Raw genomic sequence first — 143,694 nt, forward strand, 5'->3', positions numbered from 1 at the left:
ATTGTGATGCAAGCATTAGATTCATTAATTCATTAATAAGAGTAAGTTGATGGTGTTGTCCGGCTAATCCATTTATCGTTATATTCTCCGAATTTTTCTGTTAACTTTTTGATGTGTTTTTAGTCGATTACGTTGAGGAATGAATATTCCCGAATACACGAGGCGGGTTTTCGGGGAAATCCCCGTTCGGAAACGAGAAAGTGAACTTCCCATGGGAGAAGAAAAGAGCAGCCAATGAAGAGAGAGGGGTAGTGTTGACAGTCGAAAGAGCCGTGTTTGGCTGAGTCAACTCTTAACCCGTAGCGTCTCTCTCTTTTCTCCACAACCCACTCCCACATCCACACCCACACTCTCGCAGCCCCATCTGACGACCACATCCACACCCTCGCGGATTTTTATAGTGGTTTTCAATATTTTTACATAAACCACTATAAAAATCTGTATAAATAATTATAGTGGTTTTCAATAATTTTTGTACAAATTTTTATATAACTGTATATACATAGTGGTTTTTATGTTGACATGGTTGTTATACAGAGTGGTTTTAAAGTTTACATAATTGTTATACAGAGTGGTTTTCATGTTATATAATTATATACATAGTGGTTTTCATGTTATATAATTATATATATAGTGGTTTTCATGTTATATAATTGTTATACATAGTGGTTTTCATGTTTATATAGCTGTTTATACAGAGTGGTTTTTATGTTTATATAGAGTGGTTTTTATTTAAAAAAAACTGGAAATAAAAAATAAATAAATAAACCATTTAAAAAAATTGAAATTAAGAAAAAAAACCATGAAAAAACGAAAATAAAAATAAAACCATTTTTTAAAAATTAAAATAAAAAATATGAAAAATAAAAATAAGAAAAAAAACAATTTAAAATAAACAACCGACAAAAAATAATAATAATATAATTACAAAATTTTATTTTAAATGGAAATAAAGAAAACCATTAAATAAAATAAAAAAGAAAAGGAAAAAAAACTGAATTAACGTGATGAGAGGAATAATTTTAGGAGAAGATTTGGGTGTAGATTATGAGTGTAATTTTTTTTAATTAAATAGTTATACTAATTAATAATTAGTGGGGGGGCATATATGGTTTTTAAGGCCCATTGGATTTATCTCAAATATCATTTATAAATGATGGATTTATCAAGAATTAAAATTCCAATGAAGGGTGTTTGGCATATTGCCCCTAAAAAAAACCTTTTTTTCTACATAATACTGAAAATTACAAAGAAAGCGTGTTTTTCGTTTTTTTTTTTAATTCAATCTACAATATTTTAATTTTTTTTATTTTATTTGTCGTCAATACTGTAGTAGACTATGGTATACCACCAAGGTCGGTCCTAGGTGATTGGAGGCCCTGGGCAAGACTTAAAATCGAGGCCCTAAATTTCAATTTATTTTATATTTATACATATATATATATATATATATATATATATATATATATATATATATATATATATATATATATATATATATATATATATATATATATATGTCTGTCTGTGTGTGTGTAAGATATGGATGTATTAAATAAAAATGGGTAGTAGAAAAAAGTTTTTTGATTTAACAAAAATATTTTGAGAAATAAAAACACCAATAACATGGAAAAAAACAACTAAATTTAAAGTGTAGAAACTAACATTAAAGAACTATATAGAAGTGCAAGAAAATTTAAATTAGAGTAAAACAATGTAAATGAGAGAGTTTCTTAAATTAGAGTATAAAACAATGTAAATGAGAGAGAAATGGTAAGAGAACGAAAGACATTGGGTGGAAAAAAATAAAGAGACGGATAAATGACAAATGGACTCGGTCAAAAAAATTAATGTGGAAAGAGAGGGTTAAAAAGTTAAGAGATGAAGAGAATAAGAGTTGGAAGAAGAGAAAAGAAAAATAATTATAAAATAATAAGAACAATAATATATCTTTTTGGGCTCCATTGAAAAGTGGGCCCTAGACCTGGGCCCTGCTCGCACTGGGCCAGAGCCGCCCCTGTATACTACGGTGTACTATGGTATACTACCGTGTACGACCAAACCCTTACAGCCAACAACACCAATCCTCACCAATCCTACCAGTCAATGCATCAGCCGTCAAACCCTAGCAGCCAACATCCGCAGCCATCGCAACCGTAGTCACCTACTAACTTTTGGGAAACCTAGATTTACCACTTTGAACCCAAATCAAGCACAATCTCTTGAAGATCAAGAAAATCAGATGCAAATGGTAAAAAATATACTTTCAATTAAATCTCCACCTTAACCACATCCCCGTTGTTGCCTCGATCACCACAGCCCCCTGCCGCCTGAACAATCACAGCCCCTCGCAGCCGTCTCGACCACCACAGCCCCCTGCCGCCGCATCAACCACCACAGGCCCCCGCTGCCTCGTCCACTACAGCCCCTTCCTTATGCTATTACTGAAGAAAGCAAGAGAGAGATATAAACATAGATAGGTGAGAGAGAGAAAAAATAGTTGCAATTAGGAAAATAAAATTAAATAAGAAGAGAGGATCCCTCAACATCTTCGATAGTGTCCACGAAGTCGAGCATAACTTTCTCATCCGGACCCCAAATCAATTGGTTCCGGCGGCAATAGAAACCTATTTCAGCTGGCTACATTTTGCTGCCCAACGTCAAATTTCCAAATTCGGACTCGAACATTGTCAAAATTGGATTCCAAAAGCAATCATGAAAACACGTGCTACAGTTCGAGGACATGAATCCGCATCAAGAAACGTCCACAAAAATACTCGCTAGAAAAGATACGCACATAAGTAACAGTACAAAAGCATGCACAAAAGAACTCACGCAAAAGTGCAGTCACAATACGGATCATGAAAACACAAACTACAATCCTAGGACATTAATACAAATCAACAAACAAGCACAAACACACTCGCTCAAATGGATATGCACAAACGTACATGTAAAAAAACATGCGCAAAAGTGCATTCGCAACAACGTTCTTAAAAACATGAACACTAGGACTTTAATACGGATAACCAGACAAACAACAAGAACACTAGATACAAAAGATACAGTGGAGTTTATAAATAACACTCTACGTTTACGTTTACGTGGATTCTTTTTTGGATTAATTTATATTTCTGTTTTAATTGGTGGATTTAGTATCTGATAGGTACAAATCGATAATTAGGTGTCCATGAAGCAAAAATGATCAAAGAGTAAGAAAAGAGTTGCAATTAGGAAAATAAAATAAAATTAGAAGAGAGGATCCCTTAACATCTTCGGTAGTGTCCACGAAGTCGAGCATAAGTTTCTCATCCGGGCTCCAAATCAACTGGTTCCGACGGCATTAGAAACCTATTTCAGCTGGCTACATTTCCTGTCTAACGTCAAATTTCCAAATTCGGACTCGAACATGGTCAAAATTGGATTCCAAAAGCAATCAGGAAAATACGTGCTATATTTCGAGGACATGAATGCGCATAGAGAAACATCCACAAAAACACTCGCTAGTAAAGATACGCACATAAGTAACAGTACAAAAGCATGCACAAAATTACTCACGCAAAAGTGCATTCGCAAAAAGGATCATGAAAACACAAACTACAATCCTAGGACATTAATACAAATCAACAAACATGCACAAACACACTCGCTCAAATGGACATGCACAAACGTACATGTAAAAAAACATGCGCAAAAGTGCATTCGCAACAACGTTCTTAAAAACACGAACCACAACACTAGGACTTTAATACGCATACCCAAACAAACAACAAAAACAATAGATACAAAAGATACAGTGGAGTTTAGAAATAACATTCTACGTTTCCGTTTACGTGGATTTTTTTTGGATTAATTTATACTTCTGTTTTCATTGGTGGATTTAGTATCTTATATGTACAAATCGATAATTAGGTGTCCATGAAGAAAAAATGATCAAAGAGTAAGAAAAGAGTTGCAATTAGAAAAATTAAATCAAATTAGAAGAGAGGATCCTTCGACATCTTTGATAGTGTGCACGAAGTCCAGCATAACTTTCTCATCCGGACTCCAAATCAACTGGTTTCGGTGGCATTAGAAACCTATTTCAGCTGGCTACATTTCCCGTCTAATGTCAAATTTCCAAATTCGGACTCGAACATGGTCAACAGCACTCACGCAAAAGTGCATTCGCTAAAAGGATCATGAAAACACAAACTACAATCCTAGGACATTAATACAAATCAACAAACATGCACAAAACACACTCGCTCAAATGGACATGCACAAACGTACATGTAAAAAAACATGCGCAAAAGTGCATTCGCAACAACGTTCTTAAAAACACGAACCACAACACTAGGACTTTAATACGCATACCCAAACAAACAGCAAAAACAATAGATACAAAAGATACAGTGGAGTTTAGAAATAACATTCTACGTTTACGTTTACGTGGATTTTTTTTGGATTAATTTATACTTCCGTTTTCATTGGTGGATTTAGTATCTTATATGTACAAATCGATAATTAGGTGTCCATGAAGAAAAAATGATCAAAGAGTAAGAAAAGAGTTGCAATTAGAAAAATTAAATCAAATTAGAAGAGAGGATCCTTCAACATCTTTGATAGTGTGCACGAAGTCCAGCATAACTTTCTCATCCGAACTCCAAATCAACTGGTTACGGTGGCATTAGAAACCTATTTCAGCTGGCTACATTTCCCGTCTAACGTCAAATTTCCAAATTCGGACTCGAACATGGTCAACAGCACTCACGCAAAAGTGCATTCGCAAAAAGGATCATGAAAACACAAACTACAATCCTAGGACATTAATACATATCAACAAACATGCACAAACACACTCGCTCAAATGGACATGCACAAACGTACATGTAAAAAAACATGCGCAAAAGTGCATTCGCAACAACGTTCTTAAAAACACGAACCACAACACTAGGACTTTAATACGCATACCCAAACAAACAGAAAAAACAATAGATACAAAAGATACAGTGGAGTTTAGAAATAACATTCTACGTTTACGTTTACGTGGATTATTTTGGATTAATTTATACTTCTGTTTTCATTGGTGGATTTAGTATCTTATATGTACAAATCGATAATTAGGTGTCCATGAAGAAAAAATGATCAAAGAGTAAGAAAATAATTGCAATTAGAAAAATTAAATCAAATTAGAAGAGAGGATCCTTCAACATCTTTGATAGTGTGCACGAAGTCCAGCATAACTTTCTCATCCGGACTCCAAATCAACTGGTTTCGGTGGCATTAGAAACCTATTTCAGCTGGCTACATTTCCCGTCTAACGTCAAATTTCCAAATTCGGACTCGAACATGGTCAACAGCACTCACGCAAAAGTGCATTCGCAAAAAGGATCATGAAAACACAAACTACAATCCTAGGACATTAATACAAATCAACAAACATGCACAAACACACTCGCTCAAATGGACATGCACAAACGTACATGTAAAAAAACATGCGCAAAAGTGCATTCGCAACAACGTTCTTAAAAACACGAACCACAACACTAGGACTTTAATACGCATACCCAAACAAACAGCAAAAACAATAGATACAAAAGATACAGTGGAGTTTAGAAATAACATTCTACGTTTACGTTTACGTGGATTTTTTTTGGATTAATTTATACTTCTGTTTTCATTGGTGGATTTAGTATCTTATATGTACAAATCGATAATTAGGTGTCCATGAAGAAAAAATGATCAAAGAGTAAGAAAAGAGTTGCAATTAGAAAAATAAAATCAAATTAGAAGAGATGATCCTTCAACATCTTTGATAGTGTGCACGAAGTCCAGCATAACTTTCTCATCCGGACTCCAAATCAACCGGTTTCGGTGGCATTAGAAACCTATTTCAGCTGGCTACATTTCCCGTCTAACGTCAAATTTCAAAATTCGGACTCGAACATGGTCAACAGCACTCACGCAAAAGTGCATTCGCAAAAAAGATCATGAAAACACAAACTACAATTCTAGGACATTAATACAAATCAACAAACATGCACAAACACACTCGCTCTAATGGACATGCACAAACGTACATGTAAAAAAACATGCGCAAAAGTGCATTCGCAACAACGTTCTTAAAAAAACGAACTACAACACTAGTAATTTAATACGCATAACCAAAGAAATAGCAAAAACACTAGATGTAGTGGAGTTTAGAAATAACACTCTACGTTTACGTTTACGTGGATTTTATTTTGGGATTAATTTATATTACTGTTTTAATTGGTGAATTTAGTATCTTATAGGTACAAATCGATAATTAGGTGTCCATGAAGCAAAAATGATCAAAGAGTAAGAAAAAAGTTTCAATTAGGACTCCAAATCAACTGGTTCTGGCGGCATTAGAAACCTATTTCAGCTGGCTACATTTCCTATCTAACGTCAAATTTCTAAATTCGGACTCGAGCATGGCCAAAATTGGATTCCAAAAGCGATCATCAAAATACGTGCTACAGTTCGAGGACATGAATGTGCATCAAGAAACGTCCAGAAAAACACTCACTAGAAAAGATACGCACATAAGTAACAGTACAAAACCATCCACAAAAGTACTCACGCAAAAGTGCAGTCGCAAAACGGATCATGAAAACACAAACTACAATCCTAGGACATTAATACAAATCAACAAACATGCACAAACACACTCGCTCAAATGGATATGCACAAACGTACATGTAAAAAAACATGCGCAAAAGTGCATTCGCAACAACGTTCTTAAAAACATGAACACTAGGACTTTAATACGGATAACCAGACAAACAACAAAAACACTAGATACAAAAGATACAGTGGAGTTTATAAATAACACTCTACGTTTACGTTTACGTGGATTCTTTTCTGGATTAATTTATATTTCTGTTTTAATGGTTGATTTAGTATCTTATAGGTACAAATCGATAATTAGGTGTCCATGTAGCAAAAATGATCAAATAGTAAGAAAAGAGTTGCAATTAGGAAAATAAAATAAAATTAGAAGAGAGGATCCCTCAACATCTTCGGTAGTGTCCACGAAGTCGAGCATAACTTTCTCATCCAGGCTCCAAATCAACTGGTTCCGACGGCATTAGAAACCTATTTCAGCTGGCTACATTTCCTGTCTTATGTCAAATTTCCGAATTCGGACTCGAACATGGTCAAAATTGGATTCCAAAAGCAATCATGAAAATACGTGCTACATTTCGAGGACATGAATGCGCATCAAGAATCGTCCACAAAAACACTCGCTAGTAAAGATACGCACATAAGTAACAGTACAAAAGCATGCACAAAATTACTCACGCAAAAGTGCATTCGCAAAACGGATCATGAAAACACAAACTACAATCCTAGGACATTAATACAAATCAACAAACATGCAAAAACACACTCGCTCAAATGGACATGCACAAACGTACATGTAAAAAAACATGCGCAAAAGTGCATTCGCAACAACGTTCTTAAAAACACGAACCACAACACTAGGACTTTAATACGCATAACCAAACAAAAAGCAAAAACAATAGATGCAAAAGATACAGTGGAGTTTAGAAATAACATTCTACGTGTACGTTTACGTGGATTTTTTTTGGATTAATTTATACTACTGTTTTCATTGGTGGATTTAGTATCTTATATGTACAAATCGATAATTAGGTGTCCATGAAGAAAAAATGATCAAAGAGTAAGAAAAGAGTTGCAATTAGAAAAATAAAATCAAATTAGAAGAGAGGATCCTTCAACATCTTTGATAGTGTGCACGAAGTCCAGCATAACTTTCTCATCCGGACTCCAAATCAACTGGTTTCGGTGGCATTAGAAACCTATTTCAGCTGGCTACATTTCCTGTCTAACGTCAAATTTCCGAATTCGGACTCGAACATGGTCAAAAGCACTCACGCAAAAGTGCATTCGCAAAAAGGATTATGAAAACACAAACTACAATCCTAGGACATTAATACAAATCAACAAACATGCACAAACACACTCGCTCAAATGGACATGCACAAACGTACATGTAAAAAAACATGCGCAAAAGTGCATTCGCAACAACGTTCTTAAAAAAACGAACTACAACACTAGTAATTTAATACGCATAACCAAAGAAACAGCATAAACACTAGATGCAGTGGAGTTTAGAAATAACACTCTACGTTTACGTTTACGTGGATTTTTTTTTGGGATTAATTTATATTTCTGTTTTAATTGTTGGATTTAGTATCTTATAGGTACAAATCGATAATTAGGTGTCCATGAAGCAAAAATGATCAAAGAGTAAGAAAAAAGTTTCAATTAGGACTCCAAAGCAACTGGTTCCGACGGCATTAGAAACCTATTTTAGCTGGCTACATTTCCTTTCTAACGTCAAATTTCCAAACTCGGACTCGAGCATGGTCACAATTGGATTCCAAAAGCGATCATGAAAATACGTGCTACAGTTCGAGGACATGAATGCGCATCAAAAAACGTCCACAAAAACACTCACTAGAAAAGATACGCACATAAGTAACAGTACAAAAGCATGCACGCAAAAGTGCATCCGCAAAACGGATCATGAAAACACAAACTACAATCCTAGGACATTAATACAAATCAACAAACATGCACAAACACACTCGCTCAAATGGACATGCACAAACGTACATGTAACAAAAACTTGCGTAAAAGAGCATTCGCAACAACGTTCTTAAAGACACGAACCACAACACTAGGACTTTAATACGGATAACCAGACAAACAACAAAAACACTAGATACAAAAGATACAGTGGAGTTTATAAATAACACTCTACGTTTACGTTTACGTGGATTCTTTTCTGGATTAATTTATATTTCTGTTTTAATTGGTGGATTTAGTATCTTATAGGTACAAATCGATAATGAGGTGTCCATGAAGCAAAAATGATCAAATAGTAAGAAAAGAGTTGCAATTAGGAAAATAAAATAAAATTAGAAGAGAGGATCCCTCAACATCTTCGGTAGTGTCCCCGAAGTCGAGCATAACTTTCTCATCCGGACTCCAAATCAGTTGGTTCCGGCGGCATGGGAAAGCTATTTCAGCTGGCTACAATTACTGTCTTACGTCAAATTTCCAAATTCGGACTCGAACATGGTCAAAATTGGATTCCAAAAGCGATCATGAAAATACGTGCTACAGTTCGAGGACATGAATGCGCATCAAGAAATGTGCACCAAAAGTAAAGTGCAGATAACTACCTAAGAGAGAGACTAAGAGAGAGAGAACACGGAGGAGTAGGATGAGTAACTAATTCCCTAATTATTAGGACCCCTTTAATGGAAAATATATTGTAAGTATTTTAATATCAAAATTAAATATACATTATTTCTTAATTAGGGGTATAATGGTGATGATTAATTTTTTTTAATTAATAAAAACTGTTTTGGATTTATCTTAAAAATTCAAAATAAAATTGGACTCATTGTAATGACACTTGTGTAATGAGGGGCTTTTGTCAAATTATCCCATTATATTTATATCTGGTAATATGGTAATATGGTAATTACGTGAAGTTAAAGAGGGCAATTTAGTAGAAGCAGGTATGCACTTGGGCTTAAGAAACGCTGGAGTAGAGGAACCCACCTCCATGGGCATGATACGCATACCCGATTGCCGGATTTGTACCCGGGCCCACGATCAATCATTGGGCCGGTCAGTGTGTTCACATTTTTTGTTAGAAAGAGCTTATAAGATGTTTAAGACTTTATTTGCTCTTCTAAAATGTTAGGTAATTTAAAAAAAAAAAATCTTAATTTTTTTTTTAAAATAAGCTGTTGGAGAGCAAATAAGATCTTTTTAAATAAGCATCTCTACCCCACCTTTTTATTTAAGATCTTATAATGAATAAAAATGGCAAATGAGCTCATTATCCAAACACTTTAAAAATTACTTGTAAAAGTAAAATGTAACAGCTTATCAGCTCTTAAAACATATTTTATCAAACGTAAGAGTTTATCAGTTGTTTAAAATAAGCTTAGCCAAACGGATGTGATCCAACCCTATTACTGATGTAATATATAAATACTAAAACATTATTTTAAGGGCAAATTGCACATCACCCCCTAAAAATATCTAATTTTTGCACTTTACCCCCTCAAAATTTTAGAAAGTGAATGTTCCCCTTCAAAATGTTATTCTTGTTGCACATAGGGATGGCAACGGGTAAGGGCTTGCCGGGTCGTAGACTCGGAACTGGTCGGTTGTGGCGGGTTTGGGTAAGTTAATTGGTTCTAGGTCGGGTAATGAGTTTCAGTTTCTAGAAGCCGACGGTTCTGCGTCGGGTTACGAATCTTCTTGGAACATACCCAGAATCGACCTGTATAAAAATATTATATTTAATAGTTAATCCATATATACAAATTACTTTAGGATTTTATTCATCAAACTTCCAACTTTCATCGTGTCTATTCTCATTTGCCAATTTTTCACCGTTTCATTTGTTTGAATCTTGTTTCTCGTAAGTAATATCTATCAAACTTGTCGACCACCGCTTGTCGTCTTGCCTTTTGAACTTTTTTACTGTAGAAGTTAAAATATAATTAATTATATAATTTTATTATTCACTTTATGTCACTTGTACAAGTTTTTTAAAATATTTTTTTTTTATTTTGAGATTTTGCTATTAAAATATACGAGCAAAATATTATAAAAATTAAAAAATATTAATTTTTTAATGTTAACGGGTCTAGCAGGTCTGGCGGGTCAGAACCATTTAATTCGGGTATGGATTCGGGCGGGTCCGGGTCTAAGCTAAAACGGTTTGAGGCGGGTCTGGATATATATATATATATATATATATATATATATATATATATATATATATATATATATATATATATATATATATATATATATATATATATTATTCTTTTTTTTGTTGCACCTTACCCCTTGGCACTTTGCGTCCCGCACCCTCGAAACGTACAATATTTCATGCATAATGCCCCCCCACATGAGTTTTTAAAGCTACTAAAGGTAATTTAATATTTGAAGAGGTATTTAAAAATTATATTTTTTATCACAAAAAAAATTATTTTTCGAAAACAAAAAATTATTAAGTTATTAATTTATTAATTTTTTAAATTTTTTAACTTAACTATTTCATTATTAAGTTATCTGAAAATCAATTTTTTTCCAAATATACCTAATATTTCCATCAGTCGTTACAATAAAAGATCTATCAATCGAATAATTTAGTGTATTTCATTTTATTTTGTAAGAAAATATAATTTTTTTTTCAATTATCCGGAGTGATTTTAATTTTTTCGCACTTTTTACGCTAGAAATTAGGTTGGAGGTTGAAGAAAATAACAATTTAATTTGTTATCTTGCACCCCGGGAAAAAACCTCAATAAAAAATGAATTATCCTTTATTATTCAATTAAGGGTGCATTGAGAATGATTTATTGTGTTTGCGGATGCAAAGTGTTATTGTTATTTTTCAATTGTGCAAAGTGCCAAAATGCTCCATTTCAAGGGTTCATAGTGGAATTAAGCCTAAATCATTCACCATCCACCTTGAATTGAATATTTATAACTTAATAAGGGCAACTATATTTTTTTTTTCTTTATTTCCATGGTGGAAAATAACAAATTAAATTTTTATTTTATTCAACATCCCACCTAATTTCGATTGTACAAAGTGCGAAAAAAATAAAAATCACACGAATTGCTGAAGAAAACTATATTTTCTTACAAAATAAAAATAAATTAAAATATTTTTTTATAATATAGCAGGCCAAGACAGTGATATCAATTAAAATATTTTCTTATAATGAAAAACAAGTTTACAAAAAATAAAAAAAGAAGTCAACGCCAGAGACCTGCAGTCTCCGGCGGTGGCGGTCAAAATTGGTTAATTGGTGAAATTGAGCTAAATTGGGGTGTAAATCATGAAATTGAAGTTGAATTAGGTTTTCAAGGAATTTGGGATAATTTTGGTATATGTAAAAGAGTTTTCCTTATTTGCAAACAAATTTGAATGAGCCGGATTTATTTGAAATACAAAAAAGTTGGATGTCCCTTTTTTAATTAAGTGATTTTGCATGGGTCTATTTGTCATTTACCCTAATTAATATTGTCCAAAAAAAGAGAAAAACGACAAGAAACACACTTAAAATTTGGATAAAAACACAATCATATTATTACAATCAACTTCCAATATTTTAATCCCAACATTTATATTTTGTCACATTACATTTCATAATCAAACAAATATACACAAACTCAAAAGGGGTTGTCTAGGGTCTGAGAGGGATTGTACTACTCGAACCCAAACGATTTAATCTGATGCGTAGAAAATATTTAGTAAAAATTTATAGTCGTTGATTTAAAGTACGAACTAGTACGATCCAGTACGTACCTATGAATTATAAGTTAAAGTACAAACCCAGTAAAAATAGATCGTACACAGGTCGTACTCCATCGTACTTTATGAACCTTACATAATTAAACCAGAGAATTAAAAGTAGGGTTAATTGCACTTTTCCCCTTACTTTGGTCGTTTTTGCTCTTTGTCCCCCCAAATTAAAAAAATTCCACGATCATACCTGGACTTACTAATTTGTTGCGCCGACAACTAAAAAGTCTATTTTTGACCAAAAACAAAAAACAAAAACAAGTCAATTCAACTCCAATTTCATGATTTAAACCCCAATTTAGCCAAATTTCACCAATTAACCAATCTTGACCCTAATTTCAAATTTGACCCACCACCAACGGAGACCGGCGAGACCGCCGGTCTCCGGCGTTGACTCTTAATTTTTTTTTAAAGTTTTTTTTATCTGAATTTTTTTTATCGGTAGGTCAACCGCATGGTCTCCGGCGTTGACTTGTTTTTTCTTTTATTTTTAAATTTTGTTTTTGCTTAAAAAATATTTTAATTAATATTATTGTCTTGGCTGCTAAATTACTGTCTCCAGCAGTTATTTAACTATCGGAGAGAATAGTTTAACTGTTAATTGACCTTTTATTTCTTAAAAAAAAATATTTTAATTAATATTACTGTCTTGGCTGCTAGATTACTGTCTCTAGCAAATATCTAAGGAAAAAAATTCATAGAAAAAAAAATTCAACACCGGAGAGCGGCAGTCAACTACGGTTGACCGGCCGGAAAAAAAATTTAGCAAAAAAAAAGTTTTCAGAAAAAAAACATTCAACGCCGGAGGACCGCCTGCCGGTCAAAGCCAGAATCTGGCTGGAAAAAAAATTTCTAGAAAAAAATTATTTTTCAAAAAATTATTACAATGGGGGTTAATGTGATATATTTGTTTAAATCCGGGGTCAATGTGTAATATTAAAGAAGTTAGAGTATAATTTGTTATAATTTATTTCGTGCAGATTAAATTATTTGTGTCAGATTCAGTTTTTTACAGTTGCGTGAAGTGTTGCATTAGTTCGTGAATCAGTTTGTAAAAACACAAATAAACGAGACACAAATTTAATGCGGTTCGGATACAATTGTACCCTACATCCACGGAGACCTGCAAACAAAATTTACTAATTTTTAGTTTTACGAATACAATCGTAGGACTTAAACAAAATACAAAGACTCCCTCTTTGTTGACGCCGTTCTTGTATACTACGCTGAATTATAAATCTTCAATTTGCAGCACGTCCCTTGCTCCGATCCGCACGGTTGAACTCCCTTCAACGATGAATCCCTTCAGTCGGCGGATAGATCTCCTCCCGAGATCTGTTTAAGCCCCTCTCCCGAAGAACCGATCTTCTATTTGTATAGAAGAAGAATACTTGTGCTACTCCTTGAATCTTGGTGTCTTCACCACAAAGCCTTGAAGCCGATATATTTTCTATGAAAATCAGGTATCACGATGGAACAATAAAAACGAGAGGAAAAATATTTTCTGTGAAAAACTTCTCTCGATCAAAGACGTTCCGGGAGCAGCAAAAATAAGAGCATAAAAATTATTTTTCTCTCTCACAAAAGGGACAACTGAAAAACACGCTGGTGCTCTATATTTATACTTCCTTTGTTGAATAAAAGAGCCCTACAAAAGATTAGAGCCCATTAGGTTAATATTCAATCTTACGTAAGGAATAAGAGTTGTGTGATACGGAAAGTCTTTGTCAAGGAAATTCCTTGTTAACACATAACTCACAATATTAAATAAATTAATGACAAAATAAGAGTTTAAAGCATTAAGGAAACTTCCCTAGCTTGAGAAACACGTTTTCACACGTTTTCAGCAACTGTTCCAACAGTAGTGGCTTGGGCAGGTGGTTTAAAACGGAGTCAGCTTCCCATGCATGTGTTTCTCCCCCTGTAGATGATCCTTGGGCAACTCCTCTTGTATATGACTTCAATCTTTTCCCTTTGCTTACTTGGCTTGGTAGACTTGGAAGGTGGTGGATGACGACGTGGTAAATTATCCACGTCATAAGAGACTCAGCAAATAACGTCTCCTCTTTTTATATTCTTGTGAAGCCCTTGAGAAATCTAAATGAAAGAACAAAGATGTATATTAGATATATAACGGTATAGCTTGCGTTATCACAAAAAGTCCTATCCTAATAAAATACTAATTCCCATATCAAACAAGGAAACCAATTAATGACAATAACCACAATAATAAAAATGATATGTTCCTCATATTAATACACATCTCCATAGAATTCCACTTGGTGTTGTGGACTTAGAATCCCACCGAGATTCTAACACTAACATAATTGATGGAATTAATAAAAACTATATTATGGACGGTATTTTAGACTAAAGATATGGGGATGAGTTTATTTAAAAGACTATTGTTTTTGTGGACCAATGTGCATTTAAGTCTCTTGTCATGTCATTTTTTGCCATCATTATTAATTGTTACTTATGTTTTAGTTATAGGGGTTAATGTGATATATTTGTTTATAGGGGTTACTTGTAATTTCACTTATAAGTTACGTATCGTATTTTTTTCGTGGAGTTCGTACAAATCATACGTCACATTTTTATTGATTGATTTTCAATTGTTTGGGTCCGAGTAGTACAACCCCTCTCGGACCCTAGAAAACTCCAACTTAAAATTAGAACAAACACAACAAGGTATCTAAAAGACCAACAAACATAACAAAAATGCCAACCCTAGTTTTGGAAGCCCCCAAGTTGGTCAGCCTAATATCCTCTCTCTTCACCTTCATCCCAAACCCATCAACCTCCACGTCAGCCCCAATCCTCATACCTTTCCTCTTCGAATACCAAAACCAAAACCCAAACCTCGGCCGAGCCACCAAATCCACACGAAAAACCGCTGCCGACCCATTCGAAACCGCCTTCACGGCGGCCTCCCACGGCACACCACTGGTCTCCACCACCTCTCGCCTGTCGGCCCTCTTCGACATCCCCTGGTAGAAAGTGGGGACCACGTATTTGGCGACCGCACTTCGACCGTACGAGAAGGTGAGGTTAACATCTCCGTAGCGTACACTGTGATCTGTCATAATGTTCTCGAACGCGAGATCGAAGAAGAGACAAGGGTTGACTACGGTACTATTTAGGGAGAGGTCGAGGGCGGGAACGTAGAATTCTTGGATGTAGCAGTGCGGGCGTTTGATCGTGTAGGTCAGTCCAGCCAAAATTGTGATTACTATGGATACCATCAAGCACAAGCATTCACATATTATTTTGCTGAATTCATCCATTATATTATTGGTGGTGTCCGTTCAGAAAATTGTGTTTATATATAAACTGCATAGTAATATAAACACAAATGGGATCATCCACTTTGTGTTTATTATTATTATTATTATTATTCTTTTAATATTGAGATAATCTACAATCTCTCTCTCTCTCTCACACACACACACACACACACACATATATATATATATATATATATAGAATATGCATATGTGTACCTTGCAAATTAGTCTTTCTAACAAGTTCAACTTAAAACAGTCGATGTTAACCCAACATTAATTTATTAATTCTACCAATTACACTACACGTACGTGAACTGTACTTTTTTTTTTTTTGATAGGATCGTGAACTGTACTTCGTATATGTGGACGTTTTAACATATATGTGATCACCTCCTCCAATAATTGAGTTGAACAAGAAAAAATTCAATAATTGATGAATATAAAAAGCTTATTATATACATTCCTATGTGATTGTCAGCATAGTGATATTACATTACAAGTTACAACAATAAAAAAATATGATCGTCTTTTGTTTTCTTTGTTAAGGACAAAATATTATCTTTGTCGTCTTATACTAATTAAGACCAATTCATATATTGATTTGGAATAAAAAACAAGAAAAAAAAAATTGCGATCTATTCGTTCAAATCCATCACATTTAAACAAAACAACGAGTATCCATAGTAAAAAGTAACTATGACGTACTAACCTTCAATACGAAATCCCAAACATGCTTCGTCATAAGAGAAATAAAGCATTCACAAAATATAAACTTTTATAATAATTTCAAGATCAAGCGATATTTAGCTCGAAAGCACAGAATAATTTAAACCTTGCCAGCAATGCCGTTCGTTTTCATCCCCACCAACGGTGTTTGTTTCGACTACTATTCACCAAAATTAAAGCTTCTCCGATATTCTAAGTTTATTACATCATCAGCATAACTAAACTCATCTCCACTATCCATGCCCTCTAACCAAAACCAAACTTTCCACGTAATTATCAACAAAAAACGAATACGGATCCCCGTAGATTCCAGGATCCTTAGTCTCCTTCGTCTCTGGATTATAGACAACTAACCCAAGATCACGAATGGTAAGTAAAGCTTCACCGCTCTTCCAAAACCAAACAAAATGTGTAATCTCCTCCAACAAATCAATCGTATATAACTTAGTCCAAGATTCTCTCACGCAGTACTCCTTCATCACCCACACATTCCACGACACCATATTCGAACCGACAATTCCAAGTGAATCCTCAATCACGAAAATACCCAAGCTCGCAGAAGCCTCCTTTGCCAACTCATCTGGCGGCATGACTTCGCCGAATACCTCGTCACCAATATCAAAGGCCAAAATTGAACAACGTCGAGGTTGATTTTCATCGAACGGTTTGTAGGCGAGCCAATGCACAACCCCATTCACGTAAGCTCGGCAGTGCGTACTTTTAAGAGCCCACAGAGTAATACCAACTCCACCAATCAACCGCCGCCAACTCCTCCGTTTATCGAGGGAAAATATCTCGACCTGCGGCGGAACACTCAAACAACTGACGTCGTCGATTTTTCTGACGTAAACCAACCTCACAACCTTGTAAGCATTACTAGAAAATCCTCCAAAACCCAGTACAACATTGTGGGATTCAATCGGATTGATAGTGGGGTTGGGTAAAACTATATGATTTCTAACGGATGGGTTCCATATAATAATACTGGGTATCGAAGGATTACGGAAGAACATATCATTCGATAAGCACACAAGCCCATCGCAAGACCCAACTATTCTGGAATACTCGATCGGGAATTCGAATGGAATTTTGATTTCCGAAGAGGAATTGATGCCAAAATCTCCGTTTTCAGATAATTTCACCAATGAAAACCGATCGAGCTTGCTGTATTTACCGTGGCGCGTGAGGAGGAGGGTTTGATTCTCACTGTTGTTTGAGAGGTGTGATGCGGTGAAGGCGGCGCTGGTGATAATCGACCGCCATGATTTCGAAACGGCGGTGAATCGGATTAGGGTTTTGACTGGCAATTTCACGAGGATTTCGGAGAGGAGATCTGCCGGAAAGTAGTCCGACATAGTTCACCGATTTTTTTTTTGAAATTTTCTAGCGTAGAGATTTGGGGAAATTGACAATACACTGTATTTTCATTTTTCTGGGCATTAAAAGAATGGAAAATTGCACATGACCCCCTATCAATTTATAATTTTCTCACTTTACTCCCTCTAAATTTAAAATAATCTAAATTTAAAAGAAGTGAATGTCCCCTTTTAAAATATTAGTTTTGTTGCACATTGTCCTAAAGCGAAATTCCGATGGGTAACTCTGTGTGTTTTGTTGCACATTGCCCTTTTTAAAATGTTAATTTTGCTGCACGCTGCCCCATTTAAAAATATTATTTTTCAGCATGCTACCCTTTTAAAGTGTTATTTTTGCTGCAAACTGTCCCATTTAAAAATATTATTTTTCAGCACGCTACCCTGTTAAAATGTTATTTTTGTTGCACGATGCCTAAAAAAAATGATTTACACAGCAAGTGCAACCAAAACAATATTTCCGCGGGAGGATTTTGATAGAATAAAATCTTATGATTGTAAAAAACAAAAATATCAATACTTAAATGGCGGATAACACCAACCATCCAACCAAATTTTCACTCAATAAAGTTGGTTGCCAACTATTACTCAACCCATAATGGTCGGCCAGTAATGATTTTCAATATTCAGTAATATTGATTGGTTAGTTTGGGTAGGTAACTGGCCGATATTTGTCCGACCCGACCCATGTCGAGCCATACCTATATTGTTCTCATCCCAAAAAAAAGAAAAACCCTGAAAGAATTGCCGATATCGCCTTATTAGCCTCTGTGATGTTGTCTATAAAATTGGTTCCAAAATAATTGTTATTTGTTTATAGCCTCTTTTGAATGACCTAAGCTTCCCTACTCAAACAACTTTTGTTCACAAGCGGCCTATTACTATAATATTCTTGTTGCTTATGAGGTTAACCACTTCATCAAATTCAAATTCAAATTCAAATTTAGGCTTAATCCCACTTTTCATCCTTAATAAAATATACTATTTTGGCATTTTGCATGCTCGAAACAAATTGATAGCACTTTGCGCCATTGAAACACAATATCTCATGCATAATGCACCTCACATGAGTTTTTAAACCTAATAAAATGTAATTTGATATTTTTAGTTGTATTTAAAAATTATATTTTCTATCACAAATAACTATTTTTCGGGAAAAAAAATTCTTCAGCTATTTCGTTATTAAGTTATCTGAAAATCATATTTTCTTCCAAATATTTCTACCTAATATTTCCACCAATTACAATAAAATATCTATCAATCGAATAATTTAGTGATAAAAGTTTATTTGATTTTATTTTGTATGAATATATTTTTTTTCCAGTTTCACGGTGTGATTTTTATTTTTTTTTGCACTTTGTGCGCCCGAAATTAGATTGGAGGTTGAAGAAAATAATAATTTCATTTGACGTTATTTTGCACCCCGGAAAAAACAATCAATAAAAAATGAATAATCATTTATTATTTAATTAAGGGTGACTTGTGAATGATTTATTGTGTTTTGAGAGTGCAAATTACTATTATTATTTTTCAAGAGTGGAAAGTTTCAAAAGACTCCATTTTAAGAGTGCAAAGTGGGATTAAGCCATTAAATTTATTATCAGCAAAGCTTATGATCAGATTGAATGGCTATTTTTTAGAAAAAAAAACTTGCCCGCTTTGGCATCCCTCCTATAATTTTGTTGAGATTATTATTTCTTTTTAAGGATTCTCAATTTGGCGCGGGGGACGGGGGTTCTAACGAGAGGTCTTCAGCAGGGTGACCCCCTCTCACCATATCTTTGTATCTACTGCACCTAGGCTTCGATAACGGGAATTTTCATGGGATTCGGATAGCTCCGGCTGCCCCTATTGCTGCGAATTTTTGTTTTGCAGACGACACACTCTTATTTTTTGCAGATATGGCTAATTTCATCCCATGTGTTGAGATATAAAATTTGATTTCCGATTATTTATCTTTTTTTTTAAATCGTGTATTTGTTCTCAATCGTTTCCTATCATCGTACCGTCGTGAAAAAAAACTAATATCTTGTCTCCCTTTGCAGGCAAACTGTGTTTGATATATTCTATTGATCTTTCATCATAATATAAAATTTAACTAGTATACATCAAAAAATAAGATGCAGACCTTTTTTCCATCAGTAAAGAATGCTCTTTCTTCGTCTCAAATATAAGGTCGATAAATTTTCATATGCATGCACCTATTTAGATACATAGACAGTATAATATATTTTCTCCTCGTGGCGATTTATTTTCAACAAATTTGAACTCATTTTATCGAGCCTCTATTCGTGATCGAAGTCATCTTCATCAAGCGAGAAATAAAGCATTCACAAAATGTAGAGGCTCAATACGTAAAAATAAAATAAAAATAGAAATGCAAATTGTTGTAATAATATCATGATCAAGTGATATCTAACTCAAAACGATAAGAGTTGCATAGAATAATTTAAAGTCTTCTTGCCTGAAATGCCCTTCGTTTACATCCCATCTACGGTGTTCAATTTGTTTCGGCTACTATTCACCAAAAAGCTTATCCCATTCTGTGTTATTACATCACCGTATCTAACTCGCCTCCACTACATATGTCCTCTAAGCAAGAGCAAACTTTCCACATAATTATATATAAAAAACTTTCCATAGACTCCAAGATCTTTAGTCTGCTTAGTCTCTGAATTATAGACAACTAACCTAGAATTCTCTAAGGCCAATAAAGCTTCGCCACCATTCAAAAAGCCAACCACATTTTTTATCTTTTCAAACAAACGAACGGTATATAACTTAGTCCAAGATTCTTTCACACAGTACTCCTTCATCACCCACACATCACACGACTCGCCAGTTGACTTGACAACCCCGAGTGATTCCTTAATCACGAAAATACTCAACTTTGCGAAACCCGAACCACCCGCCTCCCATTCCGGCAGCATCACTTCACCGAATACCTCATCTCCAACATCAAAGGCCAGAATATAACTACGACGAAAACTATTGTCACCTATCGGTTTTTGCTCGATGAGCCAATGCACAACCCCATTCAAGAAAACTTGACGAAAATACAAACTTAGATAAGCGTGCAGAGTAATATCAACTCCACCAATCAACCTCCGCCAAATCCATGTCTTGAGGGAAAATATCTCAACCCGTGTCGTAAAAATACCGGCCGCGTTTCTGCAGTAAAGAAACCTCACTACCTTGTGGTGGGTACGACCGGCATCAACTCCGAAACCGAGTACAGAAATGTAGGCGTCTTCCGGATTGATAGTAGGGTGGGGTAAAACTACATGATTTCTAACAGACGGGTTCCATATAACGCCGGGTGATTGCGCAAAATCAATCAAGAAGAAGTTATTCGATAAGCACACAAGCCCATCGCAAGAGTCTACTATTCTTGTATAAATGTTGTGTGATTCGTAGTAGGGAAATTCGAGTTTTGACGGAGAATTGACAGCAAAGGGTACACCTCCAGTGAATTTAACCAATGAATTTGTTGATAGCGTGTGGATTAGGGTATGGGTATGGTTCTTACCTTTTGAGAGGTGGGAAGCGATGAAGGCGGCGCTGGTGATAATCGACCGCCATGATTTGGAGACGGCGGCGAAGCGGATTAAGGATTTAACCGGCAGTTTCCGGAGGATTTCGATCAGGAGGTCTGTTGGTACGTAATTCGACATGGTTTAATTTACTGATGAAAGCTCAAAGTTGAAACAATAACAAAACCCTAACGAACAGCCGGAGAGATTTTAAATTAGTTAATTTAGGTGAAAATTATGGGTTAGGTTCATATTATCCAATTTTTTTATTTTTTTTTTTGAGTAACATATTATCCGAGTTTTAGTAGGCTACAATTCATAAACAACATAAAACCCCCCGTGTTAAGGGAAACATGCATCAAATTCTCATGTGTTTTTTTTTTCTTGCATAAAATCGTCTTGTGTTTCATTTTACTTTGCATGAAATCCCATTTTCTGTTAAAAGTTAACGCGGTTAACTACAAAGGGGATTTTATGAAATTTTCATAACATAGGGGGATTGAAGACATATCTTGTACAATACAAGGGAGTGTTATACAAAATCAATTTATTCGTTTAAATTTCATATTATTTTCTTAAAGTAAGTCGAACACATTTATTCAGTTACAATAGGAAATATAGAAATTTAATAGGTGTGGTTAGGGGTGCAAGTTGTAATGGAAATTCCAATTTTCGCCGGTTCCGATTCGAAATGTTTCGATTTTTGGAACATCTTTTTTTATTCCGACTTCTAAAATTCTAATTTCTGAAGTTTTCCAATTTTGTTTGGAATGGAATTGGAATTATATATAAAAAAATTGGAATTTCCGATTTTCAATCTGATTTATTTTGAAATTAATTCCGAAAAACTCCGATTTTTTCCCAAAAATTCCTATTTTTGTTTTCCGAAAAATATACCTACACCTAATGTATATTATATAATACTACTTATTTTTTTCTGATACAATAATTTGATTTAAGTTTTGTTTTAGGATTATGACTTATTGAATTGTTGTTAGAAGTTTTATTAAATATTATGATGTGGTTTATTTTTATTTATTTTTTTGAACTAAAATTTAGTGGTTATTAGTTTTACTTTTATCGACGTGGATGGTCTTATTTTTGGAAATTATGATTTTTTTATAAAATTCCCTCTAAGTATTGAAATTTTAATAGTCATGTGATTTCCGTTTTTTTCCGAAATTCCGAAAGTTCCGGGCCTTTTGGAATCTATATATCTATATAATATATAAAAGTTGAATTCCACACCTAATTGATTGACATTTGTCAATTTCAATTGGTGACATGTATTTAATTTCATCCCATGTGGCAAATTGATTGGTGAAAATAAATCATCAAAAAACATGTCACCATTTTCCAAAATTAAAAAAATGTAAAATTATCTATATAATATATAAAAGTTGAATTTCATGCCTAATTGATTGACAGTTGTCAATTTCAAATGCTTACATGTCTTTAATTTCATCCCACGTGTCCATTTGATTGGTTACGAAAATTAAGCAAAAAACATGTCATCATTTGTATAATTGTACATGTCATTAATTTGCATATATAGAAATTACCAATCAAATCATAAATATCACATTTATCATATAAAAAAGTCATGCGTGCGTTTGATATATATATATATATATATATATATATATATATATATATATATATATATATATATATATATATATATATATATATATATATATATATATATATCTTTTTATTGCATTTAATGTTATTTATATTATTACAAAATGTAATTGATTGTTTCTTTTTTCATTTGTCATATATAAGTATATAAACCCCTTACTGATTCACGTTATTCCACCATCATTTTTCATTCGATAAAAAACGTATGGTTATGTGCGTTTTGTTTTGATAAAATCGGCTCCTTTTTTAAATTAGGTTCTCTTGATTTTTTGCAAATGTTGTTATTTAGTTCTTTCGTTATTTTTTATTGATGATTTTTCTTTCATTTTTAATTTTATAATATTGTATTATCTCCAAAATTTCGTAAATATAATTTCAATATATTATATGCTCAAATTTGGTGTTTATACTTTTAATTATTTTATGAAAGAATCATATAGGTTCGTATAAATACATGAATAAATTATCTTTATCTCATGATTTTACCAATATGTTTTATTTTGTTTTTCTTACTATTTAATATTTAAATTTTATTATATTTTTCAGATGAATATCCTCTCGAAAGCTACGTTTGATGGGTTTAGGAAAGACATGTACCTTGCTTATACTTTTAATATGATTGAATCGTCCCGATTGACAGACGATGGTTTACATAACAAAGAATTGGTATTTGGGAATTGTAAGGTATTGTCATACACGGTTTTGCCGTTACAAGGTCGTATGATACTGCCTAATTCGTTTACTGAACGGCCGACAAATTTCTCTCGATATTAAAAATATTGCAGACATTCCATTTGGTTCTTTCACATTTGAATCGTTTCATTTATTACGACATTTTTTGTTTTTTCTATTTCATTTTAAAGTGCTACATTGGTCTCGATATTTTCGATATGTTTTTATGTTATGTTTGGTACTTTGACATTAATGGCATTTGTTTATTTCATGGTAAAAATATTCTATATTCCTTTCAATATGATGTTAGTTTGCAACATTATACAGTGAAAAAATTAAGCGATAAAATAGATCATGTGAGTATTTAGTATCCTATTTGATTCGGTTCGGATTTGGTTTGCAATGCTTCGGTTTAGTATGGTTTTGGTTTGGTTTGGTTCGGTTCGGATTCGTTTCACTTTCGCGCAGATATATTCTGATGGCAAGTGAAATATGTTCGAGGGGTGAGGAAGCCGGTTTTAGAAGAAGAATTATTGTTTCCAAATGCAACTTTTAAAATTGCAATTACCTCCCAAAAGTTATGTACATTTCGAAATGTGTCAGGGCCATATAATTTTAATATGATTGTGTAAAGTTTAAGTATTATCATTTCAGTCCCCGATCTTCAACATCCCTATTAAAATAATGTGACATATTTACAACTTGCCCTTAACCCTTCAAATTGAAATATAACACACACACACACCACCGTTCATAAATTATTGTGATCTGATATATATATATATATATATATATATATATATATATATATATATATATATATATATATATATATATATATATATATATATATATATATATATATATATATATATATATATATATATATATATATATATATATATATATATATATATATATATATATATATATATATATATATATATATATATATATATATATATATATATATATGCTACGGACACAAACACACACACCCTTCAAATTGAAGTATAACACACACACACACACACACACACACACACACACACACACACACATAAACACGCACACCGCCGTCAGATCATATATTATTGTGATATGTACCAAATATAGGATTTATATAAAATTACCATACTAACTGGAAACCAAATCCAACACAATCTACTGATTTTTTTTGCAGCTAAAATAAAAAAAATACAAACGTCCGTTGCTTAAATAATACTACACGCAGAATCACCAATACTACACGCAAAATTACAACGATGAAATAACAGTACAAAAATATCCATGTATATTTTAGCTGCTTATACAAAAAAACCCTAAATGAATATATATTATCATGTATACACGTGATGACAATTATTATTTAAAATTGTGTCATAATATTTTTATATAATTACAAACAAAGTGCCACGTAGTTATTTAAATGTTTTTTTGGTTAATTTACCATGTACTACTTTGTAATTTTCTAGAAGTAAAGTTAAATGCATGTAAGCCCTTCTATTGTTAATATTTATCATTCACTAGCCCAGTAGCCTATTATAATACTTTTGAAACACATCATATTCATTCACACACCATATAGTTCAATAAACGAATAATAGTCAAAGCTCATAGTATTACATAAAAAAAAAATAGTGCAACACACACCATATATTTATCATTCACTAGCCCAGTAGTTTATTTTTTGTTATTATCATTAATTTTTTTTATAAACATGTTTGTTTAATTTATATATTTTTCTACTAATTTTTTATTTAATTTTTATTTATTTTTTTAAATGTTTTTTTGTAAAATCAATATGTTTATTGTACTGAAAATAACTACATGTAACTGTAGTAAACTATAGCCATTCGTATTTATGTTCTTTTTTTTTACCCCATATTTTTAGTCGATCAATTATGTACACACACGAATACTGGCTTATACAAAATAAAATCATAAACCCCAACAACAAAAAAATACAAATTTCAATATTTATATTATAAATACCTCAGAACCAATAAAATACAAATCGAAAATACACAAATATATGCATATGTAACTACATGTAACTGTAGTAAACTACAGTTATTTGTAGTTATGTTCTTTTTTTTGACCCCATATTTTTAATCGATCAATTATTTACACACACGAATACTGGCTTATACAAAATAAATTCATAAACACCAACAACCAAAATTTATAAATTTCAATATTTATTTTATAAATCACCTCAGAACCAATAAAATACAAATCGAAAATACACAAATATATGCATATGTAACTACATGTTACTAGTAATATATAGTAATGCAGAGTAATGTACAGTACTATATACAGTCTGTTGAACACTGTAACTTGAAGTAGATGTAACTTCAACCAAATTTTTTCACACCTTCAAGAAGAGGATAATGACTTTCATTAAGCTGCAATAGCAAAATCAAAACAAAAAAAATTATTTTAGTGCAAATCAACAAAAACTAAGAGAGAGAGAGAGAGAGAGAGAGAGAGAGAGAGAGAGAGAGAGAGAGAGAGAGAGAGAGAGAGAGAGAGAGAGAGAGAGAGAGAGAGAGAGAGAGAGAGAGAGAGAGAGAGAGAGAGAGAGAGAGAGAGAGAGAGAGAGAGAGAGAGAGAGAGAGAGAGAGAGAGAGAGAGAGAGAGGAGAGAGAGAGAGAGAGAGAGAGAGAGAGAGAGAGAGAGAGAGAGAGAGAGAGAGAGAGAGAGAGAGAGAGAGAGAGAGGGGGGAGAGAGGCCATAGCTGCGAAAGTCTACGAATTTTAGACCAACCCGCCAATAACTCCTCACCCCAAACGCCTACTACCAAAACCCTAGCCGTCGTTTACCACCCAAGGTTCCGTGCTAACAAATGAAAACAAATTATATAAATAAATATGACAATAAAAAAATGAACGAAATTACCATCAAAATATAGATCTCGATGAATCCAACGGTGGGTAGCCCGTCAAATTCCGACTGCCGGAACACAAATTACATCTCCCGCAAGACCCAACGTCGTCGAAATACGCACAGACTGCAAAACAATTGCAGAAACAGATCGAGTGCTCCAAACAGATTGAAATCACCACCAAAAGAGAGAGCTCAACGAGAGGAATCCAATGGTAGTTAAACCATCGAATTCCGACCACCGGAGAGAGAGTTATGACTCCGGAAAGCAATTTCGCGGGTTGGAGATCTATGGTGGCGGGATTTGAATTTGAGATTTGAGAGAGAGAGACTGTGAAAATATAACGAAACAGCAGATTAAAGATATTACTGCTGGCCCAAGATCACCAACCACGTTGTAGAAAGATTACAACTAAAAAGAAGAATTAAACCTCAAATATGAGTAAAGAAGAAAGCTGAAAATTGAAGAGATAAATTACTGGATTTTTTTTCCATTTCTCGATTGATTACAAAAGCTGGATAACACACTAATATATACAGCTTTATAGAAGGCTCTGGCATCCTAATTAATTACCTTAATTAATGACCTTAAAATTTAACAATAAAATAAAGTTAAATTTTACTCTAGAAAATTCTTGAAAAATCTACTGTAAAGAAACCAAAAAATAACTTTAATATTTCACACTCCCCCTTGAAGTGATTTTTTGGAAACCATGCCAAGGTGAGTTCGAAGAAACTCAAATGGAGCTTTATATAATGATTTGTTGAAGATATCAACTACATTTTCTTGACTTCTCACCTCCATAGCGTTAATTGTGCCATCAAGAACTTTTTCTCGAATGAAGTGATGCTCGAGCTCGATGTGCTTGGTTCTTGCATGACAAACGGGATTATTTGCGAGTTTGATAGCACTCTGATTATCTCCATATATCGTAGTTGGTTTCGCTGCAGGAAGATGTAAATCTTCGACAAGCCTTTGAAGCCACACACACTCTTGAGCAGCAAGTGCCGATGCTTTATATTCGGCCTCCGTAGTTGATAAAGAAACTGAATCTTGTTTCTTGCTGCACCAAGAAACACTCGTACCACCACATAGAAACACATACCCTGACGTAGATCTTCGATCATCAAAGTCACCACCAAAAATCAGCATCAGTAAACCAACCAAAGAAGGAGTCGCCCCTTTCTAAAAAAATAAGTCCATATCAAGAGTTGAATTAATGTACTTTAAGATCCTTTTTGCAGACTCAATGTGAGGCTTTCTTGGTGATTGCATAAACCTGCTTACCAAGCCAACTGAGAAGGCAATATCCGGCCGAGTTATAGTCAAATATAAGAGACTACCAACAAGAGCACGATAAGGTTGTGGATTTGGAAGCAACGATCCTTCTTCACGCCTCAACTTCTTGTTCACTTCAAGTGGATTAGAGCATTTCTTACTTGGATTTAACCTGAATCTTTCGACAAGCTTCCTAGCATAGCTTTCTTGAGTGACAAAAATTTCACGCTTCATGTTTATCACTTCTATGCCGAGAAAGTGATGCAATTCTCCCAATTTTTTAATGTCGAATCTGATAGCAAGCTCATCATGTAGTCTTGAGACTTCTTCCTCATTATTTCCGGTTATTATCATGTCATCGACATACAAAAGAACAATCACATGCAAATTTTCATGTTTCTTAACAAATAAGCTCGAGTCAGAGTTAGATGCATTATAGCCACAAAATTGTAAATATTGAGATATTTTGCCGTACCATGCTCGTGGTGCTTGTTTGAGTCCGTATAGAGCTTTCTTGAGTTTGCAAACATAATCAGGATGAGTTTTAGAAACATAACCTGGTGGTTGGTCCATGTATATATCTTTGTCGAGCTCCCCATATAAAAAAACGTTATTTACGTCGAGCTGCCATAATCTCCAATCGTAAAAAGCTGTCAACGCTAGCACAACTCTGACCGAAATCATCTTCGCCACTGGACTAAAGGTTGCTTCATAATCCTCGTTATACTTTTGAGAGAAACCTCGGGCCACCAATCTCGCTTTAAACCTGTCAACACTTACATCAGCTTTTCTTTTGATTTTATATACCCATCTACAAGAGACAGTTTGCACATTTTCTGGTTTCGGAACGAGACTCCAAGTTTGATTTTTCGCAAGAGCATCTATCTCTGCATCCATGGCAAGCTTCCATTCTTTGGTTCCTTTGGCTTCCTCATATGTGGAAGGCTCATCCTCATCTATCGGTCCTGCAAAGAAACAAGAGTATATGCTAATGAAATTTTCATCTCGATAGCGAGCGGGCTTCACGGTGGTTCTTCTAGGTCTCTGTGAAATTTGTGAGTCATCTCTTTCGTGTAGCTCATGATCAGCTTGTGCATTTGAACCCCCCCTTTCACTTGGCTCCTCAATTGAAGACGATGAGACAGTACTGGTGGTAGGTAAGTCTGTCACTTCTTGCTCGATTTCCTTATTTGTCACTACACCTTCGTAATACAGTGAAATTTCATCAAAGATTACATCCCTGGAAACAGTAAAGAGGTGTGTTTTGGGATCCATACACTTCCAGCCCTTCTTCCTTTCATCGTATCTGACAAAAATGCACTTTTTTGCCTTTGCATCGAGCTTGTTTCTTTGCGATTCCGGAACATGAACATAGCAGATTGAACCAAAGACTTTGAGATGTTTGACGGAAGGCTTTTCTCCGAACAATAATTCGTACGGCGATTTCATGTTTGTTGGAGACAGCGGCATCCTATTAATCACATATGCAACACAATTCATGCCTTCTGCCCACAAGGTTCTAGGCAAATTCTTGGCATGCAACCAGCTCTTACATGTTTCCGTTAGATGTCTAATCTTACGCTCCGCGACGCCGTTTTGCTGTGGTGTTTCGGTGCAAGTTAGTTCCCGCCGAATTCCATGTTCTCGACAAAACGAGAGAAATTCTTCCGAAGTAAATTCTCCGCCATTGTTGGTTCGCAACCGCTTAATCTTGGAGTTAAGTTCACCTTCGACCACTTTCTTGAACTCTGTAAACTTGAGAAAAACATCTGACTTGCGCTTGACAAAATACACCCATGTGAATCGTGAAAAATCGTCGATAAAAATTGACATATACGAGTAGCCTGAACAAGAAGGAGTTCTTGTTGGCCCCATCAAATCACTATGAATTAGTTCTAATGGAGCGCTACATCTTGAGACAGATATGTCAAACGGAAGTCGATGAGCTTTCCCGTATTGGCATCCTTCACACACCACTCCACCGAAATTAGATAAGTTAGGCAGCCCGTTAACTAGATTTAATTTCACCATTGCTTTCAACTTCTCCATATTAAGGTGACCAAGTTGAGCATGCCAAATCTGTGAATTATCGTTGCTGCTTGTTTTCTCAATTAGCGAATTAGATGCCGATAGGACAAATAAATCATTAACTCTTTACCAGAGTGAATGATGTCCGGCTTAATTTCCTTGACATTGCGAAGAAATTTAACGTCGCGGCGTCCGAATAGCATAAAGTTTCCAGCATCTACAGCAGTTACAACTGAGAATAAATTTTTCTTCATACCGGGAACATAAAACACGCTGTTAAGTGTGATTCCGTCTTCATGCATCTTTGATGACCACCGTCCCTTCATTTTCTACGTGATGGACTGTATTATTTGCTGTCACAATGGCATCGCCGCCATTGTATTCTCGAAAATGAGAAAATTTAGACTGATCACCTGTGAGATGATGCCCACATCCTGAATCCACGATCCAGTCGTCTTTAACGTTGATCGAGGTCATGGCATTTACAAATCTTGTCTCTGCCACGAAAAAACTTCCCCAATCTTCATTTTTTTCTTTTGTAGTTTCAGCCACATTACTCTCCTTGGCTCGACAATATTTCTTAATATGTCCCAAGCGACCGCACTTGTAGCATTTAAATTGCTTCTTATTCGGAATACTTGAAGCCTCTTCTTTTCTCTCTTGTGGTTTCCGAAACTCTTGAGTTTCATTTCTTTTGAAATTCCGGAAGAATTTTCGCTTGGTGGCGGCAAGAGCACTGCCTTCTCCTTCTTTAATAGACACTCCAGCCATTTGTTTAGCTAGAGACTCCTGTGACGATAGCAAATTCTCGAACTCCTCCAAGGAAGGTTGTTGAGCCCATCCTTGAATCGATGTAACATATGGAATATATTCTGGCTTAAGCCCTCGGATAATAGTTCTCCTTATTCGAGCTTCAGAAATTGCTTCATCCGGATTTAAGAAGATTGTGTTGAAATTGACACTGCGGTTGTAATCACCGAAACAAGAGGGTTTTGATACCCATTTAAAAGTTTTTTACTCCAACCATAGACATCAAATAGATTATCAAAATTTAAATATATGAATAATATATTTTTAAATAACACGTGTCAACTCATGATAGGTTGATTGGGTGGTTACGATTTTGATATTTCATTTTCCAGGATCCATTTTGCACCTCCAGGAGGTTGAGTATCAAACTAACCATCAAATTTATGCCTCCATTGGAGTGGAATATTTTAAGTTTTGAGAATTAAAATGGAAGTTTTATCATTTGATGCTCCATTTAATTCCCCCATTGGAATTGCTCTTACCCCAGAAGGGTGGCTGTAATTTACCCTTAATTTTATCTTGTGAATCTTGTCGGATTCTACTTCATTGTCGGACTCGTGGAATTGAATTATGTTGCTCAATTTATTAAAGACGAACTAGAAAATAAACTTCACTGATGCAACTCTGCCTATTTTTGACGCTGAAATGCACATATATTTTTCTTTTGTGTTGGCGATAGTTAATTAGTTTTTTTCTGCTTGATTTTTCTCAGTTTGGAAAACTATAAATGAAAGTAGAATAGATGATTTGATTCGTTTGAGATTGATTATGAAATTTATGCTTGGTTTGAAGCTCCTCGCGAATAAAAGGATTCAAAATGAAATTTAAAAGAATAGTTTTCTAAATTTTATTTTTTATAAATAATAGTTTTTCTAAATTAAATTAAATGACAAAAAATCATCGAAACTTTTTTTTCATAAATGAGTACTGTTAATGAGTAGTGTATTGAAAAAAAAAAAACTAGGGTTACATACAGTTTAGAGCCCGTTTGGCTAAGCTTATTTAAAACATCTTATAAGCTCCTACATCTGATAAGATGTTTTAGGAGCTGATAAGCTGTTAGATCTTATTTTAAGAATTATTTTTTAAAGTGTTTGGATATGTAGCTTATAAGTTACTTTTTGTTTTTATAAGTTGTTCAGATGTTTGGAAATAAAAGGTCTGTTTATTGCTATAATGACAAAAAAGTACATGACGCCAGTATAATTGTTAAACTTATTTGACTCAAATACTTTTGTTCCTAAAATATTATTATAATATTTACAAATTATTTTTTCAAATAATAATAATAAAATAAAATTATATAATAATATAAAATAAAAGTTGTAAAAGAAATATAATTTTTTTTTATAGATGAAAGAAATATAATTTATTATGGAGATAATAAGAATATTCGTGTATTTTTATATACATATAAAATATAAATAGAAAATAATTTTTTTTACAATTATTATGATAATTACGATAATTATATTTAACTAATTATTAATCTTGATTACAAGAATACGTTGTTTTGATAAAATATAAATATTATTAGTATTCATGTAATATAATAAAGTATTTGAGGGTAATTTTGTATTTTAAGTGTTTTAGTAAAGAAGCAAATAAGATCTTAAAGAAAAAAGGTGGGGTAGAGGTACTTTTTTAAAAACATCTTATAAGCTCCCTAACAGCTTATTTTTGGAAAAAATAAGATCTTTTGCAATTTTTTTACCAAACACCTTTTAACAACTTATAAGCTCCTAAACATCTTATAAGATGTTTTTAGGAGCTTATAAGCTTAGCCAAACAGGCTCTTAGTATGTCATCTGTAACACTTATCCCTAAAGTATTATTTGTAACACTTTCCCCCAAGTTCAATGTAATTTGTATTTTAAATCCTAATACCTTAAAATTTTATTTTTTTTATTTCAAATAATAACTAAAAGAATAATTAAATTGTACAACTAAAAATATCTGTTGAAAAATGCAATATTTTATAATTTAAAAATATTATCTTGTACTGTTGGGTACATATTTAATAGGGCAAATTACCAAAACCCCCTGAGGTAAGCCTGAATAACGAAAATCCCCCCACGTTCTCGTAATTACGAAAACCCCCCTTGACTAACGGTTGACCGAATTTTTTTAACCAAACGTGAAATGTCTATTATATTCTTCTGTTAAATATGTGAAAATAAAAGAAAAAAGCTGAAAATGTGGTGGCGGTCACAGGCGACGGAACGAACGACGCCCCTGCTTTAAAAGAAGCCGATGTGGGACTCTCGATGGGAATCCAAGGCACTGAGGTGGCGAAGGAGAGCTCCGATATCGTGATTTTGGACGACGATTTTTCGTCCGTGGCTACAGTTCTGCTTTGGGGGAGATGTGTGTATAATAACATCCAAAAGTTCATTCAGTTTCAACTGACTGTGAATGTAGCTGCGTTGGCTTTAGCTACCGAAAGGCCGAGCAAAGAGCTAATGCAAAGAGCTTCTGAAGAAGTTTGCCGACACCGTGAGGCTGAGCTTTGCGGAGTGGGGTGTTTGTGTTGCTATTGCGGCGGTTATTGGAGGTATTAATATTAAATGATACATTTCACTAACAGCTTAAGCTTTTGGTGAAATGTATCATTTAAGCTTTTGGTTGAGATGGTCATTTAATATTAATATCTCCAATAGCGGTGACGTGGCCGATTGGTTGGGTGGTGAAGTTTGTGCCTGTTGGGAAGAAACCGGTTTTCAGTTACTTGAAGCTCTTACGTTGTGGTTCGAAGACGCCTGGATTAGTTGGTACTGTCGACTGTCGAGGAATGTAGCGGCGTGGGCTGGTCGCCGCCTCTATTGTGGCGGCTCGGCCTCGTTTGCCGGTGACCGATACTCGGCATCCGCGGTTCTACAAACATTGGTGTAGGGAAGTTTCTTTCTCAAGTATACAACCAATTTCTGATGATGGATGAATAATCTTCACAGAATTACAGTTTGAAAAAATTACATTAAAAACGCAAGGTTTGGTCAACCGTTGACTCCTATTTTTGGACCACCATGGGTCTGGTCTTGGTAGCTCACTTGTGATGATTTATTGCTTTTATAAATTTATGGGTTAATAGCATTTTCCCACCTAAACTTTGCCCGTTTTTGCACTTTCCCACCTCAACTAAAAAAAGTTGCACGGCGGCACCCAAACATTCATTTTTGACGCACATAACCACCTGGAGGGAATATTCCGGCGAATATTCTCATTTTTCAACGCACGCGCGGTGCACATGCGAAAATACAAGGGTTTTTTCGTCTTTTTACTTGAAAATATTATAAGGGGTGAAATTGAAAGTACCAGGGACTCAATTGAACTTAATTTGAAACTTTCACAAGTTCCACCCATCATCTTCTTCGTCCTTCTTCAGCCCACCGCCGTCCGCCACCCGCCGCCTCTTATTCGCCGTCCGCCGCCTCTAATTCAATAGAGAAAAAAAAATCCACCTGTTAATACCACATTCAATAGAGAAAAAAAAACCCCAATTCAAGAATCAAAATCAACAACTCGATCCCATCAGAAAAAAAAACCCCAATTCAAGAATAAAAATGGCATTGCTCTGCCATTTCATCCAAATTATCCCTTTTTATTTCCATAATTTCCGCCTTGTTATTCGATTCTACAACAATCACACGAACAATTTCATCATCAAACACCTGGCGGAAAAAATATAACAACACATAAAAACGATTCATTTGTATCACAACAGAAGATTTGCTTACCCAGAAAGATGTTTTCTCGCCGCGAATCAGATGATCTAATGAAAATGAAACCTCTGAAAAACCCCACAATTTTTTTTCTTTTTAAAAATGTAAGATAAAAGCTCACACTCTCAATCGTTTTCCCCAATTTCCAAAAGGGGGCTTATTATATGAACGCGAAACTCCGATTTTAATGGAGATAGAGGCGGCGGACGGCGAATAAGAGGCGGCGGGTGGCGGACGGCGGTGGGCTGAAGAAGGACGAAGAAGATGATGGGTGGAACTTGTGAAAGTTTCAAATTAAGTTCAATTGAGTCCCTGGTACTTTCAATTTCACCCCTTATAATATTTTCAAGTAAAAAGACGAAAAAACCCTTGTATTTTCGCATGTGCACCGCGCGTGCGTTGAAAAATGAGAATATTCGCCGGAATATTCCCTCCAGGTGGTTATGTGCGTCAAAAATGAATGTTTGGGTGCCGCCGTGCAACTTTTTTTAGTTGAGGTGGGAAAGTGCAAAAACGGGCAAAGTCTAGGTGGGAAAATGCTATTAACCCTAAATTTATTTATTACTTTGTAATTTGTATTGATAATTTGATATTATAAATTTTTTATTTTTTTTATTTATATATTTTAGTTGATTTTATTTATCCAGAGGAGTATTCATACGGATTTATGCTTTTAGCTTGAATGATGGTTTTATTTCTCGAATTGTAAAATATTTAATTTTATATATAAAAAATAATTAAATTTTGAAATCTCATCCATTGATTTTTTTAATCCAATAAAAATACATTGTACATTCATAATGATTGATTATATTTGGGTTTAATTTAAGAAAAATAAGTATTTTGCAGACACTTATATATTTCATGAAGAGTACATATTTATGACCCCTCATTAAATAAAATGCTTTCAATTACCCCCTAAGGGTAATTTCGTATACAAGGGCAAAATTGGTATTATCGGAGGAATATTCGGGAGAATAAAAAAGATTCTATCGAGTTTAACACCGTTAGAGCGATTTGTAAGATGTCTGCATACCTCAGGGGGATTTTCATAATTACGAGAACGTGGGGAGAATTTCCGTTATTCAGACTTACCTTAGGGGGTTTTGGTAATTTGCCCAAAGAAAGAAGATAGAGAGAGAGGATGTGGTTGACAAGTCAAATTTATTAATTAAAGTTTGAGGACAAAAAAAGTAAATGAACAAGAAAACTAATGGTGTTAGTTTTGGGAATGTTGACCATGAATTAGAGGGGCCATTTTGATACGATTTGTAGTTTAGGGGGTGTTTGTAATATATCCCATAGTTCAGGGGTGCAAAGTGTACTTTCCCCTAAAATTAATGCAGAGTTCCCTTAGTACCCCACTAGAATAAATAAATAAGTAGTACCTCACTAGAATAAATAAAGAAACGAGCATACTTTCTCAAAGTATAGCACAGCCGAAAGTTTTCCATGGATAAATAGTATTACCAATGAATCATCCTAAGAAAATAAACCATTCAAAAAACTCATAAATATGCAAAAAAAAAAATGGAAATATAAAATTGTTCCAATAATTTGAAGATTAATCGATATCTAAACCAAAACATAAACACACGAACAACTTGCCTGCCAATGCCATCAAGCTATTCTCTTCACCAAAACGCATCTCCATTCGATTCGGTTTCTCCTCGATTGGATCTCCACTGACACGTCATCATCTAAAGCAAGAGCAAGCTTTCGACGTAATTATCAACATAGAACAACATCGCACACCCGTAGATTCCAAGATCCTCACTCTGCCTCTGATTAGTCTTTAAATTATAGACGACCAACCCAAGACTACGTAACGCAAGCAAAGCTTCGCAACTGTTCCGAAATCCAACGAATCTTGCACTTACTTCGACGGTATACATCTTCGTCCAAGATTCTTTCACACGATACTCCTTCATCACCCACACATCCCACGATTCGTAACCTCCATTGTATTTGACCACGCCGAGCGACTCACCGATCACGAAAATGCATAGCATTTTTGAACACTCGCACGCCAGACAATCCGGCAACATTACTTCGCCGAACACCTCGTCGCCGACATCGAATGCCAGAAACGAAGTGCGACGATCGACCGGGTTGAGTGCTAGCCAATGCACAACCCCGTTCAAGAAAGCCTGACAGTAAGCCTGGCAGTGGCTAGTGTTAAGAGCCCGCAGAGCAATTCCAACTCCACCAATCAGCCTCCGCCAACTCCAAGTCTGGACAGAAAACACCTCAGCATCAAAATCATTGGGTTTTGTGGAATTATAAACCAACCTCACAACCTTATGGTGGGCGTGATCAGCAGAGGATCCGAACCCCAGCACGAACACGGGTTCTTTCGGGTTGATAGTCGGGGTGGGCAATAAGAGATGAGTTCTAATAGATGGGTTCCATAATATGATATGCTTCGGAGAACATGCGGAGCAAGTTTCCAACAGGCACACGACTCCGTCGCAGCAGCCGACTATCGGGGAACATGCGGTACGTGATTTTACGGGGAATTCGAGATGCGAGGAAGAATTGACGGAAAGGGCTCCGTCGTTTTCGTCGGTGGCGACGTTTAGCAACGAAAAGTGTTCTCGCTTGTCGGTTTGATCGAAACGCTTAAGGAGGATTTGGGTGTGGTTTTTGCCGTCTGAGAGATGGGATTGGATGAAGTTAGGGCTTGTGATAATCGACCGCCACGATTTGCAGACGGTGGTGAATCGGATTAAGGACTTCACCGGCAGTTTCTGGAGGATTGCGGCCTGGAGCTCCGCCGGAAAGTAGTCCGACATAATTTGCCGATGAAAGAAACGGAGTCCGGAAATTTGTTCCACGCGCTGTTGTTTTTGGTGATGAATTTTCTAGGGTTTTTCTTTTCTTTTTTGGACATGTGAATTTTCTAGGGCTTTATTATTTACACCTGAACTAGACTTTTTGTAAAGGATAAAATGCGCTTCTCAGCCCAAACATTTTCTGTTATTGCATTTCTCCCCCTAAAAATTTATATAATGGATGATACCCCTTCAAAATATTATTTTGGACAAACGCACGTTGCCCAACTTGCAATAAAAATTACATTTAAAGAGACAACGTGCAACAGAAATCCTCATTTCCGATGAATAATCCATCGGAATTTTGCTATCGGGGAAATGTGCAACAAGAATAATATTTTGAAGGGGGGTTTTCACTTTTCAAAATTTTGAGGGGGTAAAGTGCGAAAATTAGAAATTTATAGGGGGTGATATACATTTTTCCCTATTTTGGTTGCACTTTGCAACAAAAATCAATTTTTGGAGGGTATTGTGCAACAAAATTAATCAATGACAATGAATAATCCATCGGAGTTTTGCTATCGGAACCTGTACTTTTCAAAATTTTGAGGGGATTATCATAATGATGTGGCATTTAATAAAGAATGACGTGGATAGGAGAGAGTGTGGTGGTGGTGGGGCCCCTAAAGAAAATGAGGCTTGTTCGCCCTGGGGGCGGGCTCTTGCACCAAAAGGCGAAATTCCTCGCCCCCAGGGCTCCCAACCCGTTAAGGTAGCGGATTCGGACCTGGTGTCCACAAAGAACCAACCCTCATTGAAGTTGAAATTCCCACACTGCGGCTGCAAGATTCGATCCTAGGACCTTGCACCACCTTACCGCCTCCGGAACCAGTTGAGCTACACCCATGCGGGGGCCAGGGCCGGTTCTGCATAATATAATAGTGGATTGTGAAGGATCACCGAATAAATCATGAGATAAACACAGAAAAGCTCGAGCTCGAAAAACTCAAATTCAAGTTCAAGCTTTTTTTGAGTCAGCTCAGCATGTTTACCACCCCTGCACCTAATGGATAGTCGTATATAAGTCTTTGAAGAACACCACATAATCTGTACGAAAAAGAACTATAACTAGACGAGTGACTGCCATTACAGATCTCTCAAATGACTTCCAATTCTGTCACGTGCAACTTCAGAAAACCACAACAAACTAATTACCAATAAATAGTAATTCTTGGATATAATAATGTTGATGAAACTGTTGTAGTGATATTAATACCAAGAAAACAAGAAGTAAACTGCACGAATGAATATCAATTTTAGAATCTCTACAGCATATAAAGGGAGGGATGAGTCTAAAACGACACGAGAAGTTCGTAAAGAAATTCGACATTTCTCATTGTATATGATGCAATAAATCCCAAATTCTTGAATTAAAAAATAATAAAAAAATAAACAGAGAAATTGGAAGGAGATTAGATACTTTCTATGCGGCATATAAGAAATCACAACCCGACAACCCAACCGGGACCCACAATGCGGCAATCGTAGCCTTCTAAACCCCGAGTACCGCACAATCATCCGACAAAGGACAAGTGAAAAAAGTGATCGAATCCAACCAGCTTTAGTTCAAGAATGAAATGTTTTCATTTCAAAATTGACAAAGATATTGCAAGAATTGAACAAAATTGAACACATGCGGTTAAGTTTGACGGAAAAAAATTAACCGAAGCTACCCCTAAACCACAAAAGGGTTATGTGCTGATGTTACGAGCACAAAGGGGTCATCTGCAAAAGCTTGTAACCACAGTAGAGTTAAGTGCTATTAATTACCCAAGAAAATAATACTGAACTTGAGCATAATAAGTACCCTCACTAAAAAAAAAATGAAAAATTACTGTTATTTTTTATATTAGATTATTTGGTGTTAAGGTGGTGTTTGCAAAGGCTTTTTTAAAGTGATTATGAGTTTTTTTTGGTTCAAAATCAAAAAAAAAAAATTTAACATTATAATCACTTTGGAAAAGCGTTTGCAAACACCACCTAAGTTTGACTAATGTTGTTAATGTTTTTTTTTAAATGGTTACTGATGCTAGAAATTCCATTTTTTTCTATCTTACCTGCTAGCTATAGTTAGACAAACCTCAAACAACTTTATTATCTTCAACACAAAATAAGGAACCATCAAGCAGAGAATCTACTTTTATTATCTCCGACACAAAAAAAAAGAAAAAAAAAAAAAAAAACATATATGTTTATCAAACTACGGGTAAGAACATTAAATTTGAACGCATAAGCATATTCATAACTCAGATCATCGGGGATTAAAAAATGTCAAAAGCGAAATACGTAGACACTGATAAGATAAATTATTTCACGAGTTCAACCAATATCTAAATAAAAGTCAACAGTCACTATAAGAAAAAGTTGCATTAGCGACACCCCATTAGTGACTACATTTTTTGCCTATCTATGTGAAAAATAGGTGCTGTCACTATTGGATCAATTCGCCGCCAATTTTAAGCAAGAGCAAGCTTTCGACATAACTATTAACATAGAAGCAACCAGATCCATAAATTCCAAGATCCTTCGTCTGCCGAGTATCTGGATTATAGACCACTAAACAATACCTAACCGAACGATCCGTATACGGCGCGATCCCCTGCCTATATAAGAACAGTAAAGCTTCACCACTCTTCCAGAACCCGATTACTCTAGATACCACGTTCAGCAAACGAATCGTGTACAACTTAGTCCAAGATTCTCTCACACAGTACTCCTTCATCACCCACACATCGCACGACGTATTGCCTCTATCGTATTTAACAGCTCCCAGTGATTCCCCAATCACGAAAATACGCAACATCAGTAAACTTTCGTATACGCATGCAGCTAACTCGTCTGGAAGCATTACTTCACCGAGTACCTCATCGCCAACATCAAAGGCCAGAATCGAACTACGTCGAAAACTATCGTCTTCTGAAAGCCAATGCACAACCCCGTTCGAGAAAACCGATGGACAAGTCGTAGTCGGAAAAACTTGCGGAGGTGGAGTAAAATCAACTCCGCTCCACTTTCGCCAACTCCACGTCTCGAGTGAAAATATCTCAACCAGTTGCATAAAACTTAAATTAATATCGTTGGGTTTCATGCAATAAACCAACCTTACAACTTTGTAAGCATGACTAGCAACTCCGAAACCCAGCACAACAAAGTGGGGCGTTTTCGGATTGATCGTAGGGTTTGGTAAAACTCGATGATTTCTAACGGATGGGTTCCATATGATAATACTGGATTGCGAAGAATCGCGGAACTCGTCGTCCGATAAGCAGATCAGACCATTGCAAGAGCCGACTATTCTGAAAGTTCGATCGGATTTGAACGGAAATTCGAGCTTTGAGGAAGAATTGAATGTTCCAAAGGGTCCGTTTTCAGCGATAGTAAGGAACGAATGGACTTCCTTTTCGTGGACGAGGGTTCGATTTTTGGCGTTCGAGAGGTGCGATGAGATGAAGTCGGGGGTGGTGATAATCGACCGCCAAGATTTCGAAACGGTGAGGAAACGGACTAAGGATTTAACCGGCAGTTTGCAGAGGATTTCGAGCACGAGATCTGTGGGTAAATAATTCGACATGATGGTTTAGTGATGATGAAAGTTTGAACAAAACCCTAAATATATATAATATCAATGTGGAAAAAAGGAAAACGTTGGTGGGTTGTTTATAAATTAGTATTTGGAAATCCTAATAGGTTTAGAATTTTGGTACCGTAGAAGAGTAGAAATTCTTTTTGTCACTTTCCTTTTTAAATTTAAAATTTTATTGGAAAATTACCAAAATTACTAAATAAAAAGATTCCAAAAACTTTTTTTATTCAAATAGTTCCAAAAATTAAAACGGGTTACAATTTGCACTCATGTACTATAAAATAGGTCCCATTCACCCCATGTGGTATTAAAAACTGCAAAGGGCCCCCTTATTTTTGACGATGTTAAATTTTGCAGTGCAATTACTCTCATACTCACTCTTTTTGACCTTTACTTTCTCGAAAATTATCAGTCACCCACTACCAAAATTAGGAAGTGGACTTCACTATCCCATCAATCCCCTCCTGCAGAAAGGATACACCGTCGGCTATCGCTGCCGTCGGTACACCATCACCATCAACCCTCCACCTCCTATAACAGATATAAATGAATTTATAACTTTTAACAATAATATTTGCAATTTAAAGTTTTAAATTTATAATTATTTCTAAATCAATAATTGAAACTTGAATTTTTACATTTTTTTAAAATTTATATTTTTTTTATATTATTTTTTTGCTAATTGTATAAAAAAGGAGTGTGTGTGTATATATATATATAAAGGGGTAAATATGTCCAAAATATTGAAATATATGTGGTCAACGTGCCACATCAGCTTTGACTGACGTAACAACTAACCTCAGGTTTATTTATTTATTTATTTATTTTATTTTTTTTGTATTTTTCGATACCATAGGGGGTGAATGCAATCATTTTCATAGTACATGGGTGCAATCTGTATTTTACCCAATTAAAATAGTCATAATAGTTTGATGGTTTTGTAGAACCTAAATTTGGTGAAATACATCATGCAGTGTTACACCATTGATATGCACATAATAAAGCACACACATGTGTATGTGTGCTTAGTGATAGTTATTTATATAAATCTACGGTTAAAACCACATGAGATTTCCATATAAAAAAAACAAACATACTCGCCCTTTGGTGTGTGTAGATCAACTGTAAAAATCTACTCGGTGTAACCTTCACCCAACGTAATATAAAAATAACCCTATATGTGTTTCTTTTCCAAGTGTGGCGATAAAATTTCCAATTTTTTATACAAATCATTTCGAAGTTCGAAGATGCCGAGTTTACATTACGGTGCTTGAGCTTTTTCTACCTTCTACTTTACTTTTCTAGGTTTCTCCTCTTCGAACTAGACCGTAATAGAATGAATACCATCAGTAATGGCTAATAAAACCCTGTTTGTACAACATATATATTGCCAAAATTTTGGGGTGCTATCCATCTAAAACTCGAGTTGCATAATATTATGTACGTATCGCAAAACAGGAAATGAAAAGAAAAGGCAAATCATCATTTTTTATCAAATCACCTTTAAACATATACTGAATACTCTCCGAAAACCAAAGAACTCGAATTCTAAACAATGAAATGGGAATTAAAAATCAACGGAAACGCTTACCTTTCCACTGATGTCATCTAAACCAGGAGCTCGACTTCTCATAATTAAGAACTTGAAACCCAATTCGCACTGGCGGTGCCACTAAGGGGCGGGGGGGCAGTTGAACCCCCCCAAAGGTTTTGTAAATATGTGTCTTTACCCTTAAAGTTTTTTATTTATTCTCCATAATTTTATATAAATTATAGATATATATATCATATTTAATATAAAAGTATAAAATAAAATGATTAAAACTTGTACTATTTTGAATATTTACTTATCGATCTTTGATTTTTTTATATCAATGTCTCTAAAAATAATATGAGACGGTGCCATGAATCCCATTAAATGCAATATATTATTAGAATAATTTAAAAAAATTTATCATGCTTGAAATATGATAAAATTATATATATATATATATATATATATATATATATATATATATATATATATATATATATATATATATATATATATATATATATATATATGTGTGTGTGTGTGTGTGTGTGTGTGTGTGTGTGTGTGTGTGTGTGTGTGTGTGTTATTTTAATTAAAAATTCGCAATATAAACCTATTTTTGCAATGTCTTGTGAACTTAAAAAAAATTCGGAGCGCTGCCCTGAACCCCAAAATTTTAGTTAGCCCCCCCCTATTTTCTGATCCTGGTTCCGCCCCTGCCAATTCGCGTGTTTGACGGACTACATAAAGTGCATCATGTGTATATATCAATTAAGTGTGGGATAATTACACTTTTGTCCCCATATTATACATCAAAATTGATTTTAGTCCTTATATTCTTCTTGCCACGATTTTAGTCCTCAAATAAACCATTTTCTTACACTTTCAGTCCGCCTTTTAATATTAGAGTTAGTTTAGATGGAAAAAAACACGTGTCGGGCACGTGACAATGCACTTCAACCCCCTTTTTACATATATTGTTTATTTAGCCCCAATGTCATATTATTCTTACAATTATGTCCAAATAAAATAAAAATTCAAATAAATCAACTAAATAGGTGAAATGTCAAAAATACGGGATAATTACACTTTTCGTCCCTATACATTACCACTTAAACGATTTTCGTCCCTAAACAAGATGAAGTTACAATTTTCGTCCCTAAACATGTCAGTTTTATGCCGTTTATGTCCCTCCGTCCATTTGTCCAGTTAGTTTGGACGGAAAATCGCACGTGCGCCGCACGTGACACACAAAAGCACCTCTACACCTCAAAACGTTCAGATTATTAGAATAATTTTATAAATATCAAAATTCTCTGGAAAACCCTAAGCCCCAATTTTCGAAATCTCTCAATTCCTTATGAATTCATCATTGAAAGCACAATTAGAAAGTGGGCAATTCAAATTTTGAAGCTTCTTCAGCGCAGGTAGATAATTTCAGAACTTGCAGTCGCGAATTCGAAGTAAATTTTCTTCTCTCTTTATTTATCCTAGATTTTAATTTGGAAACAAAAATTAAGAATTTGTTGTTTTATATTGGGGAATGGAGCCTGAAGGATGAGTCAAAATAGTGGTTCTAGCTACAATTCAAGATCTGCTAGAAGTGAAGTGTTTTATTGTAAATGTGGAGATGAGATGCCATTGTTGTCCAAACTATAAGGTAATTTTTTTGTATATATATATATATATATATATATATATATATATATATATATATATATATATATATATATATATATATATATATATATATATATATATATATATATATATATATATATATATATATATATATATATATATAAATATATATATATATATATATATCTGTCTGTGTGTGTGTGTGTGTGTGTGTGTGTGTGTATTGATATTATTTTTCACACACAATTGTGTTTCTTTTGGAACAGAGAGTTAAAAACTGTGATGTGTTCAAATGGCATGATCCTGAAATGTGTGCTAGATCAAATATTATCCCTGGATTGATAAGAAGAATAGACCGTTTGAATGATGAATTGGCTAGCTATAAGGAAAAAAGAGATATAAGGGCAAATGAAGAAGATATGATGGCAAAGCAAGAAGATATGATGGCAAAGGAAAAGAAGTCCTATGAAAGAAAAATAAAGAAAATGGAGAATTTAATTGTGATGTATAACAATAGAATGAAGATCTTGAAAGTTCTTTTGGTTGTCTTAGGTTGTTTAATTGTCATTGTAATGATGAAAATTAGTGGTTAGAATTTTCAGTGATTAATATTAGTGGTTAAGATGTAGTTGTTTGTGATAACATTGTTGTTTTTTTTGTCCAATATAATGCAAGTTTGTATCTCAATTATGTTTGGTACATGTTAACAGATTGACAAAATAAATGCAAGCATCACTCACAAAAAATAAAATAAAACATAGACTATATTATTGATTCAAAAAACATTATTCATATTCCAAAAACATCATTCAAAGTACAAACATATGATTTGTTTGCAAACATGATTCAAATTACAAACTTGTTTTCAAATGATAACATATGACATCTCATATTAGAGTACATCAAACTAAACTGCAAGTTCACAAAAACACTACATAATTCAAAGTACTTCATAGAACAAATTACATATTCATAAAAACACAAGATTGTCTTCAAAATAAAAATGTCATCTAAGACTAAAATGTCATCTAAGACTAAAATGTCATCTCCAGTTCCACTTTGACTTGCTTGCACCTGCTCATCTGCAGAAAATTTCTTGTTCTTGCATGTTTTTGAGTTATGGTTTGTGCCCCCACATGTTTTACATTTATTGTTTCTTTTAATTTCTCTCAATCTATGTGGATTTGCACCTGGGGCAGGGGGTTCATCGGGTTCTTTCCTCCTTAGCCTTTGAGGTCTGCCAGCTTTTTCAATGTAGTTTGGAGGCAGTGGAGCTTCTAATGCACTTTTGGGCCACAACTCAGGTCCATTGAAGCCTAAGATTGGAGGCTCATAAACCTGTAAATATGTCTCAACCTTGTAACAATTATGTACATATGATTCAGGCTCCTCATTTCTACACCATATTGCTGAACATGCATGTTTACAAGGTATGCCACTTAAATCCCATTTTTTGCAGCTACACTTTCTCTCCAACAAGTCAACAGTATGTTGGTCAAATGGACCAATAATCTGAAAATGATAATCATCACATTTCATAGGTATACACTCCCCAGCCTCTTCCATAATCTTCATCAAGATCTTTTTTATCTTTAGACACAAGAGACCTTCCCATTTTGCAGCTTTTTTCTTGTTAGACTGCATCCTAGTCATTAACAGAATTTCTAATAGTTTCAAGCAAAGAAATTATTGGTTTTTCTCTTGCTTCAAGAATGAAACTATTGAAACATTCACACATATTGTTCAGTAGGATGTCACACTTAGGATGTGGACTGAAATGGGATCTAGTCCAGTTTTGAGGAGGCTTTTTCACTAACCATTGATAGGCATCTTCATCAATGTCTCTCAACTCTTGCATTTTTCTATTAAATTCTTCAACCCTGGTTGCTTTAGCTGCCCCCCATAATGCTGTCTTGATTGCTAACCCAGTGAATCCATCCCTCTTCATATTGCTATGTAAATGTATCACACAAAATCTATTTTCAGCATTGGGAAACAAAGTTTCAAAAGCTGGAATTAACCCTTTTTGCTTGTCAGACATAAAAGTCCAATTATGTTCATTTTCAAATCCAATATCTGCATTCAACAAGTTCAAAAACCAGATCCAACTGTCTTTTGTTTCAGATTCAACTATTGCATATGTAATTGGGAAGATGTTGTTGTTTGGATCTAACCCAACTGCAGTTAATAGTTGACCTCCATGCCCACCCTTCAAGAAACAACCATCTACTCCAATTATAGGCCTACAACCATTTTTAAACCCTACCTTACATGCATTGAAACACATGTACAACCTATGGAATCTTCTCTCCTCAGTCAGCTTCATGATAACTGTAGAACCTGGATTAGTTCTTTCAATTTCTAGACAATAATCATAAATTTTTGAAAATTGTTCCTCCAAAGTTCTCTGGATTATCTTAATTGCCTTTTTTCTTGCTCTGTAAGCCTGTGATCTGGTTATATTGGCCTTCAAAGTTGTACAAATTTCACTTCTGAATTCATTTGTACCCAACTTTGGATTGTCTTTCAACTTTTTCATAAATGTTTTGCCAATCCAACCAGACTTAAGACTTGTATTGTTATAATTCCAGGAACATTTAGTGTGTATTGGGTTATAGGTTTTCACTTGCCAAGAGTGGTCATTTTGAATTTTGGAGACATGAATGTACCATCCACAACCCTCTTTTTTACACACAGCCATGAGTCTAATGGCATCATTTTTTGGAAATTTCACCATCATACCCCTCCTAAAACAATGAGACTCAATAGCAAATTTTGCCTCTTTTTTGGAACTGAAAATTAAGCCTAGCATGATGTCTGGATTCTTATTCTCAGTTTTAAGATTAAATTTGGGGAACTTCATTCTACCCTTACCCTCATCCTCATCACTACCATTTGAGCTGTCAAAATCATCATCACTAACTACACAATCTTCATCACCTTCTTCATTTTGCAGCCTATTATACATTTCCTCACTAATGAAATCATCATCTGCAACAGACTTACCCTTACCCAAACCCTCAAACTCAGCCTCAGGATCTACAAATTGCTCAAACAATTTATCATCATCTTCCATGTCATAATCACTTTGATAAAACACATCATCATCCTCACTAAATTCATCAGATTCACTATTATTCTCTCCCTCCAACCCTACATCATCAATTATAACAGCCTCATTGACTAACCTACCCCCAGTTTCACCCCCCACATCCACTCCCAGATTTAGATGTTCAATAAATATCTCAACTTCCCAATTTTTTGGAATATGCCCTCTTATATTAAACACATCACTATCAGTCTCAATACACTTGCAGTGTTTATCAAAACTTTTTCCATGCTTAAGCCAAAACCTAAGACTCCATTTTTCAGTGTACCCCAGCTCCTCAGCAAAACCCCAAAAGTCAAACATCCCTATTTGATCTATATCGACAAAATCAAACCATTCAAGACTTCCTCCTATGTACTCTCTTTTTGGAGAGTGTTTCATAATTCCACCATGTCTCATTTTAATGGTGAAACATGTTAATTCCCCAACACAAGCTTTATTTAAAATAATTAAAAAAAAAAAAAAACTCTTATCAGTAATCAGCTAAGGCAAACAATTTCGCTCAAACAAAAGAAACTTACAGTAATTCGGAGTACATTCTAGCATCAGTGAATCTCTTCTCGACATTTTTGTTGTCCTTAGATGAAGAACCCTAGTATTTGTCGCAATTCCGTAGCTCCCCTCCAGAAATTGTAATCTACTTCAAAAATCGTGATCAGTGATAATATTGGTGATTGAACACTTTTTTATTTCAAGAAACTAGGGATTTACAGGTGAGATGTGGAAGAAATTAGGGATTTAGAAAAGGGGGCATTTGGATTTCAAGAGAGAATTAGGGCAGATTGTGTTTACCTGTAATGCGTGATTGAACGTTTTGAGGTGTAGAGGTGCTTTTGTGTGTCACGTGCGGCGCACGTGCGATTTTCCGTCCAAACTAACTGGACAAATGGACGGAGGGACAGAAACGGCATAAAAGTGACATGTTTAGGGACGAAAATCGTTTAAGTTGTAATGTATAGGGACGAAAAGTGTAATTATCCCTCAAAAATACCATAGAAAGGTTTTTAGCAATTGTACATTATATTTTATTCACAAATATTATTTATTTCATAATTTTATATTTTTTAATCCAAAACACTATAATTAATTTAATTATACCAAAATATATAAATATTATTTATTTAGCCACTACAAAAAATAAAAATAAATATGTAAAAGATAATTAAACATATATTTTATTTAAGTAATATTGTTTTTAGCTGTGTATACAATGAATTCGGTTTTGCCTAATCTTATAAATATTAGGTTATTTTTTATTTCATGTTACGTATATTTTATTATTCTTTAACATTTTTTTAATAGTATTTCAATTTTTAAAAAATAAAATTAAAATAAAAAACAAATAAAATAAATAATAATTAAAAAGAAAAAAAAAGGAAAAAAATGGGAAAAAAGTGGGTATGGGTGAGCCCGTGCGAATTTTTGTAGTTAAGGTGGCAAAGTGAAAAAACGGGCAAAGTCCAGATGTCAAAATGCTATTAATCAAATACTTTATTGTTTTTATTTTACAGTGGATTTTATTTTTTTTGGGTGTTTTTTAGTGTTTTATAATTTTGGGCTCGGTTGTCTAACGGTCAAATCGACACAAATTTGACAATATATTTTCGGTTATTTATAATAGGAAAATAATCTCATCCATGAACCTAGACACATCCACCAGTGGGTCGGGCCGGATCCGGTCCAAGTTTTAGGGGGGCGAAACCAGCCCTCTTGGAGGCAAGGCTGGGGTCGGGTTCGAACAGAATTTTCAAATTTTTTTTAATAAAATTTACAATAAGGAAAACAAAGAGTGCACTGAAACCACTTGAGCTTAGTATAAATTTCAAAAATACATAAAATAGAATTTAAAACAATAAACAAATTTGAATTTCAAATTAATTATCAAAGAAATCATTCGTGTTTAAATCGAAACATTTTCTTGACACTGATTGCACAGGTGTCATCTCATGATTCAAACAAGTTTAGATTAATATCGATATATTTAAACGTGTCTTCGACTGGCGGTGGTGTTTGTACTTGAGGGGAGTCGAATTCAATCCGATGCTTCTCTTGTGTATGGTGTAATGAACTATAATCAATTGTAGATTCAAATTTGTAGGTTATGTTTGTTAGCGTTTCCAAATTCTTTTCACACTTTCCCCAAAATGAAAATTATTTTTCTACACTATTTTCAAAAACTTTCCCCAAAACAAATTCAAATATTTCTCTCTCTAACAAACATGATTTGACCGCTACAGTGAAAATTGTCTTCACTAAAATACAAAATCAAATCACTTTATTTTTTAAATTCTTCTTCCAAAATACCTTTTCCCAACACCTTTCAGACATGATTTGACTTGCTACAATACAAATTGTCTCCTCCCAAAACACAAACAAACTTTATTTAATTTTCAAATTCTTCTCCCAAAACATCTTTCCCCAAAATAAAATGGAAATGGAAGCCCAAAAGCTTACCAAACAGAGCTAATCAATAAAGAATTTAGAAAATAAAACATTGATAAATGTATTTATTGTGCAATATTTGCGTTTTGTTTGGATGTCTCTAGACGCGAGTTGTATTTTTTGAACTCATTGGGTGTCGGTGACGGTGGTTTCAATGTGGTTCCGGTGAAGGATATGTAGTCTTCGTAAATTATGCGGTTACCGGCATCGTCGATTTGAACTGGTCGATGAAGAAGTTGTTTGGAGTAGGGAAGGGGGAGTCGACGGGGAAGAAGATGAAATGTTTCTTTGAAGAAGGGGAAGGGGGAGGATTCCATGACCGCCGACGGAAGATGCATAGAGGGTTGTAGTGGTCGCCGTACGGTGGCCCGTGGAGAGCCCTCACCGGCGGTTAAGTTTGGTTGTTGGTTGTGGGGGTGGGAGGTGCGGTTGGGGAAGAAGACCATTGTATCACACTTTCTTCATTTTTTTTTTATTTTTTTTATTTTATTTTTGCCTTTTCTTTAAGGGTAAATTACACCCACACCCCTGAGGTATACTTAAATAATTTTAAGGTTTGATAATTACACTCACACCCCTGGAACATAGTTAGAAATTTTAACGGGATAATACATTGGATACATTATTCCGATAGGGTTCTAATGGACTATTACTTTTAGCTAGTGGTGGAGATAACATAGAGTTATGGGGAGTTATGGGATGACATAGCTCCCACAATATTTCTACCATAACTCCCACATAGAAAAATAAATAATTCCAAAAAAAAATTATTCAAAAAGTTCCAAATTACAATATTTCAAACAGGATAAAGTCACCTTTCATCTTAAAGACTTAAAAGTCACGAAAACAGTAGAGAACACCTTACATGTATGAGTAAATGGATTGATTTGCAGATGAGACTGATACAATAGATAAGAGTTTGCAAGTGCAAATCAATAAAGAGAGGGAATATTGGCGACAAGTATTATTGAGGACAATTGCTCCTGTGCAAACGCCTGCTAGTAATAATTTTAGCATTTCGTGGAGATAATGAGAAAATTGATCACGAGAACAATGGCAACTTCCTAAGCTATATTAAGATGATTGCATAATTTGGTCCAATTATGTAAGTCTGCTTCCGACGTATTGAGGATGGATCGATTTATCATTATTACCTTAGTCACAAGATTCAGAATAAAGTGATTCAGATGTTAGCAGGTGAAACTAGAAGTGCAATTGTGAAAATAGTCAACAAAATTCATAATGAATTGATTCATATGTTAGCGGTGAAACTAGAAGTGCAATTGTGAAAACCGTTGAAGAAGTGAAATACTTCTCGGTAATGCTTGATTGTACTCCTGATATTAGTCATGAAGAACAAATGACATTGGTAGTTCCATGTGTAGATATTTTTAGCAATTAGAAATTTCACAAGGGCGCGTTGGATGCTTAAAGCTCCAAATGGTACTTTTATCTTTAGAGCACATATATGAGTGATGATGTTTTTTAAACTCATGAGCAGTTTATAAGGAAATCTCTAAATGGCATTTATCCATGTAAGAAAATCCAACCTTCTTCTATCCTACATGCTAGTTAGATCAAACCTCAAATTTCAATATCAAACGCCAAAATCGAACTACGTCGAAAACTATTGTCATCGACCGGTTCTTCTTCTGAGAGCCAATGCACAACCTTTTGCCAACTCCATAGTTGGAAAAAAACTTGCAGAGTAAAATCAACTCCACTCGCCTTTTGCCAACTCCATGTCGTAAGTGAAAATATCTCAACCCGTTGCGCCACATTTATAACCAGAAAGATAGTAGCAAGTTCATTTGGAAACTTCTAGAGCAAAATGACACACTACAACACAAATCACAATCCATGGCGTTTGAAAAACGCAACCGTATGATTTTATACCGTTTTTACAAAAACGATATCTGTGCCCGAGCTATAATAATAGGTCTCGAGTTCTTGCAGAGTTTTCCAAACGCTCTTAATCGGAGAACATAAAAAGTGAATGTTGCCTTGCATAAAATGTATGTGGCTAATTAAATAATTAAACAATACAAATAAAAATCAAAGAAAAACCCTTCTTCTTCACCGACGCCATCTTCATCGTAAAAGGAATAAAAATGTCAAAGGCTAAAAATACATAGAAGATGGAAATTAAAATAAATTAATTTACCAATTCAACAACATCTAAATAAAATTTAAGACTAGTAACGTAAACTAAAATTTTATCTGTACTTGCTCACAACTCCATTATTGGATCCACTAAATTCTCTAAGCAAGAGCAAGCTTTCCACATAATTATCAATATAGAATAACTCTTTAGTTCCGTCGATTTCAATATCCTTACTCCGCCTAGTATCGGGATCATAGGCCATTATATAGTTCTTCACGCGCGTATCGTGATTATTGGCCAGTATATAATTCTTCACGCGCCTAGTATCGGGATCATAGGCCACTATATAATTCTTCACGTACCTAGTATCGGGATTATTGGCCACTATATAGCTCTTCACACGCCTTCGTATGGACAATAGAGCTTCACCTCTATTGGAAAACGCAACTATTTTCTCTACCCAAAACCGCAACGGAACGTTATATAGCTTAGTCCAAGATTCTTTCACGCAGTACTCCTTCATCGCCCACACTTCGCATGATTCGCATCCGTCGTAGTTGACCGCTCCAAATAGTCCCCCGATCACGAAAATACGCAACTCCGGTTTAATCGCACTCGCTAAATTATCCGGCAGGCTTACTTCACTGAACACCTCGTCGCGAATATCGAAGGCTAAAATTGAATTACGTCGAGTAGTATTGTCGTCGTCGGTCGGTTCTTTTTCGGAGAGCCAATGCACAACGCCGTTCAAGAAAGCTTGACGACGAAAACCTGAAAAAGCCCGTAGCGTGAAATCGACCCGGGTCTTCACCTTTCGCCAACTCCACGTCTCGAGTGAAAATATCTCAACATGCGGTCGACCGCCGAAGTTATTAACAACGCCGTTGTTTCGCATGCAATAAACCAACCTCACAACTTTGTGAACGTGATTCGCAACTCCTCCGAAACCGAGTACCGCAATGTGGGACTCGTTCGGATTGATAGTGGGTTTCGGTAAAACTGTATGATTTCTAACGGACGGGTTCCATATGATAATATGGCTTCCGGAAGGATCGCCGAACACATCGTCCGATAAGCAAACGAGCCCGTCGCAGCAGCCGACTTTTATCAAAAACGATAGGAAGGGGAATTCGTGCTTCGAGGAAGAATTGATACAGAAGGGTCCGGCTTCGGTGAATTTAACAAGTGGATTGTGTTCGGTTTCGTACGTGAGGAGGGTTCGATTTTTGGTGTTCGAGAGGTGCGAGGCGATGAAGGCGGGGTTGGTGATAATCGACCGCCAAGATTTCGAAACGGTGAGGAAACGGACTAAGGATTTAACCGGCAGTTGGCAGAGGATTTCGAGCACGAGATCTGTGGGTAAATAATTCGACATGGTTTACTGATGATGAAAGTTGAACAAAACCCTCTATATATAGTATCAATGTGAAATTGGAAGAAAGGAAAATAACGGTGGTGTGGTGGGTTGTTTATAGATTAGAATTAGGAAAAATCCTAATTGGTTTAGAATTTTGGTACCGTAGAGAAGTAGAAATTATTTTTGTCACTTTCTTTTGTAAATTTAAAAATTTATTGGAAAATTACCAAAAAATTACTAAATAAAAAATTTCCAAAAAACTTGTTTTATTCAAATAGTCCCAAAGAATAGGAGCAAGAGAAAAGGAGAAAAAATGGAAGAATGACTTTCTGCTACGAATTTTTTTGCTACATTAAAAGGCCGTAACAAAAGGTAGTTTTCGTTACGGAACAATCTTATCGTACTAATTTATACATTAATTAATAGCTCGTTAAAATATGAAACTGATACTAATATTTTTAAACAAACATGTTACTCAATTTTAGACGCATTATTATCGTCGAATTTATAATAGTCTTTTAGAGGATTGTGAGAAATATTTGGTGAAGTCTAAAAAAGTTATTACAATCAGTTTGTTTTCATTGAAATCATCACTTTTTGCTTAAATCAATGGCTAGATGGGTGTAAATTATTGATTTGAGCCAAATTTGAAGGGTCGAACATGCAATCTTCAAATCAAGAAAAAAAAAAAAAAAAAAAACCTCGTGTTTGGGTAATTACAACCACTCCATCAACTATGTATTGTCTTAAACGCCCTATCAATTAATTTACCTACTGAATGAGGGGTTTTTCCGAAAGAAAATACATAGTGGAGGAAATAATTACAATTACCCAAACATGAAGGGTCTTTTCGTAATTTGACTTTACCTCAGGGGCGGCCGTAATTTGAATATCATGATAACCGAAATAGATCGAACACCACAGATACTGTATGCAATAACACTAAAACAAGGCAATCGAACAACGATCACTATGAACCTTTAACTCTTTACCAAGACAAACTGATGTTCCAAAACAAATTCAAGATTCTGAATAAGTATCAAGTCTTTAAACACCGCAGATGATTCTATTTGTAATAACATTAAATCAAGGCAAATGAAATAACGAAAACAATGACGGCGATCACCGATTCATAACCGTTAATTACAGTATACATACGAAAAGGTCAATATATTTTACCTATAAAACATCATCCCTCTTCTATTTGCTCTACCGAAAGTGCCCCTTGGATATTCCGTCTCCTTTACCGACTTCTTTTCATTTCTCTCTTTCTCTTTTGAACTGATTTTAACATTCGTAACTGAGAATTATCGTCATCATAAAACAAGTAAAGAATCAACTAAAATTTAAAAGGCTAAATAATAAAGACGGAAAACATAATACTCAAACAATTTCAAGATCAATTCATATCGAATCAAAACCTAAGATTAAGGTGGTGTTTGCAAACGCTTTTTGAAAGTGATTATGAGCTCTTTTGCTCATAATCTGTTTTCAGGTATTTGCAAAATCAACTTTTGCTTTTGCTTCTCTTAAAATAATCTGCTTTAAGCTATTTTTTCAATAAAAGCCCTTTTTCTATTTAAGTTCATTTTCCGGAATATTTGCAAACACCCCCAACTTTCAGAAATAAGCACTTAAAACTGAATTAACTCACAATCACTAACTTCTGCTTTTAAATAATCATTTGCAAACACCACCTAAGATAGGAGAACACTCTATAATAGAAGCCAACTTAAAATATTTCTAGAATATACTAATCTTTTGTCGCCCTTACCCTTTATTTTCCTATTTCCCGTCGCCCTTGTTAAAGTTAAACGCATAAGCATATTCATAACCGAGTTAAACGCATAAGCATATTCATAACCGAGATCATCTTAATCGTAAACGGAATAAAAATATCAAAAGGCTAAATACATAGAAGCTGTAAAAATAAACTATTTTAATAGATTCAACTTCAACCCGTATCGAATTCAAAATTAAAACTAGTTACGTAAACTAAATCAAAAGCCTTGCCTGCCTCAGTTCATAGTCATCCCAACAACAAGCTTCTTCTTTATACACTCGATTCCTCCTCGGTAGCTCCAACAACATGTCCTTTAAGCAAAAGCAAGCTTTCCAAATAATTATCGACATAAAACGACCGCGGAGCCCCCTCGATTCCAAGATCCGTAGTCCGCATAGTAACCGGATCGTAGGCAACTAGCCCAAGATTCATTAAGGCCAATAAAGCTTCACCGCTCTCCAAAAACCCGACTACTTTTTCTAAACGCTCCAACCTATCGATCCTATATAACTTAATCCACGATTCTTTCACACCGTACTCCTTCATGATCCACACGTCGCACGACTGTCTAGTTGCCTCCCCGTCGTATTTGACGATTCCAAGTGATTCCCCTATCACAAAAATACAAAAACTCGTCACGGATTCACTTACCAATTCGTCGGGCAACGCTACTTCACCGAACACCTCCTCGCCCATGTGAAAGGACAAAATCGAACCACGGGTAGTTTTGTTTTCGTCGATTGGTTCGTAAGCCAGCCAATGCACAACCCCGTTCAAGAAAGCTTGATTCCACATGTACTCAAGAACCCGGAGGCGAACGTCAACTCCGCTGATCTTTTTCCACTTCCCTGTACCGACGGAATAGATCTCGACGAGCGGCGGAACGACGAAACCGAAATCTTCGGTTCTTCTGCAGTAAACCAGCCTCACAACCTTGTGAACATCACCAGCAACTCCTCCGAAACCCAATGCAACAATGTGGGGTACTTCTTTCGGATTGATAGTAGGGTTGGGCAAAACTATATGATTTCTAACGGATGGGTTCCATATAACAATCGGCGACGAACAATTAACGAATAAATCGTCCAATAAGCAAACGAGCCCATCGCAAGAGCCGACGATTCTGAAATAACCGTTTTGGGATTTGAACGGAAATTCGAGCTGCGAGGAAGAATTGCAGCCAAAGGTTTCACCCTTGGTGGTTTTAAGCAGATGATAGTGTTCTAGCTTGTCGGATTGGTCGTAACGCCGGAGGAGGAGGGAGTGGTTGTTGCCGCCGCCGGAGATGTGGGAATCGATGAAGGTGCGGCTGGTGATGATCGACCGCCACGATTTGGCGACGGTGGTGAAGCGGATTAGGGATTTGACCGGAAGTTTGAGGAGGATTTCGATCAGGATGTCTGTGGGTATGAAATCCGACATGGCTTTACCGGCGGAAGTTTGAAAGAGAACAGAAGCCCTAGGGAAATAGGCCGGAAAGATTTTTGGGGAAAAATTGGCACTCTTTTATAATGGGTGAAAATTGATTTTGCACCCATGCACTATGCGAAAGTTATCGTTTACCCCCCTGATGTATAGAAAACATCAAACATTACCCCTGATGTATAGAAAACATCAAACAACCCTCTCTCGTTAGTCTTTTTCCTAATTTTGTTAGTCAAATCTTTTGGCCGACTGTAGCTATTTGTTGGCTTCTTTTGAAAAAATACCCCAAAAAATATAGGTTGCTTAATTTTCGCTATTTTTCACCAGTCGAATTAATAAGAATAAAGTTTTGCAGATTATAAATGCAAAACCTGCAAAAAGGAAAAACTGAAAACGCCTGAAATCCTAAAAAAATCCTAAAATTGAAATAAAACCTTCATTGAAAATTAAAAACAAAGTTTTAATATTACAATGGCAAAACCCTCAGAAAAGAAAATTAAAAAACCCTAAAATCAAACACTAAAATCGACAAAACAATTTCATTTAAATGAACGCTAAATTTTTTGAACAATCCACAAAAAGTAAACCATAAACAATTAGGGATTATATCATACACAAAGTAGGGCAAAAGAGTTATTTCACACTCAAAATTAACATCGTGAAAAGTTTGACAATTGACGGTAAAACATAAGGGGCGTTTGATTTTTTCTATACATTAGTAGGGGTGTAAAATGAATTTTACCCTTTTTATATTTTTAGACTTTATTGAGAACTCGGAGAATTCAATATGTATTTATATTTAAAAAAAATCAATGTTAATCGAGAAATTTCGATAATTATAATTTTATTATTGTTAATTCACCTTTTATTTTAAACGTCCTTCACCACTGATATCATTTCAATCTGGTCAGCCGGATTTTGCCGATTTGCAATAAGTTCTCTATCATTCAAACGGAATTACCGGTCTCTTTCTCCCCCACCTCATCCACTCATTCTATCTTCCCCTTTTCTATTTCAAGTTCAACAATATATTCGATGCACCACAATCATCTTCCCTCATCCAGCAACCGCCGTCTTCCTTTGTTGCCGTAGTCATCGAATAAGAATCGACTATCACACACATAGTGACACACACATACACTCACACACAAACAGTAGTTGAAAAACATATATGCGTTTATAAATGCACCTTTGAATGATATGAACGGTAGTTGCTGGTTCACTTTGATTAGCTACATGATATGGGAAGGTGATTGTGGATAGACAAGTGTTCTATGGAAGAGGACCACTAAACATAACTAAGTTCAGTGACTTAAGGTCTCATTATACTATCCACTATATATTTTTCATGTGTGTATAATTATCTGCTAAGCTTTGTAACTAAGTTATCCTTGTAGTCTCCAGTGTATATTTTCCATGTGTATACTTCTGTGTCATCGAATGCATCTACTCATGTTCTTATAATACTCAATTTAAGCTCTCTAAGTCAGTTCTTCGGGATTGTTCTAAGCTCTCCAAGTAATCTCTTCGGGATCGTCATAAGCTCTCTAAGTAAGTTCCCTATACCGTTGAGTGTGTATAATCAGTTCTAGACTTCCCGAATTTGTTGTTGGTCAGGCTGCGCTATAAAAGAGTTCACGAAGGGTAAACTTGTCCATTCAGCGCTCATATCAATTAAAATGCTCCAGAGACTCTAAATGGTACCAAAATCCAATTAGAGGACCTTTAGTAAAATGAGAAATGTTGTATTAAGTGGTACTAAATGTTTTTTAGGGACCTTCAGCTAATAATCCATTTATTTTAGTAATTATAGCTCGGGTACCGACTCATGAGCTAATAGATAGAGGAAAATGAGTTTGATAAGCCAACTCTCGTTACATCTCTAATCAAATTTATTATACCACCAAATATAAAAAAAATCGAGCTCGAGCTTTTCTTGAGCCGACTCATCTGACAAGTCCACTTGCTCATACACCCCTAATTCTTTGATTTACTACTCTACAATAGTCGATAAGTTGAAATTCTTTTCGCCATTTTCAGTCCTCAAATTCCCACAATTCTTTCTTAAGGGTAAATTATAAATAACCCCTTTGATATTGTATGTGTCAGGAAATATTTGTATTATTTAATCTTTTAAAAAAAATAGTGAAATAACTTCTAAAGTATAATACTATCAACATATCATTATGATGAAACCAATGAAATAACAACGAAAACAAGTTGTCAAATGAAATAAATATATATCAAGGCACGTGAATGGGGATTTTTATATTATTAAAATTATATTTCTTTAAAATCAAATCATATCAATTTAAACTTGAAAAATATATTTTGTGGTCCCTCAAATTTGCACTAGTATCCCATTTGCTTATATTGAAAAAAAAACACATTTGGTTACTCATATTTCAAAATTTTAATATTCTTAATCATGTCCGTCATTTTTTAGTTAGTACTAACAGAATCAAGTGTATACCCATCACATGAGGGACGAAGTGTATTTTTTGTGAACACGGGGATTAAATGTGAAACAGTGCAACTTCGGGAGAAAACTGTAATTTTCCCCAATTTACACCGTAATAAATATACAATAAAAAATATTTTAATTTTTTTAATTATTATTTAATCATTAATTTTTTATTTATAAATCCCGTGCTGAAAAAAAAACTAGTACTACAATCAATCAAACATTTATGAACATGTTTTTTGGCCCCCTTTTGTGTTTTCTTTCCGATTGAAATTTGAAACAGAGAAAAAATCAGCCATGAAAATCCATTTTCATGGGGGTTTGAATAAATACAGTTGAACACCATTAACGAACGTAAAAAAAGCTTCATATTAATATTTTGAAATTTTATTTGAGATCTCTCTCACTGAGCTCTTCCCCCACAAACTACTCCACACTGAATTTATTTCAGAAACCCTATTCGAAATTGAGATTCAATTCTTCGAGCCCAGCGTACTTAGAGAGAGATAATTTTTGGGGAGCAACTTCGTTTGCAGTAATTAACGCTGCGCGTAAATGAGGCGTCGAGGGTCAGATTTCCGGCGGCCGGTGCGGCGGCGGATTCCGAATGTTTTCTGGTTAACGCTCTGCGGATTGGTGATTCTGCTCTTCATTGTGCTCTTCAGCCGTGAGTCTCAGCAGCCCAGTTCGAGATCGGTTTACACCAAGGTGATTTTTCGATCTGATTTTTCCTCAATTATCTGAATAAATTTCATTTTTGTGAATAATTTCTGTTCTCGCATTATAGTTTTGATTTTGGATTCGTGGGTGAATTTTCTGTGATCTCTCTTTAATTGGGTAGGTTATTTCTTTCGATTGATTCGATTGGCAATAGTAAGTATAAAGAGTAGCAGTAAATCATCTGAAGTATGTGAAACTCCCTGTTGTTCAGTGATTAGGTGAGCTTTGGTATTGGGTCAATTGTCGAATATGAATGTATTTATGCGTGTTTATGAACATTATTTATTGTTTATGAACAATTAGACTGTTAAGAATGGCAGAATTCTGATATAATTATACAAAAGATAAACTTTCGGAACCCAAACTTAGGGTACGACGTTTAGCTAATTTGAGGAGGAATGTGATTTCGTTGTTTAGTTTTAACTTGTAAGTGATGATAATCGAGTCGGTGTTTGGTGTATAGGCATGTTAGTTTTGTGTTAAACGCACACTGAGTTTAAATGTAACGCTTTTCGTACGTCACTTGTCATCGTGTTCTATAGATTTTTTTCGTACTTAAAAGATACAGTTGGAAGCAGTAGCATTACGTCAGAAGTTTGATATGGTAAAGTATTATGTTAAATTAGATTAAGGAAATATTCGTTTCTTAATTCGTCAACATTTAGTCAGTGATTAAGTTTGATACTAGTTTACAGCAGCAGAGTAGAACAAATTCATACGATGCATTTGAAGCATGGTAAAAAACTTAGGGACGAACTTTTTTGTCGTGAAAATTTAACTGTAATACTTTTATACTATGTGTATTCGACAAGATCAGTCCATGTCTATAACTTCGATTCCATATTTTCTCAGACCTGTTTATTAACCTTAAAGAGGAAAGATCCTTTAGTGCACCACATCCTTTTGGAAAGATAATATTTCTTAGATAGTTCGTGATTGTTGTGGCACAAAGTCCGGATAAGTAGATAAATATCTTAAATGTCACTAGTTGTCTGCTTTTCTTTCTTTATTTCTTTCTTTCTTTCTTTCTTTTATTGAATAAAAATCCTCGTGGAGGGATGATAAAGTGTACATAGTACGCCTATGTGGAATAAAGCCACATGACCGGAAACTTTTTCGATAAATATACAAACAAACATAAACAGCAATATATATTGTTACACATCTCTCTTTCTATACTACGCAGAGAAACCTTAGACATGACAAAGTCATGGAAGGCCTCAACATCACAGATGAAATGCTGAGTCCCGATTCAGTAACAAGGCAGCTCAACGACCAAATCTCTCTAGCAAAGGCATACCTCGTCATTGCAAAAGAAAGCAACAATCTACAATTCGCATGGGAACTCAGCGCGCAGATTCGCAACTCTCAGATCCTTCTCTCGAACGCCGCCTTAAGCAGAACTCCGCTAACAATCACCGCCTCTGAAACCGCCATACGTGACATGGCGCTCCTACTCTTCCAAGCACAGCAGCTCCATTACGACTGTGCCACCATGATCATGAAACTGAAGGCCAAAATCCAAACCCTCGAAGAAGAGAAAAATGCCATTAAAGAAGAGAGCTCGAAGCTCGGACAAGTGGCGGCAGAAGAAGTACCGAAGAGTTTGTACTGCCTTGGTGTTCGTTTGACCAGCGAATGGTTCAAGAACGCAAATTTAGCGACAAAAGTCAAAGAGAACCGACACACAGCCTTGAAAGTCAAAGACAACAGTTTGTATCACTTCTGTGTATTTTCAGACAACATTTTAGCCACTTCGGTTGTGGTGAATTCGACAGCTTCGAATTCCAAAAATCCTGAAAAGGTCGTTTTCCACCTCGTGACCGATGAAGTGAATTACGCAGCAATGAGGGCTTGGTTTGCATTGAATAGCTTTGGTGGGGTCACTGTCGATGTACAAAAGATAGAAGATTTCACCTGGTTGAACTCTTCGTATGTACCTGTTCTTAAACAGCTTCAAGATTCTGATACACAGAGCTACTATTTCTCGGGCAGTGGTGGAGATAATCGAACTCCGATCAAGTTCAGAAACCCTAAATACTTGTCTATGCTAAACCACCTCAGATTCTACATTCCCGAGGTTTTCCCTGCCCTGAAAAAGGTTGTCTTTCTTGACGATGATGTTGTTGTCCAAAAAGATATTTCGCCTCTCTTATCTTTAGACCTCAACGGCAATGTTAATGGTGCAGTCGAGACATGTATGGAGACATTTCATAGGTACCACAAGTACTTGAATTACTCTCACCCGTTGATCCGTGAGCATTTCGACCCGGATGCATGCGGGTGGGCTTTTGGGATGAATGTGTTCGATTTGGTCGAATGGAGGAGAAGAAATGTGACGGGTATTTATCATTATTGGCAGGAGAAGAATGTGGACAGGACTTTGTGGAAACTCGGGACTCTCCCACCAGGTTTGTTGACTTTCTATGGGTTGACCGAGCCTTTGAACCCGTCTTGGCATGTGCTGGGATTGGGGTACGCGAGTGTTGAGCAGGGTTTGATAGACAAGGGGGCTGTGCTGCATTTTAATGGGAATTCGAAACCGTGGTTGAAGATTAGAATCGAGAAGTATAAATCCCTTTGGGATAAATACGTTGATTATGGGCTTCCTCTTTTGCAACAGTGCAATGTTCATTAGCTGTTTTTTAATGTGGATTCTTTCTACGTACTACTCTGCTCCAGGCACAAGTTTTGGACCAATCTTTTGTACACTCGAGGCATTTTAGGAGGAGGTTACTGCAGCTACGAGGTACGATGAACGGTAAGTGGTACATTTGATAGATAGTTATTCAGAATTCGGTTTTTCGTTGTTGTAATATAGTGTTTTCAGCATGTAGTTTCTCATGTTAAATCTCTATGTGGGGTCTGTCCAAGAATTTATTGCGCGAAATTTTATTGGAGTCTCCTTTTTGAGCTTGGCTTATGGGGTATTAACGATGATGTTTCTCTTCCACAGAATCATATTGTTTTGTTTATTACATTTTTTTTCTATTTTTGTTTTTGTATTTTACGTCTATATAATATTTCATCGCTACATGGCTATATATGTTATCGACAATTTTGGCTCTCTAGGACATATAATTGTGATTTTGCACCTTCAAATCGTGTTTTACTCCTTTTACATGCTTATACATACATACATATACATATATGGTATATATATATATATATATATATATATATATATATATATATGGAATTGCTTTTTGCGGTTTGAAAATTGCTATTTGCGGTTTATAATAAAGGGGCCTTTAGATATAGGTCCCTAGTGAGAAAACTTATTAGAACTAAATCACAAGCTTAACTAAATCTTTGCTACACATCCTTTGTAAAATTAATTCCAAAAATGCCCCCCACTAACAAATTCGAAATATGCATTAATTAAAATTTAAATTGCATTTAGCATCTTTTTAGCCTGTAATATTTTCATTTTCCCATCTAATATTTTAATTTTTTTTTTTTACAAAAAAACACGTTTTCCTTTTTTTTTTTTGTTTTCTCTTTCTTCATTAAATCATTTTTTACACTGCTATTTCAACAAAACAAAATCCTTTTTTTCTTTATAATATAAAAATTACCAAAAAAAAATTATTTTTATTTTTATATGTTGTTAATAATATTGTAGTAGACTTTGGTGTACTATGATATACTGCGATGTACTATGGTTTACGGTGAACTATAGTTTACTACGGTGTACTATGGTTTACTACGGACCTACGGTATACTATGGTTTACTACGGACCTACGGTATACTATGGTTTACTATGGCGTAATATTCCAAACCCTAGCACCAAAACACAAATCCACCCATCGGCAAACCCAAAAATCACAGCCGCTGCCAATTATTATTCACCAACCCTAGCCGTCAATCAAAACCCTAGCGTCGTCAAAAAACCCTAGATTGATGCAATCGCCTCCCACCATCGATCTAACCTCACACCATCATCTCCAAAGGCCACATCCACCATAACCATCACCCTTAGATCTGCCCCACCAAACCGTAGATCTCCTTCACCAAACCCTAGATCTGTGACGCCAACATCACCACGCCGCTAAAGATGCCACGAAACTCCGGCCCACCCACGCTGCCATTACCCCCCACAACGTCGAGCACCACCTACACCGCCGTCGTCGCCGCCCCTAGAGCCGCCGTCGCCGTCGCCCAGAGCCGCCGTCGCCGTCGCCCCAGAGCCGCCGTCGCCGTCGCCCCAGAGCCGCCGTTGCCGCTGCCCCCTAGAGCCGCCGCCGCCGCCGCCTCAGAGCCGCCATCACCATCCCTCCCCGTGCCACCGCCTCCAACACCATATCGATTCCATTATCACAGCCACTATCCCCTCTCAAATCATGGAAAGGAGTGTGGCAAGAGAGATCTTGAGATTGAGAGAAATAAAAGCGAGAGCGAGACAGAGAAAGGCAGAGAGAGAGAGCGTGACAGAAAGAACGAGAGAGAGGAAGAATAAAGAGGAAAAATAGATCTGAGAAAAAACGTGAATGTGGGTTATAAATTTTAGGGTGTAAGGGCAAGATAGGGATTAAAAAAAAATTAAGGATGTAGGTCATATATTATTTCAATCTAAGGATTTAATTAAAAAATTGGATTTAGATTTGTCATTTAGTTCAAATTAGGTTTCGTACGAGGGACTTCTAGCATATTACCCCTATAATAGAACCCCCAAAAAAAATATTTTATTTCATTAAAACCCCAAAACTTCCCAAAAAAGTCCAAAACCGCCCCAAAACGCGTAAAAGCCCAACTTGGGCGTCCATTCATGCAGTGCACGCCCAAGTTGGGCGTGCAAACTGCATTTGGGCGCCCGAGTTGGGCGTCCAGTGCAAAAAATTTTTTTTTTTTTTTTTTTAAATGATCGAACGCCCAAGATGGGCGCCCAAGGCGTGTACGAGTTCGTACACGCCTTGGGCGTTCGAACAGTTTTTTGCGAAAAGAAAAAGCCCTACAAATCGATTTGTAGGGCTTTTTAACATGAAATTGGTTCCGTAATCGACCTACCCAATGCATATTACACATAAAAGAGTCGAAATTACATCAAAAAATCGAAGCCCAACCCTTCTTCAAGCTTGATTTCGAATTTTCGATTTTTTTTTTTTTTTTTTGCTGTTTGCAGTTTTGGGGGGTTTTTAAATATTTTTAAAAGTTTTGGGGGGTTTTGTTAGAAACCGCGAATAGCAATTTTGTGACCGCAATAGCATTTCATATATATATATATATATATATATATATATATATATATATATATATATATATATATATACATATACATATATATATATATATATATATATATACATATATATACATGTATATATATATATATATACATGTATATACATGTATATATATATATATATATATATACATGTATATATATATATATATATATATATATATATATATATATATATATATATATATATATATATATATATATATATATATATATATATATATATATATATATATATATCTGTGTGTGTGTGTGTGTGTGTTTTTACATTTTCACTCTAAATATTATAAGGGTGGTGATATACGCAGGCCAAATTAAACATTCAGGCACTTTTTTACCATGGTTTTTTACCTTTTTACCACAACTATTTACCTTTTGTACTATTCCTACCAAATCCTATAAAAAAAGAAAACTCAACATTCAAAGTGAAAAATTTCAGATATTCAACAATTTTTGCGATGGATCCAAACAACTTAGACCCGAATGTAAGTTTTTCGTTTTTTTCCCGAAAATTCATCTACTCGTGTGAATTTACGTGAGCACTTGCCAAGTGCTCGCGTAAATTCACACGAGCTCAAGAACAATTTTTTTATTCTTGAGCTCGTGTGAATTTACGCGAGCACTTGCCAAGTGCTCGCGTAAATTCACACGAGCTCAAGAACAATTTTTTTTTTTTTTTTTTAATTAGCTCGTGTGATTTCACACGAGCAGGGGAGGTTTGCTCGTGTGAAATCACACGAGCAGAACCTCTCTGTTCGTGTGAAATCACACGAGCACCACAATTTTTTTTTTTTTTTTTTTTTTTTTTTTTAGTTTTATCCTTTAGTTTTATAATTTGCTAATTACATTAATATAAAAACAGGAAGTATACATAGATGTGGATGAAGATATTGAAACATTCGAGCTACATGATTTCAGTGAATTTTTCACAATTTCGACTGCATTTGATAGTAAAGATGCACTAGTCGAGTGGGCGATGAATATGGCCATCAGTCATGGACATGAGATTAGGCGACAGTCTTACCACGAGGGCCGACAGTATTTGACTTGCAAAAGAGCCTATAAGAGTCGAGGAAAAAATGCAGAGGTCGAAACAAGCCGGAAGTCCGGTTCAATAAAGTGTAAATGCCCTTTTGCGCTATGGGGTAAAGAGGGTCGGGATGGATTATGGCGCCTTACCATCAAAAATGGCAAGCACAATCATAATCCTCATAAATATCCACAAGGACTACGTTCGCTAAGTCGCCTGACTGAAGAGCAACGAGAAGTGACAAAGATACTGAAAAAGAGCCATGTGAAGCCGAAGGAAATTTTGCATCATCTGAGGCAGATGAATCCGGATACGGCTGCGTCCTTGAGAGAAGTGTACAATGAATCACAGAAAATTAGACGAGAGGAAATGAAAGGAAAAACAGTTATACAACATCTGTGGCACGAACTAAGTGAGAGTGGATACAGCAAATGGCATCGAACAAATCCAGCTGGTGATACAGTGCAAGACGTTATGTTTGCGCACCCTGATTCAATAAAGCTTTTGCAGTTATTTCCATACGTCATCCTGATGGATTGCACGTACAAGACTAACAGGTAATAATTATTTAAATGTGTATTACATTTATTATATATATATATATATATATATATATATATATATATATATATATATATATATATATATATATATATATATATATATATATATATATATATATGTAAGAGTTGACTAAATTATAATTACCTTCATGTAGATATGAAATGCCTCTTTTGGAGATCATTGGGGTTACTCCCGTGGGAAGGAACTTCACTATTGCCGTTGCTTTTATGTCACGTGAAGATGGGGACACTTATGCATGGACATTGCGATGTTTGCGAGACATATTACCAATCGGGATAGAACCAGAAGTGATACTGACAGATCGTGAGCTGGGCCTACTGAAAGCATTGCCAAACGTGTTTCCACATTCGCATCACATGTTATGTTTATATCACATAAACAGAAACGTTGAGGCAAACGCGTCAAAATTCTTGGGTAACACCAAGTTGGGTATACTGTTCCGGAGGACGGTGTGGGCAAAATTAGTCGAATCTGAGACCGAGGAAGAATACGAATGCAACTATAGAGAGATAGTTAGTTTGTACGGGCAATATCCGAAGCTGATAACTTACATCAATGAAACGTGGTTGATTTATAAGGAGAGATTTGTTAAGTGTTGGACCAACAACATCGTTCATTTCGGTAACACGACGACTAACAGGTATATAAATTGATTTTACTATAAACTCGTTACGTATAATCTTTTATACACATGTTACATTTATTCATTATTTGAGTGTTTTCTCGAAACAGAGTAGAGAGTGCACATCGTGCATCGAAGCGTTGGATCCAAACATCGACTGGAGCTATGGATACAGTTCAAAATGCACTAGATGCGCAAGTTGACCTTCAAATTAATGAATTGAAGGTGGAAAACGAAAGTAGTAGAACAGTCAGGATGTACAGTACTTCACTGTCGTGCTTCGGTGCTTTGGTATGTAACGTATCACACAAAGCACTGGACCTGTTGGATAAAGAGTACGAAAAATTGGAAAATAATCCGGATAGTTGCAACTGTTACCTAAGCCGAACCCACGGACTCCCGTGTGCGTGTATGATTGCAGTTAAAATTGCTGAGGGAGATACTTTTTATCCGCAACAGTTACATCCATTCTGGAGAACGTTGGTTGTCGAGCCAAAGTCGGATCCATGGGAGGACGAGGAGGAACCGTTTGATCGCACAGTTGCAATTAAGAAAGTTCTTCTCGATGAGTTCGAGAAGTTATCAAACAAAGATTACATGTCCCAAAAAAATGCGGCCGACTATTTACGGGACCTAAATAATCCTTCTTCAACGTATTTACAAGAGCCGTCATTTGTGAAGGCCAAGGGACGACCTAAGAATAACTCGATGAAGAGGAACTTGTCCGGATATGAGCACACGATGAATCGGAAATCCGAGGTTAAATCTTCTTCCGGCTCTAAGGGTCGCAAAACCCCGACCGAAAGGACGCCAGACTCAAAATTTAAAGCTGATACGCCAGAGTCAAAGGTTAAAGGTCGTCCTCGCGGATGTACTAAATCGACGGAAGAATCAGTTGTTACTGCCGGCGACCGGGTCAATTTCTTTTCCTTCCTTCCTCCGTTTCTCGCACAGTCCATAGCCTCATACGTTAATGTGAGGGCCGATGGAAATTGTGGCTACCGATGCATAGCCGAAGTTGTTTACGGCAGTCAAGAGAGATGGCCACAAGTCAGAACTGACTTGGTTGAGGAGTTTATGGAGCGTTACAATCTATATGCTAATATTTTTGGTGGGGATGAGGGGGGTCGAAATACAGTCGCTGATTATATCTTGACATGCAGTCATGAGAGGGGACCGGCGCCACGGACGAAATGGATGTCAACAGATATGGGGTTGGCGATCGCTACAAGATACAACGCAATGGTATTAATATTCACTGAACGGGGTAGCATCACTCACCTACCACTAGTTGGGAACCCCGCGTTATCACGTATTATTCCTATGTCGCTACATAACGATCATTTTATGATCATACGAGTACCGGTTTCATGCCCTCTTCCTCGTCTCCATCCTCAGTGGAGGTATTTTGCAGCTCCCAATTTACTACCTCTACGAGATTTTTACGCGGATCGACTTGCTTTTTGGACGACGTTGACTTCTAGGCATAGGTAGTACTGTATTATTGTAATTTTGTTTACGTTGCGATCGGACTTACTTATTTAGTTATTTGTACGGATTATAATTATGTTGTATCGAACGAAATTATATTTTAATTTGTAGTATTAACGGGATTTAAAAAAAAAAATATAAAAAAAAAAAAAAAAAAAAAAATTTTTTCCTCTGCTCGTGCGTTTTCACACGTGCAAAACGCCTCTGTGCGTATGAAAACGCACGAGCGTATTTCCACGTAATATTTTTTTTTTTTTTTTTAATTTTTTTTTTTTTAAAAAAACCAAAAAAAAAAAAAAATATATTTAATACGCTCGTGTGTTTTCACACGCACAGAGGCGTTTTGCACGTGTGTTTTCACACGAGCAGAACACCTCTGTTCGTGTGAAAACGCACGAGCAGAGGAAAAAATTTTTTTTTTTTTTTTTTTTTTATATATTTTTTTTTAAATCCCGTTAATACTAAATAACTTCGTTCGATACAACATAATTATAATCCGTACAAATAACTAAATAACTTCGTTCGATACAACATAATTATAATCCGTACAAATAACTAAATAACTTCGTTCGATACAACATAATTATAATCCGTACAAATAACTAAATAACTAAATACGGGCAAATAAGAAATATCCGCAAATCCAAAATGAAACATCCGTACAAAAAACTAAATTCGAAAACAAACAACAAATCACAACACACGAATACATGTCCTACTGTCCACCCCTCGACCCCCGACCCCGAGTCCTCGGACCTCCCCCGCGACCTCTCCTAGGTAAGAGACGCAAATAGTGGGCATGTGGCGTCAACAAGTCCCTCAACTGCGGCTGAATGCTCAGGAATGCCTCTGCTGCGTCGTCACCAGTCAAACCGAACACGATCGGAACTAGGAGCCGAGCTATATCGTTGGCGAACGGCTGGTCTGGCGGCACCGCAGCAACAACCCGTTCTGCAGGCGGAACTCTATCAGGGTTGCTAATGAACCGGTGCGTCCGCTCGATGTACCACTTCATGTACTCCTCGGCAACTGTTTCCGGCGGCCAGGCTTCAGGGTATTGCGACAGGTCAATGAAGTTGGCGTACTCGTTCTGCCACATGCCGCCAGGAGCGTGGAAAGTGACTTTGTATCCCGCGCCAAACAAGCCGCGGTTATGTGGCAAGTTCGATTCAATTATCGGGAAAGGAATAATCTGGACTCTTCCAAACTGCCGCAACGCTCGGTCGGGCATGTACGGCTCCACTATATCCATGAACTGTATCGTGCCGTAATACATGCTCCGAGGGTGTAAGTAATGTGCACCGGTACCATACGGGGTCCAACAAACCTAAGCATATTTTAAACTAATTAGAAAAATCCGTAACTCTACTATAGACATAATTAGAAAAATTATTACTCACATCTCTTTCGGTCATGGCGTCGAGTATTTTCCGGTATTCCTGCAGCGTGGTTTTATTGCCTCCACCATGGGCCCACCTTCTGCATCGAGGCTCAAACTCGGCATATGAACGCGAAAGAGGTGGTCGAAAGCAGGGGAAATGCTCAAAGATCCAGCACTGAAAACAAACACCAATGAATAAATAAATAAAATAGAAGTTTAAATAAATAAATAATTACTAATAAAGGTACACGTACCAGAAGGAGAATAACACATCCACAGAGACTGTTCATCCCAGCGCGGGTGGCAATACCCAATTGGCGGTACATGTTTGCTAAGCATGCCGAAGCCCACGAATACTTGCCGACGTTATCGAGATCGTTGGTAAAATGGATCCACCACGGCTTCATGTTACTCCCTGTTTTGTCTACAAACAAAACAGACCCAAGCAGAAACATCAAGTAGCCCTTCATCTTCTTCTCGTCTGTGGCGGAGGGAAGGGTCAACTGATCTCTCACCTTAACCCAACCAACTCCCTTGTTTCGAAACATGTCATTGGTGTCCATCAGACCGAGACCCAATACAGATGCAAGACTCTGTGAGCACTCTTCTACCGGGCGAATTTCAGAAACTGCTGGTCCGTCCAGCCGCAACCCCATGATGAAAGCGACATCGTGGAGCGTGATCGTCATCTCGCCCCATGGCATGTGGAAACTGTTCGTCTCCGGCTGCCACCTCTCCAGGAAAGCTAGCATGAGGTTCTTGTTCATCTTCTTCAGAAAACAGTCTCGTAAGTGGTAAAGACCTGTTGCCTCCAGCCTCGCAATCATCGTGTTATCCTGCGGGCCGCGGTAGTCCTCGAGTGCTTTGGTCCTCGACTCGCACCGTGTAGTTTCACGGCGCTCCTGAAAAATATTGCATGTATTGTTAGCTAAAAATAATGAATAATATAAGAATTATGTAAAGCACGTGTTGACAGAAAAACTTACATATCCTTCCCAAATGTACATCGCTATATGCGACTTGAACCATCGCATAAACTCTAAATTTTGCGGCCCTCCATCGCACGGACCCTCCAAGTACGCCGGACCAGGCAGCTGCGGAAAGGGTAAGGCACGACCAGCTTTACGATCCTGATGTACATCATCTTCCTCCACCTCCTCGTCAGTATCCATATTATCTGGATTGTTGTTGTGGTCATCATCATCGTCGGCATGTGGCAATGTACTACGAGCTAGCTGGAGATCGTGTGTAGGTCGACAGGGTCCGGCTCCAGCAGCAACAGCTTCTCGTCTCAATCTCTCATCTTCCCGCTGTAACGCTGCTTCTCGAGCTAACTGCTTTCTTCTACGGGCGGAAGCAAGGACATCTCGGTCTCCAATGCGATCCGGATCTTCCGGATTGTCACCCTTTCCGCTCAAGGCTTTCATTAAGCTCTTGCCTTTACCGGCAACTTGACTCATAAGACTTTTCCCCCGGCCTCCTGCCATCTACATTTTAAATAAACACTTTATTAATATTTCATTTAATAAAAAAAAACATTTAAATAATGAAAAAAAAAAAAAAAAAAAAAAAAAAAACAAATTGGTTCTGCTCGTGCAAAAATGCACGAGCATTTCAACAGTGCTCGTGTGAAATCAGGCGAGTACTGTTGAAATGCTCGTGCATTTTTGCGTGAGGAGAAAAAATGCAGATTTTTAAATTTATTAAAAAAAAAAAAAAAAAAAAAAAAAAAAAAAAAAATAAAATTAACTTGCTCGCGTGGATTTACACGAGCGCAGTGGATGCGCTCGTGTAAATCCACGCGAGCAAGTTAAGGACCGGTTTTTAAAATTAAAAAAAAAAAAAAAAAAAAAAAAAAAAAATTAAATTCATACGCTCGTGCAATTTTACGCGAGCGAAGTGGATGCGCTCGCGTAAAATCGCACGAGCGTCCCCAAGTGCGTTTTTTTTTCGTTTTTTTTTCGGATTCGTAATCTACATAACATGAGGATCGTAAAAACGTAAAAATTACCTCCGATCTGTTGACGATTTGCACGGGCTTTGCGAAAGAAAATCGAAAGGGTAGAGAGAGTTTTTTGAGTTTTTTACCTTTTGGTTTTTGAGAAATAGTAAAAAATGTGCCTGAATGTTTAATTTGTGCCTGCACAAATCATTTCAGATATTATAATTTTATTATTACTTTTATCTCTAGAATATGCTGATAATTAAAGCCTGTGAATATTTTTGGAGTACAGAGTAAAGGGCTACATTCAGAATATAGGGATTTGTAGCAAGTGAAATAGTCATTCAGAAGAACAAGTGCCAACAGCGAAAAAGGCGCATACGCAAGAATGTAAGCATCTAATCTGCATATCAGAAATTCTTAATTTTAAAACTGATCTGGTTCGTCTCTATCTTCATCGCTGTCTTCAAAACTCTCCATTTGAATATCTCTTATTTTTTCGGAAACTTCTTTTTCTCCTTGACTGCTGTTATTATCACGTTTGCCATAGTTTTCGTTTTTCGCTTTTTCCAGTGCAGTACTTGAATTTGTCCGTGCTACAGGTTTTGTGCTGTTATTTTCTTCAATATAATCTCTCAACTCCACTTTCGTCTTACCTTGCTCGATAGAATCATCTATTCTGAGCCGTTGATCTTTCACCACAGACTCGTTGAGTTGGATTATCGGTTTCCGCTCTTCGACTTTATTATTTCTCTTTCCTGGTATTTGTTTAGCAATCACTCTCAATCTCTTTCCGTTTGTCCTTCTCAAATACGATCTCCGTTTCCCACTAACTCTTAAGTTTTCGCCATGTGGATTTTCTTGCGCCTGCAATTTCGCACGCGCTTCACTATCTTCATCTCTCTCTACAATGTTGGCTCTTCCATTTTCGCCCCTCGTTTCCTCAGAATTTTTGCTCGTCCCATTTTCGCTGTGATTAGAAGCACTTTTTAGTTGAAGACGTTGCTTCATATCTTCGATTTCGTTTTCCTTGTTCTGTAGTGTCTCTGTTAGGGTTTCGATTCGGTGATTTTGATCGTTGGTCTCGTTTTGCTTCTCCTGAAAGGCTGTTTCGATGGTCAAAAGTTCGTCTTTTAGTGAAGAGATTGTCGACTGCATTTCCGATAACTTGCTTTTGAGCTCCACTTTTTGACCTCCAAGGTTGTATACCTTCATCTTCATCTCCTCTCTTTCCTTAATAACTTCTTGCATCTGCTCTCTTTCTTTCTGTTATGTCCAAAACATTTTTTTGTGTTACTAATATGATACCTTATTACAAAATGATGCAGTCTAATATTATTTGTCTAAGATGATTTTGCATTATAAAATAGGGCAAATTACAGCCAACCCCCTAGGGTAAGGTTAAATTACGAAAACCCCCTCCTATTTGGGTAATTAATTACAATCACCCCCAACTATGTATTGTCTTACACATCCATCCTTACGGTGTCAGATTTACTTACTAAAGGAGGGGGTTTTCGTAAGAACATACGTAGTTGAGGGGTGATTGTAATTACCCAAACAAGAAGGGTTTTTTCATAATTTAATCTTATCTCAGGGGTGGTCGTAATTTGTCCTATAAAATATTAAAAAAAAAATAGAGGGCATGGTTTTGTGGAGAGAAAATCCTGCAAGTTCTTTTTCCCTTCTAGGTTTAATATAAATGGTTTCACCTCTATATTTCAAGTTGTCGTTGAGTACGGAAATTGCACTCAATCTCATTACTTTCGAACTGGATTTGGGCTCGTTATCGAGTTTGTGTAGTTTAATTTGATAGGTTTTTGTCTTTCGGTTTATTTTCTAGAAGGAAACTAAGGTTGCGTTTGGACCAAGGGATTTGAAATATGTTGAAGTAAGAAGGATTTGAAATGACTCAGAATAGGAAAAAGAGATTTGAAATCCTCCACAACTGCTCAAAACACAACCGAAAACGAGAGGTTATGGATTGAAAATACATTATCAAATGACTCAACCCCCAGAAAAAGAAAATCAATCGAGTTGTTATTATAGATTCGAAATCCTTCAGTCAAATTCTTCCATCCAAAAGATTTTATTTTATTTTTCTAGGCCACAAAATATATTTTGCTAGAAAAATTAAATAAATAAATAATGCAGTACACTATACTAATTGAATCGTTTAAGAACACATACAAATATGAATATTAGCTGTGTAGCACGGACACGGAAACGGCGATGGAGAGAAATGAGGAAACATACACTGAAACGACATGTCAGAAAAATGGGGACACGAGTTCAAATACATTTTTTATTTAAAATAAATATTATTATCAAACTATCAATTTGCAAATACTCATTAAATCAACAAAAGTATTTATAAATTTGTTATTCAAATATGTTTCTAACTTTTTAAAAATTGCAAAACAGCCCAAAAGGTGTAAAGTGAAAAATACCAACTATATATTCAACAATTTCGTTTGATAGTGGATCTGAGGACAAATGATAAATGAGTATTTATATAATATATTAAGAATATGTTATGTATATATGTAGGAAAGTGAACCTGCAAGAGAAGGTGAAGAGAGAGAATTTGATCATCTTTCTCTTTGATGAGAAGATTGAGAATATTCCGTTTGCCTCTGATTCTGTGAATACCCATTACCCCACATCCAAACACCACCGTTACTAACACCGCTATCGATATATATACATTCCATCTCCGGCTGCTGCTGCTGCTATGCATATGTCCACCACCCCCCTTCATTATTCCCCCCATTCTCTCTCTCTCTCTCTCTCTCTAGACTTTCTTTCTCTCTCACACTGTCACACAGAAATAGAAGACAGTGAAGAGAGAGAAATTAATACAGTGGGAGGTTAAGTATGCATGTTGCTTCTCATGTTAAAAAGGTTTTGAACCAGCATTTGTTTCTCTCTTTTTACACGCATTAACACCATAAGTCACGCACTACTACCCTGCATTATATATTATATTATATAATATTATATTATAGGGAAAATTGCACATCACCCCCTATAAATATCTAATTTTCGCACTTTACCCCCTCAATAGTTTCAACAGTGAATCCCCCTTCAAAACGTTATTCTTGTTGCACATTTAGTCCCCATAGCAAAAATCCGACGGATTATTCATCGGAATTGAGTATTTTTTGTTGCACGTTGCCCCTTAAAACACTATTTTTTTGTTCATGTTGCCTCTTTAAAATGTTATTTTTGTTGCACAACTTTTGGGGCAAAGTGCAACCAGCATATTTTTTCGAAGGGGGAGTGTTTCTTTTTTGATTTTTTAGGGTGGGAAAGGTGTGAAAATGGAAATTTTATAGAGGTGAAGTGCATTTTGCTCTATATATATAATAGAAGATAAATTACGAAAATCCCTTGAACTTAGGTTAAATAACGAAAAACACCCCCACCTATCGATCTGTAATAATCAAAATTCCCTTCTGATGAACTGTTGATCGAATTTTTTAACAGAAGATATGTACGGTCTATTATACCTTCTGTTAAGTGGTGAGAAATAAATAAAAAAAAATCTGAAATTGTATAAACTAGAAACAACAAAAAAATTCCGTGAGAAGTCACAGCGTGAGGGGTTTTGGTGTAAGACGGAAACAAACCTCATGGGATTTTTTGTGATTACGAATAAGTGGGGGTATTTTTTGTAATACACCCTATATTATGAATATGTATGTACTATATATTATATATGTATATATCAGGCGGGGCGGAGGAAACAAAGAATGGGGAATTGATCAATACATGAAGAAGAGAGGACGTTGATTCACCGCATGTTCATGCATTTAATGTACATTTGTCATCTTCAGATTATTTTATTTATTTATTTTTATTGGGAAAATTAAACAAACTGCAAAAATAATTATATTGTGTGTGCTTGAAGTTTGCAGCAAATGCGTGTGAACGCCGCCGCGTTAACTGAGCAATGGGAGGAGCGCCGCCGCCCCGACCGCCCGCACCTTCTGGTTCTTGTCTGACCACTTCGTTTGAGTTTCCTTCCAAATTTTGCCAATATTGAAAAACTCAAGTCTCACTTCATCAACATTTGCGCCACCGGCATTTAGTATTTTTTGTCATGCATTTAGCATTTTCACTGTTTTCTTTAATAAAAAGTGTTTGTTTATAGGGAAAATATGGGATACCCCTAGTTTTGAAAATATATATGAATAGGTCCTATAGATTTTTCTTCCTTAGTAGGGATGGCAACGGAGTGGGTACCCTCGAAAATGTGCAATACCAGAACCAGGGGCGGATCCAGGGGGGTTTTCTAGGGGGGCTGAAATATAGGGGTAATTTAAGAGAGATTTTTTTTTTGTTTTTGAGGACTAAAGTGTACAAAATTAAAAGTTTGAGGGGGCGAAAGTGCATTAACTAATACATTAATACCAAAAAAAAAAAACAGCTTAAAAAAAATCTTGGGGAGCGGGGGCCACCCCAGACATAGGCATGGGTACGCCCCTGACCAGAACCATTACCATTTAATATAACTCAAACAATGACCATACCAAACCCTTTTAAAAAGTTAATGGAAATACCAGAACCATATACCACGAATATCCAGTTACCCACGGATACTCATTTACCATTTAAATTATGGTAATAAAAAATAATTTTAGGTCCGATAATGTTTAAGTAATTCTCAGAAAAGAGGGGAAAAAAAAATTTATACAAATATATCCTCCATAAATTATTTAATACTTTCTTTAAAATTTTGCCAACTTTTTTATTCATGTTGTTGAATTAATATATATATATATATATATATATATATATATATATATATATATATATTAAATGGTCGGGTACCCATGACCGTAAAGGTAAAACCAGAACCATACCAAAACCATGACGGTTTTCTTTTCTTTTACCAAAACCGTTACCAAACCCTAATGGTTTCGGTAACGGGTTTTAAATGGAGCGGGTAACCGCGGATAGCTAGCGGTTCGGGTTTTTTTGCCATCCCTATTCCCTAGTCAAAAACTCAAATTATATTCTTAATTAGTGAGACCCCTGAACAACTTGAGTTACCTGTTTTACCCTTTTAATTTCAATTCAAACCCTAGTTTTTTCTCTCCTACTCATTCAGCCGTTTCATCTTTCCAACCACTTTCTCTTCTTCTCTGTCTAACTCACTCTCTCTATCCACGTGATATCTCTCCCCCCTATTTCTCTTCTTCTCTCTCTAAATCTCTCTCTCTGTGACCCACCTCTGCTTCTCCCCAACTTGCGCCGCCCACCGTTGTTGCTCCCCCGCTGCCGCCCGCAGCCGCTGCTCCCTCCGCCGCCGTCGCCCGCAACCGCTTCTCCCTCCGCCGTCGCCGCCCGCCGACGCTGCTCCCTCTGCCGTCGTCTGCCGCCGCTGCACGGGATCTGTATTTCGACGACGGTTTGTATTGCCGGAGAATAGGATCCGTATTCCGGCCGCAATCGACGAACGGAATCTGTATTCCTCCGCACGAGTTTCTGGCTTGGTAAGATTGGAACTCGTTCCTTGAAAAATATGAGGTAATTTGTTGTAATTTTTGTTTGTTTCATGGATCGATGTTAGGCACTTGTATTAAATTCGAACTATGTGAAAAAATTAGAATTGATGATTTACCCAATTTTTTAGGTATTTGTTTTTCCTGTAATAAAATGAATTATTGCTTCATGAATTGTTTTGCTCGATGCATTGTTTTGCTTGATGAATTTGTGTGGTGTGCCGATGATTGGCCCTGTGGAATTACATAGAGATGGACACCAAGATAAAAAGAGGATGGTTATACTATTGCACATTACTATACATAACTATGGTTACATGTAGTAACATATAGTAATATACAGTAACATATGCACATAACTGTGTTTTTTCAATTGATATTTGTAATAAAAATTGTTATTTATAGTTATATATAAGATTCTGCTTTGTTTTTTTTTTTTTTAAATTAAAATTCTACTCTACATATACATACCTACAATTCTAAATTATATGTATGCATACCTCATTGATTCTTACTTTTTATTATCTGATTTTATTTGTCATCTCATTAATTCAGTCTCAAGAAAATACAACAAATCAAATGATTTTCTATGATAGAATTTCACTACAGTAAGTAAATATATTATTTTTTTCAACTACATTGTTCTATTCGTCATTCAATTGTGAACTTTTTGGTGGTACATGTAGATGAATTTTATTTATATACATATATAGTCACATGTGGTCAGGTACGTGTAGTCATATATAGTCACATGTAGTAACAAGAATGAACATAACTACATGTGACTATAGTTGACTACATATAGTCATATCTAGTCATATGCAGTAACAATAATGCACATAACTACTTGTGACTATAGTTCACCAGAGTAAATTTATCAAAAAAATGTCTTTCATTGTTTTTTTGTATTTTTTCATGTAATGTAATTTGCTTGTTCCATTTTGTTCTTCGTTTTCTTTAACTTGTATTTTTTGTCACATGTTTTGCTTTGTATAACATTATGCGATGCAAGTATGCAATGAATAAGATGCAGAGAAGTGCCATGTCAAGTTGCATTCATGCTATAGTACTCGAGACTTATGCCACGTATATAACTATAGATAATTGTATACAACTACAGTCACGTGTAGCAACATATAGTTATAAGTATGTTATGTGTTTTTTAATGTATAGTAATGCGTGTTCATGATTTGAAGATTATATGCATGTGATTGTGTTTTTTGTTTTTTTTGGGTTAGTTGATTTTTAATATCAAGATTAAAATTTGTGAATTTTGTTGTTGGTGTAGATTAATTTTGGGGTATAACTATACATGACTGTGGTATACTATAGTCATGTGTAGTCAATTTCAGTACAGTAAATTTATCAAAAAAAAAAAAAATTTAAATGATTAAAAAAAAATTTAAAATTTAAAAAAATTAAAAAAATAAAAAAAATAAAAAATAAAAAATAAATAAATAAAAAAAAATACAAAATATGGTATATATAAAAAATAATAATAAAATAAACATTTATATTTTTTATTAAAAAAATCTATAAAAATGATAAATGCATGCCCAAAATGCTACATGCAGTTGGGTATTATGCTGAATGCAGGGGCAAAAATACTGAATGCAGTTGGGCGAAAATTGCATTTAAGGGCACAATAGTATTTTTGCCTCTCCAGGTTATATCTCAAAGGAAGAATTTTAGGAGTGGACCTATCCCTATATATTTTCCATTCTATGGGTGTATATCAAATGGACCCTAAATTATATATATATATATATATATATATATATATATATATATATATATATATATATATATATATATATATATATATATATATATATATATATATATATATATATATATATATATATCTTTATTTGTAGTTATTTTCTTTCGTTTGCAAGCACACGGGAGTTCTTTCGTTTTGCCCCAACATTATTGTCGATCAATTATGTACCCTCACGAATATCACCACTTATTTATACCAAAAAAAAAATTAAAATCACCAACATCAACAAAATTCACAATTTAAAATTAATATTATAAATCAACTGGTAACCAACAAATACAAGATCGAAAAACACAAACACACATTTGTCAGTATATGTTACTAAAGGTTACTATACATAACTATAGTAATGTTTAGTATGTAGTCGACTATAACTTGAAACATATGTCAAATTCTCCAAATTCGCCTACAATTTCAATCAGATTTTGGCACCTTCAAATGAAAATGTTATAAGTATTTCGTGCAAATTAATTATTTATTTGTGTCGAATTAATCTCAGATTCAGTTTCAGATATTGTTTTACGAAGAATTGCAACAGTTAATGAAACAGTAATAAAAGACACAAATTTTAATGTGGTTCGGATACAATTGTACCCTACATCCACGAAGACCTGCAAATGAAATTTACTAATTTTAGTTTTACGAATACAATAGTAGGACTTAATCAAAATACAAAGACTCCCTCCTTATTGACGTCGTTCTTGTATTCTACTCTAAGACCTCTGATGCACCTTCTGCCGGCCGCTGCCACTTCTGATCTGGATCCGGTGCTTCCTATCTCTGCTGCTGACGCTTTCAATGCTCGGTTCTTTCTCCGAGCAAATCAAACCCGGTAGTCTCTGGTAAGTCAGCGTGCTCTTGTTCCCCAACGCACGTTGGGGCCTAACTTTGATGATTTTGGGATTACAAATTTGTTGCGCCGTGCTGGGATTTTTTAGACCGTGTCTCGGATTGAACATTTTGAGAGTCAAATCATTCACGAATTTTATGCAAATCTGACAAGTGCGGTGTCTGATTGTAGAAGTCCTTTCTATGAAAGAGTCTATGTTTCTAAACGAGTTTATGAGTTCAACACTACTCGTATTGCTGCCTTTTTTTATCTCAACACGGTTGGTATTGTGGCCCCACATGTTGCTGACACCGATTTGATCTCTACTCTCACTGGGGTAAATCGGGTTCGTGGCCTCTTAAAACGACCGACCTCACCATGACTTACATGATTCTCTTCTCGATTGGTACCGCCAATTGGTTTCTAACTGCCCATCAGGATCTTTGACTAGAAGACGGGGTCTTCTTCTTTACTACATTGGCACTACCACTGTGTTTGACTTGGACCAATTTTTGTTCGAGGAAATAATTGTTGAGGCTGACTCCCAGTCCACGACTTTTGCTCTTCCGTTTCCGTCTCTGATATTTCGTCTTTTGTGCAATCAAGGTTATGTTCGCAATCGGCGAAATGCAGTCTCATCTCTTCCACTCCCGCTCTCTATTTCCTCAAAGATCGTGGACCCCACTTCTGATCCACGGCGCGTACCACAAGTGGACGATCTGCCGTGTCGCCCGACTGCAACTTCGACCTCCGTCAAGTCTCGTCGGACGGTCTCCCCTACTATCCCAGCACCTGCACTTTCAGAATCCGTGGCACACATTTCTGCGGAATACAAGTCCGTTGTTGCTCGTGCCGAAGAACTTCGACAAAAACTTGCCTGTTTCACTGCCCTTGCTCATAAAGGGGAGAACCCGGATCATCCACAGGGGGGAACCCAAATCATCCATCGGGTTTGATTTGCTCGGAGAAAGAACTGGGCATTGAAAGCGTCAGCAGCAGAGATAGGAAGCACCGGATCCGGATCAGAAGTGGCAGCGGCAGAAGGTGCAGCAGAGCACGAGGCATCATCATTTACTGGTGGAGGTGCTCGCCGGCGTGTGCGACGGAGTGGCGGTGCACCAGAAGCGGAAAATGGGACATACCTCTCATTATCAAGGGCCTTGCCTTTGCTCTTGTTTACATAAGACTTAGGTGGCTGCGGTGGTGACGCCGGTGGTGATGGAGACTGTGGTGGCGACGGTTGGACAGACGGCGACGGCGGTGGTGTCTGAGGAGATGGCAGCAGCGAAGAATGAATGGGTGGTGAAATGGGCGGCGATGGTGGAGAATAAGTGGATGGCGACGGCGGTGTGATGGGCGGCGACGGCGGTGCAACGGGCGGCGATGAGGGTGAAGAAACCCTAGAGGCCAAGACGATTGGCAAATTCCCAAAATTGGAATCTGAGGCAGGCGTGAGGAAGAGCGGAGCCTCGATAAACCGGAGGGGCATAGCCATTGAAGGGACCCCGACAGTAGACGGCGACTGGAGCGGCGAGTGGGCGGTGGATTCACCGGAGGTGTGTGCGCCGGAGTCCTTAGGGAGCGACGCGTGGCTTTAGCCGTCGAGGAAGAGGACGGAGTGGCGGTGGTCACGCGTTTCCCGATGGTGGTGATTGTTGGTCTGCAAAGATAGAAGCCAAAAAAAAAAAAAAAACCAAAGTAGAGAGAGAACAGAAAAAAAAAAAAAAAAAAAAAAAAAAGGAAAAAAACTGAAAGAGATGAACAATAGTGAACGCATTGCTTTCCTCACTAGTTTGTTTTCTGAGTAAGGTTCACCGAGTGCGTATGATTCGTTGGAGATATCACATAGTTTAGCATGAAAATCAGTGATCGTCTTATTCTCCTCCATCCTTAGATTTTCGAATCTGGTGGCCAGCATCTGTAACTTGGATGTCCTAACAGTTGACGTCCCTTTGTATGTTACTTGGAGGATTTCCCAAGCTCTTTTTGCTATTTCACATGATGCTATCAGTTATAATTGATTATTGTCCACACCACTGAAGATTGCGTATAAGGCTCTTGAGTTGTAGTTTGCGAGTAATATCTCTCCATCGCTCCAATATACTTCTGGTTTGATCACTTCCGCTTTGTCTTCTTCTTTGATCATTGGAGGTGTCCAACCAGTTCTGATGGCGTGCCATGCTCTCTCATCTATGGATTTGATGAACATCTTCATTTTGACTTCCAGTATGAGTAGTTGGAACCGATTAGAAGGGGGGGGGGGGGTGTGGACGAGTAGTTGAAGCTAATATCTGCACAAAATAAGAATTATTAGTTCCCAAAATCTCACTAGATGTATTTAGTGACAGGCTCTTGATGCCAATTGTTATAATTATTTCATGCAAATTAATTATTTATTTGTGTCGGATTAATCTTAGATTCAGTTTCAGATACTGTTTTACGAAGAGTTGCAACATTTAATGAAACAGTAATAAAAGACACAAATTTTCATTTGGTTCGGATACAATTGTACCCTACATCCACGAGGACGTGCAAATGAAATTTACTAATTTTAGTTTTACGAATACAATAGTAGTACTTAATCAAAATACAAAGACTCCCTCTTTGTTGACGCCGTTCTTGTATTTTACTCTGAATTATAAATCTTCAGTTTGCACCACGTCATTTGCTCCGCACGGTTGAAATCCCTTCAACGTTGAATCCCTCAATCGGCGGATCGACCTCCTCCCGAGATCTTCTAAGCTCTCCTCCCGAAGAACAAACCTTCTTTTCGCGTGAAAGAAGCAAACCTTAAATACGTTTTTCTTCTCGAGCAATACCAAATATAAAGAGCAACCAAAACGAAAAGAGAAGAAATTATATTTCTCTCTCACATAAAGGACGACCGTAAACACGACTGTGCACATATATTTATACTCCCTTTTGGTGAATAAGAGCCCAACAAGGAATAGAGGCCGTTAGGGTTAGAGTCATATATTACGGAAGGAACGAGAGTTGTAAAACAAGGAAATTCCTTGTTATAAAATAACTCATAATATTAATAAATTAATGACAAAATAAGAATTTAAAACTCTAAGGAAACTTCCTTATCTTGAGAAACACGTTTTCAACAAGTGTTCCTTATATAGTCAGAATCCAGCGGATTCTAACAGAGAAGATCAATGGCTTCCATTAAGATGTATTCTAAAACCAAACAAAAAAAATCTTTGATTGTGTAGTTCGAGGAGACAATACTAGTAAGATTGCATACAATATTGTGTTGTTCAATTTAAATTATAGAGCAGTTAGCAAAAAAATGTTGAATGAAAAAAAATTACAAAAACAAACAGGACTGTCAAAATTGAACAAACTTAACACCAAAAGGCAAATCTCAACAAGAGGAATCCAACAGTAAATAACCCGTTAAATTCTGACAGCTAGAAGACAAATTACATCTCCAAGAAAAACTGTCGTCGTCGAAATAGACGCGAACTCTAAAACGACCACCAGAACATATCCAGAGCTCCAATACATATGAAACTACCATCAAAAGAAAGAGCTCGACGAGAGGAATTCAATGATAGTTAAACCATCAAATTCCGACAACCAAAGAGAAAGTTGTGACTTGAAAAAGACCTGTCGTCATTGAAATACGCGTGAACTGTAGAACAATTGCAAAAATAGATCCAAAGCCTCAAAACATATGGAATCACCATCAAAAGAAAGAGCCCAACAAAAGGAATCCAACAGCGGTTAAATCATCGAATTCCAACCGCCAGAAAGAAAGTTATGACTCCTCCGAAAAGCACAATCATCACCCAGAAACATATTTGGCCAGAAATTTTGATCTGAGAGTGGATAGGTTTTAAAACTGATTTAGCAAAAGTAGTTTAGGTATTTCAATTGGCCTAAGGCCTAAGGGTATGTCAAATTAAAAAACCTTAACATTAAAAATAGATTTTTTACATTAAAAAAAAAAATTACAAAATTCTACATTGTACAAGATTCTGTTCAACACATTAATGTACATTTTTCCAACCCACCCCCGGTTAAAGAAGACCACCACTTGCTTCGAAAAATTGCAAACAGTTTCTATAAATCATGTGTATGAAAAAGAAAAAGAAAAAAAAGAAAAAAAGAAAAAAAGAAAAAAGAAAAAACCGTCACCCTTGTGAGGAAGGGCACTGCTTACTCCGATAATCATCCGACAACAACGTCTTAACAAGCTCCTTCAACCTCTCCGCACCGGGTCCCGGTCTAAACACTGAGTCATCACCCCTCACGGAGCAAGGATCCGCCGAGCCCGCGGCGCTCCCCACGCACCACGCACCGGGGGCAAATCGGTCATTTCGCCCGAGCAGCTCCCTATCGATCTTATCCAAAACCGGGTCATCCTTTGGAAACTTCCTAGCGAAAGGTGAGCTGCTGTTGGTCATCTTGGCAAAGTCCTTCATCGTGAGCAGCCTCGGGTGCTGCTTAGGTGGCGTGTCCCAAGCAATGTAGTGTAGGTCGTGATTCACCGCGGTGTGCCGGAAGTGTTCGGTGTTGCAAATAACAGTGTGGAAATAGCCTTCCGGAGATGAGACGAAGTTTGTGTAGTACATTAGTATTGTTCGGGGGAGATTGTCCCACCCCCATATGCAGTATTCTACGAACGATCGAGTTAGCATCACCCAAGCCGATCCTGCGTGGAATTATTAAAAAAAAAAAAGACATTATTTATGAGATAATTTTCCCCAATCTTTATAGACACTCAATTAGTCAAAATTGTAGTCACTATCCCCACAGTTGCGGGGCGACCCGAAAAAATTATTGGACTTACCAAACATCTAAAAATGTCCAATTATTTAACTAACCATGGCTAATCTTACCAGCCAAACGAGGCCTAAGGCAAGAAATTTGTAGTTTCACAATGTGCAAAGGCTTTGTTAAGGAATTATGACTATCATCAAGATTTGTCAAGTGTCCGGGGTTAGTCGAGCCATTAGTAAACAAAAGTAAATAAATATAAATAAAATAAAAAAAAAAAAAAAAAAAAAAAAAGAGTCCGTATTTTAGTCAAGAATATTGACATGAAGGATATTTACTCCAAACTCGACCCGAATTACTACACAATCTTAACTTAGCTTTTTTTTAGATCTATTAAATTGAAATATAAGCAAGAACTTCGTAGTCTAATACTAACGAAACTCTGAAAAGTTGCAACTCAATCAGTATATATGATCATCTCTCACTCGTGTTTATCGAGTAATTATGAGATTCTTCTCGTATTTTTACACACCCACATTATCGCCTCCTTTACAAATACTCTCGTCATTTTACACTAACATGCGACGAAAACAATTCAACATATACTTATAACTATGCTAGCCCGGAATGAACTACCTTGTTAATAGAAATGCTATACATCAAAAAACGACCCGAATATTTCAACACGAGACATTCTATTTTTTTTTCTTCAAATTAACGGTCTAACGATTGCAAAATCGTGTAATTTCTAGGTATAAACTCACCTGTAAATAACTTAAAAGATGTCGGTATCGAGCGCCGTTGAGTAGTCCAATAAATATCCGATTTTTTAGATAAGTAAAGACCTGGATCGACTATGATAGGCTTTACTCTCTGGCTCCTAAAACAGATATTACAATCAATCATGAAAACCATTAATTCTTCTGATTTAAATGAAAATAATGAGAGTAAGCCTTTAATAATTGAATATCAAGGTACCGTACAATTTCCATCCATGTATCGGTGTATGCTCGATAAAGTTGATATTCCGGGACACATTTGACAAAGCATAGAGCAAATCTGCACAATAAAAAAAATTGCTCACTAGAAATAGAGTAAATTACGGCCACCCCTGAGGTAAAGTCCAAATTACGAAAAAACCCCTCATGTTTGGTTAATTACAACCACCCCTCAACTATGAATCTACTTACAAATCCATCATTGCAGTGTCAAATTTAATGCGGTGACAAATTTAATGGAATCTTCTAGATTATGTGGAATATCCTAGATTATGGAATCTTCTACATTATGTGGAATATTCTCCCGTTTGTACCCGCTATATCTCATTCGAGCTCCACATTTTGAAACAAGATGATCATAAGATGTGTCTCTTGGCTTATAAATATCATATTGTGGTGCATCAGAAATTGCATTTTTGCACAAAACGAGTACAAACTTGATAACATTCCACGGAATCTTCTAGATTATGTTCAATTTGACACCGTAAAAGTGGACATGTAAGAAGATTCATAGTTGAGGGGTGGTTATAATTACCCAAACAGGAAGAGTTTATTCGTAATTTGACCTTACCTCAGGGGTAATTTACCCTTAAAAATAACCTTATCCCTCGTAAAATAGTAATTCATATACGATACAACCAATTAAACAAGGTACAAAATGTTGTCTACAAAGTCAAAAATTCATTCTTTCGATAATAAAGAAATGCAAAACTAACCATCTTGAGTCACGAGCGGATAATCGGAAGCGCTGAGATTAATAAACCAATCCCAATTCAAGCTCTCCTTCAGCAAAATCGCAATCGCTTGTAACGTACACGCGATCATTGTGGGACCCTTGTAGGTAACCAAATTCGACTGAGCCATCACGCGCACATTCTCCACACGGCTAAACGTGGGGTCGCTCTTCACCGAATTCGTCAAATTCAACCTCTCCCTCGGGGGAGCCTCGAGATCCATGTGGAGAATATACTGATTCCTCGGATGGTACACGGCTCGCAGAGTCCTAATCAATCTTTGGCTGTCGCCTTTCGTGCCCGATATTAGATACGCGAGCCTCGGCGGCTCCAACGGCGATTCTTGAATCGATTGAAACGATTCTTTCTCCAAATCGGATTCCACGAAGTACCCTTCGGAGTTCTCGGAATCTTCAAACGATTGTAAACGGTCTTGGCTGTTGGGCGACGAGTATAGCCCGAAAATCGTGGCGGTGAATAGAGTGATCGAAACGAGGAAACTGATAAAGAACGGGGTTTTCCATCTTCTGTCACTTAATAACCTTACCGAGTGAGAATTAACATTCTTCCTCATAACTACTGAACAAAAGCCGAAGAAGCAGCTTTTTCTATGCTAAAAGTGCTTTTTGAATGAAAAGTGCTTTCGATAGAAACCATGAACGGGAAAAATCTGAGCTTTTTTTTTCTAATTTCAGCTCACAAAACAACTTCTCTTACATCCAATCATCAGACCATAAAATAACAAGTTCGATTGATACTACTATGACAAAGCCCTAAAAATAAAAATCGAATCTTTTTTCAAGAAATCAAAACCCTACCCTTCTTGAACAAATTAAATTAAATTGATGAATTGGCTTACAGTTATGAGAGCTCAAGAAATGGAAGAACAGGGGGCGAGCGGTGGAGGGGGGGCCGCTGTGAATTTTTCGGACAAGAAAAAAAGAGTAAAGTTGGGGTTAGCTGGACAGATTGCTTAAGGTGTGGGTTTTGAATTATTAACAGCAAAATCTAATTAAATTAAGGGGGTTTGATTATATTTTGATTCAGGTTAGTAAAGCTAAATTTATGGTAGTGGGGTAATCGCTTTGGGATTTTAGTAATAAAATTGACAAAATTCTCCGACAAGCTTTAAATAACACGGGTGGGTGACTCACCGAGTTTCGTTTTTTACTTTGGTTAATTTTAGGGCAAATTACCAAAACCCCCCTGAGGTAAGGCTGAATAACGAAAATCCCCCCCATGTTTGCGTAATTACGAAAATCCCCCTTGACTAACGGTTGACCAATTTTTTTTAACAGAAAACGTGAAAAGTCTATTATACCCTTCTGTTAAATATGTAAAAAATAAAAGAAAAAAGACAAATTACGAAAACCCCCCTGAGGTAAGGCGTAATTACGAAAATCCCCCTCAATGGAATATTATGATTTATTTGTATTTAATATATACTTTTTACATTTCGTTTGTTTAAAATTGAAATATAATTAAACAAATATTAAAAATTATTAAAAATATTTTTACCGTAAAATAAGAAATACGAGAATATTTCAAAAATATGTAAACTCGTTTTGATTGAATAAAAAAATATAAAATATATAAAAAAAAATACAAAACAAGTAAAAAAAATTATGTTACAAGATATGTTTAATTATTTTATATATTCTTTTTGTATATTTTTAATAATTATAAAATGAAGAAATACGTTATAGTTTTAAAATTAAAATAACTACGTTTTTTAAGTATTATAAGCCCCCCTACGGTGTTACTTTTGACGAAAAAATATAATAAAACATTGACAATTACCATAATATTAAAAAACTATTAAAAATATTTGTAGCATAAAATAAGAAATACGAGAGTATTTCAAAAATACGTAACCTCGATTTTATTGAATAAAAAAATATATAAAAAAATTAAAAAAGAAATAAAAACTTTTAATGTTATCTTTAATTATTTTATATACATTTTATCTTTTTAATAATTATAAAATGAAGAAATACATTATAGTTTTAAAATTAAAATAACTACATTTTTTAAATACATTACAATTTACCCCCTAAGTAATTAATATGCTTACAATTACCCCTCAAGGGCAAGAATGTCATTTTCGGAGGAATATTCCATGGAATCAAAAAGATTCCGTCAGAAGTAACACCGTAGGGGGAATTTGTAAGATGACAACATACCTCAGGGGGATTTTCGTAATTACGCAAACATGGGGGGGATTTTCGTTATTCAGCCTTACCTCAGGGGGGTTTTGGTAATTTGCCCTTTAAACTAAGAAAAAGTTGTAAAAACTTCTATAAAAAATGGTTTTAAACTTTGAGGTATTGAAGTGAGAAAAAATTGGGATTTGTTTTAGTTGCCCCCTTTTCCTTGAGTTAAATACATGTCTTTATTATCAACTATAATTTATTTTACAAACTCAATTTTCGTTCCGATCTTTAGAAAAAAAAATATAATGTTCTTTTTTCTTTGTATTAAACTATATACATATAAATTAATTTTAAATTTCATCTGATAAATTTCAAATGTAGGCAATTTATCTTTTCAGAGTATAACTTATTATATATTTTATTATTAATTTTGATTATTATATTTCTTTAATCAAAATAATACGCCCTAATAAATCTATATGAATAAAATAATCAAATTTTGAGAAGTGTAAGTTTTATTTTAAATGTTAATATCATTGTAAAACTTTTTGAATCAATAATAGAAAATAATATTTAGTGTAAAAAATAACTCTAAAAATCACTATAATGAAGTATAGACTTGTCTTGTATATAGAAACGGAAACGGAAAAACGAGAAGGGGAGAAAATAATAAGAAAGGGCATAGTTGGTATAAAATGTGATTCATGGGGGTAATTAAAGATTTTCATAGTAGAAGGTAAATGTAGATTTTCTATTATTATAGGGGATGTTAGTGAAATTAACCCTTTTACTTTTCTCATTTGGCCATTATCTATCTTGATTTTCATATTCTCAAAAAAACCCAAAATAAAAATAAAAATACCATTAAATATTTTATTTTATTTCTAAATCTACACACCAATTGATAATTAGAAATTCTGATGTTACGATTTCGTTAATTGACCCGTTGACTGACCGTTTTTCTTGTATTCACCCAATAACAACCAATGTTGACTTTAACTTTATATTTTTTTTTCTTGACCACTCTTTTTTTTTTTCTTTCAAATTATTTGAAATTTAAGAAGTATATGCATATTTAGTGGTGCAAGTGTAATAACCCTTAAAATGACACGTTGAGTTTTTTTGAACATGTTGTAACATGACTTATTTAAACTAGTTATTTTAAGCAATGTTGTAAAAAGAGGCTATTGGGTTCGAGGGAGGCGGTTAGGGAGTACCGCACGATAAATTATTGTGGCGGTGATTAATCGGAGATAACTTAGAAATAAGTTGGTTTTTTAATTAGTTTAATATATATTGAAATGTTATTTATAAATACTCAAAAGATATATTAAAAAAAATATTTAAACATGATTCTATCCACGTTGTTGCATGTCGCCACCGCCGAGCGCCGTCTAAGTCTGTAGCAGGCGTCGAACAAGTGTGGTTTGTTTTGGGTTAGTAAGTTTTGGTCAAATTCTTCTTTCTTATGTGCGTGGTGACTTAAATTGGTTTTGGGGGTGGTGACTTAAATTGATTTTGGTTAAAAGGAATTGGATTGAAATTTGGAAAAAAAATCCACCGCCACGGAAGGAAAGCGGTCTTCACCCCCTAGAATCCTCTCGTCAAAGGTGGCGCTAGAGTTTTCGTTAGGAAGAGTAACGAGACTATGCAGCGGCTCTAGGGTTGATATTGCATCTGAGGTTTCAATAGAGACCACCGCTAACATTGTTTCATTGTTATTGTTGTTCTTCTTCTCTGATTTTTTTTTTAACCCAATTCTCAAATCTCAACTTTCTTACTTGGAGTTTTTAGTTGAATTCCTATATTAAAAGCTAATTTGTGTTCAATCAATAGTATAACAGATGGTTGTTTGTTGAAATTGTGTTGGTGTTATTTACAAAAATATATTTGTTTTCGTACATCAATATAGTTGTTTTTATTACTTTTTTGTTGATTTTAATAAATAGTTGATTTTACAAATAGTTGATTTGTGATAAATGAAAATTGTTGGACATGCGGTGATTAAATAACTAGTTAATTTTACAATGCGAATAATACACTATTTAATTTTGATAAATAGTCAAACTGATATATAGTTGTTTTAATCATAATTGTTTTAATAATAGGTGTTTTTTGAAATATAGTTGTTTTAATTGAAGACCGAAAAAAATAGTAAAAGCATATGTTTTTTAATATTATAAAAGTTAAAAATATTTTTTTAAGTTATTATTTTTTAAATAAGAAATAAATAAATAAAATTAAAATTAAAATATAAAATATAAAAAATAAAAAATGCATCAAAGTAGTTGATAATAGATAGTGAATAGAGGGAGGGTGAATTTGAGAATAAAGAAATGATGGGTCTCTCGCTAATAAAGGAAAATGAGCTTGACTCATCCTCATTAAAATAAGGGAACCATATGCGCAGGTGCTATTTTGGCGTGCATGCGTTTTTTTACCATAATTTTTTACCTTTTTACCATGAGTTTTTACTTTTTTACATTTTTTCAATCAAACCCCTATAATCCTTTAAAACCCCGAATTTGAACATTCAAGTCAAAAAATTTTAGATAATCAACAATTTTTTAGATGGATCCAACGAATAAAGATCCGGAGGTAACGTGTTCGTTTTTTTCTCGGATATTCATGTACTCGTGTGATACTACACGACCACGTGCCATGTGGTCGTGTAATATCACACGAGTACATAAACATTTTTTTTGTTCTTCAACTCGTGTGGTTTTGCGCGAACACATGCTATGTGTTCGCGCAAAACCACACGAGTAGATTTTTTTTTGTTCGTGTAATTTTAGGGGACAACTGAGACTGTGTTCGTGTTAAATTACGCGAGCTCTATTTTAAATAATTTTATTTTTTTTAACAGCTACTTGCGTGGTTTCACACGAACAGGGAAGTTTTGCTCGCGTGATATTACCCGAGTAAAACATACATGTTCGCGTGAAACCACGTGAGTAGATATTTAAAAAAATAATAATTACACGCGCGTAGTTTTACCCGAACAGAGGGCATTTGCTCGCGTAGAATTACACGACCACATGCTCTCTGTTCGCATAAAACTACGCGAGTATAATTAATTTTTTTATTATTTCATTTTATGGTTTAAACTTAATAAAAATACTAAACCGGGTAATATTTGAGCACATTATGAATAGAAAATTGAGTAATTTTTCAACACAATCAAAATAGAAAATCGAGTAGTTCTTCAACACAATTAAAATAGAAAATCGAGTAATTGTTCAACACAATCAAAATAGAAAACCGAGTAACCATCATCCTAATGCTGAACCAATGAAAATGGAAAATAATAGTCATAATATTACAACAATCGTAACCATCCTACTGTCTAATCCTCGATCCCCTACCTCTAGTCCTCGGGCCCCCACGACCCCGACCCCTCCCGGGTACGATGGAGATACTGGGCATGGGGCATCATCAAATCATGTAACTATGACTGGATTGCCATAAATTGTTCTGCCGCATCAATTCCATCATGTCCGTACACGATCGGAAGTAGGAGACGAGCTAAATCATTCGCAAACGGCTGATCTAGCGGGGGGCAATAACGGGGTGAGCTATAGCTGGCGCTCTTGTTGGGTTGCACACAAACCGGTGCGTACGTTTCATTAAACTTATTCATCTACCTACGGCCATCTATAATTTAACATAAAAATTTAATTAGTATTTAATTAAAAAAAATAATAATAATAAAAGTTGCTCGTGTGAAAACACGCGAGCAAATCTATTTTCCTCGTGTGCAGGCACGCAAGGACAATAGATCTGCTCGCGTGTTTTCACACGAGCAACAAAAAAAATTAAAATAAATAGAGCTCGTGTGATTTTAGGCGAGCTCGATGAAATGAGCTCGCGTGGTTTGACACGAGTACAACCCCCTGTTCTCCTAATAACACACGAGTACGACCCCCTGTTTTTTATTTTTTCAATCAAAACATACGTATTTTCAATTAAAAAAAAACATATATACATACATACATTCATCTTCTCGCGTGGTTCTACACGAGTAACTCCACTGGACTCGTGTAGAATCACGCGAGTACTACCAGATGCTTCGTTTTCAAAAAAAAAAAAATCAATAATCGTAATCTACGTAACGAAACAATCAAAAAAATGTAAAAATTACCTCCGACCTGTTGTCGTCTCGGTCGGGATCTGAAATCGAACTCCAAAAGTTTGAGAGAGTTTGCAAGAATATTTACCTTTTGAATTTTGAAGAATGGTAAAAAAAATGCATGCACAATTAAATGGTGCCTGCACAAATCATTTCAGTTAAAATAATGTAAGAGGGGTTTTCACTAATAGCCCCCATTATTATTTACAACAAAATGTTCTTAATTCATTTTTATTTAAATTAGCATGGGTTTTATCTAAACCCTCACATTTATTTATTAAATGTCCTTTGAGACTACATAATAGATCTTATATTAGCGAGAGGTCTTAGTAATTGAGATGGCAAGAAAATTATTTTAGTAAAAAAAACATTGTTTTCAGAAAAACAATTCTATTTAAGTTAGTGTAAATTAGAAATATCCATCAGATAAGACTAAATAGTTTATAGACCCCTATTGTATTGATAATTACAAATGTCCCCTAAAACTAACAGTTCATTACAAATTCTAATAGGATAAATCAATTGTCTATTAAACAAACAAACTATCGGTAAATTACGGTACACATGAGGTAAAATAAAATATTACATTTATCCTTTGGGTGTAGATTCGAAAATTCAGAACGAATATTCATGGAATCTTCAAAATTTTGTTACTCGTACCTCCATAAGGATGTCATTGTAACACGGAGAAATAGCATAAGTTATTTGTAATTACTAATACAACATGGACTTGTAAATTATTAAGTCTTGCCTCAGGTGTTACCCATAATTTAAGTATGATTATTAGCATTATTTATTTGGTTTTAATTCAAATAATATGCTTATGATTTATTTTTTTTAAATAAATTTGAATCGTAAAAATTGTATAAAATGGCAGTGCATGTCGATACAATCATGTCAAATCAGTAGTTTTCAAGATTCAAATAAATAAATTTTTAAAAAAAAATTATAAAAAAAAAACTGAAAATCGAAATAAATCAATGAACTAAATCGTCAACCACAAGCATTTTCAGACAAGTGCCTTTTTTCGTAATGATTTTTGTTGGACATTTCATTTTCAGCTATAAATTTCATGTGTCCGTTTCATACGTGTATTTTGCTTTTTGTACTCAGAGAAATTATTTAATATGTCAATTAAATTAATTGGTGGCCCTCCGGCTTAACTATGACAGCTAACTAGTTGTCCAAATTAAAATATTGTTGAGTAAAATTTCAATAAATTAATAATACTATTTAAATAAATGAAATGCTATTTACGGTCACAAAATTTCTATTTGCGGTTTATAACAAAACCCCCCAAAACTTTTTAAAAAATCCAAAAACCCCCCAAAACTGCAAATAGCAAAACAAAAAAAACAAAATCGAAAATTCGAAATCAAGCTTGAAGAAGGGTTGGACTTCGATTTTTTGATGTAATTTCGACTCTTTTATGTGTAATATGCATCGGGTAGGTCGATTACGGAACCAATTTCATGTTAAAAAGCCCTACAAATCGATTTGTAGGGCTTTTTTTTCGCAAAAAAATGTTGGAACGCCCATCTTGGGTGTTCATTAAAAAATAATAATAATAAAATAAAATAAAAATTGCACTGGACGCCCAACTCGGGCGCCCAAATGCAGCTTGCACGCCCAACTTGGGTGTGCACTGCATGAATGGGCGCCCAAGTAGGGCTTTTACGCGTTTTGGGGGGGGGGGGGGGGGGTTTGGGATTTTTTGAGAAGTTTTGGGATTTTAGAGAGATAAAGTATTTTTTGGGGGGTTTTGTTATAAACCGCAAATAGCAATTTTCAAACCGCAAATAACAATTCCCAATAATAATAGTCTATCATTTTCCCAACGCGGTCACAATGTGTTAAAATATTAATTTGGTAATTTAATTTTTCGCTATTGTAAAACAAAAAAGTATATTTGTAAATGTTGATTCAAGTTGCATCGTAAATCAGCCAAATAATCTAGAGTTACAATAAAATGTGTTGTAAAAATGTATTTTTCAAGAAGAATTTGAAAGATAAAGTGATTTTAATTTGTAGTTTAGTGGAGACAATTTTCACTGTAACAGTCAAATCATGTTTGTTAGAGAGCGAAATATTTGAAATTTTTTTGACAAAAGTTTTTGAAAATATTTTAGAAAGATAATTATATTCCGAGGAACAAAAGGTTCCCAAACATTCATGTTTTTAAAATTTGTAAAATTCAAATAATATCAGTGGCCGAGTCCGTATAGGGCCAAGGGGACCTAACATTTATCAAATTCTTATTATTTTATACAAAGTTATAAAAAAACATTGTCTATAATAGCATTATGACCCCCTATTTTTTTTTTTATCCAATCTCTAGATTTAGAATACTGGCTCCGCAACTGAATAATATCATGGTAAAAACCCATCGTAAAATAAATTACATGATTTATTTTGATCATAATTTTCTCATAAGAACCCTAACCGACCAAAATATATATCATTTTATAATTATTAAAGATCTGAATGATTTAACTTTTCAAAAAATCTTGAGTTTACACTTTACATGTTAGATATGAAAGCAATAAATTGTTTCTTTATGGCCCGGCCCGGCCCACTCTCTTCCTACTATCCCCATCCATAGGTCGGTAAAGAATCTCCAAAACACAAAAATTCAGACAAGTCAAATATTATTTCAGATAAGTTGTTGTACTCTTGTGTGCTGTGGCCAACAATATATCGTACAGTTTTACACCAGAGAAAAATAATATTAATTAGAAAAAATTACGACCGACCCCCTGAGTTAAGGTCAAATTACGAAAAAAACGCTTTATGTTTGGGTAATTGCAGTCACTCCCCTCAACTATGTATTACCTTACGAAAATACCTCTCCAGAGGTAAATTTAGGGATGTTAATTCGGTAAAAAACCGAACCGAGATTTCGGTACGCCAACATTTCATACTGTTTAACGAACCGAATATACGATTTGGTTCTGTAAAATACCAAATTACGGAAATTTTATTGAAAAATATTTAAAAGAAGGGGTGGCTGTAATTACCCAAAAAAGAAGGGTTTTTTCGTAATTTGACCTTACCTCAAGGGGGTGGCTGTAATTTGCCCTATTATTTAATTATTTAATTAACGTTTTCCGTTGGAGGACAAGTACTCTCTCATCAAAGATAATAACGGCTCATGACTAAAATCCATAAATTCTAGTGGGCTCCTTTCCCTCGTCTTTTTCAAAATATGTGCATATGAGAGAGAGAGAGAGAGAGAGAGAGAGAGAGAGAGAGAGAGAGAGAGAGAGAGAGAGAGAGAGAGAGAGAGAGAGAGAGAGAGAGAGAGAGAGAGAGAGAGAGAGAGAGAGAGAGAGAGAGAGAGAGAGAGAGAGAGAACAAGTTCACATCCATAGCCACATTATCCTTTGATATATATATATATATATATACACACATACAAAAGCAAACTTTGCAAATATTCCTAACCACATTGTTACATTATTAGAATCAAGAAATCAAGACTAGGCAACGATGAGTTGTACGAAGAGCTGCGACGAATACCACAACGACATTATCGAGTGGTTCGAAGATGTGGCCGGTCGAGCGGGGGATGTCCAAACGGAGACGCTTCATAGGATTCTCGAACTAAACTGTGGAGTGGAGTACCTCAAGAAATTTTTCGGAGACATTAATTATGTAAAAGAAGTCGATAAAATTGCGTTGGAATCCCTTTACACTTCTTTGGTTCCACTTTCATCCCATGCAGATTTCGAGCCTTACCTTCAACGAATCGCCGATGGAGAAACCGACCCCCTCATCACTCAAGAACCTATTACTACTCTCTCATTAAGGTTTGTTTCTCTATAATTATACACATACATATATTTATGTATATCTTCTTTAAGTTTCTTTTGAGCCCCTTATAAAGAAGAAGTCAATGAGTTGATATATATATATATATATATATATATATATATATATATATATATATATATATATATATATATATATATATATATATATATATATTATATGCAGTCAATTTTATTGACATTCAATGAGTTGACAAATTTGACATGATTAGATGTTTCTTCCCATTTTGAAGTGGAATGCAAGAAACAGGGAACTACTTGTTCAAATTCTTTGCTAGTTTTGGTAATAAAAATAAAATAAAATAAAAAAATTATTTTTAATTTGGTTTCTTTTATTGATTTGTTTTTTTTTTTTTTTTTTTTTTTGATATTCATTAGTTCTGGTACAACTGAGGGAAGACAGAAGTATGTACCCTTTACTCACCATAGCTCAAACACCACTCTTCAGATTTTCAAACTTGCAGCAGCTTATAGATCAAGGTACCTCTATATATAATAAAAAATATATATATAATATATATAGTCACATTATTTAATTTATAAATAATAATTTTATTTAATTATTATGACAAAAGGGTATATCCAACAAGGGAAGGTGGGAGAATCCTCGAATTCATATACAGCAGCAAACGTTTCGAGACGAAGGGAGGAGTAACCGTGGGGACCGCCACGACGCACGTGTACGCGAGCGACGAGTTCAAAATCAAGCAACAACAAACGAAGTCGTTCACTTGTAGCCCGAAAGAAGTTATCTCTAGTGGAGACTACACACAATCCACATACTGCCACCTCCTCCTAGGTTTACATTTCTCCGACGAAATCGAATACATAACCTCGACTTTCGCGTACAGCCTCGTACAAGCTTTTAGAACCTTCCAAGAAATTTGGAGGGAGATTTGCAATGACCTAAGAGAAGGCACACTTAGCTCAAGAATCACTATCCAAGATGTAAGAAAATCGGTTCTTGATATCGTCGCTTGTCGTCCGAATCCGAGTTTGGCTTCGAGGGTCGAAAAGAAATGTAACGAACTTGAAGGGAACGATTGGGCCGGATTAATTTCCGAGATTTGGCCGAACGCAAAGTATGTGAACTCGATTATGACTGGTTCGATGCAGCCGTATTTGAGTAAGCTTAGGCACTATGCTGGGGGGGGATTGCCCCTTGTCAGTGGCGACTATGGGTCCACCGAGAGCTGGATCGGAGTTAATATCGACCCTTTTTTACCGCCGGAAAAAGTTACTTTCGCGGTTATTCCGACTTTTTCGTACTTCGAATTTATACCGCTCCGTAGAAGGAATAACAATGATCAAGAATGTGGCAGCAAATCGTGTTCGGGTGGTGATGACTTTATCGAAGACGATCCAATCCCGTTGTCACGTGTGAAGATCGGACAGGAATACGAGATTGTGCTCACCACTTTCACAGGTTCGTAATTTTTTATTTATTTATTTATAAATGAATTGAAGTAAAATTCATTGGTAGCTAGCTCCATTCAATAATTAATTAAATTTTAGGTGTTAGTACATACATACAAGGGACCATATGTATAATTGCATGCAGAGATAAGTTTTTGGCTATATTCAAGTGTATGCATGTGTTGTCAACTTTAAGACTAGGCCAATTACTAAAAGAAAACATATGAACATAGTTTGTCCACGACTCAAAAGGACCCTATACATATATTTTTTTTAATGTCTGATCAATTTTCTGTCATAAATAATTAATATCTTCTGTACGTACGGAATATGAAAAGTAAATATTTTTTTTAAATTAATAAATTCAAATAAAATCACCATGTGCCATAATAAGACCTTACAAAATTTCTTCCCTAACTAATTTATTATGTCCACTTGCATTTATCAAGAATGCTAAATATAACATTTAATTTTCACCTAATTTTTATCTTACATTTTTTTGTGACAAAATTTTTCTTATCAATTTCCCATGTAGGGTTATATAGATACAGACTTGGAGATGTGGTTGAGGTGGCGGGTTTCTACGGAAACACGCCGAAACTCAACTACATTTGTAGGCGGAACCTAATCTTAACCGTAAACATAGACAAGAACACCGAGAGGGACCTCCAATTAGTCGTCGAAAGGGGCTCGCAGATTCTGAGAAAATCCGCATCAAGAGCAGAAATAGTCGATTTCACTAGCCATGCTGACGTGGCAAACCAGCCGGGCCACTACGTAATTTACTGGGAAATCGAGGGCGAGGCTGTGGAAGAAGGGGTTTTGAGGGATTGCTGCAGAGAGATGGATGCTTCATTTGTTGACCATGGGTATGTTGTGTCAAGAAAGAGTAATTCAATTGGACCATTGGAACTTAGAATTGTGGAGGGAGGAACATTTAAAAAGATTTTGGAGTATTTCATATCAAATGGGGCAGCTTTGAGCCAGTTCAAAACTCCTAGGTGTACTACAAACCCTGTTCTTTTGAGGATTCTGAATGATTGTACTGTGTGCAAGTTTTATAGTACCTCGTATGGGTCGTAGGTTTTGGACATGCATTAATAAGTTTGACGAAAATGCCCCCATGCACCTTGGTTTAGTTAGGTGTAAATTGTAATGATTTTTTCTCAATTATTGGACTAATTTGCCAAATTTTAGTTGTACTTTGGATAATAATAACTTTTATGGGAAAATTGCAATTTTAATCCCTCAAGTTTGTACCAATTTCACATACGGTCCCCCATGTTTAGAAAAATCACATTTGGTCTTTTGTGTTTTAATAATTTAACATTTTTTGTCATTTCCGTCATTTTACCGTTAACTCGCAGTGATAGGCACACACTTTATTCTGTTAGTAATAACGGAAAATTGATGGAAATAATTAAAAGTGTTGAATTTTTGAATATGAAGGGGCAAATATATTTTTTTTGAACATATATGGGGGACCGAATGTGAAATTTGTACAAATTTGATGGATGAAAAATGTATTTTTCCCACCTTTTATTGTTGTTCGTATTTGCAAAAGCTTATTTAAAAGCAGAAGAACGACACTCGATGAAGGTGGAGGGGGTGAATGTTGTGATGGACCCCCAACCTGTCTATAGATCAAAAATTGATGAGTACATAAAAAAAATTCAGGCGAAATGCTACAAACCTGAAAAATAGTTAAAAATATCAACAGATGAAAAATAAAATCTATCAAAAATAACACGGGTAAAACAGGCAGCCCAAACTAAAGATAAGATAGAAGAATAGAAATGATCACGGAAGGTCTGTAAAATCCAGAGAACCCATTGGTTAAAAGCAGAAGCTAGTGATTGTGAATTAAGTTGGTTTGAAGTGTTTATTTCTAGAAGTTGGGTGTGTTTAATTTGCAAGTACGCTGGAAAATCAACTTAAATTGAAAAAGCAAGTCTATTAGTACTTGTAAAATAACAGCTTAAAGCAAGTTATTTTAAGAGAAACGAAAGCCAAAAAAATTGTGTTATTTAAGCTAAAAAGAAAAAAAAAAAACCATACCTATTTATTATCCATTGCCTAATCCATGGAGGCAGCTGGAAATTATCCACCTTTCTTTTTCTGATCCTTGGATGTTTCCAAACCCTTTGTGAGCAGCCTCGGCGAAATCGCCATCGACATGAGTTCTTGTATCAGAAGCTTGCATGCGTAAGGAATGTATATCTGTTCACACAATTTACACCGAAAAAATGAGACGAATCAAAACAAAAAAAGTTCACTTTTGAAACGATTCAAATCTCCGAACCTGAACAATGTCTGTTTTATTCTTGCAGCTCCTACATTCGAAGCTAAGCTTCTTCAGATTGGCAATGGCGATAATACCGCAATTCTCGCACGCGTGAATCCTGTAAGCGTCGCTCTGGTCGAACAACCTCTCTTTCAAGAAATGCGCGGCTCCATGAGCTATCATGCAATCGCGCTCCATTTCTCCGAATCTCAAACCACCGTCTCTGGATCTTCCTTCCGCGGGTTGTCGGGTCAGGATCTGAACCGGGCCTCGGCCCCTCGAGTGGATCTTGTCGTCAACCATGTGCTTTAGCCGTTGGTAATAAGTGGGGCCAAGGAATATCATGGCTGTCAGCTGACGGCCCGTGTGGCCGTTGTACATCGTCTCGAATCCTCGCATTTGGTAACCACATTTGTGCAGAGCTTTGCTAATGCTGTCCACCTGAGGACAAAAAAAAAAAAACCATCAAGGTAATGCTAAATTACGAGGAAAACGTAAATATTTCGATTTGATGAATATATTTACGCGGCTAAATAACGGTCCTTCAAAAAATCCTAACACAAATTGTAAAATGACTAAGTTACATCATACATATCAATGTAAAAAAAGGTAAACATAGAAAATCTAAATTATAAATAACCCGGGGAGTGTGTCTAACTTATAAAATCCCATCTTCTTTTCAAAATTACATTTTACCTCAAACTAACACGGTAACAAACCTTAACGAAATATCGAGAAATATTTAAATTCCCCTTATAGAAAAATAGAGAGATGTTGAAATACTACATTTTCAGAAGAAAAAAAAAATATAATAGAAGGTTTTATGTACCATGTAAACAAAGTTCCGAGTCGAAATTAGAGACAAACAACGTATATTTGTTTTTATGCAAATAAGACGAGTTTTTTTTTTTTTTTTCTATTGAGCCGTATCTCAGGGGTTGATTGTAATTTACCGTACAATTTTTAAGCGTAAGAAATACATTTACTCACAGTAACATCGGTAAAAGGTGTAGCATCTCCTTCCTTGCCCATGTGAGCAGCCACCTTCCCCATAATGCATTCAATAAGCTGACCAATCGTCATGCGAGAAGGAATAGCGTGCGGGTTGACTATTATGTCAGGTGTAATGCCTTCGATACTCCACGGCATATCTTCCTGTGTGTACGTCATTCCTATCGTTCCCTTTTGCCCGTGTCTGCTGCTAAATTTGTCTCCTATTTGAGGTATCCGAACCGACCGCATTCGAATCTTGACAAACCTCAGTCCATCCGCATTTGTTGTCAAAAGTACCTAAAATATTTAAGATGACCAATATCTTATGTCAACTATTAATGTTACACACAGTTAAAACTCTATAAATTAATACAGTCGGGACTAGCAAAATTCTATTAATTTAGCGAATATATTATATTATCGAATAATAATTTAGTTGGTTTTTACCAAGTCGGGACCAGAAGAAACTATTATTTAAGCGAGGTTATTAACTTATTGAGTATTGATTTATCGAGGTTCTACTATATATCGTGCAATAATGTAGGACATGTGATTCACGTGTAACATACCTGATCGACGATCCCACTTTCGCTGTGACGTAAACTAGTACTATGGTCCTTGTTTGTGAATCTTGCGGATTTTCCTTGAGCATCTTCCTGAGAAATCGGTTTTGTCTTCCCTATGATGACGTCATCACCGGAGACTCTTGTCCCCTGATACAAGCATATATAACGGTAAATTACAAACACCCCCGAGTTAAGGCTAAATTACAAAAATGCCCCTCATACTCACAGGAGGAGCAAAGCCATCATCGTCTAGTTTGTCGTAACATCCATGCCGCATTCCCTAAGAACACCATTTCAGTTGTAAAACTCTCTCTTGTGACATCAAAGTTGATTTTAATGGAATTTGAAAATGAACTAACCAGGGTTGTGTCTCGATTAGGACACCCGAAATCCTCTTTAACTAGTGTTCCCATCTTTTTCTCCTCGTCCCTACGACAAACACGAGAAAATGGAATAAGTGTGAAAGTTTGTAGAATATGCATTAGTGGATATTATCTGTAAAACATGAATGGCCAATATATTAGTAAATTACCGATATGAACGGAAGAACAAAGACCGAAAGAATCCACGGTCGATTGAAGATTGGTTCATGATTACAGAATCTTCTTGATTATATCCCGAGTAGCAAGTAATGGATACAATGGCATTCTTGTAAAGGACGGGATGATTATTATATATCTTCATTTTACGAAAATAACAAAAATATAAAATTAATATGGACGAAAGAAATTTATCAAACGCAGTCCTTACAATGCCAGCTGGAAGTTGTCTGAAATGCAAATGCTCCATAGCACGAGTAGTGACAAGAGGCTTCTGAGGATAGTAAAGTACATAGGCTAGGGTGTCCTGTTTTGACGAAATAATAAGGTACAATCCGGAGGAAGATTGATTAAGTTATCCGACATGGATAATCTTATCAAACATAATGAACGAAGAACGAAGTTTGAAACTGCTCACCATACGTAGTTGGTAATTAGTCACGTATATTCCCATTGCTTGCTTCCCCATCGCTGACTGATAAGTGTTACGTGGGGACTGCATCACGATAATAAAGGAAAAAAACATATATTTATCGTATTCTGTTTTATTTATTTAAGTAAAATAAACAGAAATTAAAACGAACGAAAGCGAACCTGGTTGTGGTCGGGAAATGGTATGATTGAAGCACAAACACCCAGTATCAGCGACGGATGGATTTCACAGTGCGTGTATGTTTCGGAATAAGCATCATCCGGGTTTCGCCTTGAATTCACAAGATCCTAAAAGAATAACTCGTTAAGTAAAACAAAACAAACATCAACTTTTGTTTATCTTGATTTTACATGTATACGTATATTTACGTTTATCGACATCGAAATCATTGTGGTCTCCTCTTCTTCTGTGTCAACGTATTCGATAAATCCTTTTCTTACAAGATCATGCCAACCGTATTCCTCGGCCGATTCCTGCACGGGAACTAGCATTGATCAAAATAATTGCATAAAGCAGTAAAAAGCTTATTGAAAATTTTGATTTTAATCGTGAAACGAAATACTCTTTGCTGCAGGGCAAGAATATCCCTCTTCTTTATAAGCAACTCTTGTTTTTCGACAATGAATAAGGGGCGACTGCAACGACCGTAGTCTGTATATAGTCGAAGCTCTCTCAGATGTATATCACGAATAATTCCAACTTCTGTGTTCACATCAACCTGTAAAAAAACGCCCTCAATTTTTTCTATTTTGCTGATATATGGTAATAAAAAGAAAATATAGATGTAAGAATCCAATGAATCATAGTACTGAAACGAAAAAAATTATAAATAAAGACCTGTCTTCTTAGCTGTCTGAGTGTTCTAACCAATAGCTCTGGATCGCGATGAATGCCAATCCAGTTACCATTGACGAATATTTTCGTAGCGTGAGGAATCACAGCTGGTGATATTTCCTTTAAAAGAAAGAATTAATAAGATTTATTTGAAGATTCAATAATGTAAAGAATTATAATAATGCTACTGATCTAAAAAAAATTTCCACCTCGAAATTCTCCGTACTCCACTCGTCTAAAAACTCCAAAATCGGGTTTGCTGCTGATCCGACTGTTATGTACACCATAAGCGCAAGGTTCTTGACCAATCCACATGCCTGATATTTGTTAATAGTGTTAAAAAATCGAAAGCATAAACGCAGGTAATAGTCGACGCAAGCACTCGAATTTTTTTTTTTTTGATGATGTAATAGTATTATTACTTGTCCTTCGGGTGTTTCTGCAGGACACATCATACCCCAGTGTGAATTGTGCAACTGCCTCGGTTTAGCCAATTTACCTATTCGATAAGAAAAAGTATTTTTAAAGAAACTGAAAAATATAGAAAGATGGACGACGACAATGAAAGTCTTTAAAACAGGCTCACCCTCACGGCCGATAGGCGAGTTTAATCTCCTCAAATGAGAGAGTGTTGACGCATACGTCAAACGATTGAGCACCTGGTTAAAACGAAACATTATTACCTAAATAAATTGCCTAAAAAAGAAGAAACTGATGAAATTACACCCGAAAAAAAAAAATAATAACAAAATTTTTGACCTGAGAAACTCCAGCTCGAGTTCCAGCTGCATTTGCTTGTCCCCAGTTTCCAGTGGCAAGAGAATACTTGAGTCCACTTGTGATTGTTTTTGCCTTAATAGCAAATTGCAAATTTACTTCCTTGCCACTATCGACGCCCTGGCTCATTTACGAGAGAATTTTGTGTTTGTTAAACTATTGTTAGCCTCAAATTTCAAAAGCAATAATCTGAAAAAAAAAAAAAAAAATACCCTTTGAACATATGATCTGACATCCCTGGTTAATTTTCTGAACAACTGCACCAGAAACAAAAACGCGAATTTTTACGACACGAATTTCCTTCAATCTATCAAAATATTATGTGAATTATTTAAAATATCAGACCATGCGAAATAAACCCGCCAACAATGGACCAGCAAGATCGAGCCTCTTATTTGCGTAGTGATCTCGATCGTCCTCTGGTCTTCGTCCAAGTGCGCACAGTAATAGCCTGTTTATTACGTATCTGCCACACGAAACTATTTTTTTTTTATTCATTGCAGCTGAGATAAAATATACAATGTATATTACCAGATCGCCGAAAAAACTAACCCGAAATAATAGGCTTTCTTGGTTTCACAATACTCATCAGTACCGACATGCGGAAGCATCTCTCTTTGTAGGATTTCTTTCGCGTACTTAATTCTTTTTTCTCTCGTAACACCAACTGTAGATCCTCTCTTTCCAATGTAGTCAAGTGCAACCTATAACGAGAAACCGTACTTCAAGATTCCAATAAAACGGGACGTGAAAATAATAAATATAAAACCAATACCTGTTGATTTTGTATCACAAAGGCCTCTTCCAACGAAGGCCTCAACAACTCCATCATTTTCGTATCGTTAAAATCATAGCAGATATGTTCTAATATATATTTATCCGCCACAAATCCTAATGCGCGAAAAACGATAATTATAGGAATTTCGGTCCTAATGTACGGAAGTGTAGCTCGAATGTACTGTCCCGAGGTCCCCTGCATATCCAATAACATCAAATTTCATTGCAACTATTTTCATAAAATCGTAACTCGGCCAATGAAGTTATAAAGTAAAAGAAAATTGGAAACGAGATTCGAATTTGAGTTACCCCTTTTGCGCCAGGTCTAGAAAGCATCCTAACGAACATGCCACTAGGTGCCTTGTTCTGCGACTCGGCTATGGACCTAACTTCGGCCACGTAAGCATATTTGTTAGGTTGACGCTTCTTAAACACATAGACGTGATTAGTGCTCATTTTCTCCTGAGCAATAAGAACTTTCTCACTCCCGTTTATTATAAAGTATCCACCCTGATCATAAGGGCACTCCCCCATCTCCATTAAGTCTTTCTCGGAGAGATGGTACAAACTACAATAGCTCGAACGAAGCATTATCGGAACCTAAAAATAACAAACAACAACAACAAGCACACACATATATAAGCAAGATATCATATATATCCCCAATTCAAGAGGGGGCCGTCACACTACCCGAGCGGAATTACCTTTCCGATGAAGACTTTGGTGAATTCTTGTGTCTCTATGACTTCTTCGTGGTCGTATCCTTTCTTTACGACTCGCTTTGTGACATCGACGTACAATGGTGACGAATAGGTTAAGTTCCTTAGCCGTGCAGCTTTTGGATACAATGTGTTGGTCTCTCCATCCGATTCAGTCATCATCGGTTTACTAAGGTATATCTGCCCGAAGCTGATTCTGTATACTGTCTGAAAAACAGGACAAGCTAAATTTAGAGCTAAGTGATTGAAACTAAACTGTTTGTTCAATACATTGTTCCAAATATCCAACGAATCACTCTAAAGATGCAATAAATTACTCGACGTCGAACGGCAGCTAGCAAAACTGTAGCCACTGAGAAATAGAATAAGATGAATATCTTCATCATGATATAAGCATTAATTTGGACACTGTTCTATCGTAAAAATGCAAATTGTTTTTCAATTCTATTGCCAAAAGAGTCCTACATCCGTTTTTTAAAATATGTTCCGAACACGTCTTGTGTTTTTTTTTTTTTTTTGAGTAATTACATTATAACCACATTCATCATTCAAGTATGGAAATGGTACCACTCAGCCACAAGGCTATATACTCATGAAATTAGAAATTGACAGTTAATTCAAGACTCATCTCGAGTTTATCAAATGTGTTTCTTAACTCGGGAATCAACTAAATTTGATCACAGTACAGTTAAAACTCTATAAATTAATAGTGTCGGTGATTAGCAAAATCCTATTAATTTAGCGAAAATATTAAATTATCGAACTTATAATTCAGTGGGGATCAGAAGAAACTATTACTTAAGCGAGGTTGTTAATTTATCGAGGTTCTGCTGTAGATGGAAAACTGAATTCGAAACCCGCAATCCAAAAATAATAGTATTTATCGTTTATAAACATAAAATATAAGACGGAGAGGTGAGACGAGGGCGGGGGTACCACCTCAACAAAATCGGAGCTCCGACCCGGGTTGTGCTGGGACTCGGGTCGGATCTCGATGTTGGAGGACTCGTCGACAATCTCCTGCATCGTGTTCTGTATGAACTCATCAAACGAATCCAATTGCTGCCGAACCAAACCCTTCTCCTCGAAATACGAGCTTATCACAGTCCATGCATCCTCCTGCGATATATCCTCCGGTTCTTCGCCGTCGTCGTCACCCTCCCCCTCCACAAATGCCGCCCCGATGTTGCTCGGATCCGGGTACGGGTCTGGGTATTGATATCCACCGCCGTACATTGAAATCAAAGAATGAAGAAAAGTTTTTTTTTTTTTTTTGTGCCGACGTTGATTTTCAATTTTGCTTTTTGTTTTGGGATTTTTTTTTTTTTAGAGTGGGGTTTAAGATCGTAACAGTATAGGAAGAATAGAATAGGAGAAGGAGAGAAAGATAGAATAGAAACTAAATCCTAACTAATATAGGTAACCGAATCATACTAGAATCCTAATATTAGGAGAGTTCTATAATATAATATTCTCTAACACGCCCCCGCAGTCGAAACGTGACGAACGTGAAGACTGGACAATCACTTGCTAGCAAACAGGATTGAATAATGCTGAAATGAAGGGAATACTGGTCTGGATTTGTTTGAATGGGTTTGAATTGAACGCGGAGGCGCGTGGGTTTATCAGATTGGCAACATGAAATTAGGATCATGCTACATTTTGGGTTACGTTGGACTATGAATCATGCATTTTGTATAGTGGTCCATTGAATTATTATTATTATTATTATTATTATTATTATTATTATTATTATTATTATTATTATTATTATTATTATTATTATTATTATTATTATTATTATTATTATTATTATTATTATTATTATTATTATTATTATTATTATTATTATTATTATTATTATTATTATTATTATTATTATTATTATTATTATTATTATTATTATTATTATTATTATTATTATTATTATTATTATTATTATTATTATTATTATTATTATTATTATTATTATTATTATTATTATTATTATTATTATTATTATTATTATTATTATTATTATTATTATTATTATTATTATTATTATTATTATTATTATTATTATTATTATTATTATTATTATTATTATTATTATTATTATTATTATTATTATTATTATTATTATTATTATTATTATTATTATTATTATTATTATTATTATTATTATTATTATTATTATTATTATTATTATTATTATTATTATTATTATTATTATTATTATTATTATTATTATTATTATTATTATTATTATTATTATTATTATTATTATTATTATTATTATTATTATTATTATTATTATTATTATTATTATTATTATTATTATTATTATTATTATTATTATTATTATTATTATTATTATTATTATTATTATTATTATTATTATTATTATTATTATTATTATTATTATTATTATTATTATTATTATTATTATTATTATTATTATTATTATTATTATTATTATTATTATTATTATTATTATTATTATTATTATTATTATTATTATTATTATTATTATTATTATTATTATTATTATTATTATTATTATTATTATTATTATTATTATTATTATTATTATTATTATTATTATTATTATTATTATTATTATTATTATTATTATTATTATTATTATTATTATTATTATTATTATTATTATTATTATTATTATTATTATTATTATTATTATTATTATTATTATTATTATTATTATTATTATTATTATTATTATTATTATTATTATTATTATTATTATTATTATTATTATTATTATTATTATTATTATTATTATTATTATTATTATTATTATTATTATTATTATTATTATTATTATTATTATTATTATTATTATTATTATTATTATTATTATTATTATTATTATTATTATTATTATTATTATTATTATTATTATTATTATTATTATTATTATTATTATTATTATTATTATTATTATTATTATTATTATTATTATTATTATTATTATTATTATTATTATTATTATTATTATTATTATTATTATTATTATTATTATTATTATTATTATTATTATTATTATTATTATTATTATTATTATTATTATTATTATTATTATTATTATTATTATTATTATTATTATTATTATTATTATTATTATTATTATTATTATTATTATTATTATTATTATTATTATTATTATTATTATTATTATTATTATTATTATTATTATTATTATTATTATTATTATTATTATTATTATTATTATTATTATTATTATTATTATTATTATTATTATTATTATTATTATTATTATTATTATTATTATTATTATTATTATTATTATTATTATTATTATTATTATTATTATTATTATTATTATTATTATTATTATTATTATTATTATTATTATTATTATTATTATTATTATTATTATTATTATTTTATCCAATTTGTGAGGAGATTTATGCCTCATTTGGTTACTAACTTACTACTATTAAATAATAGCAGGGGCTAGTAATATGTTGGATTGACATTATTCAGGACCGCTACAAAAATTATAGTTCGCTATTTCATGCTACTATATCGTTAATTCAGTAGCGCCTACCCCATGCAATAAATCTTGTAAGGTGCGACTAAATATAACAAAAAGAAATTTTATCCTTACAATTATAATTTAAATTTATCAAGTCAAATTCAATATAATTCCATAACTTAACTAAGTTAATATATACGAGAAACTAATCTAACAAATCGAACATTTTACTAACCAAATAATTAATTAGTCATTAGAAAATTAATTCAATCTCATATAATTCAGCCTTGTCCAATATATGTAACCGAAACGAGCCCTTAAAGTTTCTATCGACTGATGTTTTTAAGATTAACACATCCTTTTGAATCATTTTTAATTATCTTTAAAAGGAGTGCCAAGAAGAGTGGATTCTCGACATCAACACTCCGGACAATCTAATCAGTTCAATAGCGATTGAGGAAGATGAAGGGGGGAAATGGTAGAATATGAAAGATTGCATGTGTGTTTTGGATATATGTGTGACTGAAGTATGTTTATACTTACATTCTATCGTCTACTTTAAATCTTAGGTTCGACCGATGATCTTTACAGTGCGGATGTCTACATTCTTTGACACTTTTATTATGAGTAGTGACCTAGTAGGATTTTTGAATTTCCTTTGACATTGCCACAACGCTCGCCAATACATGGATGTATGTCACGTCTTGTCATGTGCCATGTGCGAGGACCGAACTCTTTGAATGACGTGATTGCTAGATCGTCAGGTTTGAATGAAAGTGTAAACCTTGAGTCGGAGGCGTTAGAATTTAGACAATATGTGGTTGGTAAATGATCACCTCCACCATTCCATCGCATCCACTACTCCTTCGCCTAACACGTTGTCGTCCCACTCAAATCGTCGACTAGCTCATACCTTCCCAAGTCGGCGGTGGTGCACCCGATCCAACAAGCAAATAATCCTAGAAATGAAACAATTAAGTTTACCAATAAAAGAAAGGAAAAAAATTAGTTCATTTTTTTAGGTATAATATAAATTGGTCTTTTAGAAGGGCAACAAGGAAGAGGTTTGGATTTTTTGCTCACAAAGCTGGTATACTAGGTCAGTTAGAACTTAGATCTATGAAGTTTATTTCATCTATAACACATAAATAGTCTAATGGTCATTAGATGTGAGTGATTAATCAATTCTTACTTATTTTGACACACTTTATAAATTATCTCTGGTTTCTCTCAAGTTTTTAGAGTGACTTAAGTATTGGGGAGTTTCGACGAGACCGAAACATGGCGCCCGAACGTTTATTATAAGTGCCTCAATTTTCTTTTAAAAAATACTCCTTTCGTCCAAATTTGAATATTATTTTAGGTCCTTGTGCATATATTGAGAAAATCAATAAATATCTATAGATTATAGCAAAAATATTCATACATTTGACATTAATTATTTCTGAATTAGGTAATTAATTTTGATAAAGGGTAAAATAAAAATACTGCAATTAAAGTTTCATTGAAAATCTAAAATGACAAATACTACAACATGAAAATAGCTAAAAATATCAATGGTCGAAAAATAAAATCTATCGAAAATAACACGGGTAAAAAAGGCAGCCCAAACTAAAGATAAGATGGAAGAATGGAAATGATCAAGGAAGGTTTGGAAAAAATCCAGAGAACGCGTTGGACAAAAGCAGACACTAGTGATTGTGACTTAAGTTGGGTTTTAAGTGTTTATTTATAGAAGTTGTGGGTGTTTAGTTTGCATGTACGCTGGATAATCAACTTAAACTGAAAAAGCAGGTCTATTAATACTTTTAAAATTACAGCTTAAAAGCAACTTATTTTAAGAGAAAAAAAAGAAAAAAAATTGTGATTTGCAACTGTTAGAGTATTACTATTTAAGAAAAAAAAAACATACATATTTATTATCCATTGCCTAATCCATGGAGGCAGCTGGACAATTATCCACCTTTATTTGTCTGTTCCTTGGATGTTTCCAAACCCTTTGTGAGCAGCCTCAGTGAAATCGCCATCGACATGAGTTCTCGTATCAGAAGCTTGCATGCGTAAGGAATGTATATCTGTTCACACAATTTATACCGAAAAAATGAGACGAATCAAAACGAAAAAAGGTTCACTTTTGGAACGATTAAAATCTCCGAACCTGAACAATGTATGTTTTATTCTTGCAGCTCCTACATTCGAAGCTAAGTTTCTTCAGACTGGCAATAGCGATAATACCGCAATTCTCGCACGCGTGAATCTTGTAAGCGTCGCTCTGGTCGAACAACCCCTCTTTCAAGAAATGCGCGGCTCCATGAGCTATCATGCAATCGCGCTCCATTTCTCTGAATCTCAAACCACCATCTCTGGATCTTCCTTCCGCGGGTTGTCGGGTCAGGATCTGGACCGGGCCTCGGCTCCTCGAGTGGATCTTGTCGTTGACCATGTGCTTTAGCCGTTGGTAATATGTGGGGCCCAGGAATATCATGGCTGTCAGCTGACGGCCCGTGTGGCCATTGTACATTGTCTCGAATCCTCGCATTTGGTAACCACATTTGTGCAGAGCTTTGCTAATGCTGTCCACATTTGTGCAGAGCCGTTGGTAATTAATACTACATAATAATATTACCTAAGGATTCTCGAGTAGGAATATTAATTTCGGGTTTTAGGGTTTTGCAAAGGTGGGATGTTACAATCTCCCCCCTCCTTAAAGAAATTTTGTCCCCAAAATTGTTAGCTGAACAACTCGGGGTAATGTTCGCGCATTTCTTTTTCTCGTTCCCACGTGGCTTATTCGGGTGTATGATTTTGCCAGAGGATTTTAACAAATTTTAGGTTTCAGTTTCGAAGGGTTTTGGTTTTGTAATCAAGTATTTGGGAAGGTTTCTCTTCGTAGGAAAGATTAGGGTTTAGTTCGATTGGTTCGGTTTTCAATACGTGGTCTGGACTGCGAATGTATTTCCGAAGCATTGAAAGACATTGTGAAAGTTGGATAAATTGGGTGGTAAGGCTAGGCGGTAGGCTCGAGTACTAATTTTGTCGAGAATTTCGAATGGACCAATAAATCGTGGTGCTAATTTTTCATTTTTCCCAAATCGCATAATTCATTTGAAAGGCGCAACTTTTAAGAATACTGAGTCTCCGACTTCGAATTCGAGGTCTCTCCTTCGAGTGTTTGCATAGCTTTGTTGCCGATCTTGGGCGATTCACATTTTCTCTCGAATATTTTTTATTATTTCGACGGTTTGTTAGACTAGGTCGGGGCCAAGAAATTTTCTTTCGCCAATTCCGTCCCAATGGAGTGGGGACCTACACTTGCGGCCGTAAAGAGCTTCGTAGGGTGCCATTCCAATTGACGAGTGAAAGCTATTGTTATATGCGAATTCGATTAGTGGTAAGCGGGATTCCCAATTTCCTCCAAAGTCGAGAATACAAGCGCGGAGAAGATCTTCTAGGGTTTTGATAGTTCGTTCGGATTGGCCATCGGTTTGGGGGTGAAGGCGGTGCTAAAGTTTAATCACGTTCCGAGGGTTTCGTGTAAACTTTTCCAGAATTTTGACGTAAATCGGGGGTCTCGGTCGGAAATAATGGAGACGGGGACGCCGTGAAGTTGGACTATTTCACGGACATATAGTTCGGCTAGCTTCTCTAAACTGAACGTCATTCGGACCGGAAGAAAGTGAGCCGTTTTGGTTAGTCGGTCAACGATCACCCAAATGTGATAAGTGTTTGTTTTGCACGATTTTTGCTTATCAAATCTTCGAGTTTTGGTCTTCGTTCGTCCGAGTTTCGGCTTTATTTGTATATATTATTGCGTTTCTTGTTTTATTTCCTTTTTTAGGTTTTGTTAGCTTTTATTGCCAAGTCGAAGCCATTTGGAAGCGAAACCGATTTTTGAAGCCGAGAAAGTGGTCATTAAGACCCAGATCGCGATCCAGGAAAGTCGGATCGTGATCTGGATGCAAATTCCAGTAGCGAGCAAGTTCAGAGCCAGATCGCGATCCAGGAAAGTCGGATCGCGATCTGGTGACAAATTCCAGTAGCATCGTGATTTTGGGGCAGATCGCGATCCGCACTTCCTGGATCGCGATCTGGGTGGCGGTTCACGTTTTTTCGAGAAGCCAGATCGCGATCTGACTTTATTGGATCGCGATCTGGCACGATTTTCGAGGGCTGATATTTTCAAAAGCAAAGCTTCTTGAGGAAGCTTTGCAATTTACTATAAATAGAAGCAAGCCTTCATTCTTCGTTGGGACTTCGACTTTTTACGGTTTTCGACGGTTCTTCGCGGGAATCATCAACGGGGGTTCCGACTTGGGTTTTTCTTACGCAATTTCTTTACGTTTTGTTCTTCATTTCCTTTGTACATTCTTTTGATACTATGTTTGTTATGAACTAAGAACATTTTCTTCTAGGGCAATGAAGCCTTGTATATATTGATTTCGATCGTCATTTCTGTTATCTATTTGTCGTGTTTTGGTTTCGTTTATGTTTTCCTGTATTAAATGCTTCTGATTGTGTTGATCAGCTCTCAGATTGAAATTAAATAGGAATGAACGCGAGAGAGGATTTCTTGTTTGAAGTTAGGAAAACATAGCTCGGGGTGTGGAAACGGAGACGTGATGCACTTCGGGTAGCCCTTAAGGACTTGACCTAAATGCTCTCTTAATAGCAGGTTCTGAACGGAGACGTCGGACCTGTGGGTAGACTCTAACTACACTGGAGACGGGGGTTAGAGTACATTAGTGTCTGGGTTAACGAATAGGAATGTGGCATTAGATAACGGATTTGTAGATCGTTGTTGATTATACATAGGTGGATTTGGCCCTAGAAGTCCCTTTTACATCAAAGTCCCCCCGCGTTGAGTTGTCGTACTTTATTTACGTACATTCCATATTTGCATGTTTACGATCTTGCATGCTTTTAAATTAGGGTTTATCACCAATCCACTTATTTACGATCGGCTAGATAATATAACGATAATATAATTACACTACTCAGCATTTGAATCTACACGGTCCCTGTGGATCGATATCCGGAACCACTGTTCTGCAAAATGCGATACCGTATACTTGCGGTAATTTATACGTGAGGAAAACGCGTATCAAGTTTTTGGCGCCGTTGCCGGGGACCAATTTGATTTTATCTTTGTTGATAGTGTTACCAATTATCTGATTATTACTTTAGCCATATTTATCTGCTTTATTTTCGATTCCCACCTTGATTTTAACCGATCACTTTGTTTATGCCCAGGCGTCGAAATTTGGAAATCATAGCTTACAATCCCGAGATTGAAAGGACATTACGTAGACTAAGGGCCACGCGCAACCAACAAAGTGAACCAATGGCCGCAGATCAAGGAAATCCAGAGCACCTGGCCTTTGAGTACGATCGAGAGCCAGGACGAGATCACGAGCAGCCAAGACCGAACCTGCCACCCGAGCGAACAATGCGAGAATACCGAACTCCAGCTGTGAATGAGAACTATTCGGGAATCAGGAAACCGACGATAGCCGCAAACAACTTCGAGCTAAAGACGGGGCTAATCAACATGGTCATGGCGAACCAATTCTCCGGAGCAGCCACTGCAGATCCAAATCTCCATCTTGCCAATTTCTTGGAGATTTGTGACACAATCAAAGTTAACGGTGTTTCTGATGATGCCATCCGGTTGAAGCTATTCTCATTTTCTGTCAGAGATAAAGCGAAGAGTTGGCTTCTGAGTCTTAATCCAGGATCACTCACCTGTTGGGAAGAATTATCACAAGCCTTTCTGGCACGATTCTTTCCACCCTCGAAGACCGCACAATTACGAAGAGATATAGGCAACTTCAGACAGATGAGCCAAGAGCCGATGCACGAGTCTTGGGAGAGATTCAAGGACTTATTACGACAATGCCCTCAACACGGATTCAACCCGTGGGATCAAATGGAGTTATTCTACAATGGGCTCGATCAACCAGCCCGATCTCTAGTCGATGCTGCCTCAGGTGGATCATTGCAAAACAAGACTCCCACAGACGCTCGAGACATTGTCGAGCGAATGTGTGAAAATGCTTACCATTGGCCGTCCGAACGGAGTGGTATACAAAAGGTGGCCGGAGTCCACCAACTCGATCCTTTAGCCGCAGTTTCAGCACAATTAGCGATCCTATCAAATCAGGTCGCCCAAATTTCAGTTCGAGGGCCACAGACCGAACGAGTAGCAGCAGCAAGTACCTCACAAGCCACAAACGACGATTGGGAGCAGGCACACTTTATGAACCACCGATTCAACAATTTCCGAGGAACCAACAATCAGAACCAAAACCCTACTCATTACCACCCGAGAATTCGGAATCACGAGAACTTCTCCTATGCCAATCCAAAGAATGCTCTACAACCACCTCCCGATTTCAACCATCAAAGAGAGCAACGAGGGCCAACGTATGACGAGCGTCTTCACCGACAAGAACAGGAAATGGAGGGCCTGAAATCAACAATGAAGAACATGGAGAAGCAAATAGGGCTAATCGCCCAATCCATGTCCACAATGGCCAAGGGTGGATTTCCGAGCAATACCGAAGTCAATCCAAAAGAAAGCTGTCAAGCCATAACCACCCGAAGTGGTCTGCAAATGACCGATCCTCCTTATCCGACTGACGAGTCACCAAGGCCACCTGTACAACCGACCTCGGTCGAGCCGGAAATCACCATTTCAGGGAGTAGTACAAAAGAGGCTAGTAAGCCCAATAACATTTCTTTTCCTGATAATCCCCCTCTTATGGTAACTCCTATTCCTTTTCCAGTAAGACAGAAGAAAAAAAAGTTCCAGGATCAATTGAAGAAGTTCATTGAAAAGTTCAAACAAATTCGAATCAACATCCCTTTTGCAGAAGCCTTGGAGGTAATGCCAAACTACACCAAGTTCATGAAGGAAGTCCTATCCAAGAAAATTCGGATCGAAGAAGACATACCAGTGACACTCACGGCAACTTGCAGTGCCATTCTTCAGTCGAATCTACCACCGAAAATGAAAGATCCAGGGAGTTACACTATTCCTTGTATTATTGGAAATTCTACTTTCGATAAAGCTTTATGTGATTTGGGGGCAAGTATTAATTTAATGCCTATGTCTGTGTTTCTAAAACTGGGCTTAGGAAATTTGAACCGCACTCGCATGACTTTACAACTAGCTGATCGTTCATTGAAATATCCCGATGGGATAGTAGAAGATGTGCTAGTTAAAGTAGATAAATTCATTTTGCCTGTTGATTTTGTGGTACTTGAAATGCCTGAAGATGATGAAACACCAATCATTTTAGGTCGTCCATTCTTAGCCACTGGTAAGGCGATGATTGATATGGAATTAAGATCTTTAATGCTTAGGGTAAATGGGGAAGAAGTTGTTTTTAATTTGACAGATGCATTTAAACACTCTGAGCATGTTGAGCATTGCAGTAGTATAGACGTGATCGAGGACTGTGTTTCCTCCTTTTTTGATTTGAATGAATTGTGTGATTCTATTGAGCACTGCATTGTTAATTCTATTGATTTGCATTCTGCCTCCCTTGAAACTCCTATTGAAAATGATGTGCTTGATTGTGTGTTTTTTCTTGAGTGTGCCGAGATTTTAGGCATAGACGAGGTACGAATTGTCCCCGAGATACCAGTTAGTGTGAAAACGGCCCCCGTACTGGAATTGAAACAATTACCGGATTATCTTTGTTATGCTTTTCTTGGAGCAGACAAGACTTATCCGGTGATTATTTCTTCTAGTTTGAGCGAGGCCGAAACAAACACACTGCTGGAGGTCCTTAGAGAATATAGGTCGGCTATAGGTTGGTCTATAGAGGATATAAAGGGAATTAGCCCGTCTATTGTTCAACACAAAATTCTAATGGAAGACGTCTATAAACCGAGAGTCCAACCTCAGAGGCGGTTAAACCCGTCAATGAAAGAGGTAGTCAAAAAAGAAGTCTTAAAATTGTTAGGCGCTGGTATGATTTATGCAATTTCTGACAGTCCGTGGGTCAGTCCGGTGCAGGTTGTGCCAAAAAGGGGTGGGATGACGGTTATTGTGAATGATAAAAATGAACTTATTCCGTCTAGAACAGTCACTGGGTGGCGTGTGTGTTTCGATTACCGATTATTGAATGCAGCCACTAGAAAAGATCATTTCCCCCTTCCCTTTATCGATCAAATGCTAGACAGGCTAGGAGGTTTCGAGTATTACTGTTTTCTTGATGGTTATTCGGGGTACAATCAAATTTCAATCGCCCCGGAAGACCAAGAGAAAACTACTTTTACTTGCCCCTACGGCACTTTTGCATTTCGTAGGATGCCTTTCGGTTTGTGTAATGCGCCTGCTACTTTCCAACGATGTATGATGTCTATATTTCACGATATGGTAGAAGAGTTTCTTGAGGTGTTTATGGATGATTTTTCTGTGTTTGGATCGTCTTTCGATCATTGTGTGCACAATCTAGAACTTGTTTTGAAAATATGTACAGAAACGAACCTTGTTTTAAATTGGGAAAAATGTCATTTTATGGTTCGTGAAGGTATTGTTCTAGGTCACAAGGTCTCAAAAAAGGGTCTTGAGGTGGACAGGGCAAAAATCGAAACGATTGAAAAATTGCCTCCACCGAAGGATGTCAAAGGAGTTAGAAGTTTTTTAGGGCATGCTGGGTTTTACCGTAGATTCATTAAAGATTTTTCGAAAATAGTAAAACCATTATGTCATTTGCTTGAGAAGGAAGCGGTCTTTGATTTCGATTCTGCTTGTTTGCAGGCTTTCACGTTTCTCAAGGAGAAGCTAACCCAATCACCGATCATGATTACTCCCAATTGGGAGGAACCATTCGAGATCATGTGCGATGCGAGCGACTATGCTGTAGGTGCAGTATTGGGACAAAGGAGGGACAAAATCTTCAAAGCCATCTACTATTCGAGTCGTACACTTGACCAGGCACAAAAGAACTATTCAACGACCGAAAAGGAAATGCTTGCTGTCGTTTATGCTGTTGACAAGTTCAGACCGTATATCTTGGGGTCTCAGGTGATCATTTACACCGACCACGCAGCTATTCGATACTTGTTCGCAAAGAAGGACGCCAAGCCCAGACTCATCAGATGGGTACTCCTACTCCAGGAGTTCGACTTGGAAATCAGAGACAAAAAAGGGAGCGAGAATGTGGTAGCAGATCATCTTTCCAGACTCATACTAGAAGAAGTTCCAACCGAAGGAAATATTCAGGAATCCTTCCCAGACGAGCAACTGCTCGCCATTAGTACTCACACTCCGTGGTATGCTGATGTGGCCAACTTCTTGGCCAGTGGAATCATTCCTGACGATCTTTCTTATCATCAAAAGAAAAAATTCCTTCACGACAGTCGTTTCTATCTTTGGGACGAGCCATTGCTTTTCAGAACCGGCCCCGATCGTGTCATCCGAAGATGTGTTCCGGAAACAGAGGTACGTGAGATTCTCACACATTGCCACTCTTCACCTTGTGGCGGGCATCACGGGGAATCTCGCACAGCCGCCAAGGTTCTGCAGTCAGGCTTCTTTTGGCCAACCCTTTTCCGAGATAGTTACGAGTTCGTGAAACGGTGTGATCGATGCCAACGAACAGGGAACCTATCCAACAAAAGCCAAATGCCTTTGAACAACATGCAAGAGGTGGAGCTTTTCGATGTTTGGGGCATAGACTTCATGGGACCATTCCCTTCTTCGAACGGGAAGTTATACATTCTGCTTGCCGTGGACTACGTGTCCAAATGGGTCGAAGCAATTGCCACCACAGCCAACGATGCTCGCACGGTCCTCAAATTCTTCCACAAGAACATATTCTCAAGGTTTGGGACACCCAGGGCGATCATTAGCGATGAAGGATCTCACTTCTGCAACAAACTGCTCACTAATCTCACGAACAAGTTGGGGATCCGACACAAAATTGCGCTTGCCTATCATCCACAGACAAATGGCCTTGCTGAGTTGTCAAACCGAGAAATCAAACAGATTCTGAAGAAGACCGTGAGCACGAACCGAAAAGATTGGGCATTGAAGCTCGATGATGCACTTTGGGCCTATCGAACCGCATTCAAGACACCGATTGGGATGTCTCCGTACAAACTCGTGTATGGGAAAGCGTGCCACCTGCCAGTGGAATTGGAGCACCCAGCTTATTGGGCAGTCAAAAAGCTCAATTTCGATCAAACAGCTACCGGCGATCGTCGATTGCTTCAACTCAACGAGATGGTGGAATTCAGAAATGATGCTTACGAAAATGCCAAGATTTACAAAGAAAAGACGAAAAAGTTGCATGACAAAAGAATTACGAAGCGAGAGTTCCGGGCAGGTGACCAAGTCCTGCTATTCAATTCTCGGCTACGACTATTTCCGGGAAAGCTCAAGTCCCGTTGGTCGGGACCATTCGTAGTCCTGAGCGCAACCCCACAAGGAGTAATCGAAATACGAGGACGAGACGGTTCGTCATTCAAAGTGAATGGGCAACGAGTTAAGCATTACTACCCGAATGGTGCTCCCGAAGAAGTGGAGCGTGTCGCACTAATTTTTTCCCAATAAATCCAAAAGAAGTCGAGCCGTCGACTGTAAAACAGGCGCTAAATGGGAGGCAACCCATTGTTGCTCATTATCTGTCATCTTCCTTTTGTTCTTGTTTTCGTTTTATTTTTAGCTTTTTCGTGCATTTTTATATTTTAGGGTTTAACATCTCTTTCTCACCCATTTAAATTCTCGTTTTGGCAGGTTTTAGGTGTCCTGGATCGTAGGTCGGATCGCGATCTGGGATGTTTTTCCAGTAGCAGCCAGTTTTGGGCCCGGATCGCGATCCAGGTAGGTCGGATCGCGATCTGGGGTGTTTTTCCAGTAGCCACCAATTTTGGGTCCGGATCACGATCCAGGTAAGTCGGATCGCGATCTGGGACGTTTTTCCAGAGACTGCGATTTTAAGGGCCGGATCGCGATCCAGGTAAGTCGGATCGCGATCTGGGGCCTTTTTCCAGAAGCTGCAAGGTAAGCCTCCAGATCGCGATCCGGGTATTGTGGATCGCGATCTGGGGTCGAAAAACAGTTCAAAATTCACAAACCCCCCTTCATTTTCTTATTCCCCCTTTTTTCTAATTCCAAACCCTAACCCCTCCCCAACTTCAAAATCTTCAATTTCTTTCATAAAAAGCACATCAATCACACACTTGATCATCACAAATTCACGATTTGCACATTTACTCCAAGAATTTGTGGGTGAATCTTCAAGAAAAGGTAAATTTTCAATCTAGTCCTAATTTTTTTTATTTTCTTCAAATTCTTTCGAATTTCCCCAAAATTTCATGTTTTTTCCCCTTGTTTGTTAATTGTGTATGCTAGTACGTGATTTTGTACTAGGTGTTGGGATTCAAAACATGAATTTGCGGGTGAACCAATGTTTAGATATAGGAATTGCCCTATTGTTCTTAATTTCGAAATGAAGGATAAAATAAAAATTTGAATGACTTGGGTTGATTGTTTAGCTACCTATTGTTGTATGTAGTGGTGGATTCTCACTTGGGTGTTGTGATTGATGTAGGAGGGACAGGTACCGAACAACCGGTGGAAATCAAAAGGCTTACCAAGTTGGGCACGCCAAGTGTTCGACAAAATTCCCGAACGAACTTCCAAAAGCTTTCGACCTTCCATCTCGCACAAATTCGAGCGAAATGACGTCGCCGGCCAAGAAACTCTTAAAGACGGGCGAAACCACCAAAAAAGCCCAACCCAAGGAGAAGGCTCCGGCAAAGGGAAAAGCCGTACCGAAGAAAAAGGCAGCTTCTCGAGGCACGGGAAGCCAAGAAGGCACTTCGAGCGCACCACCACCATCTGAGGTGCGGGAAGAGCAACAAACCCCACGCACGGGAAATGTGCAACTTGAGATGGGCTCCCGTGCTAATCAACACACCATCCTTGACCACGTAGTCCTCGAACCGGGAGATGAGCTTTTGTACGTGAACGTCGAGGCCAAGAGAGAATTTATACGTCGCCATAGCCGACCGTTTGTTCCAGAACGAGAATTAGATATCTATGGCATGGAAAAAGAAACGATCATAACAAACTTTGATCGTCGAAAATGGAAGTACTTGGCCAAACGACCGGAGGACTACAACGAGTATCTAGTGAGGCTCTTCTATGCCAATGCCGGTTTTCACGAGGGGTCGGTGGTCGTTCTTCGTGACAAAGAGGTGCGCTATGACGCCGCTACAATCAACAAATTTTTCCACATACCCGAAGCCCCGACCGAGCCGTTTCAACAACTGAAGATGGCAACGACCTATGAGGAGCTGATTCAGACTCTTTGCCCTAGGGGTTCGAAGTGGAGAAAATGAGAGCACTGGTTCCGTCGGGGGGAACTTTCAAGAGAAGCGAAGGTATGGATGTACTTCGTCAGTAGCAGGCTCATGCCCACAAAGTCGACGGCCAAGACCTATGCCCCACGTCTTACACTGATGTATGCCATTATGAAGATGACACCTGTGAATGTGGGCGCGATAATACACGCTGAGATCCGACGATGCTTAGGTGATACCTCTCTAGGTCTGATGTTCCCTTCCCTCATCACTACACTGTGTGATCGTGCAGGGGTCCCCACATACGCTGATGACCGGCTCACCAGGTCACCACAGCCTATCTTCCCTTACCACAAGCTCCAGCCAGCGAGTGGACCCCTAGGCGAGGGCGACTCAGACTTACCAGATGCTGGTCCCTCAGGTGTTCATGCAGCTCGACCAGAACAAATGGGCAGAAGAGGCAGACAAGAAGCAGAACCACAGCTCCCGGAGTATGTCGGCCAATGGATGGATGTTATGGAGGAAAATGTGGGATGGTTCAAGAAAATGATGAAGGCCATGGCTGCAGCGCTTCAGTGCAGGACCGATGACATTGTCGAGCCAAGGCCGTTCCCACCACGGCCTCGATATGACGGAGCATCAACCTCCGCTGCCGACGAACCAGCACAAGCGGCAGCCACTACACTGGTGGCGCAGGCCTGGGAGGAGCACGAGCGGGGAAGACAGGAAGAGGAGGGAGGAGCCAACGAGGACGATCAAGACAACTTGGGGACGTTGTGTTTTCTATCCCTTTTATTTTTTATTCTGCTTTTGAGCATAGGGACTATGCTAGAATTTAAGTTTGAGGGTGATTGGTGTGTGTTGAACCTGTTTGTTTTTTTTTATTTATCTTATATTGATTTGGTCTTTTGCATGCATATCATATAATTTAGTTTCGTTTATGTATTTTGATTTCTGTTATTGTGTTATGTTTGTCACATGCATTTCATTTAGGATCGAGTGTAATTTGCATTTCCGGGTTCTTTTGAAGCAAAGCAATTAATGAATTAGTAGATGGGCTAGTTGATTTTAAAATTGAAATTATGGATCACCGGCTAATTATAGATGGACCTTCCGACTGCGTTTTTGCAACTTGTGAGGATAGCCTTTCGAAACCTTTCCGATTAAGCTTGAGCGCATTTTTCTGAGGGGTATAATAGCCTGAGGTTTGGGGGGCAAGTTAGAATTGAATTATGTGTTCACGATTTCGAGTTGTTGGCTAGAAGTTCTATCAAGGGTCTCTACGTTTTTATTCGTCAGAAAAAAAAAAAAAAAAAAAAAAAAAAAAAAAAGAAGAAAGTTGTGATGAAAATCACAATATATCGTTGTTGTCATTTCTTATTGAATAAAAAGACCTACTTATGCCCAACTCGAGTTTTTGAATTTCAGAATCAAAACTTACTTTTCACCCACATTTCTACTCAAAACCCTCGAGGATTGTGTTTATTGTTTAATTACGGATTCTTGAGTCTATCTTTCATTTTGGTGTAGAAACAACTAATTGCGTCGGTAGGAAAGTCGAATACCTTAAAGCCATGGGCCATTATGAGATTTTAGGTTATCTAGCTCGTTTTATCTTTCGAATTAATTGCAATGCTTTGACCAATCCGGCAACTTTGTGGGTGTGTTGTCTGAAAACCCTCACGAGACACAACTCGTCCTTTGGGGGTACCCAGGGGTTCAAAGGCTTGTTGCATACGCTAAATGCAATCGTGATTCCCTACGTTAGTGGCCTAGTTTGGTTTGTTGTTTTTATTTCATTTTTGTTGTAGTTTCGTTTTGATTTACTCGGGACGAGTAAAGATCTAAGTTTGAGGGTGTGATAAGTGTTTGTTTTGCACGATTTTTGCTTATCAAATCTTCGAGTTTTGGTCTTCGTTCGTCCGAGTTTCGGCTTTATTTGTATATATTATTGCGTTTCTTGTTTTATTTCCTTTTTTAGGTTTTGTTAGCTTTTATTGCCAAGTCGAAGCCATTTGGAAGCGAAACCGATTTTTGAAGCCGAGAAAGTGGTCATTAAGACCCAGATCGCGATCCAGGAAAGTCGGATCGTGATCTGGATGCAAATTCCAGTAGCGAGCAAGTTCAGAGCCAGATCGCGATCCAGGAAAGTCGGATCGCGATCTGGTGACAAATTCCAGTAGCATCGTGATTTTGGGGCAGATCGCGATCCGCACTTCCTGGATCGCGATCTGGGTGGCGGTTCACGTTTTTTCGAGAAGCCAGATCGCGATCTGACTTTATTGGATCGCGATCTGGCACGATTTTCGAGGGCTGATATTTTCAAAAGCAAAGCTTCTTGAGGAAGCTTTGCAATTTACTATAAATAGAAGCAAGCCTTCATTCTTCGTTGGGACTTCGACTTTTTACGGTTTTCGACGGTTCTTCGCGGGAATCATCAACGGGGGTTCCGACTTGGGTTTTTCTTACGCAATTTCTTTACGTTTTGTTCTTCATTTCCTTTGTACATTCTTTTGATACTATGTTTGTTATGAACTAAGAACATTTTCTTCTAGGGCAATGAAGCCTTGTATATATTGATTTCGATCGTCATTTCTGTTATCTATTTGTCGTGTTTTGGTTTCGTTTATGTTTTCCTGTATTAAATGCTTCTGATTGTGTTGATCAGCTCTCAGATTGAAATTAAATAGGAATGAACTCGAGAGAGGATTTCTTGTTTGAAGTTAGGAAAACATAGCTCGGGGTGTGGAAACGGAGACGTGATGCACTTCGGTAGCCGTTAAGGACTTGACCTAAATGCTCTCTTAATAGCAGGTTCTGAACGGAGACGTCGGACCTGTGGGTAGACTCTAACTACACTGGAGACGGGGGTTAGAGTACATTAGTGTCTGGGTTAACGAATAGGAATGTGGCATTAGATAACGGATTTGTAGATCGTTGTTGATTATACATAGGTGGATTTGGCCCTAGAAGTCCCTTTTACATCAAAGTCCCCCCGCGTTGAGTTGTCGTACTTTATTTACGTACATTCCATATTTGCATGTTTACGATCTTGCATGCTTTTAAATTAGGGTTTATCACCAATCCACTTATTTACGATCGGCTAGATAATATAACGATAATATAATTACACTACTCAGCATTTGAATCTACACGGTCCCTGTGGATCGATATCCGGAACCACTGTTCTGCAAAATGCGATACCGTATACTTGCTGTAATTTATACGTGAGGAAAACGCGTATCAAAATGGCGTCAGATCCCCTTTGGGTCTTCGGAAATCCTTGCACAAATTCCATTGTGATAGCTTCCCATTTCCACTCTGGAATTAGGTTTGATTGAAGTAGACCTCCGGGCCTTTGATGTTCCGTTTTGACTTGCTGGCACACCAACTGATACGAACCCCGTAGAACTTGTTACGGGACCCAATAATCTTATGCGGAAGCAAGAACGGAACGTCCAAAAAATAAAGGATTCGATTGGCGGAATTCAGAATATTGACCCCGTAGCTATAGAGAGCTAGAAACCAATATTATCAAGGTGGAAGTATTGACCCCGTGATTATAATGAATCAGAAACCAATACTATAGTGCTAAGAATATTTCACAAGAATCCACTTGCAAAATATCCCGAAGAGTTGTTGAAGAACAACGAAGGAGAATTTTAATCTCTCAAAATAATACTTAAAAACGTCCAAATAATAATGACCCTAAAGCAACCTATTTATAAGTGTCAAAGAGACCTAATCTAACAAGGAAAATAAATCCTAACTTATCTATTATAAGGAAATAACGAAATAAACTAAATCTAGTCCAAATAGGTCTCTAAATAACAAGAAATAAATTGTCCAATAATAAAATACGAAAATTGATAATAATCATCTTTTCCAAGTCATGGCTTCTTGGCTGGATGACTAGACGGGCTCAAGTCCTTGAGCTCGGCTTGCTTCACAATCTGGCCCGATAATTCGCTCCAATTAAGCTCAGCTGGGATCGAACTAGACTTCGTCAATTCTTCATTTTGGAGCTCGTGTTCTACTAAGTTAAGCATGGCTGCTTCAATGCGCTTGGCCCGAGCTCGGGTAATCGGTCCTCTTGGCACATGCAACTCGTCCAAGTCATCAACTCCTTCATCCAGCTCGGCACTACCTCGCGTAATTGGCTGGATCGTATCACCAGGCATTCGGCGACGAATCGGGCCACGTCTTTCTTCATTCCAGGCCACCAGTAGAGATTTTTGAGATCTTGATACATCTTGGTTTCTCCGGGATGGCAAGTGTACGTGGTTTGGTGAGCTTCGGTTAAGATAAGTCGGCGAACATTTGGATCGTCGGGGATGTAGATGCGATTTTGGAATCGGACGAGACCTTCTTCATTCGGAAGTTTGAACTGGATTCGAGATTATCGCGAATTTTGAGAATTTGTAGATCGTTTTGTTGGGCTGATTTTATCGATTCTCCCAAGTTAGGTTGGACTATGAGTGCGTTAATCGATTTGCGGCTAAGTACGTCAGCGACCACATTTGCTTTGCCGGGGTGGTAGAGTATCTCGCAGTCGTAATCTTTAACTAGTTCGAACCATCTTCACTGTCTCATATTCAAATCTTTTGGGTGAAGAAGTATTTCAGATTCTTATGATCGGTGTAGATGGTACACTTTTCACCATAAAGGTAGTGTCGCCAGATCTTGAGTGCGAAAACGACGGCGGCTAATCCGAGGTCGTGCGTTGCATAACTGCGTTCGTATTTTTTGAGTTGACGTGAGACATAGGCAATGACTTTCTCATTTTGCATAAGGACGGCGCTCAAACCTAATTTCGATGCATCACTGTAGACTATGAATTCTCCGATTTTTTCTGGTAGTGCGAGGATTGGTGCCGATGTGAGTCGAGCCTTTAATTCGGTGAAACTGGCGTCGCATTCGGGCGTCCATGGTACTTAACGTCTTTTCGAGTTAATTGGGTGAGTGGCGAGGCAAGCTTCGAGAAATCTTTCACAAATTTGCGGTAATAGCCGGCTAGTCCAATGAAGCTTCAAATTTCCTTTGTGTTCTCTGGAATTAACGAAAACAAAAAACCCAAAAAAATAATAATATTGATGTTGTTAACAGTAATATTATTGTGTTTACAGTTATTTTACTGTCAACGACAGTAATATAATTACATTGACTTATCAACAAATCAAACAAAATAAAAATAAATAACAAAAAATAAAAATAATAATATTACGTTAATTTACTGTGAACGGCAGAACAATTACATAAATGTATTGTCAACGACAGTACAATTACGTTAATTAACTGTTATTGACAGTATAATTATGTTAATTTACTGTCAGTGACAGCACAATTACGGTCAACGTTTAGCGGCGGACGTAAAAAAAAACACTAAAAAAAGTCAGCGCCGGAGACAGGCGGCGGAAAAAAACAGACCAGAAAAAAAAAATAAATGCCGGAAATCGCAAAAAAATCCGGAAGAAAAAAAAAAATCGAAAAGTCAACGCCGGAATCCGGCGGCAAAATTTTTTCTTTTGAAAAAAAAAGGTTTTGAAAAAGAAAAATCAAAATTGGATTTTTGTGGTCAAAATTGGATTTTTGTGGACAAAATTGATTAAATTGGGGTTTATAATAAAAAATTGGGTATAAATGGTTGGGGGTAATATTGGCATATACATGAATGTTTCCTTTATTTATAATAAATATTAAAGGGATTGGTTTATTGATGAAAGGGATATAGTCCCTAAACCTAGAACAATATAGATATTTGGTTGGAGACTTGTGCACAAAAACTCCTTACTAATATAGTAGTAATATTTTATTTTGGAACCAAATTAAATTCAATATGGCGCCATAATCAAATTCAATATTTCCTCGGATACCTTTTCGAGAGATTGTCCAAAATTTCATTTCAAATAGCAGATTTGGCGCGCTAATACACATTCCCATAAGGCGCCAATTTTCCCGCCACCAGTCCTAAAACAACCCACTACAAAGTCACGCACCACACACATCGTTTCCTCACACACTCACAATACAAAGCAGATCTACAACCCCAAACACACACACAAACACACCACCAAAAACACACACTCCACCGCCGCCGCCGCCATGGTCGTTGCTTTAGGTCCCGGAAAGTTCTACGGCAGCAGCCTGCCACGGCCGCGTTACTACACAGACGTCAAGTTCAACGACGAGAGGGTAGATCCACCACCGTCCGTCACAGATCCACTGATGGCGTGGGCCCACGAGGCCCACTGGTCGATGGGCGGCGTCAGCTTCACGCGCCACCGCCTCCAGGGCCGGATCGAGGGCAACGTCGAGAGGCTCCGCGCGCAGAGGGAGACCGTCTTCAAGAAATCCCACAACAGCCAGAAGAAATCCGTCAAGGGATCTTCCGCCGCCTCTCGCGGCGGCGGTAAGGATAAAACCAGCGCCGCCCAGATCGGCGACACCCCTTCACCGCCGGCGGCTCCGGTGGCGATTAAGAGGCGGCGCGTTGTTGGGCTGTTGGACGAGGATGAAGAAGAAGAGGTGGGGCCCGTTAAGAGGGGTGCGGTGAGGAAATTGGGTGATGATTTCGAGAGGGTGGCGAGGGAAAGTGGGATGCCTGTAAAACAGGCGGATTGTGACGGCGGCGAAACTGGTGGTACTATGGCGGCGCGTACGAGGAGTAAGAGGAATGAGGCGGTTGGTGAGGGAAATATCAGCAAAGGAAAGAAGAAATTGGTTAAGGGAGGGCAGAAAATTGGAGCTTCCATTTTGGCTGCTGCCGCCGCCGGGATTAGAAGCTCACCGCGGTTGGCGAAGAGCGGTGGGTTGAACTAGAGGTGTTCGATGAATTGTCTGACCGAAAAAAAAAATTCTGTAGATTAGGCTTTTTCGTTTTTTTTTTTTTTGATATTTATGTTGCTTTCTCGATGTGATTAGGATTTAATTACTGTAGTCTAACTTGGTGTGGTTTCATTTCATCAATTAAGAAATTAGAAATCAATTTATAATTGCAATTTGGCACACAAGCTTGCTTGCTCTTCTACGAAATTTTATTTCGTTTTCCGGTTAAATTACGTGACATTTGCCCAATTCAAATAAATTAACGATTCCTCGTTACATTCGTGATTCGACGAGCGCCCCATATGACGATAAATATGATTCTCCTTTCCGAATAGACTCAACGACTCGGATATTTTCTCCTTCAATCATAATCGATCTCCGACCCTTTGTAATTGCATACGTCCCAGTGCATTAAGTATTGTCCGCGTTTCACCATTAGTAACTTGTGACCTGCCAAAAAAACTTCCGTGTTTTCCGGTAAATGCAATTTCCATTCCAGTCACGCACGATTAAAGCGTAAGATGTCCGAACATGCTCTCCACAGGAATAAACGAACTTTTGGGGGAATAGGAATTTGCCAAATCTCTTTCCAATTGTGAGATTCAATACTCGATTCTGCGCCTCTATTTCTCGTTAAGTCAGCCCGCTGCCTCATTGCAAAAATTAAACGGTAGCAAGTCCGAACATAAAAATATCCGTTCTTCGTATAGTGCCATTTCATCTTGTCTTTTGCAAGGATCTGACCTCTATCGATTGGCCAAAATGTAGCATTGACCAGCGAAATATTCCTAGAGCGAGTTGGTTGATCAATTACCTCCGACACTTTATCGGGAAAAAACATTGTGAATCGGCCACCGTGTGATACGGCCGATTCTCATTCGAATACCGGCCTTTAAATACGGCGTAGCCCTATTTTCTATATCTTAATTTTCCACTATATTTTCTAAGCTTATAATGTTTTAAAAACCGGATCGCATATTGACTCGGACGAGTTATTGGATTATGGTTGGACTGGTTCAACCGGGCATCAACCGATTTTTTTTTCATTTTTTTTATAATCATTTATATTTAATTTTATAGTAAATAAATCGTACTTTCTTTTACCCACATTAACTTATTAATCCCCCCAATTAAAACGTAAATCAAGTGTACTTTTCTTTTACACAAACGATATATCGACATACATATCACAACCCAATCACTTCAAATATTATTATGTTTTCCAATTTCAGAGTTTTTTTTTTAATTTGATTGAAACTTTCTTTTTCAACTTGACGGTAAAAAGAACGTCGTTTCAACCATTTTATTTGTTTATTTTTTTTAAATAAAAAAATGCACCATTTTGGGCATAGAAATCCGATTTTCAGTCGGGTTCTAACTCAACGATTCAACCGGCCAAACCATATTAGGTAAGGCAACAATTCGCACTTTAACCGGTTCAATCGGTCGGTCCAGTTCGGGTTTCAAAATACTGGCTTAAACTTTATAAAAACCTAAAATTTATTTTTAGTAAACACAAAAGGGACCAACTTAAAGAAAGGGTGAGTTACGAGTACACCCCAGAGGTGAGGTTAAGTTACAAAATAACCCCTATTGTTATCGAAATTACATCTACCCCACAAATAATCGGTCCGTTATGTTTTTAGGGTAAATTACGGCCACCCTCTAAGATATGATCAAGTTACGAAATAACTCATCATGTTTGGGTAATTACAACTACTCATCAACTATGAATCTTCTTACACGTCACTACACCAAAATGAGATTTTTCTAACGGCATAAGTTTGTGACTTCTAACGGATATATGCCGTTAGAAATTGCTAACGGCTATATCCGTTAGAAAATTTACTTATCTGTTAGTATTAATAATAATTTATTTGTATTAAATTAGTAACAATTGAAAAGTTATTCCTAACGGTTGGTATGTGTTAGTAATACATGAACTAAATCTATAATATATTATAGGGTAAATTACAAACACCCCCCTGAGGTATGGTTAAATTACAAAAAAACCCCTCTTGTTTGGATAATTACATCTACCCCCCTCAACTATGATTTTTTCATACCTTTATGGTGCCAAATTCAACATAGTCATCTAGATTCCGTGAAATGTGCTCTAGTTTGTACTCTTTGTGTAAAAAATACAGTTTTCGATGCACCACAAACTGATATATACAACCTAAAAATCACATATTATGGTCATCTTGGTTCATAATGTAGAGTTTGAATGGGATAAAACGGGTACAAAAGTGATAATATTCCATATAATCTCGAAGATTCCACTAAATTTGATGAGTTGAGGGGGGTGGTTGTATAGTTTCTTGTTGTGAACTTGGTTATCTGTATTATTTTGATGGGCATTTTTTGTGTTAAATTGTAGTCTATTTCAACTTGGGCAAAAGTAGAACTTATAATTTTATTTCATTTTACAGTTTCTTAATGATAACTTAGTTATCTGTGTTGGTTTTGATGGGCAGTTTTATTGTTAAATTTCAGTGTATGTCAACTCGGGCAAAAGTAGAACGGCTAAAGTAGTGAATGACTCGGATCATATCTAACATATTCTCTCATTCATACGGAATGAAGAAAATGACCCAACATTGGTGAGTCGTATAAGTAGTGATGAAAATCATAAAGATTTTTGAACTCATTTTTTTTATGTCCTGTATTAAAATATGTTGGACTTATTGTATGAGTTTTTATTATAATGTCTTGATATTTTCTGCTTTTAATTCTCAAGAAAACAATTTTTTTGACGTAGCATTACCTATCAGCTTATGTGTAATGTATTTGTTTGTTTGTCTAAGAATGCAATGCCTGAAGAAGAAGTTTTATTTCCATTTCCAAGATTATGCTGATTTGGTTATATGGAAGGTAGGAATCTCAAGTACATATTATTGAAATTCTAATTGACATCTATAGCCTTTTGATAACTTGTTGATTATGTGGCACCATGTCCAATTCTTAGACCGCCATCACCTATTGATCAAGTTTGGCAGTGTTGCAGTATCATGTATTATTACTATTGAATAGTACCATGTATTATTAATATTGAGTTTTACTAACTTATATTTCCTGGTGCCACAGGTAGGACGACATACATGTAATAATCTTGCATTTTTTGTTGTATATATAATGTGGAAACAATGCGTTTTATCATGTCTGCGTAATATTTTTGTACTAACATTTTTCATTATTTTTGACGATTTTTGTTGTATTACATCTGGTATGCTAAATGAACAAAAAGAGTTATAAGATCTATAGTTCTTTGTTCTTTGTCCATGGTTTATATCCACATGATTTCATGTCATTTTGTTCAACGCGATAAGAAAATATCAGGTAATTGCATTTTTATCTCACATAACTTTCTCTTGTTTATGGATTCAGGCCAAAATGCTCTGAATATCGGAACTGGGGGGAAGACCCCGGTATGGGTTATGGGTCGAGTTGGTGTTATTAACAGTTTGATAGGTAGGAATTCTATGATACCAGTTTCAAGGGATATGTTATTTTTCTTGTAGTTGGTTAGTATGAATATGTGTTTAAGTTCTCTGTTTGGTATAGAGTAGCATGAGTCTTAAGGACTTATGGTTATTGTATTGATTTATGGATAGTAAAATGTAATGGTGGATTGTATACATGGATTTTTTTACACATCAAATTCATTTTTTTATGTAATTATAGAGACCTTATGTTTTATAAATTGCAAATTATTCAAAATTCAGAGCAATATATATATATATATATATATATATATATATATATATATATATATATATATATATAGAATATTATTTATTTTATTTGAACTTTTTTTTTTGTTTTCTTTCTCTTAATTTTTCTAACGGCCATATCCGTTAGGAATTTAGAAGTAAGTGTTAAAACACAAACCGTTACAAAGATGTTTCTAACGGATAAGAACTGTTAGAAATATTTATTTTTGTAACGGTTTGTTAATTATTCTAACGGTTTATATCCGTTGGAAATATAGACCATTAAATTTCTCACGCACTATTTCTAACGGTTTTACCCCGTTAGAAAAAATATTTGTAATGGACATATCTGTTAGTAAATGGCGTTTTTGGTGTAGTGCGTCCACCCTATGGTGTCAAATTTAGTGGAATCTTCTAAATTATGTGGAATATTCTCCAGTTTGTACTCGTTTTACCCATTCGAGCTCCACATTTTGAAACAAGATGTGTCTTTTGGCTTGTAAATATCAAATTGTCGTGCATGAACTGCATTTTTGCACAAAATGAGTACAAACTAGATAACATTCCACATAACCTAGAGGATTCTGTTGAATTTGACACCATAGGCTTGGACATGTAAGAATTCATTGTTGAGGGGACTGATTGTAATTACCCAAACATGAGGAGTTTTTTCGTAGTTTGATGTTACCTAAGGGGGGTCGCCGTAATTTACCCTTTTTTTTAACATAATTGTTAAAATGTCTTAATTGCCCATGAATAGAAAAAGAGAAGAAAAATATGAAATTTTAAATTACAAATAATCCCAAACTATGTATAAACAACAAAAATCCCCATTTTATTTGTAAAATTATATTTAACCCATCAAATTAGTGATAGTTCAATTTTTTTAACGAAAATTGTGAAATGTCTAAATTGTTCTTGAACAAGTTAAAATTGCCAAAATCTTGGTATTCAGATATTTATTTTACTTTCTAAATATAATAGAGAGATTTTTTTCGCGTTAAAAATTAAAAGAGTTCTCTATATTCTATTTTCTCCAAAACAAATTAGAAGATTAAAAAAAATTCAATTCACATATATGTATAAATTTCTTTGTTTAAGGTTGTATAAAAAGATCAATTTGATGGAAACAAAGTTAAACATCAAAGTTACATACATCATCTTTTCATTTTCATTTTCAAAATCTTAGCACTAATTTGAGATGTACAATTAGAGAATGTCATGTAAATGTGATAGGAAAAGAAAATGAACTATTAAAAAAGAAATAGGTCATGCAACATTTATAAATCAACTATATTTTATATTATCGAAAAAATTACAATTCACCCCCTAATAAATAAAAAGGGTAAATTACAACTATCCCTGATGTATGGTTAAATTACAAAACCCCCCCTCTTGTTTGGCTAATTACAACCACCTCTCAACTATAAATCTTCTTACACGTCTACCCTTGCAGTTTCAAATTTAGTGGAATCTTCGAGATTACATGGAATGTTATATTATCACTTTTGTACCCGTTTTATCGCATTCGAACTCCACATTTTGAAGCAAGATGATCATAATATGTGTTTTTTGGCTTGTATATATCAGATTGTGGTGCATCAGAAACTGTATTTTTACACAAAACAAGTACAAACTAGAGCACATTCCATAAAATCTAGATGATTATGTTGAATTCGACACTATAAGGGTGGGGATGTAAGAAAAAATCATAGTGAGGGATAGATGTAATTATCCAAACAAGAGAGTTTTTTCGTAATTGACCATACCTCGGGGGCTTACTTCAAGGGAGGGTTCGTAATGACTTCGTATTTACCAAAAAAAAAAAAGAAAAGGGAAAAAAAATGTGTCCAAACGTAATTTCCCAACTTTTCGTCTAAAACGCGCTTTCATTCGATTTTCAATTTCATCGACTAAGAATTCTCACCATTTCTTGATCATTTAAGGTAAAAATTTGAAGTAGGCTGCAAATTATGATTATTTAGACATTCATGAATAGTGCAGAAGTCGTGCTATCTCACTTTTCTTGGTAAGGGTAAAATCGTATTTTACTGCTCGAGTGACTCACTGAGTTGTGGATCGAATGGTAGCAGTTGGTAAATGAACTGATGGATCAACCACTAAAAGTCACCTTTGTTTCCTGTCGGTGCTAATTCTAAATCCCACACACTTGCACACAAACACATATATTATATAATTTGAAAATTGCATATTACTCCCTTTATTCCACATTAATTGTCTCTTTGAAGAGTTTTTTTTGTCCCAAATTATTTATCACTTTACAATTCCAATGAATCATTAATTATACTATTTTCAATTTTACCATTTATCACGCTTAATGAATTAACTGAAAAACAATTAATCACAAGGATATTTTTGTGATCTCCTATGTTTTTTGCTCTAACCTATGCACATTTATTAATTTTCTTAATTTGTGCGCAATAAAAAAAACAACATATATTGCATTGTGTACCCATATTAATTGGTGTATATAGTATATGGATCAATGATGTATATTTATATAATCTATATTTTAACCGGTGTAAAATTAAATCCATCTTCAACAAACGTAGTTGTTTTTCATTTAGTGGCCAAAACTCAACTGGGGAGTGTGTGTGGTGGAACGTACGGAAATTTCTCGGCCGACCGAGACCTGTCAATGGCGAAGCAAGAGTGGCGTTACATGCTCTTATGTTAGCTCGAGAAAAGGAATGGAAAACAGTTATTGTTGAAGAGGATGATTGCATGGAAGTTACTAGTGCACTTAAAAGTTTGGAGAGCTATTTGACATCTTTTGACGCTCTGGTTGAAGATTGTCGTCCCATTGTTAATTATTTTGATTCTTGTATGTTTTTATTTTGTCAAACGAAGTGGGAATAGCAGCCCACACCGTAGCCCATATTAATGTACATGATCCAATTCACTTGACATATTTTGCCTAATAAAATGGTTTCATTTTGTTCTAAAAAAAATAAAATTATGATGGACTAAATTAAATTTTGATATTTTAAAAAATTGCCAATGAACTTCCGAAAATTGATCGTGAGTTTCGATGTAAGTGAACTTCTGAAAATTGAGCATTTTAACATATATACAACGTCAATGATCTTTTGAAAATAGGTTAAAATTTGGGCGTGGGCTTATGAAAAATAGTTGAAAACTGGCAATGAATTAACTCCTAAAAAATTGACAGCAAACTTCTAAAAATTGACAGTGAATTTCTGAAATTGGATAATATAACAAAAGACGACATTGAACTTTCGAAAATGGGTTAAAAATGATAATGGACTTCTAAATTAAACACTTCCTATCAAGAATTGGTTGATATCTTGACAGAAAAATCAAAATATGGCACTATTTTTTTGAAATTGGCAACAAATTAGCTATGAACTTCTGCATCTAGCTGAGAATTGATAGTAAGCTTATAAAACTTAGCTACAAAAATTCAGTGAACTGGTGAAAATTAAGTAATTAACAGAAAATGACAGAAAACTTGTGAAAAAAGAATCTGTAACCCTAAATATTTGAAAATTCCAGTGGCCTTAGGCGATCGCCTGTTGTTTCTATGCTACACTCGGTGAAGGTTACGCTGGGTGGAGTTTTACCGTTGATATACACATACCAATATGAGTGTGTGTATGTTTGTGTGCTTATGAACAGTAAATGACTTACTCCCAATTTGCACCCTTGAAATATATCATTTTGGCACTTTGCACCCTCGAATCAAATTAATAGCACTTTGCACACTCGAAACACGATAAATCAAGCATAATGCACCCCACATGAGTTTTTAAAGCTAATAAAAGTAATATAATATTTTTAGTGGTATTTAATAATCATATTTTTTTATCACAAAAAAAATATTTTAACGAAAAAAAAATCCTTCCGCTATTTTGTTATCTGAAAATCTTATTTTCTTCCAAATATTTCCACCAGTTACAATTAAAGATCTGTCAATCGAATAATTTAGTGATAAAAGTTTATTTGATTTTATTTTGTAAGAAAATATAATTTTTTTTCAATTATCCGGTGTCATTCTTTTTTTTTCCATACTTTGTGCGCTCTAAATAAGGTTGGAGGTGAAGAAAATGACAAACTAATTTGTTATTTTGCACCCCGGAAAATAAAAAAATGAATTATCCCTTATTGTTAAATTAATGGTGCATATTGAATGATTTATTGTGTTTTGAGGGTGAAAAATGTTATTATTATTTTCCAAGAGTGTAAAATGACAAAATATTCAATTTCAAGGATGTAAAGTGGGATTAAGCGAATAGTAAATATATACGAAATGTATTTCACCCGATAAAACATAGTATAAACTATAAACTGACCGTGCCTACTTCGCCTGCCCTACATGGCTTGTTAATATAATATAGTGAATGCAATCATTTATGCAGATTTATCGGCAGAAGAATAGGGTTAGCAAATCGAGTAGCCAACTTGACAAAACAAAAGTCAATAGAAAGATGGAACTTTAGAGGGAATGTAAATCTCCCATTTCATGTTTACAAATCTCTTAAACTAGATTAGCTAGACATGTTGTGTATACTTAGTGCTTATTTTCTTCAAATAATAATTAAAAATACTTAACCTCACTTATGTATAAAATCACTTTTTTTATTCTGAAGAAAGAATATTAAGGTAATTAATTCTTATTAGAAAATTAAATCCATATCCATCTAAAGATATAAAAAAGACAAAAATACATAGGAAATGCAAGTGGAAATATTTATTTTATGGGAGTTGATAAATACATGACTATCTTTTAGTAAACGTAGGACATTTTATTTAATCGATTAAAACCAATCTTTTTCTTTCAAACATTCATTTGGCAAGAATATCGCATTAGTAATCATCAAACACGAGTTTTTCAGAATTTTGAGCATAACTCAAACTACTGTCTACCGCAGACGCTTGTTTTTCTGGATTTATAAAACTTTCCTAACTCAAATTTTATCAACATTGTGTTTTTAATTTACAAAAATCACCCAAAAACTCTATACTCTAAGTAGAAACCTCTGTTCCTTTTCAGTACAAATATATGGACAAATTTGAGTTTACATAATCTCCACAGTTTAATTCTAAATGTTAAAAGATATAATTTAAAATTGTAAATTCAACAACACCAAATGTAATTAAATTTAAAAACAATAAAAGTGAATTTTATTTAGAACAATAAAGTTAACGAGATGATAAATGTGCGAAGTGATATTAAAAAATAAAATTAAAAAATGATCATGTATTTATAATTTACATTATTTTAATTGAGGTCAATTATTTTACTCCTCTATCATACAACTTGCCATTAATTCTATTTATAATGCTTAAAATGACAATAACTAAAATATGCCCACTACAATTATGCAACTCGTGTAACATAATTTACCAGCCACTAATGAACTAATCTATTTTCATGCAACTAACAGTATTGATTAAGTCTATTTTCTTCTTCCACTAACCACTAAGGAATCAATTAATTATTAATAATAATAACTTCATTTTACTATTTTTTATAGGGTTTTTTTTGTTTTTTGAGAAAGTATCTAACCAACTAACTTTATCAATCGGTTTAAGTGTTTTATCTCTCATGCAAATAAGATCATCATTTTAACATTTATTATTATAAACAAAATCAAACTTATTGTATATAATAAAATTATTCTCAACCCTGTAAACCCAATTTTTAATTTGACTCCAATTTCATCAATTTTGACCACAAAAATTCGATTTTTACTTATTCCTTTTCAAACTTCTTTTTATGATTTTTTTTTTCCACCATCAGAGACCGGCATTGATTTTTTTTTTCTTTTTCTTCCTCCTTTTTTCGGCCCGTGGTGAACGTTTGACAACCAAATTACTGTTATTGATAGTAAAATTATTGTAAAAATATTAATATTACTGTCAACCACATTAAATATTAAATTTTTTAAACTTTTTTATTTCGTTTGTTTTGTTGACCGGTCCACGTAATAATATTACTGTGGTTGACATATTATTACTATCTAGTACTGTAATATGACCGTCAAACTCACTAATATTACTGTAGTTGATAGTAATATTACTGTAGTTGACAGTAATATAACTGTCAACGACATCAATATTATTATTTTTTTTAGTTTTTTATTCTTTTAGCTTCTGTTGACCGGTCAACATAATAATATTGCTGTATTACATAGTAATTTATTATGTATCATGGTGATTTTGTTGTGTTAATATTAGTGTGCTAGACATTAATATAACAAAATGACTGTCTATATTAATATAATTAATATTACTGTTAATGACAGTAATGTTACTGCTTTTACGGAGGCCAAAAAATGTTATGGAAAAAGCAAATTTTCAAAAAGAAGAAAAATAGTTAACGCCACCGGAGATCGACTCTAACCACCGGCGGCAAAAAATAAATTTCAAAAAAACAAATAAGAACAACAAAGTGAACGCCGGTCAAAATTGAAATCAGTATTGGGTAAGAGATCAAAATTGAATAAATGGTGAAATTATGGTCACATTGAGGTTAAATTGAGATTAAATGGATAAAATTGAACTATATTAAAATGTGATGAACATTTTAGTATTTTACACACCTCTGTACTTTGTGACGTCTTATAAAAAAGTTTTTAGATATAGATCTAAATATAAATAAGTTGCCCACCGTAAGCTTATTGGTAATAGCCTATTTTTTGTATTTCACAAATTTGTTTGTATTCGATGCATTGGCACAGTTGACAACTAGTAATTTTAAATTTTAATTAAAAAACAAAAAAAAATTGGAGCTTCATAAACTCAATAATTCAACAAAACAACGCATGCCAGTTAGAAAAATACTCTTGGCTTGTTGGATAGTAGTAAGAATTTCATCTATTTAGCATTTTGGAGATAATGAGATCAAATATGTATTTATACAAAAAATACACTTATAATATTAAAATTTTGAGCAACTTTAAACATAATTTATAATTTCTAACCATTATAATTTTTTTCTTCTTCTTATTTTGTACTGTCATTACCAGTTTATTTGATGCTTTATCACGTGAAATACACCACATGAGCATTAATCGTAGATGTGCACATAATACAAACACACCCATGTGTATACGTGCTTAGCTGAAAGTTATTTCACTGCATTAACAATTAAAAACTACCCAATATATATAATCGGGTGTAGCATTTGAATAACTGCTATTAACCACTTGTATTGTCTTTAATACTTTATATTAAACATTGAAGGATATGCATAGTCACATATAATTACACCAAACAATTTCTTTTATATATTTATAATTCATATGTCCAAATTTCATTTAATTCATTTGTATCATTTTATTGTTAAAAAAAAATTGTACTATTTTTTCTTAGTCCGTGTAGATGTTAATATAGTGGAACTCTATACAGTTATTCGGTATAAAATATCAAACAAATTAGGTCTTGTTCAATGTTGTTAGAATCGGACAAGACACTTGTTCATTTACTAATATCTCATTAATTTGGATTAGATAAGATCAGATTAATCTTCTACTGACTAATTAATTATTTACTTAGGTCCCGTTTGGTTGTTAAGAACTTAAGATAAGCTATGATTAACTAAATAGTTGGACTTAAATTAATGTTTAGTATCCTCAATAAATTGTCGGGTCGACCCGCCAAAATTATATAATCATTGCTTATCTTGTCTTATCTTGGCTTATCTTGCCTTCTAATGAGTTTTTTTATTGGACGTTTCAAGCTCCAATAAAATAAAATAATTGAGTCTCATTAGATTATTTAATCTTATTTTAGCTAATCTTATTTTGCCAACAAATGGGACCTAATAAATATTCGATTACTTAAATTAGATATTGTATCAAAATGAAAATACAATTTTTTATGATAAAATTGTTATTTTCTTTTTAGTGACCCCTACTAAATTAATCACAGTAAGAAGAGATGATCTAAATTACTAAAATAATATTTTGTAATTATGGCATCAACTTTTGTAGCGAGTTTAGTATGAATCTTATCAATCGAATGTTTAAACTAACAAAGAGTTAATATTGGAGCTACCAAAAATTGGGAGAAGATTAAGACCTCGGATAATTAAAATGATTATATTAAATTATTAATTATATCATAATCATACCTAATTTGGTTGAACTGCACATGGGCAGAAGACTAATCAAATCAAATATCTATTTTACATTTGGCACCAAATTGTATGCTGAAAGACTCAAAAAGTCATCATGGCAGGGGCATCTTTTCTTTGTTGAAATCAACAAGTTTAGTATATTCATTTCAATATTGTCAGAAATGAAAAGAAAACAAGAAAAAGAAGAATGAATTTTTTAAATCAAAATATAAAGGCTAAATTTCGACCAAGTCCCTGAAGTAAGATTAAATTATAAAAAAAAAAAACTCGTCATGTTCGGATTATTACATCCACCCCCAAATATGAATCTTCTTACACGTCCATTATTGCAGTATCAAATTTAATGGAATTGTCTAGATTGTATGTTGAATATTCTTTAGTTTGTACCTGTTTTATCCCATTTGAACTCCACATTTTGAAACAAGACGACCATATGATGCGCCTCTTGACTTGCAAATTTCAGATTGCGATAAATCAGAAACTTCATTTTTGCACAAAACGAGTATGAATCTAGAAGATTCCGTTGAATTTGACAATATAAAGACAAACGTGTAAGAAGATTCATAGAATTGAGAGATATGGTTGTAATTATCCAAACATAATTAGTTTTTTTCGTAATTTGACCTTAAATGAGATTGCCGACGTAATTTACCTAAATATAAAATAATTAGAAATGTAGTGTGACAAAGATACAAGAAGCCCTTTACCAGAAATGGGCCATGACTGAAATAATAATAATAATAATAATAATAATAATAATAATAATAATAATAATAATAATAATAATAATAATAATAATAATAATAATCACAATAATAATAATAATTAATTAATTAATTATGAATTATTAAATTTTCAAGAAAGTCTGAAAATTATGAGCTCAGATCTAAATCTGGCAAAAGCATTTGATACCAACATTCCACCTTCATCTCTTACATTAAAACTCTCTCCTTAAATTTTCTTTCTTTCTTCTTCCACCATTGGGTAATAATATACAATTAATTAAAGATTTAGGGTGGTGGTAGTGGTGCTGCTTTTTCCTTAATTTCATCCTTAATTTCTTCTACATACTCTTTCATTTACACCTGCCCTATTGTATGCTGGTTCATTCATATTATTACCTTTATACTATAATAAAGCCTTCCATTATTACAGGACAGACACAGAAAAAAACACACACACACACACACACAAACACACAGTCCACAGTGTCTTTACCTCCTCTCCTTTTCCCTTTTGTTCTTCACTAATGTTGATGCAGTTTTCTGTTATGTGTAACTGAAATTTGGACATGGGGCGCTGTCTTCATAACTAATTCTTGAAAAAAAATACCCTTTTTTGCAGAGATCTGGGGTTGTCCTTGTCTGAATAGATCCCAAAAAAAAAAAAAAACCCCAATAAAAACCCAATTAGGGGTTCTCAATTTTCCATCCCTTTTTTATATTTAGGGCTCCAAAAAAAAAATTCAATCTTGATTATACCCTTGTATTGTTTCTTGATTTTACAGAGTAAAAAAGATCCAATTTTTATTGGTGGGTTTTACTTAAAAATCAATCACTTTACAGAAAACAAGAAAAAGATCCAATTTTTATTGGTGGGTTTTGCTTAAAATCAATCAATCAAATCCAATCATTGATGGTTAAGAGCAGAATGTTTGGAGGGAATGGGGTTTTCTACCCCATTGTAGGATTTGCTTCATGTGTGGCTTTTATATACTTGTCTTTTGGTGACTTGTGGATCAATATCAATGGTGATACAAAGCTTAGCTTTGTTGAGAGGAATGGGACTCAGTTTATAGTTGATGGCAAACCTTTCTATTTTAATGGATGGAATTCTTACTGGATGATGGACCATTCCGTCGATGAATCGAAGAAACATAGGATCAGACAGATACTTCAGACTGGTGCTAGGATGGGTCTTACTGTCTGCAGAACTTGGGCTTTTAATGATGGTGATTACAATGCTCTCCAAATTTCTCCGGGTCGATTCGACGAGCGGGTTTTCAGGGTAAGAGAAGTTTCGGGTTTTTTTTTGTTACAAGAGAGTGTTTGTAAGAGAAGTTTTTTTTTTTTTACTATGATTGGTTTCTTGATGTAGTTTGATTTTAGATGAGGGAGTGTTTCAGAGTACGAGAAGTTTCGTTTTTTTTTTTTTTTGCTGTGATTGGGTTTTGATGTAGTTTGATTCGATGGTAGTGTAAGTTCTTGATATCGTGAGAGCGTATTTCTTGATTCTAATTTTTTTTGACCAATTAGAAGAAAATGTAGGTTTAGTTGAAGTATAGAAAGAAATACGTAATCTGCAATTTGTCGATCATTATGTAGAAGTTCTTGATATCGTGAGAGTGTATTTCTTGATTCTAATTTTTTTGACCAATTAGAAGAAAATTTAGGTTTAGTTGAAGTATATAAAGAAATACATAATCTGCAATTTTGTCGATCATTATGTCGAAGTTCTTGATATCACGCGGGTGCGTTTCTTGATTCTTATCTTGAAGTTCTTGATATAATGAGAGTGTGTTTCTTCATTCGTTTTTCTCTAATTTTTTGCAATACACTTCTTGTTGACAACTTTTCTTACATCGTACATCATTGTCATTTGTCACATTTGCCTCTTTTTTTTCTTTTTTTTGGATAACCCGATTAAAAATTATTACATGTGCAATTGTAGGCGTTGGATCATGTTATTGCAGAAGCAAGAAGATACGGAGTAAGGCTAGTACTATGTTTGGTCAATAACTTACACGCGTATGGTGGAAAGACTCAATATGTAAAGTGGGCTTGGGAAGAAGGTGTCGGTTTAAGTTCTTCCAACGATTCGTTCTTTTACGACCCCTCAATTCGGCGATATTTCAAGAACTACGTTAAGGTAAAAAAAAAAAATTAAATCTCGTAAAATTTTATCCACTATCTTTTGTGACGAAATTTTGATCGAAACTATGATTTTCTCTGCTATGTTGTTGTCAAACCGGCATAAATTGATTGCATCATATGTATATTTATGAGGAGTTTTGGATTTTCTCTCTAAATTTAGAAAAAATAAGGTGGTGTGAATTCTTACATCATGCAGCCTGCAATTTTTGAATTTTGTTTATGGTTCTATCCATATCAGCCTTCGTTGTATTAACAATTTCTATTTGAAGCAAATTTGCTCGATAAATGTTACGAGCCATAATAAATCATGTTGTCAAAAAGGAAAAAAAAAAAGAGAGGCATAATATATCAAGGCTAATCAATTCTACCAAACGAGGCCTTGCTGACTATTCTTAGTCAAAACTGTCCAAAGTTCGTAAAAAAATATTGACATTTCGATTTATGTCACACCTCGGACTGCAAAATTTAGAATTATACGTAATACCAATTTTTTTTACCGAGATCGATCAATCAGTCAACACTATGACATTATAACGATCGTATCTTTTTGTTCGATTTTATTACTTGTTGCAGCTCATATAGAAGAGTATTAATTGATACATTTATCGGTAAAATATCGTTTTACTTCAAAAAAACAGGTCATGTGATTTTCTTAAGTTATTCTCGATAGATAC

The 143,694-nt window shown here is 35.6% G+C and overlaps 17 protein-coding genes, 2 long non-coding RNA genes and 1 pseudogene across 24 annotated transcripts in view; 8 read left to right on the forward strand and 12 right to left on the reverse strand.

Moving 5' to 3' along the window:
* The window catches only part of LOC148765654 (uncharacterized), a 1,051-nt gene extending 492 nt beyond the window's left edge, over positions 1-559 (forward strand). The window contains exon 2 of the long non-coding RNA XR_016029319.1: positions 124-559. This is a non-coding gene — a long non-coding RNA (uncharacterized LOC148765654). The remainder of the gene's footprint in view (positions 1-123) is intronic.
* LOC148765651 (F-box protein At3g07870-like) overlaps positions 1-17,801 on the reverse strand; it is a 35,289-nt gene extending 17,488 nt beyond the window's left edge. Inside the window, exon 1 of the mRNA XM_088812095.1 lies at positions 16,502-17,801. Coding sequence (XP_088668221.1) covers positions 16,629-17,750 — 1,122 coding nt within the window. The 5' untranslated portion in view covers positions 17,751-17,801 and the 3' untranslated portion in view covers positions 16,502-16,628. The remainder of the gene's footprint in view (positions 1-16,501) is intronic.
* LOC148765655 (protein NDR1-like) lies at positions 15,055-15,669 on the reverse strand. Its single transcript, XM_088811887.1, has one exon. The coding sequence runs from the start codon at positions 15,667-15,669 to the stop codon at positions 15,055-15,057; it is 615 nt and encodes a 204-aa protein (XP_088668013.1).
* Positions 17,802-20,024: 2,223 nt separating the features above from the next.
* LOC148765656 (F-box protein CPR1-like) lies at positions 20,025-21,523 on the reverse strand. Its single transcript, XM_088811888.1, has one exon. The coding sequence runs from the start codon at positions 21,440-21,442 to the stop codon at positions 20,348-20,350; it is 1,095 nt and encodes a 364-aa protein (XP_088668014.1). The 5' UTR covers positions 21,443-21,523; the 3' UTR covers positions 20,025-20,347.
* A 14,519-nt stretch (positions 21,524-36,042) lies between these two features.
* On the reverse strand, positions 36,043-37,137 carry LOC148765657 (F-box/kelch-repeat protein At3g23880-like). The gene has a single exon (XM_088811889.1). The coding sequence runs from the start codon at positions 37,135-37,137 to the stop codon at positions 36,043-36,045; it is 1,095 nt and encodes a 364-aa protein (XP_088668015.1).
* A 2,470-nt stretch (positions 37,138-39,607) lies between these two features.
* LOC148765658 (F-box protein At3g07870-like) lies at positions 39,608-40,747 on the reverse strand. Its single transcript, XM_088811890.1, has one exon. The coding sequence runs from the start codon at positions 40,745-40,747 to the stop codon at positions 39,608-39,610; it is 1,140 nt and encodes a 379-aa protein (XP_088668016.1).
* A 440-nt stretch (positions 40,748-41,187) lies between these two features.
* On the reverse strand, positions 41,188-47,442 carry LOC148765659 (uncharacterized; annotated as a pseudogene).
* A 4,095-nt stretch (positions 47,443-51,537) lies between these two features.
* On the reverse strand, positions 51,538-53,001 carry LOC105972036 (F-box protein At3g07870). The gene has a single exon (XM_012996969.2). It carries the CDS (start codon positions 52,962-52,964, stop codon positions 51,702-51,704), a length of 1,263 nt encoding a protein of 420 aa, XP_012852423.2. The 5' UTR covers positions 52,965-53,001; the 3' UTR covers positions 51,538-51,701.
* Positions 53,002-53,883: 882 nt separating this feature from the next.
* LOC105972060 (putative F-box protein At2g02030) lies at positions 53,884-56,240 on the reverse strand. Of its 4 annotated transcripts, none has more exons than XM_088827479.1 (2): positions 54,964-56,240; positions 53,884-54,227 (listed from the first exon to the last, which is right to left on the reverse strand). In XM_088827479.1, exon 1 carries the CDS (start codon positions 56,149-56,151, stop codon positions 55,000-55,002), a length of 1,152 nt encoding a protein of 383 aa, XP_088683605.1. In that variant the 5' UTR covers positions 56,152-56,240; the 3' UTR covers positions 53,884-54,227; positions 54,964-54,999. The 4 variants fall into 4 exon arrangements, with proteins under 4 accessions (XP_088683605.1, XP_088683607.1, XP_088683606.1 ...); XM_088827481.1 differs by having other exon boundaries at positions 54,960-56,240; XM_088827480.1 differs by having other exon boundaries at positions 53,884-54,246; positions 54,960-56,240.
* Positions 56,241-58,802: 2,562 nt separating this feature from the next.
* On the forward strand, positions 58,803-72,204 carry GAUT10 (galacturonosyltransferase 10). 2 transcript variants are annotated; one of them, XR_001174105.2, is made up of 3 exons: positions 58,803-59,326; positions 60,525-62,099; positions 71,925-72,204. XR_001174105.2 is itself a non-coding variant. In XM_012996992.2 (2 exons), exons 1-2 carry the CDS (start codon positions 59,174-59,176, stop codon positions 61,974-61,976), a joined length of 1,605 nt encoding a protein of 534 aa, XP_012852446.2. In that variant the 5' UTR covers positions 58,803-59,173; the 3' UTR covers positions 61,977-62,333. The 2 variants fall into 2 exon arrangements, 1 of the variants encoding a protein (XP_012852446.2); XM_012996992.2 differs by lacking the exon at positions 71,925-72,204 and having other exon boundaries at positions 60,525-62,333.
* LOC148765660 (uncharacterized) lies at positions 64,878-68,327 on the forward strand. Its single transcript, XM_088812057.1, has 4 exons — positions 64,878-65,066; positions 65,444-66,168; positions 66,330-66,836; positions 66,929-68,327. Exons 1-4 carry the CDS (start codon positions 65,040-65,042, stop codon positions 68,310-68,312), a joined length of 2,643 nt encoding a protein of 880 aa, XP_088668183.1. The 5' UTR covers positions 64,878-65,039; the 3' UTR covers positions 68,313-68,327.
* Positions 71,840-74,574, reverse strand: LOC105972061 (uncharacterized). Its single transcript, XM_012996995.2, has 2 exons — positions 74,193-74,574; positions 71,840-72,898 (listed from the first exon to the last, which is right to left on the reverse strand). Exons 1-2 carry the CDS (start codon positions 74,403-74,405, stop codon positions 72,059-72,061), a joined length of 1,053 nt encoding a protein of 350 aa, XP_012852449.1. The 5' UTR covers positions 74,406-74,574; the 3' UTR covers positions 71,840-72,058.
* Positions 74,575-75,368: 794 nt separating this feature from the next.
* LOC148765661 (uncharacterized) lies at positions 75,369-75,852 on the forward strand. The gene is made up of 2 exons (XR_016035164.1): positions 75,369-75,452; positions 75,546-75,852. It is a non-coding gene; the product is annotated as an uncharacterized LOC148765661 (long non-coding RNA).
* Positions 75,853-83,680: 7,828 nt separating this feature from the next.
* Positions 83,681-87,297, reverse strand: LOC105972097 (beta-glucuronosyltransferase GlcAT14A). Of its 2 annotated transcripts, XM_088811774.1 has the most exons (5): positions 87,074-87,297; positions 86,197-86,747; positions 85,466-85,541; positions 85,247-85,362; positions 83,681-84,417 (listed from the first exon to the last, which is right to left on the reverse strand). In XM_088811774.1, the coding sequence occupies exons 2-5, from the start codon at positions 86,435-86,437 to the stop codon at positions 83,897-83,899; spliced, it is 954 nt and encodes a 317-aa protein (XP_088667900.1). In that variant the 5' UTR covers positions 86,438-86,747; positions 87,074-87,297; the 3' UTR covers positions 83,681-83,896. The 2 variants fall into 2 exon arrangements, with proteins under 2 accessions (XP_088667900.1, XP_012852488.2); XM_012997034.2 differs by having other exon boundaries at positions 86,197-87,297.
* An 8,530-nt stretch (positions 87,298-95,827) lies between these two features.
* On the forward strand, positions 95,828-98,997 carry DFL2 (Auxin-responsive GH3 family protein). The gene is made up of 4 exons (XM_012996991.2): positions 95,828-96,305; positions 96,705-96,806; positions 96,902-97,752; positions 98,278-98,997. The coding sequence occupies exons 1-4, from the start codon at positions 95,986-95,988 to the stop codon at positions 98,823-98,825; spliced, it is 1,821 nt and encodes a 606-aa protein (XP_012852445.2). The 5' UTR covers positions 95,828-95,985; the 3' UTR covers positions 98,826-98,997.
* A 179-nt stretch (positions 98,998-99,176) lies between these two features.
* Positions 99,177-107,064, reverse strand: LOC105972057 (DNA-directed RNA polymerase II subunit RPB2). Its single transcript, XM_012996990.2, has 25 exons — positions 106,604-107,064; positions 105,650-105,871; positions 105,255-105,545; positions 104,944-105,141; positions 104,721-104,872; positions 104,514-104,634; positions 104,381-104,425; positions 104,151-104,288; positions 103,978-104,050; positions 103,814-103,890; positions 103,601-103,708; positions 103,395-103,511; positions 103,120-103,275; positions 102,926-103,030; positions 102,719-102,844; positions 102,543-102,620; positions 102,336-102,431; positions 102,118-102,233; positions 101,945-102,014; positions 101,812-101,865; positions 101,589-101,732; positions 101,017-101,316; positions 100,045-100,467; positions 99,801-99,962; positions 99,177-99,435 (listed from the first exon to the last, which is right to left on the reverse strand). The coding sequence occupies exons 1-24, from the start codon at positions 106,898-106,900 to the stop codon at positions 99,843-99,845; spliced, it is 3,627 nt and encodes a 1,208-aa protein (XP_012852444.2). The 5' UTR covers positions 106,901-107,064; the 3' UTR covers positions 99,177-99,435; positions 99,801-99,842.
* A 4,054-nt stretch (positions 107,065-111,118) lies between these two features.
* LOC105972017 (DNA-directed RNA polymerase II subunit RPB2-like) lies at positions 111,119-111,702 on the reverse strand. Its single transcript, XM_012996953.2, has 2 exons — positions 111,322-111,702; positions 111,119-111,238 (listed from the first exon to the last, which is right to left on the reverse strand). The coding sequence occupies exons 1-2, from the start codon at positions 111,700-111,702 to the stop codon at positions 111,119-111,121; spliced, it is 501 nt and encodes a 166-aa protein (XP_012852407.2).
* Positions 111,703-114,479: 2,777 nt separating this feature from the next.
* Positions 114,480-121,523, forward strand: LOC105953374 (uncharacterized). Its single transcript, XM_088811892.1, has 3 exons — positions 114,480-119,706; positions 119,914-120,068; positions 120,731-121,523. Exons 1-3 carry the CDS (start codon positions 114,505-114,507, stop codon positions 121,521-121,523), a joined length of 6,150 nt encoding a protein of 2,049 aa, XP_088668018.1. The 5' UTR covers positions 114,480-114,504.
* Positions 121,524-127,484: 5,961 nt separating this feature from the next.
* LOC105972023 (microtubule-associated protein) lies at positions 127,485-128,494 on the forward strand. The gene has a single exon (XM_012996959.2). It carries the CDS (start codon positions 127,587-127,589, stop codon positions 128,301-128,303), a length of 717 nt encoding a protein of 238 aa, XP_012852413.2. The 5' UTR covers positions 127,485-127,586; the 3' UTR covers positions 128,304-128,494.
* A 12,815-nt stretch (positions 128,495-141,309) lies between these two features.
* LOC105972078 (mannan endo-1,4-beta-mannosidase 2) overlaps positions 141,310-143,694 on the forward strand; it is a 4,052-nt gene continuing 1,667 nt past the window's right edge. The window contains exons 1-2 of the mRNA XM_012997010.2: positions 141,310-142,154; positions 142,818-143,015. Coding sequence (XP_012852464.1) covers positions 141,783-142,154; positions 142,818-143,015 — 570 coding nt within the window. The 5' untranslated portion in view covers positions 141,310-141,782. The remainder of the gene's footprint in view (positions 142,155-142,817; positions 143,016-143,694) is intronic.

The sequence above is a fragment of the Erythranthe guttata genome, chromosome 13 (genome assembly GCF_056151865.1).
Source record: "Erythranthe guttata isolate IM_541 chromosome 13, IM_541, whole genome shotgun sequence".
Lineage (NCBI taxonomy): Eukaryota > Viridiplantae > Streptophyta > Magnoliopsida > Lamiales > Phrymaceae > Erythranthe > Erythranthe guttata.

Bases quoted from the DNA above. Each gene is read 5' to 3' on its own strand.
- LOC105953374 (XM_088811892.1), top strand. From the start codon at position 114,505: ATGGCCGCAGATCAAGGAAATCCAGAGCACCTGGCCTTTGAGTACGAT. The intron at 119,707-119,913 runs GTCGCACTAATT...TCGTTTTGGCAG, and splicing joins CTCCCGAAGAAGTGGAGCGT to GTTTTAGGTGTCCTGGATCG. The intron at 120,069-120,730 runs GTAAGTCGGATC...TGATTGATGTAG, and splicing joins GGGTCCGGATCACGATCCAG to GAGGGACAGGTACCGAACAA.
- LOC148765660 (XM_088812057.1), top strand. From the start codon at position 65,040: ATGGATCCAAACAACTTAGACCCGAAT. The intron at 65,067-65,443 runs GTAAGTTTTTCG...ATATAAAAACAG, and splicing joins CAAACAACTTAGACCCGAAT to GAAGTATACATAGATGTGGA. The intron at 66,837-66,928 runs GTATATAAATTG...TTCTCGAAACAG, and splicing joins GGTAACACGACGACTAACAG to AGTAGAGAGTGCACATCGTG.
- GAUT10 (XM_012996992.2), top strand. From the start codon at position 59,174: ATGAGGCGTCGAGGGTCAGATTTCCGGCGGCCGGTGCGGCGGCGGATT. The intron at 59,327-60,524 runs GTGATTTTTCGA...TATACTACGCAG, and splicing joins CGAGATCGGTTTACACCAAG to AGAAACCTTAGACATGACAA.
- LOC105972060 (XM_088827479.1), bottom strand. From the start codon at position 56,151: ATGTCGGATTTCATACCCACAGACATCCTGATCGAAATCCTCCTCAAA.
- LOC105972097 (XM_012997034.2), bottom strand. From the start codon at position 86,788: ATGAGGAAGAATGTTAATTCTCACTCGGTAAGGTTATTAAGTGACAGA. The intron at 85,363-85,465 runs GTACGGTACCTT...TATCTGTTTTAG, and splicing joins CCGATACATGGATGGAAATT to GAGCCAGAGAGTAAAGCCTA. The intron at 84,418-85,246 runs GTGAGTTTATAC...AATTCCACGCAG, and splicing joins ATCTTTTAAGTTATTTACAG to GATCGGCTTGGGTGATGCTA.
- LOC105972036 (XM_012996969.2), bottom strand. From the start codon at position 52,964: ATGTCGAATTATTTACCCACAGATCTCGTGCTCGAAATCCTCTGCCAA.
- LOC148765658 (XM_088811890.1), bottom strand. From the start codon at position 40,747: ATGTCGAATTATTTACCCACAGATCTCGTGCTCGAAATCCTCTGCAAA.
- LOC105972017 (XM_012996953.2), bottom strand. From the start codon at position 111,702: ATGCGAGGATTCGAGACAATGTACAATGGCCACACGGGCCGTCAGCTG. The intron at 111,239-111,321 runs GTTCGGAGATTT...TTGTGTGAACAG, and splicing joins ATAAAACATACATTGTTCAG to ATATACATTCCTTACGCATG.
- LOC105972023 (XM_012996959.2), top strand. From the start codon at position 127,587: ATGGTCGTTGCTTTAGGTCCCGGAAAGTTCTACGGCAGCAGCCTGCCA.
- DFL2 (XM_012996991.2), top strand. From the start codon at position 95,986: ATGAGTTGTACGAAGAGCTGCGACGAATACCACAACGACATTATCGAG. The intron at 96,306-96,704 runs GTTTGTTTCTCT...GATATTCATTAG, and splicing joins ATTACTACTCTCTCATTAAG to TTCTGGTACAACTGAGGGAA. The intron at 97,753-98,277 runs GTTCGTAATTTT...TTTCCCATGTAG, and splicing joins TGTGCTCACCACTTTCACAG to GGTTATATAGATACAGACTT.
- LOC105972061 (XM_012996995.2), bottom strand. From the start codon at position 74,405: ATGGGGGGAATAATGAAGGGGGGTGGTGGACATATGCATAGCAGCAGC. The intron at 72,899-74,192 runs GTTCACTTTCCT...TGGACATAACAG, and splicing joins CTCTTCACCTTCTCTTGCAG to AAAGAAAGAGAGCAGATGCA.
- LOC148765655 (XM_088811887.1), bottom strand. From the start codon at position 15,669: ATGGATGAATTCAGCAAAATAATATGTGAATGCTTGTGCTTGATGGTA.
- LOC148765657 (XM_088811889.1), bottom strand. From the start codon at position 37,137: ATGTCGGACTACTTTCCGGCGGAGCTCCAGGCCGCAATCCTCCAGAAA.
- LOC105972057 (XM_012996990.2), bottom strand. From the start codon at position 106,900: ATGTACGGCGGTGGATATCAATACCCAGACCCGTACCCGGATCCGAGC. The intron at 101,317-101,588 runs GTATGTTACACG...TAAATATTTTAG, and splicing joins AAAGTGGGATCGTCGATCAG to GTACTTTTGACAACAAATGC. The intron at 99,963-100,044 runs GTTCGGAGATTT...TTGTGTGAACAG, and splicing joins ATAAAACAGACATTGTTCAG to ATATACATTCCTTACGCATG.
- LOC148765656 (XM_088811888.1), bottom strand. From the start codon at position 21,442: ATGTCGAATTACGTACCAACAGACCTCCTGATCGAAATCCTCCGGAAA.